This window comes from Bos taurus, chromosome 6, assembly GCF_002263795.3.
Source record: "Bos taurus isolate L1 Dominette 01449 registration number 42190680 breed Hereford chromosome 6, ARS-UCD2.0, whole genome shotgun sequence".
NCBI classification, from domain to species: Eukaryota; Metazoa; Chordata; class Mammalia; order Artiodactyla; family Bovidae; genus Bos; species Bos taurus.
The window spans coordinates 24,993,941-25,138,119 of record NC_037333.1 but is presented as its reverse complement, the minus strand read 5'-3'; the positions used below and the strand labels follow the sequence as shown (position 1 = coordinate 25,138,119).

Here is a 144,179-nt window from a genome sequence, read left to right as displayed (position 1 = left end):
CCTGACAGTTTACAGCAACATATATGTTTGTACACTTGTGTGTGTGCATAGTAATTTCATCTTTAATTTTCATAGAGAACTTTATGACTTTAATTGTATTACTTAATATATGTTTATGATTTTTAATTAACATTTCAATTCTTTTTCAAGGCTGTTGAACAGTCATCAGCATGGTCATCCTGATTATTCGAGCAGGATGACTGGGCTTCTTTAAAGTCATTCACACTTTCTCCCTACGTGGTTTTTGATGAGCCAAGTTTGATTACATCTGCATGGTATGTGTTCTTTAAGCAAAATTCTGCAGAGAATTATCGAAATTCTTCCCCCACTCTCTGTTGTTCTTTCTCTTGCATTTGATCCAGCTCTATTTTACATTCAGAGATGAGAAAAGTCATTGCTGCCAAGTGGCTCTGTCAAGCTGTGGGTAGGTAGAACTCTAAGAAGAATGACAAGTGGAGAGGTTCTGGAACTCAGATTTCCCCAAGGAATGTTACCAGGTTGCTAAGCTATATAGAGTATCTTAACAACCAGGGAGCCACATAGGGCTCAGCCCTTGGAGCAAGAGTGGGAGAAACTGGAGGGAGACAGTTACATTCATTTGGAAGCCTTGGACATTAGTCTGTCTCTGCCAATTAAGGATTCCCAGCTCAAGTACAAAGATTTCAGGAAATCAATGACAACTGAAGATAGACCCATTACAAGGCTTGAAGGGTATCACAAGCCTTGAGTTCCTGTCAGCCAGACCACCTTCCTTTAAAATTGACCTCAGGTATAATTTTAAATTCATCATTAAAATAATTTTTTTAAGTTTTAGGTTTGATTTAGTTGATGGACCACAGTTGAGCTGACTTTTTCAAGACTACATAAAAGCCAATTAAATCTGTTTTGAGGAAATGGGGCATTGCCTTTTAAAGTAAAACACCTATTTTTGAGAGATCAACAAATAAAAAATGCTGAATTTGTGGGATAAGAACATTCATTCTTTGAAAAGCTTTACTTAATATTTATTGAGCATAAACAATGTGACAGGTGGAAAACTGGACTAGATCACTGCCTGCTTGATACATCCTACTGAGAGAAGCAAAAAATAAACACAGAAATGTAAAAAAAAAAGTCAGAGTGACATACATTATGAGTTATGAAGACAATTTAAAGAGGGTTGAGGGAAAGAGAATGGGATAATGGTAGAAATGACTTTGGAGAGGGGTAGGAAGCCCTCGGAGAAGGAAATGGCAACCCACTCCAATATTCTTGCCTGGAAAATTCCATGGACAAAGGAGCCTGATGGGCTACAGTCCATGGGGTTGCAAAGAGTTGGACATGACTGAGCACACACACATACACAGGAAGCCTTTTGGAGAAAGTCTTACCAGACAAAGCCATGAACAAGGTGAGGGAGGAAGTGATGGGAAGATCTGGGTGGCTAGGGGCTCTGCAAATGTAAAATGGTTCTGCATTCCTCACCTAAATAACAGTCTTCACATCTGAAGGAATTCAGAGTAACTTGGCTGCTCATTGATCAGCTATCGTTGTCTTCTTTTGTAAGCATACATTTTGCATATGTGCTATTTTGGACTAAATTAAATCTGTATTTAATTCACATCTGCATGGTATTTTCCAAGTTAATGGCCAGGACTAGATTGATTAATAACGTTTTTAAAACTACCTATTCTGAGGATTTTGTGTCATGTGGTCTAGATAAAATTTAATAATTTACTAATATATAGGTAGATTTTAGAGGCTTTAGAAGAGGAAATATTTTTCCCAGTCCTTACATGATTCCGAGTGGTGAATGGTAATTTTAATTAGATTTTCCCACAGAGTTACCTTTATACAGGTTTTTCTTCTGTTCTTCAGGATGAAAGCACAGTTTTAGACTCACAATTAAAATAGAATTATAAACAGAACTTGGCTACTTTGACTCAGCAAATCTTTTGGATGTATCCTCTTAAGATATTTCAGCCTAGGTTTTATAATAAGGCAGTCAGGCAAGTGGTGATGGAATTCCCATTGAGGTTAAGGAAGTCCAGTTGAGCTGTTTCAAATCCTAAATGATGATGCTGTGAAAGTTCTGCACTCAATATGCCAGCAAATTTGGAAAACTCAGCAGTTGCCACAAGACTGGAAAAGGTCAGTTTTCATTCCAATCCCAAAGAAAGGCAATGCCAAAGAATGCTCAAACTACCGCACAATTGCACTAATCTCACACACTAGTAAGTTCAGTTCAGTCACTCAGTCATGTCCGACTTACAATGACCCCATGAACTACAGCATGCCAGGCCTCCCTGTCCAACACCAACTTCCGGAGTTCACCCAAACTCATATCCATCGAGTCGGTGATGCCAACCAGCCATCTCATCCTCTGTCGTCCCCTTCTCCTCCTGCCCCCGATCCTTCCCAGCATCAGGGTCTTTTCCAATGAGTCAACTCTTCACATGAAGTGGCCAAAGTATCAGAGTTTCAGCTTCAACATCAGTCCTTCCAATAAACACCCAGGACTGATCTCCTTTAGGATGGACTGGTTGGATCTCCTTGCAATCCAAGGGACTCTCAAGAGTCTTCTCCAACACCACAGTTCAAAAGCATCTATTCTTCAGCACTCAGCTTTCTTCACAGTCCAACTCTCACATCCACACATGACTACTGGAAAAACCGTAGCCTTGACTAGATGGACCTTTGTTGGCAAAGTAATGTCTCTGCTTTTAAATATGCTGTCAAGGTTGGTCATAACTTTCCTTCCAAGGAGTAAGCGTCTTTTAATTTCATGGCTGCAATCACCATCTGCAGTGATTTTGGAGCCCAGAAAAATAAAGTCTGCCACTGTTTCCACTGTTTCCCCATCTATTTGCCATGAAGTGATGGGACCACATGCCATGATCTTCATTTTCTGAATGTTGAGCTTTAAGCCAACTTTTTCACTCTCCTCTTTCACTTTCATCAAGAGGCTTTTTAGTTCCTCTTCACTTTCTGCCATCAGAGTGGTGTCATCTGCATATCTGAGGTCATTGATATTTCTCCCAGCAATCTTGATTCCAGCTTGTGCTTCTTCCAGCCCAGCGTTTCTCATGATGTACTCTGCATATAAGTTAAATAAGCAGGGTGACAATATACAGCCTTGATGTATTCCTCTTCCTGTTTGGAACCAGTCTGTTGTTCCATGTCCAGTTCTAACTGTTGCTTCCTGACCAGCACACACCAATAAAGTAATGCTCAAAATTCTCCAAGCCAGACTTCAACAGTATGTTAACCGTGAACTTCCAGATGTTCAAGCTGGTTTTAGAAAAGGCAGAGGAATCAGAGATCAAATTGCCAACATCTGCTGGATCATCAAAAAAGCAAGAGTTCCAGAAAAACATCTACTTCTGCTTTATTGACTATGCCAAACCCTTTTACTGTGTGGACCACAACAAACTGTGGAAAATTCTTAAAGATATGGGGATAGCATACCATCTTACCTGCATCTTGAGAAATCTGTATGCAGGTCAAGAAGCAATAGTTAGAACTGGACATGGAACAACAGACTGGTTCCAAGTCGGGAAAGGAGTATGTCAAGGCTATATATTGTCACCCTGCTTATTTAACTTACATGCAGAGTACATCATGAGAAATGCTAGGCTATATGAAACACAAGCTGGAATCAAGATTGCTGGGAGAAATACCAATAACCTCTGATATGCAGATGACACCACTCTGATGGCAGAAAGTGAAGAACTAAAGAATCTCTTGATGAAAGTGAAAGAGAAGAGTGAAAAAGTTGGCCTAAAGCTCAGCATTCAGAAAACTAAGATCATGGCATCTGGTCCCGTCACTTTATGGCAAATAGATGGGGAAACTGTGGAAACTGTGACAGACTTTGTTTTTTTGGGGCTCCAAAATCACTGCAGATGGTGACTGCAGCCATGAAATTAAAAGACGCTTACTCCTTGGAAGGAAAGTTATGACCAACCTAGACAGCATATTAAAGCAGAGACATACTTTGACAACAAAGTTCTGTCTAGTCAAGGCTATGGCTTTTTCAGTAGTCATGTATGGATGTGAGAGTTGGACTATAAAGAAAGCTGAGTGCTGAAGAATTCATGCTTTTGAACTGTGGTGTTGGAGAAGACTCTTGAAGAGTCCCTTGGACTGCAAGGAGATCCAATCAGCCCATCCTAAAGGAAATCAGTCCTGAATATTCATTGGAAGGAGTGATGTTGAAGCTGAAACTCCAGTACTTTGGCCACCTGATGCAAAGAATTGACCCATTTGAAAAGACCCTGCCTGATGCTGGGAAAGATTGAAGGTAGGAGGAGAAGGGGACGACAGAGGATAAGATGGTTGGATGGCATCACCTACTCAATGGACATGAGTTTGAGTAACTTCCAGGAGTTGGTGATGGACAGGGAGGCCTGGCATGCTGCAGTCCATGGGGTCACAAAGAGTCAGACATGACTGAGCGAAGCAACTGAACTGAACTGAGTCAGGCAAGACCCAAGATATTTAGTAAGAATAGTTTAAATGTTCACATTTGCAAATTGTTTAGTTTTAAAAAGGGATTAATATAAAGAAGGGTAAGTTTTCTAACACTATCACTGGCATTTAGTTGCAATGTCCTGTTCTTACCTGAGTGGAAAGCTTGGAGTTTGAGCCTATTTATATAGCTCTGCTGAGCAGCAGTTACTGACACCCACAGTTAGGTGACTAAAACATGTTTTTAGTACTCTGCTTCTCACCATTTGGGGATATGCTCTTTAAAATCTGAACATGTGATGGGAATGCGTCTTCCATGTGAACATTACCGTCATGTGTAGCACGGTGGGGAAAGAGGCTGACAACTCCTACTGTCTATTATATAGTAAATACCTATGAAGCTAGACTACTAGAAAGTGTGTTTTTCCCCCCTTGTGTTGTTTTTTAAACTTTTTTGGCTTTTAAAATATGTCTACTATTTATCATATGACTGTATTTCAAAGTGAAAGTCACTCAGTTGTGTCTGACTCTCTGCGACCCCATGGACTATACAGTCCATGGAATTCTCCAGGCCAGAATACTGGAGTGGGTAGCTTTTCCCTTCTCCATGGGATCTTCCCAACCCAGGGATCAAACCCAGGTTTCCTGCATTGCAGGCAGATTCTTTACCAGCTGAGCCACAAGGGAAGCCCAAGAATACTGGAGTGGGTAGCCTATCCCTTCTCCAGCAGATCTTCCCAACCTAGGAGTTTGGTCCCTAGTAAATAATCCATGGAAAATTTGTAGAAGTAACTAAAGTTGATTTAGTCTACTGAATCCATCCATCATATATATGTGTTTTCCATTGATGGATTTCTCTAATACTGGTTTAGGGAAACTTTTAGTTACTTCCTTACAAAATCAGTGAGATTTCTGTTTCTCTAATAAAGATAATACTTATGAGTAAGTAAGTTATATATTTCCTTGTCTCTACTTCTATTAATTCCTTACTTTAGTAATATGTTCTATTTTTTCTCTTGTTTTGAGAGGAAAAAAATCCACCCTTTATGAGAATGAATGATCGTTTCATTTCTTCTAGATTTGTGTCTTAAAAAGTTACAGTCCAAAATCAATTCTTGTTATAAAGAGAAATCTTTAATAGATAAATATTATTTCAAGCCAATTAATGGACTTGAAAGCTATCTGTTAAAATCACTGAGCAATGAATTATCAATTAAAAGTGCTGAAATCAATATAGGCAATAGGAAGGAGAGTAAGATGTGGGCCATTATTAATAACAACAAAATGTTGCTAGTTTGAGGTGGTGGTGGTTTAGTCACTAAGTCGTGTCTGACTGTGAGCGACCCTATGGCCTGTAGCCTACCAGGCTCCTCTGTCCATGGGAATCTCCAGGCAAGCGTACTGGAGTGGGTTGCCTTTTCCTTCTTCAGGGAACCTTCCTGACTCAGGGATTGAACCTGCACCTCTTGGGTCTCCTGCACTGCAGGCAGATTCTTTACCGACTGATCCACCAGGGAAGCTCTAGTGAGGTAGTTGTTTTTCAATTGCTAATATTTTTAGAGCGGTTTTTAAGCTTATGGAAAAACTGAGCAGAAAGTACAGGGAGTTCCATATCCCTCTGCCCAGCTTCTCCTATTATTAATCTTGCAGTAGTGTGGTACATTTGTTACAACTGATGAACCAATACTATACATTATTAACTAAAGTCTATAGTTTACATTACAGTTCACTCTCTGTTGTATAGTTCTGTGGGTTTTGACAAAATGCATAATGTCATGTATCCATTTTCATGGTATTGAACAGTACAGAGGTTTCACTGCCTCCCAGATCCCCTATGCTCTACCTATTCATTACTCCTCCACTTCCCCTCTGGAACCCTTGGGAACTGCTGATCTTTTTTATAATCTCTAGTTATCCTTTTTCTGGAATGTAACATATTTAAAATTACACAGTATGTAGCATTTTCAAATTGATCTCACTTAGTAATATGTGCTTGCTGTGCTGTGCTTAGTAGCTCAAATCAGATCAGTCGCTCAGTTGTCAGTCGTGTCCAACTCTCTGAGACTCCATGAACCATAGTCCACCAGGCTTCTCTGTCCATGGGGATTCTCCAGGAAAGAATACTGGAGTTGGTAGGTTATCTCTTCTCCTGGGGAACTTCCCAACCCAGAAATTGAACCAGGGTCTCCTGCATTATAGGTGGATTCTTTACCAACTGAGCTACCTGGGAAGCCTGTTTAAGTTTCCTTAAACATGTCTTTTCAGGGCTTGAAAACTCATTTCTTTTTAGCACTGAACAGTATTCCAATGTATGGAGATACACATTTTGTTTACCCATTCCTACTGAAGGACACCTTGATTACTTCCAATTTTTGGCAATTATGAATAAACATTATTTGTAGGTTTCTGTGTGGATGTGTTTTCAACTCTCTTTGAGTAAACTTGGAAAGCGATTGCTAGATCCTGTGATAAGACTATATTTAGCTTTGTAAGAAACTTCTAAACTGTTGTCTAAAGTGCCTGTATCATTTTGCATTCCCATCAATGGTGAATGGGCATTCCTGTTGCTCTACATCCTCATCAGCATTTGGTGTTGTCAATGTTTTGGATTCTAGCCATTTTTAACAGGTGTAGCAGTATCATATTGTTTTAATTTGCAATTCTCTAATGACAAATGATGTTGAGTATCTTTTCATATGAATGCTTATTTGCCATCTGATAATCTTCTTTGATGGGCTTTCCTGGTGGGTCAGATGGTAAAGAATCTGCATGCAATGAGGGAGACCTAGGTTTGATCCCCAGGTCGGGAAGACCCCTGAAGAAAGGAATGGCAACCCACTCCAGTATCCTTGCCTGGAGAATCCCATGGACAGAATCTTCTTTGATGAGGTGTTCAGATCTTTTGCCCAGTTTTTAAGTGGGCTATTTATCTTTTACATCTTAGGCCTATGACACTGGGTCTAATAAACAACTGTTGAGTGGTTGAAGAAAAATCATTAATTACCGAATACAGCAAATAACATGTCCAAAACTCTCCAGTTTATTATCTGTAGATGTAATATCATTCTTTTGCTATGGGATTTTTTTTCTCCTTCAAGTTTTACCATCCTCTCAGAAGATACAAATTTAAGATGCTGGTTTTCTTAAGAGTACAATATGAAAAGTCCTCATTTACAGTAAACAGAATGTAAAGCACATTTGTGGCTGTTTTATTTTAAAGTTAACATTTTATTACATCAAAATTGATTGATAATCATGTCATATATTTTATGTTGGTGATGTTTTATGTTTCTCACAAGTGCTTCAATTTTTGCAGGGAAAAATTTTTATCTGTTCCGCTTATGTCTATCTTGATTTTAATGTTTACAAAAATTTGGTCTTAAAGTAAAATTAGCCTCACATTAACAAGTAACATTCTTAATGTCTTTCTTCTGACATAAGACACAACTCAGGGCAAACAAAGATGATGGAGAAACGTTTGATGTGCAAGAAAATGTCTAGAACCCCTTGTCTAAACAATTGTCATGCTGTGATTTCAGGGTCTGAGCACCTCTGGAAGTGAGGTTAACAAGGTACACTCCAAGACCTTTTGTGGCAAGAGTGGAGAGGAGGAAACCAACACTCTGTGAACATGAGCCTCAAATCCCCGATGTCTGCTCCTCAGTTTGAGAGCAAAGGCAGCCATATTTCAGCTAGAAATGGAAGCTGTTTTCTAGTCAGGCACACTCCTCATCCCAGAAGGGTCTGCCACATCAAAGGTGAGGTAATTCAGAGTCCTAGAATGTCTCTCTCTCCTCTATATTCGGACTACTTGATGATTCCAGTCGGTAAACACAGGGGTGTTATTCAAAACACCGAACCACTGGTGAGGCACAGGCACTGACTGTTGGGACCAGATGCCAGCACTGGAGCCAGGACAGAAGAGGCCTGCAGACAACCCCTGTGCAGGCACTTACCCCTGGATTACTTGGTTGATAGGAAAGGGACCTGGAGAGGTGCCAAAGGGGCCACTCAGGAAGCTCAGGGCAGCAACTGACGCAGTGGTATGAAAGTATCTCAATTTTTGACAACCTGTACAGTCGTGTTAACATCTACATGTTAAATACCAGCCTGGAGAACCATGCATGTCATTCAGTCTTTCATTCTCTCTCAATCCTTTCTTTTTTCTCCTCTTTCTCCCTTTCCCCCTTTCCTCCCTCTCTCCACCTTTCCCTCTCTTTCTTTATCATTTTGAAATTTTAGTTTTGGTCATACTGTACACTCCTGAATTTTTTCCTCTATTCCTGTAGTTTCTGTTTTTTTGTTTTTTTTTTTTTTTAATTCTGCAGTAAATGTTGGAATCCCTTCACAGGTAAGTCCTTGGCCATTTTCTCTTTTTAGTATATACCATAATCCTAGTCAAATTTACTAATTCTCACTGCAAAACATTATCCAGAAGCTTCTTGTGCAATTTCTTGGGAAACAAAGCAGCCATCTGTCTCTAATAATTCACTTATTAACAGAGCTGTGTCCTGCACACATATGCTTCCTAAGCTGCCCAGTTTTATATAACATGGCATTGATACTAAAAAGAGGGCCTGGATATAATTCAATATGAGCCAAAAGCAAATAGCTATTTTAGGAGAATGAATGAACCCAGAAGGCTCTGAGGAAGGAGGTTCCTTTTTTTCTAGGTTTTCCTTCCTTCCTTCCCACACAACTTACCTTGTCCTGCCTCCTGTTCCTCACTCTAATGACTCTCTCTTTTGCCAGCACAGAAGAGCCAATGTGTCTTTTATGGGGCCTTGTTACGTTGAGACATTCTAGATGCTTTCAAAAATCTAAATCTGATATTCCTAAAGAGGGCTAACATAGTCCCTCTTAGTCATTATTAAGACATGGGAAATGAGAGGTCTGTCTGGGATAGCAGTAAATCTACTCCACTTAACTCCCAGACCAAAGACCAAAGATGTGGGCCTTGGTTCTCAAAGCTAACAAGATGGTAGGACATTTTAAGAAGGGATGTGTTGTGAACATAATTTGCTACACAGACTTTTAAAGATTGTCCACCCAGCACTGGTTCATAAAATCTGAAGTCTGACATCTTTACATACATTTTATAATATCTAGTTTGAAAATTGTTGGGAATTCAAAGAAAACCTGCCAAAAACCTAACCTGGTGGTTTGTTCTTCTTATCTGTACTCACTTAGGTTTGAATAACATTCCAATCTGTAATGTGAATGATGATGAGAACTCATTTAGAACATTGTGGGGTGTTGGCCAGTCCCACCACTCACAGAAAGATGAGATACCATATGCCAGATGCAGCTACCCACCCAGTGCTGTGGCCACGGAGAGCCCTGTCTCGCCAGCCCTTAATGGGGTCAAAGTGCCCCCACGGCCTCATTCTGGTGAGTCCCTCCCAATTCATGAAATCTTTTCTGAGGCTTCCTGCCAACTCTCAGGAGGGAAAATATCTATATAATTGCTCACATAGCTGTAGTCATTTTCAAATAGTCATGACATTTTCCCACTGTGAAATAGTTATTCATTATAAAAATTTCCACTCATCTAATCTCAATTCAGTTCAATACTGTTAATAAATATGATTTAAAAAGATCATTATTATTAATTGTGCCCAAGCCAAATTTGGCATGGTTCTAGTCTCTAAGCCCTACAAAAGTACCTGAGAGAGACCAAAAATGAATGTTAGCCAACATTGGTAGAGAAACTACTCCAGACCAAAACTGCATCAGGGAAATGCAGTGAGGATAGAATGTCATGTTTACCTTTTCCTCACTGGATGGTCACCTCCTTAAAGTCAGGGCCCAGTTTTACTATTCTCCCAGGTCCTGAAACAGAACCTGATCTTTAGCAAACATTTAATTCAATTAATTCATGCTTATTAAGTTAAATTTAAAGTGATTACTCAAAAGTACAGCATGATGACTGTAGTTAGTAATACTATATCATATATTTGAAAGTTAACACAGTAGATTTTTAAATTTCTCATTACAAGAAAAAATATGCAATAATCATTTTACAATATACATATATCAAATCATTATGTCGTACAGGGAGTTCTAGATGGTAGAAATTATATCCAGTACTTTTCCCTCTGTCCTTTATAATTACAAACTATTACTAACACTTTCAGGGCACATGAAAATTATTTTGGCATAATGTGGTAAAACACATATATCTTCTAAAAGGTAACAGTAAGACGAATAGATTCCATTCTAGAGTCTTCACATGAGTTAATTCATTTCATCCTTTTCACCAGCAATGAAGAATTAAAACCCACTTATTCGACCATCTTTCTAGTGTCCCTTCTTGTATTGTAGAACCTAGAAACCTACAAATTACTTTTGCAAGAGTCCCTTGATGAGAATGAGGAGTTGCCATCTGGTAAGACTTATACTGCAGACGTAGGGCTAAAGTCATCTTTTTAGCTGCTGTCTGCTATCAAGTGTGGCTGGAGACATGGAGCTTTCCTAAGACAGCATCTCAGTGTTCAGATGCTGGATTTATGAGTGTTAAAAGGCAAAGTCAGCCAATGTGGTGATCTTCTGATTGCAACAGTGATCCAATGCCTAAGATTTAGCCTCATGGATATTGTGACAGCAGTTGACATGGCCATGGCCTCCCGAGTTTCCTTCCTCCAATTGTGATAAAGGCTGTGCCTGCCCTGGTGGGTCAGGCACATGGTATTGTTCTTGAAGTGATTTGTGAAGATCAAGACAGAGTTCACTCTCACCTTCTCCCACTGTGTCCATAAGTCTATTCTCTACTAGCACTGACATATATACACTATCATGTGTAAGATAGTGAGAAGTTGCTATATAACACAGGGAGCCCAGCCTGGTGCTTTGTGATGACCTAGAGGGGTGGGGAGAGTGGAGGGGAGGGAGGCTCAACAGGAAGGGGATATACATATATGATAATTTATATATTAATATATAATAATGTATTTATATTAATGACAATTCATGCTGTTGTGACTATACAGGGGATATATATATTTATATAAAAGGGGATATATATAATTTTTATATATGTGATAATTTATGTATATATGTGACAATTCACATTGTTGTACAGCAGAAACCAACACAATGTTGTAAAGCAATTTTCCACCAATTAAGAAAAATCTATATAAAGAGTTCACTGCTCCAACTGTAATATTATAAACAGCTAAATTCTATGTATTATTTACATTTTTGCTTAAAATAGATGAGAGGTTTCTGTTTCCCACAAGTGGACACTAAGCAGAATCACTATCCATAACTTCCTTCTCACTACTTGGAGAGAGGTAACTTTATATTAAAAAAAAAAAAATCTTTCCTCAGCTAGAACTAATGAATTCAGTTACTACTGTGTATATGCACAAAATCTTTTCAGCTTTTAAAAAATTGTTTTGTTAACTATGGCTTCAGTGGGGGGGGGGGGGAAACAGCATCACACAGAATGTATATTTAAATGAATGCAAAAGGAAATTAAGCAAATATTTAAGTGTAATTAAGGGTAATTTAATTAGATGGCTATGTGAAATTGGCAGGGTTGCAAGACAGATGAAGTACATAGAATAAAGAATGTAATTATAACTCAACACACATCTCTTTTTGTCTACAGGGCAAAGAGTACACATGTAATCTCTTTAGTTAGAGAAAGTGACAGTCATATGGACAGAAAACAAAGAAAACATGTCTTATACTGAAATACATACTTTTTAAGAACCAGTTTACCCAGATCAAGAAAGTTCTTGTAGTATTTCTTTATCGCTTCTTCATGGGCATAGAATTCATTTTATAAATACACTTTTATTATGTTGTTAAAGTACAATTCTACCTGCAGGTTTTCTAGTATTTATAAACAGATACCTGGGTTGACTTTAATTGAAATTCAGATGTACTCTCATCCATTTCAGCAAGTGATGGATGTATCATGTGGTAGAAATTATTTTTCAGTTTGATCTAAATAAATATATTTTTCCTGTCATTTCAGAGCCCTGTCGAAAAGTCAAGGAGTGCTTCAAAACTTCCAGTGATAATCCCTTAGTAATTAAAAAGGTAAAGAATCAACTATTTATAGCTACCTATTTGGTTTTGACTTCTATCATTTCCTCTCCTTCTCTTCACATATATATCTTTCTGGAAAAGAGTTTTTCACAATATTTTTTTTTCCTACAGCTTTAAGTATAATTAACATGATATAAAATGTACATTTTTAAAGAGTTCAGATTGATGAATTTTGACATACTTATTCACAGACTGAAATCAAGAGAATAAAGACTTCCCGAAATTTTCTCATGACCCTGGCCCTCCCACAGGCAAACATTTATCTGCTGTCACTAAAGATTACCATGCATTTTTTAGGATTTTAGGTAAATGAAATTTACAGTGATCTTTTAAAAAATCTGGTTTCTTTAACTCAGCATGTTTAAGACTCATTCATCTTGTTATGCGTATCATTCCTTTTTTTATTGCTAGTAGTATTCAATTATATTGGTATCTCACAATTTGTTTATATGTTCACCTGTTGATGGACTTACGTTGTTTCCAGTTTTTAACAAAGCTGATATGAACATTTGTGTACAAATCTTTGTATGGATATATATTTTCTTTTCTCTTGGGTACATAAGTAAGAGTGGAATGACTGGGTCTTACAGTAGTGTGTGTGTTAGCCATTCAGTCGTGTCTAACTCTTTGCAACCCCATGGACTGTAGCCTGCCAGGCTCCTCTGTCCACAGGATTCTCCAGGCAAGAATACTGGAGTGGACTGCCATTTCCTCCTCCAGGGGATCTTCCCAACCCAGGGATCAAACCTGGGTCTCCTGCATTGCAGGCAGATTCCTTACTGTCTGAACCACCAGGGAGGCCAGGTCTTACAGCACATGTATGTTTAAATTTTTAAGAAACTGCCAAAGTTTCCAAAGTGATTATAGGATTTTACATTCTCACCAGTTATATATAATGGTTTTCTTTCCTGCATATCCTGTTAAAACTTAATATGACCAATATTTTATTTGGCCAATCTAGTGGGTGTGCAATGGTATCTCACTGTGGTCTTAATTTACATTTGTCCAATGACATGTTCTCATGTTTTTACTTGCCATCCATGTATTTTTTTTACATAAAGTATATGTTCAAATATTTTGTCAGTTTTTTCAATTGGGGTGTTGGTCTTTTTATCATGAAGTTTTAAACATTTGTTATATATTCTAGATAAAATTCTTTTGTCACACATACATTTAGCAAATGTTTTCTTCCAATTGAGGCTTACTGTTTTTTTAGGTATTAGTGTCTTTTGAAGAATCAAAATGTACAATTTTTATAAATCCCAAATTAAAAATCTTTTTCCTATGGTTTCAAACTCACATGCTGTTTATTTGCTTCTTGTGCCTTACTGCAATGGCTAACCTCTAGTACAATGCTGAATTTAAGTGAGGACAGCAGACATTCTTGCCTTGTACCTAATCACAGGGGGAAAACATTCAGACTTTTGCCATTGTGGTATTGGTTTACTTTATCCAGAGGTGCCCTTTACATGGCTGAAGCAGTTTCTAGTGTTCTGAGAGTTTTTATCAGAAATGGGGGTAGGATTTTGCCAAATGCTTTTTCAGCATGTATTTGAAATGATCATGTGATTTTTATTTTTTAGTCTGTTAATAATGGTGAATTGCATTGGTTAACCAAATGTTAAACTAGACTGCACTGCTGAGGGAAAACTCCACTTGATTATGATGTATTATTCTTTTTATATATTTAATTTCATAAAACAGTGGTTAGCATTTTTGTGTCTATGTGCATAAGGGATATTTGTAGTTTATTGGTAATGAATGTCTTTCCCGGTTTTGGTAAATGGGTTTATAAAATCAGTTGGAAACTCCTTTTTAATAGTCTAGGAAATTTTATGTATAATTAGTATTATTTTTTGTTTAAAAGTTTAGTAGAATTCTGCAGTGAAACCATCTGAACCTGGAGTTTTCTTGAAATCAAGATTTTGGTTATGTTTTTCAAAAAATGTGTCCATTTCATCAAAGTTGTTGAATTTACTGATAAGAAGTCATTCATAAAATATCCTTTAAAATATTATATAATCTGCAGATGTTCTGTCTCTCACTCTTGGTATCGGTATGTAACTTGTCTTTTTTTTTTCCTGATGCTCCTAGAGGTTTATTAGTTTTATTATTAAAGAATCAGCATTTCATTTCATTGATGATCTCTATTTTTTGTTTCTATTTCACTGACTTTGGTTCATGTCTTTATATAAGATGAAAACTTATGTGTTGAATTGAGACATTTTCCCTTTCTAATATAGGCATCAGTTCAGTTCAGTCGCTCAGTCGTGTCCGACTCTTTGTGACCCCATGAATCGCAGCACGCCAGGCCCCCCTGTCCATCACCAACTCCCGGAGTTCACTGAGACACGTCCATCGAGTCAGCGATGCCATCCAGCCATATCATCCTCTGTTGTCCCCTTCTCCTCCTGCCCCCAATCCCTCCCAGCATCAGAGTCTTTTCCAATGAGTCAACTCTTCACATGAAGTGGCCAAAGTACCGGAGTTTCAGCTTTAGCATCATTCCTTCCAAAGAAATCCCAGGGCTGATCTCCTTCAGAATGGACTGGTTGGATCTCCTTGCAGTCCAAGGGACTCTCAAGGATCTTCTCCAACACCACAGTTCAAAAAGCATCAATTCTTCGGCGCTCAGTTTTCTTCACAGTCCAACTCTCACATCCATACATGACCACTAGAAAAACCATAGCCTTGACTAGACAGACCTTTGTTGGCAAAGTAATGTCTCTGCTTTTCAATATGCTATCTAGGTTGGTCATAACTTTTCTTCCAAGGAGTAAGCGTCTTTTAATTTCATGGCTGCAGTCACCATCTGCAATGATTTTGGAGCCCCAAAAAATAAAGTCTGACACTGTTTCCCCATCTATTTCCCATGAAGTGATGGGACCAGATGCCATGATCTTAAGTTTTCTGAATGTTGAGCTTTAAGCCAACTTTTTCCCTCTCCACTTTCACTTTCCTATATTACTATAATTTTTCTACAAACACTGCTTTGGCTGCATCCTCCAAATTTTACTTGCTGAGTTTTCCTTTTCATTCTGCTCAACATACTACCTACTTTCTTTTAAACCTCTTGTCTCATGAGTTACTTAAAATTACATTAATTTCCAAATATTTGGGGATTTTAAAGTTATCTTTATATGATTGATTTCCAATTTAACTCCATTATGGTCAGAGAACACCCTTTACTTTGAAACTTTTTATTTATTGAGATGTTATATGGTCCAGAGTATGTCCAACCTTGATAAATTTTCCATATGTCTATAAAAAGAATGTTCACTCTTGAACATTGTCTATAAAAAGAATGTCTATAAAAAGAATGTTGGTTCTTGGGAGAGTGCTATGTAAATATCAATTAGGTCAAGTTGGTTAATAATGTCGCTCAAGTCTTTGATAACCTTACTGATTTTCTTTTTTCCATCACATTATGGTTTTTATTTTTTAAATTTACTGTTTAACTGGAGTATAACTCCTTTACAATGTTGTTATTTTCTGCTGTAAAACAACATGAATCAGCTATAAGTATAATGTCCTCACCCTCCTAACCCTTCCTCCCATCGAGCCCCTCTCCCCTCCACACACAATCCCACCCTTCTAAGTTGTCTCCTTTTTCTATCAGTTATTGCTTTTTTCCCTGGGTCCCGGCGCACACTAGACCTTGTATGTACCCTCCAAGAGTAGATTGTCTTTTTCCCCCAGTCCTGTGGAATTTTTGCAATCAAATACCACTGGCCTTCCAAGCCAGATTCTCTGGAGCCTTCTCGTACTGTTGTCAGACCCCCAGGCTGGGAAGCGTGATGTGGGGCTCATGACTTTCACTCCTGTGGAGAACTTCTGTGGTATAACTATTTTTCAGTTTGTGGATCATCCACCTTGTGCATATGAGATTTGATTTTACGCATGTGTCCCTCCTACAGTCTTGTTGTGGTTTCTTCTTTATCTTTGTGTATAGGGTGTTTTTTTTGGTACACCCTACATTTTTTTTTTCTTTTTTGATGGTTGTTTGGCAGTTAGTTGTGATTCTGGTGTTTTTGTAAGAAGGAGCCATTTTGATGACAAGTCCTTTTTCTAATTCACATTATAATTTCTTCTTTGACTCATGATTTAATTATTAGACATTATTTATGAAAAATCATTTATAGGAATCTGAAGATCATGATAAATGCATTTTCTTCCAGAGAACTGGTGTTTGCTTCTGTAGGAACCCTGAGGCCCTACCAGCCTCGACCAATTTACCCAAGTTCAAGCTTGATCTAAGGCTATATTTCTTCAAGGACTTTGCATTTCTAGGTCACTTTGACCTTGAAGGTGTATATCTTTGTTGGCCTTTATTTGGGTCCCGTCTTTCAGGAACTTTAAGACTGTCAAAAGGAAAGTTTTCATTTTCTGGAATAAGACAATGATCTCAGCAAAAAAATGACTACTGTACACCCTACACCTCAAGTGTCTCATTTCTATTTTATTTTTTGACCCATTAATTCCTAAGTTATTCATGCAACAGTTTAAACTTAAAAAGTATTTTAATCTACCATTTTAGCTGTGTTCAGTGCAGGGTTGAACATAAATATATACATGCACATACACATATATATACATTATGTAAATGTGTGTGTATATATATACATACATACATATATAATATTGCTATTCCCCTAAACAATGTCTGTATAATAAACCTTAACAGAAGAGTGCATTTACAATATGTATATACAATACAGCTTTATTTTCTCTTGTGTTGTTGTTTACTTGCTCAATCATGTCCAACTCTTTTGTGACCCCTTGGACTGTAGCCCACCAGGTTCCTCTGTCCATGGGATTTCCCAGGCAAGAATACTGGAATGCATTGCCATTTCCTTCTCCAGGGGATCTTCCCAACTTAGGGATCAAATCCATGTCTCCTGCTTGGCAGACGGATTCTTTACCACTGAGCCACCTGGGAAGCCCTTATTTTCATTAAACATCAACTGAATACTGCTTTAGAGATTGTAATCACTGCAGTCCCTAGCTGACACATTCAGCTACCAGCTTCTGTATACCTTTATGTATTACTTTCTTCTGAAGATGAAAAAGCCTCTCTTGGAATAGACAATACAGTTTTTTTAAAAAGACTGCAAACAGTATATTCACCTCCCAGAACAAAAAAATAGCCTTTCTATCTCCTTTTCCAACTAACCAAGGGAAGTACCTGTGTTTACTCCTCCAATTCTCCAGCTCTCAGCTGTCATTTAGCAGAGCCAGGAAGCAGTGGCTCATACCATGTAGTTTCTTCACAGAGAGCATAAAAACTCTTGGCTGACTTTCTCCAGTCATAAAAGAACAATCTCAATAGAAAATCTCATGTGTTGTGAGTTGGCTGTTACCAGAAGCAGCAGGATAAATGATGGTTACACATTAAACATTGTAGAATTATCTTTTAAACCAAGGGTTTAAAATGGTTTTATAAAAGGTAAATAACATATCATTAATTTGTTCCATCTTCAAATGTAAATATTTGATAATGAGCTTTTTAAGGGAGGATTAAAACTAACCTCTTCTTACTTTCATGTATGTGTCTCAGTTACATTTCTCATTCATTTTACATTCAATTTTCATAGAAAATATAAGTGGATGCATATGCATATTGATTATATTATACCTATGATTTAGGATGAAATGAAGGTAAAAAATCCACCACTGACTCCAAAGTCATGCTCTACTGCTAGTTCTTCTTCTTCAGAGGTGACGAGTACCAAGACTGCCATCAAAGAGAACACCATCTGCATACCAAACTATCTGGATCAGGAAATCAAAGTAAGAGGCAGGTTTATTCAATCCATAACTTGGGAACACCATGAATGTACAAAAAAATCACATCACTAGCATCCTTAAAACTCTTTAATGGTTCCTATTGACAACTGAATTGAGTTAAAACTACTCAGCCTGAAATCCAAGGCCTGCTCTCGTTTTTTACTTGCAGATTTCTTCCTGGGACACATTCCTAAATCACGGCACAGAGAAGTGGAGGCCAAAAAGGGAGTAAAAGCTTCATTAGTTAGAGAAAAAAGAGTTTAGAATTTGGAGATGCTGAAGTGGCTGGAATTTGCAAATTAAGATACTGAAGAAGTACCTGTACAGAGAATGAGCTTCAGAAATCTGTACAAGATTGCCTGAGTCTTTAGCCCAATATAGACTGCACCTGCACAGGATGGGAGTCTGAGACTTGGCAGAAGACAGCTAATGGGAGGGAATGTGCTGCTTAAAGATACTGGAGTTGTGATCTGCTAGAGTGAAGAGACCTTGGTGAACACACTAAGGATACAGCTGAGACACCAGAAAGGTCACACCTTAGTAAAAGAATAGGGGGCTCTGACCCACATTTGTGGCTAATCTAGATCTACACTCTCAAATCCTAAAATCAAATTTCAGTAGATCAAAATCACCCACTTTATTTATCACCACTTATAACTGCTTTCCAGAATAAATATGAAGAGAAAGCAGAGTTCTGAGGAAGACATCTTCTATTTTCTTTCACTGAAATGATTAATTACATTCTTTGAGAGCTGATCAGTAAATGACCTATGAGTTAGAAGAAGCCAGGGGTGATGTGCAATCACTATATTGATGACAAAACCGTGAGAAGCAGAGTGGCCTGGAAAATACCACAGGGCTATTCTTCTACTTTTGCCATTTCCATTGATTTGCCATGAAATTAGAAACAAATTTAATTTGTTTTCTTCCAGGATAAGGCATCAAGGACAGGAATCTTAATAAAACAAAGCTGAATACAGGACAGCAGATTTTTCTGCCCTTTAAATTCTGTATTTCCAGCACCTAAATCAATGATAGACACAAATATTGATATCTGTTGAATTAATAGTATTTTAATAAAAGTTTTCAGGCAAAAAGTCTAGGAAAAAATATGTTTCAGTAGCTCAAGCAAGAATTGATGGTTTACACTGTGTCAAGCAAGGCTGTGGGGATAAAGAGAAATGGAGATTTGAGACATATTTACAAGAATTTACTGAACTTGTTTGGCAGTGTGACAGAAAAGGACAAGGGAGTCATCTAGGGTGAATCCCAGGGTCTTGCTTGGACATACATTAAACATATGCAGGTGCTGTCCACTGAGATGGGGAACCAGAAGGGACAGCAAGTTTGGAGCAAGTTTTATAAATAAAAAAGATGGGTGGAGTTTTAGGTATTTGGGGTTCAAATTACCTATAGTATGTCTATGGCCACAGATGGACTGATGTTCAGGAGACAGGTTTAAATTTCAGGTATGTCTAAATTCCAAAAGCAGATACAATTTAGGGTAAATCTGGAAATATTACATGTGCTTAATATTTTGAACTTTTAATAAACTCCAGTACTTCGGCCACCTCATGCCAAGAGTTGACTCATTGGAAAAGACTCTGATGCTGGGAGGGATTGGGGGCAGGAGAAGGGGATGACAGAGGATGAGATGGCTGGATGGCATCACTGACTCGATGGACGTGAGTCTGGGTGAACTCTGGGAGTTGGTGATGGACAGGGAGGCCTGGCGTGCTGCGATTCATGGGGTTGCAAAGAGTCGGACACGACTGAGCGACTGATCTGATCTGATCTGGTAGTCCATTTTTATTATTTCCTCTATCACCAACACAGCAGTTAGCTGCCAAATGAAAAAGAAGTCAATGAAGGATTCTGATTGACTAAAGAGAATTATATTCCTATCTGATTGGGCCAATCACTGTGTTCTGGGGCCTGAGGAACAATGATGAATCCAGCTAGGTTCACTCACTACAGAGAGGAGCAAAACTGATGGGGCAGTTCTGTGACCAGAGAATCCCATGATGCAGTAGGAAAGATCAGTTCCCAAAGAGAAGAAAAGTGAATCACTCCTCCATAAGATGTTGGTACTGAAGAGACAAAACAAGAGAAAACCGCATGGCTTAACCTAAACTATTGCAGTTGACCCTTTGCAGTTTGAACTGCGTAGGTCCACTTATACGTGGATTTTTTTCAGTAGTAAATATGACAGTGCTACATGATCCATGGTTGGTTGCATCCATGGATGTCGAATTTAGAATATGGGGGAGCCACCTATACAGAGGGCTGACTCTAAGTTATAGTTGGATTTTTGACTGCCTGGAGGGTTGGCAATAGACTAACCTTGCCTCGCTCAAGAGTCAACTGTATTTGTACTGAAGATGTTTTTTTTCCTATTTGAAATCTGGCTTCCAAGTTAAAATCCCAGTTGACTTGAATACTGTGTACAGAGTTACATTTGGGACGACAAGATTGTGGAGACAGTAAAGGAAACCTTATAAACTGCTCACTATGTAACCCTAATATTCTTTGTCAGATTCTGGAAAAGCTGTGTAACATTTTACGCACTGATTCTCTGGCAGAAGTTCTACAGTGGCTGCTCCATGCAAGTTCAAAAGGTGAGATTATGTATTTGTGAATACTGAGCTCAATTTATGGCCAGAAACTAGGAAATGTGCCAATGTCTGAAGTTTTCTACCTTGGATTTGCAAAGATAATGCTGCAATTTTATTTCCCTAGTGTTCAGTATCAGAGTCCTGTATATGCAACTGCACACAAGCTGGTCATGCCCCAAACTGAACTTCTGTGGGTGATGTGAAACACTTGTGTCCAGAGCTGGTTTGTGCTTCTCCTCGTGAGCCCATGCACCCATGCTCTCCCTGAGCATATCTCTGGCCTACTGGGAGCCCTCCACACAGCCTGTTTCCCCTCTTCAATGTGGATGGCAGGAGCACACCCTTCCAAGTTCCAGATTCTAACACCTCTGCCAGTTCCTCACCAAAACAATCAAGTCAGTCATCTCCCAGCCTCCTTTAGGCTCTTTTTGTTTCGTTCCATGAAAAATATATGCCAGTCCCAAGTGGGAAAACCATAAATAACACAGAGCAGCTATCCTCAAACCTAGCTGGTTATCTGACTGATTGAGGCAAAACTTCTGAGGTGGGTGGGGCCTGAGAATACGCGTTTCTAACAAGTTCCCAAGTGATCCTGATAAGCCTGGTCCGGGGAGCACCCTTTGAAAATCACTGTAGTAATCAGAGTTGGGAGATACCCATGTGTTACAGACAGATTAATAATTTTAAATGGAATTAAAGGCATTTGGAATACCTTACCTCAGGAATTCAAGATTACTTGGCAGGCAACTGAGAAGTATTTGGGGGTAAGGAGTTTTTATTTTTTATTTTTCCTTTTTAAGAATATAACTTTAAAAAATTTATACAAATAATGAGTGCTTAATGTTGGGCAAAAAAAAAAAAAGGTAATGTATAGAACAGTCCTTTGGACTCTGTGGGAGAGGGAGAGGGTGGGATGATTTGGGAGAATGGCATTGAAACATGTATAATATCATATATGAAACAAGTTGCCAGTCCAGATTCGATGCACAATACTGGATGCTTGGGGCTGGGGCACTGGGACGACCCAGAGGGACGGTACGGGGAGGGAGGAGGGTTCAGGATGGGGAACACGTGTATACCTGTGGCGGATTCATGTTGATATATGGCAAAACGAATAGAATATTGTAAAGTTAAAAAAAAAAAAAAGGTGAGCCAGTCCAAAAAAAAAGAAGAAAAATAAAATTATCACAGACACCATTTTAGTAATGCTTTGATATGTATCTTTTCAGAGATGCTTATAACTTATTTAAAATATTAGTTTTAATTTTCATGAGCTCCTCCTGTACTTAGTATTTTTTATAGGTATCTTTGTTTTTATCTGGCAGTGGCCTGTAAGGCTGGATTCTGTACTCAATATTTAAAATCTATTCTACTGCCACTCAGGGACAAGTACCCCCGTGAGTTAACTATTCTGAGTAGTCTGTCATATCACAGGTGGAGAGAAACTAGGTTGATGTGAACCACCTTTTCTACACAAACGTTAACTCACACAAAGGTGCTTACCCAGAAAACAGGCTACCTTTCACACTGGAGTGCTGGGTGAAAGAACTAATCCTGTGTTTCTAGCCAACATGATAAGTACAACCTTCATGACCCCTCTCTTTTTTAAATCAGAAAAGGAGTGGGTCTCAGCTTTGATTCATGCTGAACTGGCTGAGATAAACTTGTTAACTCGTCTCAGAAGAAACACCTCAGCTGAACCAGCAGCAGAGACTGGGAGGCCACCCAAAGTCAAGTCACCCTCAAATTCATCAGCAAAATCAAAGGTGCTAACCAGTTCTAAGGAAGGACATCAACAGAGGAGGTAATCAGGCTTGATGGCCAGTTATGGAGCATGTGGCTCATAAAGACTTTAAATTCCCTTTTGGTTATCTTTCAAAACACTAAAATTGCTGAAGTTTTAAGTATCCTCCTTATTCAGTAAATGACAACAATGTGCTTGTTTTTTCATATTACATTTATGAAAATGAAAGAAATCATTCTAAATTCTACTATTTAGAGCATGTTGGCAGAGGCCATGTCTTCCTTACTCAACAACCTACCTTTTTGAGAAAAGTTCCCTTTCCACTCAGAGGAGCCACCCAGAAATCTAAGAAAATGTAGTGTGGTTCTCAGTTTACTGAAAAACAGAAGCAATAAAGAAAACCAAAACTTCATTGTTACTGTATACTTTTCAAGAATGCATATCATATAGGTATCACTTTTTCTTTCTGTCTAGAACAATGCAGGATTAAAATATATTGCTTAACCTAACTTCCCCTGACATATGCCTGGGGGCTACCAGAGGGAAAAATAACTATTAAGGGAATTAGGAATTATTTCAGCAGAAACTTTTCTCAAGCCTTGTAATTTTAATGACAGAAGAAAATACATACTTATGTGTAACATCATAGTGAAAGAATATGGTAAGATGTTGTTTAAGCTGGGAGAGAAAATCATTTTGCTTTAAAAGCAAAAGTTGGGTAAATCTTAAATTTGGAGAAAATAAATATTCAAAACAAGTAATATGTCACTTTAAAAAGCATTAAGATGGAGGAGAATTTTACATTGCAAACAGTTGCCACCTTGAAGTTTACATACAATTGGAGACTGGGAGATAGGGTCAATTCCTCTACCCTAGTGAGAAATATCTGATGTACTGTTCATATGTTTACTCCAAGTCAGAAGAATTTTTCATCAGAAAGTACATTTAATGCTATCTGCATCAAAAAAGAGATGTTTATTTAAGAAACATACATTTCTTAGTGTGATGATGATGGTTCGGTCTATAGAAAATATTTGTATCTGTGAATTTCATTTTGTTTCTCCAATTGATTTAGAGTGTCAAGTCAAGGATCTGAAGAAAATAAGGAAGTACTGAAAGGTTAAGTACAGTTTGTGATAATTACTGAATTGATATAAGGAAACCAGTAAGTATCTAACTAGTTGGAGACACAGGTATTACGGATCTATGGTTTTAAAGGGAGTATAATGCAATAGTGATTTACAGCTACTCTTAAGGGACAGCATCTGCTGAATTTCTCGTAGAGGTAAATCTGACCTATTTTTGACTTTGTTTTGAAAGGCAAAGTGGCTCCTCACACTATTTGAGAAGCAAGACAGCAGGAACTCTAGGTCTGGTCATTTCAATCCAGTAACCGGAAAAGACCTGCACTGACCTAACAAAAAAAACAGTGGTATCAGTTTGGGTTTTTCACAGCTTAACTGTCATTGAACTAAATGATTTTCACTTGAAACAAAGTCAGCCTGAGAAAACAGTAACATTTTGGCAATCAGCCACAACATATGCCTGAGACACAGCTTGAATACAGTAGCAGTAGAGCAGGAGCTTTGTGTCCCTGTCAGAAGTCAAGCCCCAGCCTGCAATTGGGAACAAGACTTATCAAGAATTGTGGAAAGCCCTGGTTTGGTCCAAAACAGCCCAAATGAAATATCCCTGTGGGTTCCGCCAACTCCTAGCTTTAAAACAAACAGCAACAGTGACTACAGAGCAGCCACTATGAAGCATGTTTACAAGCCTCAAATTGTCTTACAAGTCCTTCTTACATCAGGAATGATACAGCAATCGATTAAGAGATCCATGAGGTCACTCTAAACCCCAGCGGTTTCTGTTGGGGTTAATCAAACCCAAAAGAAGTGCTATTTGCTAATATGAGGCAATAATAAGACTAGTTTAGAAATTAGAAAACATTCCCTTACTCTGACACTCCAAGGATGGTCTATTGTATCTGACTCCTCCTAACAAATTCTTTACCCTAGGACCATAAAATCCTGACAGTGATGACATCTATTATTCATGTCTTATCTGTAGGTCACAAATATATTTTACCGTGTCTAGATACTTATATACAACCCCCCAAATCATACCCCTTGGCCTTTGGTATAGGTATTCAGTTCAGTCGCTCAGTCGTGTCTGACTCTTTGCAACCCCATGAACCGCAGCACGCCAGGCCTCCCTGTCCATCACCAAATCCTGGCATTTACCCAAACTCATGTCCATTGATGGTGATGCCATCCAACCATCTCATCCTATGTCGTCCCCTTCTCCTCTCACCTTCAATCTTTCCCAGCACCATGGTCTTTTCAAATGAGTCAGCTCTTCACATCAGGTGGCCAAAGTATTGGAGTTTCAGCTTCAGTACTTCCAATGAATATTCAGGAGTGATTTCCTCTAGGATGGACTAGTTGGATCTCCTTGCGGTCCAATGGACTCTCAAGAGTCTTCTCCAACACCACAGTTCAAAACCATCAATTCTTCGGTCCTCAGCTTTCTTTATTCTCCAACTCTCATATCCATCCATACGTGACTACGGAAAAACCATAGCTTTGATGAGACGGACCTTTGTTGGCAAAATAATGTCTCTGCTTTTTAATAAGCTGTTTAGGTTGGTCCTAACTTTCCTTCCAAGGAATAAGTGTCTTTTAATTTCATGGCTGCAATCACCATCTGCAGTGATTTTGGAGCCCCCCAAAATAAAGTCTGACACTGTTTCCCCATCTATTTGCCATGAAGTGATGGGTCCAGATGCCATGATCTTAGTTTTCTGAATGTTGAGTTTTAAGCCAACGTTTTCACTCTCCTCTTTCACTTTCATCAAGAGGCTCTTTAATTCTTCTTCGCTGTCTGCCATAAGGGTGGTGTCATCTGCATATCTGAGGTTATTGATATTTCTCCCAGCAATCTTGATTCCAGCTTGTGCTTCATCCAATCCAGCATTTCTCATGATGTACTCTGCATATAAGTTAAATAAGCAAGGTGACAATATACAGCCTTGATGTACTCCTTTCCCGATCTGGTATTCATTGTCTCCCCAAATCCTTCTTTCTGCTTGGATGTAGCCAATGCAGGCCTTGGGAAGGTCTTATCAGTGCAGTTGTTTTAACCTGCTTGTCTGCTTTGCTTTTTTGTCTGTCAGGACTGTAGATACTTCACCTTTCTCTCACTGGCCCCATTCTTTGCCCATCACCAGCTCTAAATGGTTCCTACCAAAATGATGTTTGATTCTAACTGAAAGAACATATCCTGCATGTTGTAGTACAAATAGCTCATTAAAGATGCTGCTGCTGCTGCTAAGTCGCTTCAGTCATGTCCGACTCTGTGCAACCCCAGAGACAGCAGCCCACCAGGCTCTCCCGTCCCTGGGATTCTCCAGGCAAGAACACTGGAGTGGGTTGCCATTTCCTTTTCCAATGCATGAAAGTGAAAAGTGAAAGTGAAGTTGCTCAGTCGTCTGTGACTCCTAGCAACCCCATGGACTGCAGCCTACTAGGCTCCTCCGTCCATGGGGTTTTCCAGGCAAGAGTACTGGAGTGGGGTGCCATTGCCTTCTCCCATTAAAGATGAGCAGGTGGTAATAAAGATGAGAATAAATAATTTTTATGAAATTTGGGTATATCTGAACCACCTAAACTTCATACAGTTTTTTTTTTTTTTGTATGTCATTTGCTACTAAGACATGACAGAAGTTACTATATTTGGATGTCTCAATTATGGTCTTATTGAGACTTTTTCTATTTCAGAGGGCAAGCCTCCATTGTTTATAAGAAGAAATCAGACGAAAATACCTGTTGCAGAATATTTCAGCAAGCCAAAATCTCTTCCCAGGCCTAAAACTCAGGAGAGCACATCAACAAAGCCAGTGTCAGCAAGGAGTATACAACAAGGATACAATCTCTCTGCCCAAAGAGCATTTTATCCTGTAACATACCGAAGGTAGAAATGGTAGACTGGGCTAAACCTTTCAGAAACACGAGTTTCACTTTGTTATGACATCAATTATGAAAAACACATTTTTGGTATGGAGGAATCAACAGCTCCTCTATATGGTGGTACATGTAAATCTCAAAGCAACTGTATATAAAGCTACTAAATAAATATTAATGGAAAAATTTCTATTTGTAGTTAATTAGTACCTTGCATAAAAGAAATGTTTATTTATATACTACATTTCTAGTCTTGGGCTACTATTAATACATAAGTATTGGACTCTGATACTAGAAAAATCATCCATAATCAGAATTCAGGCAATTTAAATTCAACACTACCCCAAACTCTGATAGAAAATCAACAATAATAAACAAACTGAATTTTAACATCTGAGCTACTTCTCGCAATGTACTGTGTTCAATAATATAGACTATTGAAAAAACCATTTGTTAAACATTTGTAACAAATGTCATAAGTTAGGAATAATTTTTCTTTTTGTGAGGAGGTGAGCCTTTTTCTAATAGTCTAACTTATGAGTCAGAAAGGAACTACTGCTGCTAGTTCCTTTCTATTCACTGCAAATTGTGAATGATATTAACAACGTTTCCTAATATTGAACTTTTGGTATTTCTAAAATAAACCACTCTAGGGCCATGCTGACCTGCCTCTTGAGAAATCTGTATGTAGGTCAGGAAGCAATAGTCAGAACTGGACATGGAACAACTGACTTGTTCCAAATAGGAAAAGGAGTATGTCAAGGCTGTATATTGTCACCCTGCTTGTATATGCATGAATACATATATATGCAGAGTACGTCATGAGAAACGCTGGGCTGGATGAAGCACAAGCTGGAATCAAGATTGCTGGGAGAAATATGAATAACCTCAGATATGCAGATGACACCATCCTTATGGCAGAAAGAGAAGAACTAAAGAGCCTCTTGATGAAAGTGAAAGAGGAGAGTGAAAACATTGGCTTAAAACTCAACATTCAGAAAACTAAGATCATGGCATCTGGACCCATCACTTCATGGCAAATAGATGGGGAAACAGTGGTGGAAACAGTGCCAAAATCACTGCAGATGGTGATTGCAGCCATGAAATTAAAAGACACTTACTCCTTGGAAGGAAAGTTATGACCAACCTAGATGGCATAATCGGAGAAGGCAATGGCACCCCACTCCAGTACTCTTGCCTGGAAAATCCCATGGACGGAGGGGCCTGGTAGGCTGCAGTAGGTGGGGTCGCTAAGAGTTGGACACGACTGAGCGACTTCACTTTCAGTTTTCACTTTCCACTTTCATGCATTGGAGAAGGAAATGGCAACCCACTTCGGTGTTCTTGCCTGGAGAATCCCAGGGATGGGGGAGCCTGGTGGGCTGCCGTCTACGGGGTTGCACAGAGTCGGCCATGACTGAAGCGACTTAGCAGCAGCAGTAGCAGACAGCGTATTAAAAACCAGAGACATTACTTTGCCAACAAAGGTCCGTCTAAGTCAAGGCTATGGTTTTTTCAGTGTTCATGTATGGATGTGATAGTTGGACTATAAAGAAAGCTGAGCACTGAAGAATTGATGCTTTTGAACTGTGGTATTGGAGAAGACTCTTGAGAGTCCCTTGGACTGCAAGAAGATCCAACCAGTCCATCCTATAGGAGATCAGTCCTGGGTGTTCACTGGAAGGACTGATGTTGAAGCTGAAACTCCAATACTTTGGCCACCTGATGCAAATTGCTGACTCATTTGAAAAGACCCTGATGCTGGGAAAGATTGAGGGCAGGAGGAGAAGGGGATGAGAGAGGATGAGATGGTTGGATGGAATCACTGACTCAATGGACATGAGTTTGAGTAAATTCTGGGAGTTGGTGATGGACAGGGAGGCCTGGTGTGCTGCGGTTCATGGGGTCACAAAGAGTCAGACACGACTGAGCGACTGAACTGAACCGAGGGCCATGCTATGTTCTTCTTTCACTGTATTGCTGAATTCTATCTACCAATTAGCCAATCTTTTGTTTAGAATGTTGGCTGTGATATTGAAAACAAAAAATATTCTTATAAATTTCGTGTGTGTATGCATGCTTGCACACAATCTTAATACTAACACATACCGCATTTACTGTGTGTCAGGAATCATTCTAAACACTTTAGTTATAGTAACTTATTTAATTTTCGCAGTAACTATTTGAGATCACTATTATTGATATCCTCCCCCTTTTTTTTTTTTTAAATAAGAAAACTAAGGCTCTGAGAGTTGTACTCACTGGAATGAGACAGAACAGTTGTAACAAATGTCATCATTCAAATACAACAGAGGTTTTTTCTGCATGTGTCTGAAGTGTGTGTTTTCAACCAGCAGATGACTTCACTTCACTTGGTGATTCACAGGCCCTTTATCCTTCCACCTTGTGCCTCTACCATCATCAAGGTTTCACTGTTAACTTCACCTTCCTGGAAAGAGAGGAAAAAGTAAAAGTGGAAGAAAGTATTAACTTCCAATAGCTGCTATAGTAAATTACCACAACTTAACTGGTAAGCCAACACATATTTAAATTCTTAAAATTCCAGGGCTGAGGTCCTAAATAGATCTCCTTGGGCTAAAACCAAGGTGTTGGGAGGGCTTCACTTCTTTTGGAGGCTTTAGGGGGGAATCTGTTTCCTTGTTTTTTCCAACCTCTAGTAGGTACCCACACTCCCTGGCTCATGACTCCCTCTGTCTTTAAAGCCAGCAGGGGCTGGTTGAAGTCTTTCTTGTAACACATCACTGATACTGACTCTTCAGCTTCCCCCTCTTCCACTGTTAAGGATCCTATGGTTACACAGAGCCTGTCTGCTATCCAGGTTATCCAAGATAATCTTAAAGTCAAATAATTAGCAATTTAATTCCCCTTTACCATGTAACACCATAGGTTCCAGGAATTAGGATCTCTGGGAGAACATTATTCTGCTTCCACAGGGAGGGGACATCTGCTTCAAGTCTTGGTCTTGAAATGGGAATTGTTACTTCTGGTCACCTTCCATGGTTGAGAATTAGTCTAGCTGAAAGGAGGCTGAGAAAATTATTAAGCAGGAATCGTATTTCCAGCTACAACTATATTCTGTGGTGGACAGTTAACTCTGACACAAAAGTGACTGGTTTAAAGTGTAGCTGGAATCTATTTGCTTAACCAGTAGGCACTACTAATACGTATCAAGACTATGCTCCTTCATTAAATTCATTTCAAAGCTTGCTCTCTCTCTCTCTCTTTCCTGTCAGGGAGAGGTTGCAATAGCATTGTAGATTCCTTTTCCTTGCAAACTTAAGTAAAATTTGGGCTTCCCTGGTGGCTCAGAGCGTAAAGAATCTGCCTGCAGTGTAGGAGATGTGGGTTTGATCCCTCAGTCAGGAAGATCCTCTGGAGGAGGAAATGGCAACCCACTACAGTATTCTTGCCTGGAGAATTCCATGGACAGAAGAGCCTGGTGGGCTATAGCCCATGGGGTCACAAAGAGTCAGACACAACTTAGTGAGTAATACTTTCACACTTTAGTAAAATTCACCTATCAGACCATGTAGGTTTGGTGTCTTGGGAGTGGTAGTCCTTTGACAATTTTATTTCTTCTGTGATAACTGGTCAGTTTATATTTTCTGTATTTTGGAGAATCAATGTAATACAGCACATTAACAAAATCAAGGACAAAAATCACACCATTATTTCAATCAATGCAGAAAAAAATCTAACAAAATTCAACACCTTTTCATGAACAAAACGTTTCAACAAGCAAGGAATTCACGGAAAGCTACCTCAACATGCTGCTGCTGTTGCTAAGTCGCGTCAGTCGTGTCCGACTCTGTGCAACACCATAGACGGCAGCCCACCAGGCTTCCCCGTCCCTGGGATTCTCCCAGCAAGAACACTGGAGTGGGTTGCCATTTCCTTCTCCAATGCATGAAAGCAAAAAATGAAAGTGAAGTCGCTCAGTCGTGTCCGACTCTGGCCACCCCATGGACTACAGCCTACCAGGCTCCTCCGTCCATGGGATTTTCCAGGCAAAAGTACTGGAGTGGGGTGCCATTGCCTTCTCTGTACCTCAACATAACAGAAGCCATATGTGAAAAGCCCATAGCTAACATGGAATTCAACAAGGGAAAGTCTGACAACTTTTCCTTGAAGATCAGGACCAAGGCAAAGATGTCCATTCTAACTACTTCTATTCAACATAGTCCTGGAAATTCTAACCAGAGCAATCCAGACAAGATATAAAAGGTATACAAACTGGAAAAGAATAAGGGGAAGAATATAATTAAAATGATTTATTTGCAGATGATATGATCTTATATGTAAAAAACCTTAAAGATTCCACATACAAAAAAAATCCCCTTTAGAACTAACAAATTCAGCAAAGTTGAAGATGTAAAATCAACACTTAAAAATCAGTTGCATTCTGATACACTACAATGACCAAATCAAAAAGAAAATTAAGGGGAAAAAAATCCCACGTCCTATAGCATTAGCAAGGATAAAATACTTAGAAAAAAAATTAACCAAGGAGGTGAAAGACTTATACACTGAAAGATAAAAGACAATGCTAGGAGAGATTAAAGAAGAAAGGAAAAAAATGGAAAGACACTCCACATGTATTGACTGAAAGACAATAATGCTAAACTGTCCGTACTACTCAAAAAGATCAACAGATTCAGTGCAATCTCTGTCAAACTCTCAATGACACTTCTTATAGAAATAGAAGAAAAACTGTAAAATTCATATGGAATTTTAAAGGACCCTGAATAACCAGAACAATCTTAAAAAAAAAAAAGGCAGCTAGCAAGCCTCAGACTCTTTGATTTCAAAACATATTACAAAGCAACAATAGTTAAGACAGGGTAATACTGGCATAAAGATAAGCATACAGACCAATAGAAAAGAATAGAGGGCCCAGAAATAAACTTGCATACATGGCCAGATGATTTTCAACAAAGGGCTGAGACTACAATGGGAGACAAATGATGTTGGGAAAACCGGATATCCATATGCAAAGGTATAAAGTTACCTTATACTTTATAAAAAATTAACTCATTTGATTAAAGACCTAAATGTATGAAGCTATGAGTCAAAAATAAATAAATAAATAAATAAATAAATGTAAGACCTAAAACTATTAAGCTCCTAGAAGAAAACAGGGGAAAAACTTTAGGACATTCAATTCAGCAGTGATTTCTTGGATATGATACCTAAAACACAGGCAATAAAATTAAAAGATAAATGGGACTCCATCAAATTTTAGAACTCCATGGCACAAGAAACAACATAGTGAAAAGGCAACCTATGGGATGGGAGAAAATATTTCCAAATTATATATTTGATAAGGGATTAATATCTAGAAAATGTAAGGAAATTTTATAACTCAATGATAGAAAAGAAACCAATTTTAAAATAAGCAAAGGACTTGATTAGACATTTCTCCAAATAAAATTTTACAAATGGCCAATAAATATGTGAAAAAATGTTCAACATCACTAATCATTAGAGATGATCACAATGAGATATCCCTTCTTTTTTTTTTTTTTTTTATACCCATCAGAATGGCCACTATCAGAAGAACAGAAAATAAGTTTTGGTGAGATACAGAGAAGTTGGAATGCTCACACATTGTTGATGGGAATGTAAAATGGTACGTCTATCATGGAAAACAGTATAGATTCCTCAAAAAATGGAATTAACATACAATTCACTAATCCCATTTGTGGGCATATATGGAAAAGAAATGAAAGCAGGATTCAAAGAGACAGATGTACACTCATGTTCATCACAGCATTATTCAAAATAGCCAAGAGGTGGAAGCAATCCAAATATTCATGAACAGATGAATGATAAAGAAAATGTAGTACAATGGAATACTGTGCAGCCTAAGAAATTCTGTCACATACTATAACTTGCATGAACCTTGAGGACATTATGCTAAGTGAAGAACCAGTCATAAAAGGACAATATTGTATGACTCCACCATATGAAGTATCTAAAGTAGTCAAAATGATAGAAAGATAGTTACCAAGGACTGGTGGGAAGGAGGAAGGGAAATTAGTGAGTATAGAGTTTCAGTGTTGCATGATGAATATGTTCTAGAAAGCGATTCCCCAACAATGTGACTATACTGGGTTGGCCAAAAAGCTCACTAGGGTTTTTCTATATAATCTCACTAAACCATACACTTAAATTCGATGTTATATGTTTATCATAACAAAAACCTAAAGTGGAAAATATATGACTTGAACAGCATAGTTAACAAACTTCATAAAATGAGTGTTCCCTCATTTTTAGTTCTCTACAAAGAATCTGTGTAAAATAGGTATTTGCTTTTGGTATGTCTCACAGATATTCCCATAAAACATTTGGTCCTGGATTTTATGATACTAAATCAAATTACTTAGAATTATAAAATTATTTATGGTACTAAATATTTTTTGGTGATTTTAATTTTTATAAGTCATTTCACATAAACTTTCATGTGTATTGACACAAAGTAGTTTATAATTCCCATTTGTTTACGATTTAATATCTCCATCATTTCTATACTGTCTTGTCTCCTTAAAGTTTTCTTCTTTAAAAGAGTATTATTTTTTTTAAAAAATTGTTGCCTTCAGCCTCTTAACTGTATGTTTGTTTTACTTTTAATGCTGATTTTATCGTTTCCCTCTTTCAACTTTGAATTTTATTCTGTTCTTTTATAACTTGTTAAATTAAATGCATGGCTCAATAATGCTAGTCCTTCTTTTTCTAACTTAATGGGCTATAAATTTTCCTCTAAACTGTTTTACTACATTCCACAAGTTTTAATACAGATTGTTTCATTAAATTTACTTTTAAATATTTTCTAATTTTTTCTTCTGTAACCTATAAGCTGTTTTGATAAGCCTTTTCAAAAAAAATTTCTCAAACATATGCTTTTTAAACTTGTTGTATTTTTTTTAATGATTTATAATTTAATCGCATTGTGATCAAATAATATGATAGGCAAAAATGATCCACAATAATTTTCTTGTGGGTAGCTTTGAGGGTTAGCATATGGTCAATGTTATAAATGTTCCATACAACTTGAAAATAATGTGAATTTTAAAGTCGTTAGATACACAGGTATATCCATTAAACCAAGCTTGTTAATTGTGTTATTCAAATCTTACATATCCCATCTAATTTTTCTCTTCATGCTTATTTTCTAACTATTATGGTAGATGATGTAGTTCTGTGGTCTTTGTAATTTTGTTCACTTTGATTCATGCATTTTGAAATGACGTGTAAATGTAGTTTAGAATTTTATAATTAAGTTATAAGAAATTATCTGCAATATTGTTTTTTATGGTTCTAGGTTGCAAGCCTTTCCTCTTGTCACACAAGTTTATTTTCTACTTTTACTGTTATTAGAGAAGTTGCCTATATTATTTTTACTTTTGAAATTACTTTCCTTTGTGATTTAACAGATACTTTTATGAATGTCCCTTATGCACTGGAAAACTTTTCACCTATAGAACTGGATATATATCAATTATATCTCTTATTAATTCTAGCATTTACATCTTCCATAAATTTATATTTTGTCTGCCTGAGCTATCATGTATTGCAAAGAATGAATTAAATTCTCCTTATACAACTGCATTTCTTAATATTTCATATAATTCTCAGTTTACTTTCAATGAATTTGAATATTATGCTACCTGGTGCACAGATATTCATAACTATGATATGTTCACTAAGGATTACTTTCTTGAACACTACAACATGCCTTTCTTTTGCTTGTTTCACTGTAAAGTGTTGAACCTTGCACCCAATGTTAAAACTGTGACTTCTGTCTTCCTTTTTATTATTACCCTGATACGCTTCTATTTTAACATTGCTGAGTAAACTTACTAATACAGCAAATACAGCATAAGTAATAAAGTAAATACAGTAAATACAGCATAAGTTTAGGTTTTGAGTTTTTAAAATCTCATCTGAGTGACTTTAGACCATATCTGGTGATGGGACAGACAGATATTGTCTTGTGTGGTCACTGTTTTATGTTAGTACTGTTTTTTCAATGTTTCCTAAAGCAACTCTGACTTCCATACTTTGATAAATGTTCGTTCTAATAATTTAGAAAGTTTGAATATTCAGAATCTTATCAATTCAAAATCCTTAAAGCAAAGCCTAAAACAAAGGGTTTTATTATTCCTTTTGGGGGGCAGGCAATGTCAAAAAGGAAGAGTGAGAAATGAAGAAAATGAGACAAGAAGTGAAGGGATGTCAATATGAGAAGGTATTATCAAGTTAGCTGCTGTTTGGTTTCAAACCAGTTGACTGCTTAACCCTAAGGGATAGGCTAAATGGGATAACATTCCCATTTTACAAATCAGGACTCTTGAGACCTAAAAAGGTTGAATAACTTGCCCAAAGTCACACAACTATCATGTTGCAGTGGGGAGATTTAAACCAACTCTTTCCACTAATTGTATTATCTCTTGATTCTGTCACTGGTTCTCCCCTTCCTATTTAAGTGCCTACTATATGTGTCTAGCAAGAAGCCAAGAAAACAGAGATAAACATCTCTTGCTAACTGCAAGAAATTTCAGTGAGCGTTCTAGAACACTGCTGTCATTAATTCTAATCTCTGCCATTCTTTTTTCTTATTTATTCACTTTTTACAACAGTTGTCTGTACTATTCTTGGCGCTGTATGGACAATTCTTGCCTTCTATCTATATCATCTCAGTGACCATTCCCAGCTATAAGGTGAAATAATATATAATTTTACCTTCTAATTATAATTGGTGGGTTTCATAATTGTTCATTCACCTCTTAAAGCATTCCTAAAAGGAATCTTCAGAATGGCTTTCTTTTGGCTTTTCCAAAGCCAAATTAAAATTCTCCATAGTGCAAACACTCTGATCTCTGGAGAAACAGTCTCAACAATGTCCTTTCCCTTAAACAGGAGCTTGCTTTATAAAGACCATGCATTTTTAAAGAAATGAAATGAGAAAGCAGCCAAGATGGCGGAGTAGAAAGACCTTGAGTTCACCTCTTTTTAGGAGCACACCAAAATCACATCTGCATAACAATCACTGATGAAAAAGACTGGAAGCTACCAGAACTAAACACATCAAGAAGGAACCACAAGAGGGCCAGGAGGGGCAGATTCACAATATAATCAAATCCCATACCCTCCAGGTGAGTGACCCACAAACTGGGGAATAATTAGGCTGTAGAGGTTCTTGCACAGGAGAGTTCTGAGCCCCACATCAGACTCCTCAGCCTGGAGTCCGGCACTGGGAAGATGAGTTCCCTGAACGTCTGGCTTTGAAGAAGGAGCAGGGCATGCAGTCAAGAGCCCTATAGGACTGGAGGAAATAGAGACTTTACTCCTAAAAGGCACACACAAAGTCTTAAGCACACTGGGACCCAGAGCAAAAGCAGCAATTTGATAGGAGCCTGGGCCAGACCAACCTGCTGGTTTCGACCAGTCTCCTGGAGAGGCAGGGGTGGCTGTGGCTCACACTGGGGGCACAGACACTGGTGATGGACACACTGGGGAACATCCAGCCTGGTGAACACTGTTGCTGTTGACAGTTAACATCTTGGCTCATTAGCACCAAGACCATCAGATCCATCCAATAGCCTGTGGACTTCAGTGCTAAGATGCTTCAGGTCAAACAACAAATTGGGCAGGGACATAGCCCCACCCAACACAAATAGGCTTCCTAGAGAACACTCAGCCCAAGCCTCTGGACTCACCTCTAGACACTGCCCAGCCCACCAGAGGGCCAAGACAAATCAAAATCAAACAAACAAAAAAAACCCAATCAAAAACGTACAGATAATCTAAATAAACATGTCTCCAAAGAAGATATACAATAGCCAATAGGCATGTGAAGAGATGTTCACATTGCTAATTATTAGAGAAAAGCAAATCAAAACTACAATAAGTTATCACCTCACATCAGGCAAAATGGCCATCATCAAAAAGTCGACAAATAAACGCTGGAGAGCATGTGGAGAAAAGAGAACCCTCCTACACTGTAAGCTGGGCATGTAAATTGGCACAGCCCACTATGGAGAACCGTATGGAGGTTTCTTAAAAAACTAAAAATAGTTACCTTAGAACTCACCAATCACACTCCTGGGCACATTTCCAGAAAAGACAAAAACTCTTAATTCAAAAGATACATGCACTCCAGTGTTTGCTGCAGCACTATTTACAATAGCCGAGACACACAAGCAACCTAAATGACCGCTGACAAATGAACAGATAAAGAAAATGTGGTGTGTGTGTGTGTATATATTTAACACAATGGAATGTTAAAACAGAATGAAATAATGCCATTTGTAACAACACTGATGGACCCAGAGATTACCATACTAAGTCAAGTAAATCAGATAAAGACAAATATCACATCACTTACATGTGAAATCTAAAAAGTTATACAAATGAATTTATTTACAAAACAGAAACAGACACAGAAAGCAAAATTAAGTTACCAAAGGGCAAAGTGGGGGATGAGATACGTTAGGAATTTGAGATTAACAGATACACACTACTCCATACAATATAGATAAACAAGGACTTACTATGTAGCATAGGGAACAATATTCAATATCTTCTAATCACCTATAGTGGAAAAGAACCTGAGAAGGAATAAAAAATATATTTTATAAATATAGTGTGTATGCATAACCGGATCACCTTGTGATACACCCAAAATCTTGTAAATCAACTAAACTTCAATAAAAATAAACTTTTAAAAATTAAAAAAAAAAAATGAGAGAAAATCCAATTATTTCAGCAGACATATCTCATTTTGATGCATTTAAATACTAACTAAATTCCCCACCTTTACTATGTTCCAATACAAGTGACTTTAATATTACTTAAGTTTTTAAATAAAGTACCTCAGATAAACCAAAACAATTTTGAGAACATAGTAAAATAAGAAAAACTTACAATTATTTAAATAAAAACAAAATTTTAAATATCTCAGAAATTAGTCATTTCTAATTGTCATCTTCACCTTCTTGTCATCAGCAATCCAAATTAGATATGGACTTGGAGTGAACAGAATTGTATCCACCCAAAAGATATAGTTCAAATCCTAATATATGATACCTGTGGATGTGAACTTATTTGAAAACAGTTTTTGTAGATAAAATCAAGTTAAAATGAAGTCACAGTGGATAATGGAGAACCCTAATCCAATCACTGGTATCCTTAAAAGGACACAATAGAAGCACAAAAGACAGAGGGCAGAAGTCCATGTGATGACAAAGATTTAGGTGATGCAGTTTCAAGCCAAGGAACGCCAAGGATCGCTGGCAACCACCGACAGCTAGAAGCAGCCAGGAAGGAATCTTCACTAGCCTTCTGAGGGAGTATGAGCCAACCAACACCCTGATTCTGGACTATCAGTCTCCAGAACTATAAGAGTACATGTCTTTTGAGAATAAACTACTGTTGTTTTAAAATAAACTACTGTTGTTTTAAAATAAACTACTGTTGTTGGCAGTATTTTGTTACGGCAGCCCTGGAAACAAATGTAGGGCTTATATAATTAGTGAAAATTAAACTACATGGTGCTTGTAATGACCTTTCCCCACTTTTCAATATCAAACTGAGCCTTATTCCATATGGAATGATTTAAATTATAAGCCTAACATTTCATGCTACTAACTATACTTAGAAAAACCTGTAACTTTGAAAAACACAACTTAAGACACAAGCTCTATTCTTCTACAACTGTGGGGGCTTTTCTTTATTTACATACATTTCTCACAGACCTTTAAATGGGTTACTGTAATAGATTACTAAGAATAAAGCAACAAAAGAGACAGTGAATGTCAATATTAAATTCAGTGAATTTTCGATCAAATATGTATATAATCTGAGATGCCAATAAGTAAAAAAAAAACAGAAACTTAATTTATCCAAACCTAGTAACTAAGGCTTCTGAAGTGTTACTTTAGCTGTGACAAAGAATAATCACGTTAAATATAACTGCTCTACATTTACTGGCAGGAACTAAAACATCTACTAGCTCCACCATCTCTTGCCAATGCCCTCATATAAATGTTTGGTTATAGATATTTACATTTCATGAAATTTAAATTCCTTAGTGTTTTTCAGCACATTCACACAAATAATATAGATATGGCAACTCAATCCTATCATCAATAACAGAATTATACATGATGTGGACAGACACATGTATATACAATTATACACATATTTTCATACATGCTTATAGTATTTACAGAAACATATTTACATTAGCTTAAATATTATTATACGATAGACAGATGCACATATAAAGTTAACTTTATTTGCTTAAGAACCAACATTATTTTAAAGAAGTACATATGGAAAGAAAAGGATAGCTGCCAAGGGCTACTTTTTTAAGAGCTGTTTCTTTTTAAATTTGGGTAATGACAAAAATGGATCACTACGCCTTTTTTAAAAATAAGTTTATGTATTTATATTTGATTGGGCTGGGTCTTCACTGCTACATGTGGGCTTTCTCTAGTTGCTGTGCATGGGTTTCTCATTGAAGTGGCTTCGCTTCTGGAGCACAGGCACTAGAGCACGTGGGCTTCAGCAGCTGCAGCTTGAGGGCTCTGGAGCGCAGGCACAGTAGAGTGCACGTGCTTAGTTACCCAAGGCATGTGGAATTTTCTCAGACCAGGGGTCGAACCCGTGTCCCCTGCATTGGAAGGTGGATTCTTAAGCACTGGACCACCAGGGAAATCCATCAACAGCTTTTTAAAATAATCTAGCCTGAAAAATGGGCTTCTCTGGTGGCTGAAAAATTAATTTTGTAATTGAAATCATTTACCTTGATTATTTAAATTAAGAAAATATATTAAAGTCTTAAGTCCTCAGTGCTTGCCTTAGAACCACAAAATGCATCACACACACACAAAAGGATAGAGATGGGTCCATATTCCAAAAGACATCAATGTTTGAATATAATTCAAACAAATTCAATCGAATCCAGGAATACTGGAATGGGTTACCTTTTCCTTCTCCAGGGGATCTTCCTGACCCAGGGATTAAACTCATGTCTTCTGCACTGGCAGGTGGATTCTTTACCACTGAGCCACCACAGAAGCCCCTTATCAATCCAATACTTCTTTCTTCCTAAAATCACTATATTCCTTTGAAATAATTAAAGTGAATATAAAAGCTGCAAATAGAAGGTAATTTCCCATTCAGAAAATTTTGTTAGACTTAAAGGAGATTTAGGATACTTGCCTCCACAAATAAGTAGGCAATAAATCAGAAAGACACTGATATAAACATATAGTAATAAAACTGAAAGGTCTGAAGGCACATTCTGAAGAACACAATCTTGTAAATAAAAGAACATAGATTTACTAATAGGGTAATATTCTCAAGTAATGCTTGTTTGAGGCTTAGAAAATTTTTTATTTTACATATTTAACTCTTATGCAAAAACAAAAAAATGCTTTCTTATGAGTACTTTTTATCACTTAATTCAAAAAGTTAAAAAAAAATTCACAACAGAAATAAAAGAAAATGAAATTTCTTTCCAATTCAAATATTCTGTGAAACACCTCACTTTCTCCTGATTATTCCTTAAACTTAAGGAAAAAAAAAAAAAAAAAGTGGTATTAGTGTGGTACAGAGTTCACTGTAGATTCAGTGCTATTTTCTTTATCCTGCTTTTCTTCCTCGTGCGTTGAATCTAGTTCATGCCTATTTTCCTCCTCACTGGAATCACTGTTTAATCCACCTTCAACTCTGGCGAATTTCTTGTCATGTGAACAACTTTCACAGGCTTGGTCTGTGGGAACAGCTCCTTTCCTTTGGGGTAAAATAGTGAAAAATGCTTCTTGCCAGTCTCTTGTCTCCAGGTATTCCAAAATAATCTCAAACACTGCAACGAAGACAAACTCCGTTTGTTTCTTAGCCTAGCTCATCACAATGCTGTATACTTTAAAATACATTGCTTTTGTGTTAAGAGTGCTAGCATGTCCTAATAACTACTTTGTTCTTATTACTTTCTTCTCCTGTATTAGCTGTCAGAGCTAATATGTCCCAAGGCTCTCAAGGCTGCTACTTTGTAGCTTTTCCTCATATCCTTTCTTAACCACTCAGAGGTTTATCATTATCCATTGTCAATTATAATTAATAGACAGAGGACCCCTCTTTGGTTTCCTTCTTATTCTTCATTCCTTCCATATCTCTATCCTTTATATGCAAACAAACAAACAAACAAAAAAGGTGGGGGAGAGCTACCATTAATCTAAATTTCTTCTAGCTTTCCACTCACTCTGGGGAGTGTCTTGTCTCCCTTTTTTTTTTTTTAAAATACTGTCCCGCCAAGTTCTTCTCACTTTTAACACATTGATGAAAGGGTAAATTTGGATTACTTTATGATAGAAAAGGAATCCATTATATATCAAAAGTCTTGGAAGAGGTTCATTCCTTGAATCAATAAATTCATTTCTATAACTCCCTAGAGCCTGCTACAGAGAAATTTAAAAAACCCAATTAATAGTTGTGTACTAACAAAAATCTCTACTAAAAAACATTTCAAAAAGCAAAACTCCAGGCAAAGACTTAAGTCTGAGGATATCTATTATAATATTCACAGCATATTATAAATATTATAATATTTACTATAATGTAGTAAAAAGAAAAACATGTCAACAGAATGGCTGTATTATTGTATTGATATATTCAGATGAAGAAAAAGTTACACAGCCATTAACAATGATTCAATAAATATAAACGGAGGGAAAACACCCCACATTTGTAACATTTTATGTAATAGAGTAAGAATCCAATTATATAATAAAGGATATATATGCATAGGAACGGAGAAGGCAATGGCACCCCACTCCAGTACTTTTGCCTGGAAAATCCCATGGACGGAGGAGCCTGGAAGGCTGCAGTCCATGGGGTCGCTGAGAGTCGGACACAACTGAGAGACTTCACTTTCACTTTTCACTTTCATGCATTGGAGGAGGAAATGGCAACCCACTCCAGTGTTCTTGCTGGGAGAATCCCAGGGACGGGGAAGCCTGGTGGGCTGCCGTCTATGGGGTCGCACAGAGTCGGACACGACTGAAGTGACTTAGCAGCATGCATAGGAAAAGAACTTGGAGAAACACCAAAAAGTTACTATGAAGTATTTCTGGGTAGTGAAATAACACCTACTTATTTTTCTTTACACTTTTTTATACCTTCAAAACTTTCTAAAATATGCATGTATCAGTCAAACAAATCATAAATGACTACATTTTAATTTTCCAAAGGTATATATTTTCTATTTTTACAAAATGTGAATAGAAGGTTATTTTTCAGTGTTCACTCAGGTAAATTTTTAGCTTATAAGCTTATGGCTTACCATGATTAACTGCCAAAACTTTTCTACTATTCATCTTCACAAAATTCCCAAGGGGAAGCTGTGCATGATCAATTCCATGATCTGATGCTTGTTTATACGTGAGTCCCTAAAACAAAGACATCATCACCTGGACTAGAACATTATATTATTTAAACTTAAGTCTATGACAGAATAAATAATTTTTAGGAAAGACTTTAGTTCAGAGAATGTAATCTGAATTTGTGTGTGTATATTTAACAGCTAATTTGAAAACATTCTCTTGATAATAAGTATAGTCAGAATGTTGCTGGTATTTATTTTAACCAAACGAGGAAACCAAAGACATTAAGCTGTCTATCCTGTCACAAAGTTCGTCAGTGGCAGAACCAAAGGAAAAACCTGGCTCATGCCTCCTGACTCAAGCAGCTTCTCATCACTCCACACTGCCTTATTCTCAGCTTATTCAAACTGAATTCTTATAGAAGCATCATCACTCTTCTCATGAATCTGAAAGATAGAACTGTTTCAATTATATAGCACTAAGAGGCACAAGTGGCAAAAACTGATGAGATAAAAACCTGAATGAAAAAAATTTCCTATTGTCCATAAATTTTATTTTTTCATTTCTGTCAATTAAAAGAATGCTGAATTATGGGGGAAAAAAAAAAAAAACCCAAAACCCAAAACCCAACCTTAGCATGGTAGCATGGTAGAATAAAAAGCTTTAGAAAGGAAATCAACTTAAATCCTGTCTTAGGACTTTGCTTTAATGAAATGTAAACATTTTAGAAATTCTATTAATGTTACACTTAATTTATGTGTGAGAAACAGAAAAGTAAACAAATAATACAACTTTCAGTGGAACAATACTTACTGGATGCATGAATTTCAACTTAAAAAAAAACGCTGAGTATGAATTTTCTTCCCAAAATTAAAATCCTTAAAGCCTGGGTCTAATCAGGACTAAAAGAGCCCAAAGACATAACACAGGAGGAAAAAGAGCTAAATTTCTTAACTAATAATTTGCATTTTCAAAAAATAATCATTCATTTATTGGCCACTCCATGCTACACAGCTTGTGGGATCTTATAGTTCCCCAAACAGATTAAACCCAGGCCCTTGGCAGCAAGAGCACAGAGTCCTAACCACAGGACTGCCAGAGGAATTACCAATAGTCTGGATATTTTAAAGGCCAATATTTGATAATAGATCAAGTCAGGTCTTTTTGAAAACAAAATTGTTTTACTTCAGAGAAACATACAACATCAAAGAAAAAAACTAGTTCTACAGAAATAAGAAAACAGAATTTTTCTAAGGAAAAAATAGGCTAAAGATCATTCTGATAAAATTCCCTACGATGCTATAGAGCTGTACTGCCCAACTATAGCCACATGTAACTATTTAAACTTATTATAATTTTTAAAAACTCAATTTCTCAATCATACTATGTACAACTCATGCTCAACAGCCAATGGGTTACCATACTGCAACACGATGATATAAATACTTCCAACAATGCATAAAATTTTCCTGCACAGTGGTGCTATATGAGAATAATGAATTACTGTGTATTATTCTGCTGACAACATTTCAGCAGATACTTAGCTAAATAAGTTGAGCTTAACTTAGCACAATGCAACATAACTGGAAAAATACAAAATAATGTTTTCTTTTAGAAAGTGTATTTCTATAATTTTTCTTTTTTTTATTATTATTTTTTTTACTTTACAATATTGTATTGGTTTTGCCATACATCAACATGCATCTGCCACAGTGTACACATGTTCCCCATCCTGAACCCCCCTCCCACCTCCCTCCCCATACCATCCCTCTGGGTCATCCCAGTGCACTAGCCCCAAGCTTCCTGTATCCTGCATCGAACCTGGACTGGCGATTCATTTCTTATATGATATTATACATGTTTTAATGCCATTCTCCCAAATCATCACCCCCTTCCTCTCCGACAGAGTCCAAAAGACTGTTCTACACATCTGTGTCTCTTTTGTAACTTTTCATTTGAATGAGGGTAAGGAGGTGGGAAGAGACAAAGTACAAATTAAAGAGGACAGAAAACACATCCCATATAATTACATATTTGAAAATGGGCGTAAGTTTACCAATTTGGATATAAATTTTGGTATAAATTAATATAAATTTTACCAGCAGCCTAGAAATTGATTAGCAAAAGCAGCATTTATCAATACAGAAAATCATTTAAGCACGTGGGCTCCAGAGCAATCTGGAGTTTCAAGTGTCTACTACCTATTATTATTGATTTTAGATTTAATTTTAATATGCCTCTGGTTCCTCATCTGTAAACTGTGTGTACTAACAGCACTGACTTCACTGGGTTGCAGTAAGGATAAAGCAAGCTAACATATGTGAAATGCTTTGCTTAGCTAGAAAGGTGACCAAAATATCACTGTACTCAATAAACATAAGCACTCAGTACTTACTATCAAGAAAATTAACATTACTATCAAGAACACTGGTACAGCAATTTTTTCAACTATGAGCAAAAGCAAAAATAAAAACTTAATAGTATGTACCTTGTGATGGTTGTGATCTACTAATCCTCCAATCACATAGGCCTTTGATTCATCTAATTCCTTTAATATATTAGGTGAATCTGATGTAAGATAAATCAGGTCTTCTTTCTGTATGAATTCACTATAGTGCTCTGGTTTGATATGGATATCCTTTAAAACACAAAGAGAAAGATGCTATTAATTAATAGGATTTTGTGAAAATTGGCTAAAAATGATTATTTTCTTTTCCCTAGACAAACCCACCCAAAAAACATATGACAGGAAGTCTGAAAGAATATTTTAACAATGTCTTATTTAGAACCTATCACTCGAACATCTTTTCACCTCACATCTCAATTATTTAAGTAGCCTCCTGATGCTATTTCCACCTCTAGCCTCAGATCCCTCCAATTTACTTCCTCACATGGCTGGGGGGCTCGTTTTCTGAAAACACTATTCTCAATGTTTCATATTTATCTGTAGGTTATAATTCAAGCTCCTTAACTTAGTAACTCTCACCTCAATACAGCACCAATCTATCTTGCTAACTTTCTGTTCCAACAAAACAAATGCATTTGTTATATATTTGCTCACATTGTTCTCCAGCCAAAGAATGCCTTCTCCAATTACTTCCTTCTCCATTTATATGAATCATCAAAAAGAAAGGGCTTACAGATTTAATAATTTTCATGTATCGACTTCCACAAAAATAGACATTTGAAATCTTCTTTACCAAAACTATCAGGTCAGAGGTACAGGCTGAACAACAGTAGGCAGAATTTTGCAAATTGCACCAAAAGAAAAAAGGAAGATACATCACAAGGTTTAGATGGCACGTCTCAATAATTTTTGTGGAAATAAAAAAATGAAGCAGGAGACCTCTCACATAAGTGTATATAGCCTATTGATTAATAAGCAGCCATTTTTCTGGAAAATGATATACGATAAATATGATGCCTATGCTTAATAAAGGCCCCAAGAGGAATGTGCATAATTAGAAACTTGTGAACTCATATGTCTCTGGAAAACTGGTGGTATAAAGTAATAAATTTTACAAGCTATAACTGAAATAACTGAAAGTACGCCTACTCTAACTCATTACAGTATTTCTTAGGAAAACAGGCATGAACATAAAACTTGGTAAATTTACTATACTTTAGAACTTAAAAAGACTTTTGAAAATGTTTTATACTACAGACTATTAATAAAATAAAAAATGCAGTCATTATAGGATTAATGAGTGAGACAGGGAAAGTCTGTCACAATGAAAACTGGCTTGGAGAAAGGGAAAAAGTATAAGAATAACCCACCACTTCTCTGAGTAGAATAGGATTAAGGTTCCTTAGGGATTGGTACTAAAGCCAATCTATACATCTGTGTCTCTTTTGCTGTCTCGCATACAGGGTTATCGTTACCATCTTTCTAAATTCCATATATATGCATTAGTATACTGTATTGGTGTTTTTCTTTCTGGCTTACTTCACTCTGTATAATAGGCTCCAGTTTCATCCACCTCATTAGAACTGATTCAAATGTATTCTTTTTAATGGCTGAGTAATACTCCATTGTGTATATGTACCACTGCTTTCTTATCCATTCATCTGCTGATGGACATCTAGGTTGCTTCCATGTCCTGGCTATTATAAACAGTGCTGCGATGAACATTGGGGTACACGTGTCTCTTTCAATTCTGGTTTCCTCGGTATGTATGCCCAGAAGTGGGATTGCTGGGTCAAATGACAGAGTAGTTTAGTTCAATAGAAAAAAAAACATGTGAGCCACATACGTAATTTGAATCCTTCTAGTAGCCACATTAAAAAACAAATGACAAGGGGCTTCCCTAGTGGTCCCATGGTTAAGAATCCACCTTGCAATGCAGGGTACATAAGTTTGATCCCTGGTCTGGGAAGATCCCACATGCTGTGGAACAACTAAGCCCATGCACCATGACTACTGAGCCCCAAAGCTGCAACTACTGAAGCCCTAGTGCCTAGAGCCTGTGCCCTGCAACGAGAGACGCCACAGTGATGAGAAGCCTGCACACTGCAACTGGACAGTAGCCCCCGCTCACCACAACCAGAGAAAGCCTGGGCCCAGCAACGAAGGCCCAGCACGGCCAAAAATAAATAAATAAGAAAATTTAAAAAGTGACAAGAAATACTTGAAATTAATTTTAACAATACATTGTATTCAACACAATATACCTTAAATGTTATCATTTAACTTATAATAAATGTGTTTTTTTCATTTTAAGCAGATATCTTACATTCTTTCTCTGTTTTGTACTATCTTTGAAATCCAGTGTTTATTTGACATTTATAGCACATCTCAAATCACCAGTCACACTTCAAGAGTTCAATAGCCATGTGTGGATAGTGGACATCAGAGGGTATAGAACAGATTTAGGAGAAAACAAATACATTTCCAAATTTTAGAGTGACTTCACTCTTATAAATAATGTATAGCTAGTTTGCTGGGTTGAGATTGCATATAGACCTTTAATTCTTTCTTTTTTCAAAAAATATGTTTTAAAGTTGGCAGTAAAATAGCAAGTGAGATTTCATGAAAGAAGGTACAAACTATATCTCAAGTCTCTTAGCGTCTCTCCTTGGTAAACTTAGACTTAGGTACAGTGGTACACAGGGTTTGGAGCTGCTGACTCATATTTGTTAGCACTATGTAGAACTCAGGTAAAAAATGTAGACCTTTAAGCCTAAAAATACTTTGTATTATATGAGAGTTAATCGATTTTAGTTACCTTCCAGTTGACCCATCCTTTGTCATTTTCATCCATATTCTTTTTCAGCTGGCCTCCATGGCTTGTCAAATAAAACTGATAAAGAGATTGGCAGGCATAGAAAGAGAGACTGAAAGACTATTAAAGCCAATATTTTATTTCCTCTCTCACTAATTTGACTATCAATGAAACACAAAATATTTTCATTCTGGACAAAAATTAATTTATGACATTAATTTAAAAATTAATTTATGGCTTTAAACATGACAAGATTTATCTTTGATAGAAATGTGTATTTTTGTGCATCTCCTAACCCACTAACTTCTGTATTCCACTTACATTTTCATTCCATTTTCTAAGCAGTTATAATCTGCCTCTTGTTTAATGATCACTTTTCTATAAAATTCCTGCTTCCATGTCATTTCCCTTCCCCTTCTTTTGCCACTACTGTTATTTTTTACTAGTCCAAAGTCTTCATAATTTTGCTTTGACTTTAAACCCTGAAACCTATTTGAAATCTAATCAAGGGTGAAAATAATCTAAAATGTGAAAATATAATATTACTATCACTTGATAAAAAGAAAATATCTAACCACAATTTTAACAAGATTTTCTAGTTTTTAACATCAGTGAGTCAGAGTTAATTTTTAGCGCACTTAGAATTAAAACAATAAGAAAAATGACCCTACTCTTACGAGCAGTCAATTAGTCTCACAAATCACTCCCTCAATCCTTCAAAATTATCAGTGACTCAAAATCCTTTTAAGTAGAGAAAATCTGGCCAACAGGCACAATGGCACGTATCAGCCTGGGGCAGTTCCCCTACTCCCCAGAAAGGAAGGATTGAGAGCTGAGAAACTGGTATGAAAATATGCGTGTGTCCTTTAATGACGATGGTCAACTATACAACAATGAACAGGTCAAGATGTATAGGACTGATGACTGGGTACAGTGTGTTTGAAAATAATATATGAAAAACATTTAAAATATTCTCTTTTTGTAGAAAAATAGAACATTTTCCCAAAGAGACATTTAGCTTATTAAAAAATATTACCTGTAACACTCATTCTTGTAAAGGCAATCAGGATTATGTATGCATTTTCTGAAGGAAGATATAAAAGGAAACTGGAAGTTTGTTTTAAATTTCTCAAACATACCTGCACAGGGTGCAGTGCTCGTCGATTTTCTGCATAACATCGTTGAATCTGCTTATGAAGTTTCTTAATGTCCTATAAAAGAGTGCAATTTTTAAAGTAATATTTTCAAAATTACCTGTGGCCATTTCATAATCTGAGTGGAACAGAATAAGCAGGAAGGATAACTAGATAGGTACATTTCTTCTTTAGAAATATAAGTCCTTTCTGACTAATTTCCATTCAATTTCCTAACATATTATTTAAATAATTAATATAAGTCAATACTCTGTAAGTGACCCATAATTTCATATTTTGTATCCACTTAAAATATAAGTTCACGAAAACTTTCACTCTTCTTAGGAGACAACAAAAGAAAAAAATAAAACTCTTAGAGCCATAGTATTAAAATTTTCACAAGTTAAAAAAGTTTAGAAAGTAATTAAAACATAGTAGCATTGTTTAAACAACCAAGTTTCTCAGACTATTAAATAATCCTCTTAAGCCAATCATATTTTTCCCCTTTCTTTCAGTTAGGATTAATAACAAAACCCCCTACAGCTCTTTACAATTAGTATGCAGTTACTGAGTTTCATAATCTATTACAGTACCTGTCTTTCCCTCTGTCTATACATATACATATAAATAAAAGCAAGTTATTAGCTATTTAATACTTTAATTTAGGGCCACAGATTTTGAAAAGCTTAACTTAGGAAGCATTTTTTAAGGAAAAAATTTAAAAAACAATTTTTTTAAAATCTAAAAGTTGGTTTTTTTTCTGGCCACTCTGTGCAGCATGTGGGATCTTAGCTCCCTAAGCAGGGATCAAACCTGTGCCCCTCCACATTGGAAGTGAGGAGTTTTAACCACTGGACCACCAGGCAAGTCCCAACTTAGTATGTAAAGCTGGTTTGGTGGTGCTGACTTCTCTTAGCTTTTGCTTGTCTGTAAAGCTTTTGATTTCTCCGCTGAATCTGAATGAGAGCCCTACTGGGTAGAATATACATTCCTATACTCTAACAACAGAAGATGAGAAAGAGAAATCAAGGAAAGAGTCCCATTTACCATCTCATCAAAAAGAATAAAATACCAGGAATTAACCTACCCAAGGAGGGAAAAGACCTGGACGCAGAAAACGAGAAGATACTGATGACAGACATCAAAGATGTGTGACACAAACAGATGGAGAGATAGTATACCATGTTCTTTGATTGGAAGAATCCATACTGTGAAAATGACTACACTCCCCAAAGTAATCTACAAATTCAATGCAATCCCTATTGAATTACCAATGGCATTTGCCACAGAACTAGAACCAAAAAATTTTACCATTTGCATGGAAAAACGAAAGATCCTGGAGAGCCAAAACAATCTTGAGAAGGAAATATAGGGCTGGTGGAATCAGGCTCCCTGACTTCAGGTTATACTACAAAGAAAGCTACAGTCATCAAAACTGTATGGCACTGGCACAAAGACAGACATAGTGATTGATGGAACAGGACAGAAAGCCCAGAAATAAACCCATGCATCCATCATCAACTCATCTATGACAAAGGAAGCAAGAGTACATGATGGAGGGAAGACAGTCCCTTCCATATGTGGTGCTGGGAAAACTGAATAGCTACAAGAAAAAGAATAAAATAGAACACTTCCTAAAAACATACACAAAAATAAACTCAAAATGGATTAAAGAGCTAAATGTAAGGCCAGGTAGTATAAAACTCCTAGAGGAAAATATTGACAGAACACTCTTTGACATAAATCACAGCAAGATCTTTTCCAATCCACCTCCTAAAGTAATGAAAATAGAAACAAAAATAAACAAATAGGACCTAATTAAGCTTAAACACTTTTGCACAGCAAAGGAAACCATAAACAAAAAAGGTAACCCTCAGAATGGGAGAAAATATTTGCAAAAGAAGCAATTGACGAGGGATTAATCTCCAAAAAAAATAGAACGGCTCTTGCAGCTCAATATCAAAACAAACAACTCAAAAGATGGGCAGAAGATCTAAACTGACATTTCTCCAAAGAAGACATACAGATGGCTAAAAAGCACATGAAAAGATGCTCAACATCACTAATTATTAGAGAAATGCAAATCAAAACTACAATGAGGTATCATCTCACACCTGTCAGAATGGCCATCATCAAAAAATCTACAAACAATAAACACTGAAGAGGATGTAGAGAAAAAGAAATCCTCCTACACTGTTGGTGGGAACATGAACTGGAATAGCTACTATGGAGAATAGTATGGAGGTTCCTTAAAAAACTAAAAATAGAATTACCATATGATCCAGCAATCCCATTCCTGAGCATACATTCAGAGAAAACCATAATTCAAAAATATACATATATCCCAATGTTCACTGCGGCACTATTTACAATTACAATAGGACATGCAAGCAACGTAAATATACTTCATCAGATGAATGAATAAAGACGATGTGGTACATACATACAATGGAATGTTACTCAGCCATAAAAGGAAAGAAATTGGGTCTTTTGTAGTGATGTGAATGAACCTAGAGTCTGTCATACAGAGTGAAGTAAGAAAAAGAGAAAAACAAATATATTAATGCATATATGTGGAATCTAGAAAAATGGCACTGACAAACCTATTTGCAGGGCAGGAATAGAAGACACAGATATAAAAAATGGACTTGTGGACACAGGGGGAAGGAGAGGGTGAAACTGAAAGAGTATGCACGACCACATGTAAAACGAGTACCTAGTGGGAAGCTGTCGTGTAAACACAAGGAGCTCAGCCCAGTGTTCTGTGATGACGTAGACAGGCGGGATGGACGGTTCAAGAGGGAGGGGATATACACATACATATAGCTGATTCACACTGTTGTACACTAGAAACCAATACAACATTTTACAGTGATTATACTCCAGTTAAGAAAAAAAAGAAGACATGGTACATTTATATAATGGAATACTACTCAGCCATAAGAAAAGAAATAATGCTATTTACAGCAGCACGGATGGACTTAAAGAGACTATCATACTAAGTGAAGTGAGTCAGGCAGAAAGACAAATGTGTGTCACTTCTATGTGAATCTAAAAATATGACATAAATGGACTTATCCACAAAACAGAAACAGACAGACAGAGAACAGACTTGTGCTTGCCAAGGGGTGAGAGAGAGATAACTGGGGATCTGGGATTTAGCAGATGCAAACTACTACACACAGAATGGATAACAACAAGGTACAACCGTATAGCACAGCAAACTATATTCAATATCTTGTAATCATAATGGAAAAGAATATGAGAAAGGATAAATGTGTGTATATATATACATATATATAAATGCATAACTGAGTCACTTTACAATAGAAACTAACACAACATTGTAAATCAACTATACTTCAATAAAATAGTTTAAAAAACACATACACACAGGAAACCAACAAAATAGCCTAGAGATGGAAGCAACATAAATGTCCACTGACAACAGATGAATGAATAAATAAAAAGTGGTTTATATATACACTAAAATAGTGTTCAAGCTTAAAACGTAAGGGAATCCTGACACACACTACAATGCAGGGGCTTCCTAAGGGGTGCGGTGGTAAAGAACCCGCCAGTCAATGTGGGAGACATGGGCTCCATCCTTGGGTCAGAAGATCCCCTGGAGTAAGAAATGGCCACCCACTCCGTTATTCTCGCCTGGGAAATCCCATGGACAGAGGAGCCTGGTGGGCTACAGTCCATGGGGTTACAGAGAGTTAGACATGACTGAACAACTGAGCACAGAACAGTGAAGACATAATGCTCAGTGAAAAAAATCTGTCACGAAAGTAGGATTCCACTTATATAAGATACACAGAGTAGACAAATTCATAGAGACAGAAAGTAGAATGGCGATGCCAAGGGCTCAGGGAAGGGGAATGGAAATGGTTGTTCAATGGGTATAGAGTTTTAGTTTTGTAAGATGAAAAAGAGTTCTGGAGATTGGCTGCACAACATAAGTGTACTTAGCGCTATTGAACTGTACACTTAAAAGTGGTTAAGATGGTAAACTTTGTTATGTACATTAAAAACCACAATTAAGAAAAAAAGATGCATTTTAGTACATAAATTATATCAAAGTAATATTACATATTAAAGCAAGAGTTATTAAACCTAGTTCAGCTACAGGATTTTTCTGACAATGATTCATGATACCTTTAATACCATCAAGCTGTCAAAACTGCAGTCAATGATAAGGCGGAGTGGGCTGTGAACAACATCTCTTCGAATACGTTTTCTGTCACTTCCATCTGAATTTGACTCAGGTTGACATTGTCGCTCTAATTGCTTTCTCTTGCGTTTTTCCTTCCGTTTTTGTCTAAAATTAGTAGAAAACAACTTTTTGTTATTTGGATATTTACAAAACTTTTCTAAACAAAAAAAAAATTATTTTAAAATCAGTAGGCTAAATCATAAAAAACTGCTACTTCTGTGGATCAAAAATTGTCAAATACCAGAAATTTTAGATAGTCTAAAAGTTTTACATAATAAATGAGTCTGCAAAAGCAAAATATTTTTTACACAGATCTGAACTATAAGTTCATTTATTATTGGTAGCACGTTATATGGGGCTTCCCTGGTAACTCAGCTGGTAAAGAATCCACCTGCAATGCAGGAAACCTGGGTTCAAGGTTCGATCCCTGGGCTGGGAAGATCCCCTGAAGGAGGGCATGGCAACCCACTCTAGTATTCTTGTCTGGAAAATTCCAATTTCAGAGGAGCCTGGTGGGCTACAGTTCATGGGTTCACTAAGAGTCAGACACAACTGAGTGATTAAGTACAGCACAGCACAGAGCCCATTATATGTACTTAGAAAACTTAAAATACTGAGTTTGAGAGTTATAAAAAATTTTACTTTTATCATTTCCCTACATGATTTTCAAGCAACAATTATAACCATATGTAAAAAAAAGTAAAATTGTTATTCAACATAGATTCAGATATCCTAGCCACAGCAGGCAAAAGAAAAAGAAATAAAATGAATCCAAATTGGAAAAGTAAACTGTCATTGTTTCCAGATAACACAATGTTGTATACAAAAAATCCTAAGGATGCTAAAAGAAAATAACTGGAGCTCAACAATGAATTTGGTAAAGTTGTAGGATACAAAATTAATACACAGAAATCCATTGCATTTCTACACACAACAAACATCAAAAAGAGAAATTAAGGAAACAGTCCCATTTTACCATCTCATCAAAAAGAATAAAATGCCAGGAATAAACCAACCTAAGGAGACAAAAGACCTAAACTCTGAAAACTATAAAACACTGATGAAAGAAACTGAAGATTACACAAAGATATACCGTGTTCTTGGATTAGAAGAATTAATATTGGGAAAATGACCATATTATGCAAGCAATCTATAGATTTGGTGCAATTCGTATCAAAATATCAATGGCATTTTTCACAGAACTAGAACAAAATTTTCTGAAGCTTGTATGGAAACACAGAAGACCCTGAGTAGCCAAAATAATCCTGAGAAAAAAGGATGAAGCTGGAGGAATCATCTTCCCTGACTTCAGACAATACTACAAAGCTATAATCATCAAAACAGCATCACACTGGCACAAAAATAGAGGCACATACATCAATGAAACAGAAAGCCCAGAAACATGTCAATTAATTAATATCAATTAATCTATGATGAAGAAAAGAGTACAGGAAGGAGGAAAGACAGTCTCTTCAGTAAACGGTCTTGGGAAAACTGAATAGCTACAAGGAAAAGAATGAAACTAGAACACTCCCTAACACCATACACGAAAATAAACTCAAAATGGATTAAAGACCTAAATATAAGGCCAGATACTATAAAGCTCTTAAGAGAAAAATATAGGCAGAAAACTCTGACATACATCACAGCAAGATCTTTTCTGATCCACCTCCTAGAGTAACAAAAATAAACATAAAAATAAACTTAAAAGCTTTTGCACAGGAAAAGAAACCATCAACAAAATTAAAATACAACATATGGGCAGGGAGTAAATATTTTCAAATGATGTAACTAACAAGAATTTGCTTCCAAAATAAACAAAAAGCTCATACAGCTTAATATTAAAATAGAACAAAACAAAACTGAACAACCCAAACGAAAATGGAGCAGAAGACCTAAACAGACATTTCTCTAAAGAAAACATACAGATGGCCAATAGGCACATAAAAAGGAGCTCAATGTTGCTTTGGAGAAATGCAAATCAAACTACAATGAACTATCATATCACCTCACACCAGTCAGTATGGCCATCATCAAAATGTCTATGAATAACAACTGCTAGAGGATGAAGAGAAAAGGGAGCCCTCCTACATTGTTGTTGAGAATGTGAATTTGTGCAGCCACTACAGAAAACAGTATAAAGATTCCTTAAAAAACTGAAAATAGAGTTACCATATGGTCCAGCAATCCCACTCCTGGGCATATAGCCAAAGAAAACTCTAATTAAAAAAGATACATACACCCCCAACATTCATAGAAGCACTGTTTACAAAAACCAAGACACAGAAGCATCTAAATGTTCACTGACAAATGAATGGAGAAAGAAGACGTGGTATATATACACAATGCAATGTTACCCAGCTATAAGCAAGAATGAAATAATGCCATTTGCAGCAGCATGGATGGATCTAGAGATTATCATAAGTGAAGTAACTCAGACAAATATGTTAGCACTTACATGTGGAATCTAAAAAAAGTGATATAAATAAAGTTATTTACAAAACAGCAGTAGACACACAGACACAGAAAAGAAACTTATGGTTATAAGAGTGGATAGTAAGGGCGTAGGAAGAAAAGTTAGGAGTTTGGGATTAACATACACATTCTGTGCTCAGTCACTTCAGTTGTGTCCAACTCACTGCAACCCTAAGGACTGTAGTCTGCCAGGCTCCTCTGTCCATGGGATTCTCCAGGCAAGAATACTGGAGTGGGTTGCCATGCCCTTCTCCAGGGGATCTTCCCAACCCAGGGATCAAACCCATGTCTTACACATGTTCTGCATTGGCAGTCGGGTTCTTTACCATTAGCACCACCAACAAGGACCTACTGTATCACACAAGGAACTATATTCAATGTTTTGTAATTATCTATAATGGAAAAGAATCTGAAAAAGTATGTATGTATATGTATATATGGGGCTTCCCTGGTGGCTCAGATGGTAAAGAATCTGCACAGAATATGGTAGACCCAAGTTTGACCCCTGGGTCGGGAAGATCCCCTGGAGAAGGAAATGGCAACTCACTCCAGTACTCTTGCCTGGAGAATTCCATGGACAGAGGAGCATGGCGGACCACACTCCATGGGGTCGCACAGTTGGATACAACTGAGCAACTAACATATTCACTTTTTCATATATATATATTTCACATATATATATATATATGAATTAACTATGAAAAATAAAGTGTTAGTTGCTCAGTCGTGTCTGACTTTTTGTGACCCCATGGACTGCAGTGCGCCAGGCTCCTCTGTCTGTGGAATTCTTCCAGTCAAGAATACTAGAGTGGGTAGCCATTCCCTTCTCCAAGGGATCTTCCTAACCCAGGGATCAAACCCAGGTTTCCTGCATTGCAGGCGGATTCTTTACCCTCTGAGCTACCAGGGAAGCCCATAAAAATAAAATGAAGAAAAAAGTGTTAGTTACTCAGTAGTGCCTGACTCTTTGCAACCCCATGGACTGCAGCCCACCAGGCTCCTCTGTCCATGGAATTCTCCAGGCAAGAACACTGGAGTGGGTAGCCATTCCCTTCTCCAGGGAATCTTCCCAACCCAGGGATCAAACCCAGGTCTCTCACATTGCAGGCAGATTCTTTATCATCTGAGCCACCAGGGAAGCTCTTCAATAAAAATAAAAGTTCTTTTTTAAGAAAAAGCTGCTCCCATTTTTTTAAAAGTAAAATTATGAAAAAAAAAAAACCTCAGGTTTTTCTCTCATCTACATCAACAATTAATTTTCTAATAAATTTTATCTTTCTACAATAACAGCTTAAGCCTAACTGCTCTTACCAAAACCTGTAATAGTTCTAGCAAAATCAATGTTAGGCCCAAACTTGACCTTTCTGAGATGATTATTTTTGTTCCATATCTAGGACATGGATGCTAACTATATCCTTTTTATAAACTGGTTACTTTAGAAATTGGGGTGCTACTCACAATATGTGTGGGTGAGAAAAGTGTATTGTGTAAATTCAGCAACACTGCTAAAAAAAAGAAAACAATTTAAAACAGTTTTAGTAGCCAACTGACAAAGTGAGCTAACAATATGTACAGTCCCAATTTAATTAACATAATTACTATTGCATAATTATGTAACTGCATAATTACTATATTGAAGGTTCAACATTCCATATCTCTAAATAGGGGTAGAATATATGCATTTTTATACATACTTGCGGAGTTCTCGTTGTTCTTCCCATTGTTTCTGTTTCATTAGCTTCTTCATTTGCCGTTTAGATATTGGTTGAAACCTTTCACTTGATCCGGGCTTCTGATTTTGCTCTCCATCTTCACTTAAGTTTTTCTGTCTTTCAACATTACAAGTCTCACTAAATGCTGGCAACATTTCAGATGACATTATTTGATGCCTCTGAAAAATTGAAAAGCAACTCTGACATGAACAGATGATTTACAACCAAAAAAAAAAAGTAAAAAAAAAAGACCAAAGGATGCAATTAAAATGAAACCATATTAGTAATGAAAAAAGTGCAAATTTAGGCAATCAATCGTCATTTACTGGCAAAGATCATTTGATGAAATGGGCTATTTTCATACACTATTGGCAGCACAGAACAATTTTCCCAGAAGACTACTCAGACCTGTACGTTTGAAGAGATTTAAAATGTTGATACTCTTTCTTACAATAATTTATTTCCTTAGAATTCCTGTAAATTAATTAGAAATATAAACAAAATTAATAGAAAAGAATACATGTATTACTGCTATTTTTAACAATAAAAAATTAGAATATCACCAAATGGGGACTAAATATAAATTACAGTTCACCTATAACACTGGATTGGAATACTAAGCAGCCAAGAAAAATGTTTCTCAATATTATTTAGTGATAAAGGGAAATAATTATGTTAAATAAGAAAATCAAAACAAAAAATGTTCAATTTTCTTTATATATATATATGTGTATATATATATATATACACACACACATACACACACACATATACACACATGTTTTAATTCTGACCCACCCATGGCTTTCTGCATTTTCCAAATTTTATATAATGAAAATATAGTTTTATAAAAGAAAAACATATTATTTTTTTTAAAGATATGGAAGGCACATTTTTGTACTTGTTTTTAATACTGTCATACAGGAAAAGTGCTAATTTCACTATCTGGGTGGACACTCAACAATTGATTTTTGACACAAGTTGTGCTATACATTTCTAAATTTTGGACAGTACAGAAAACAAATTGAGTTGCCCCCCAACATATTTCATTATAAATATGTAATTATAAATTTTTCACTTAAGTCACAGCTGAAAAACAAAATATGTAAACTGACTCTGTAATCAGTTTACATAATATGTAAACTGACTCTGTAACTCAGGGCCATCTAAAACATCTTATTTAGATTTAACCACCCACTCTGGTAGCTCAGTTGGCAAAGAATCTACCTGCAGTGTAGGAGACCCAGGTTCGATCTGTGTGTCAGGAAGATCCCCTGGAGAAGGAAATGGCAACCCACTCCAGTATTCTTGCCTGGAAAGTAAAGTCCCACAGACAGAGGACTCTGGCGAGCCACACTCCATGGGGTCGCAAGAGTCAGACACGACTTAGCAACTAAACTACAACCACATCTTTACATCCACTGTTTAGAGCTAAACTTGCCTTTAGAGCAGGGAAAATGATAGAAATACTGAAATATCTTTTCTCTTTAATTATTAACACCATAGCTTAAGAATATGTGTTCTTTATCCCTATCAAAGACTAAGCATGAAGTCTGCAATATTCTATCAGTCTTACACAAAAATGGGTAGTTCTTCCCTTTCACAGGGATAGCTAACAAGTCTGTGCAGAGAAGCCAACATCTAAAAGGAAAAAGAACAATCGCCACAATTCAGAGACTGGAAAGAAAAGAACTTCACAGAACATAATTTGAGCAGCAGTTTCATTACATGGTTCTTGCCTTCTTTAAACATGCAATGATGTAATAGGACATATGGGGTACCTAAGAAAAGTTAGAAAGTTTATCAAATTTTGACTGCAAGACAAGAAATTTTAAGATGTATGATTTAGGGGCTAGAGCAAAGCCCTGACATGTTACTTCACTGCAAAATTACTAAGAGGGGGAAGAATCATCTAGGAATACAAGAGTTCACAAGTTTTCTTTATGCCACCAACCACTTTTTTCCACTGGATCATAGAAAAAACAAGAGAGTTCCAGAAAAACATCTATTTCTGCTTTATTGACTATGCCAAAGCCTTTGACTGTGTGGATCACAGCAAACCATGAGAAATTCTGAAAGACATGGGAATACCAGGCCACCTGACCTGCCTCTTGAGAAACCTGTATGCAGGTCAGGAAGCAACAGGTACAACTGGACATAGAACAGACTGGTTCCAAATAGGAAAAGGAGTACATCAAGGCTGTATATTGTCACCCTGCTTATTTAACTTATATGCAGAGTACATCATGAGAAACGCTGGGCTGGAGGAAGCACAAGCTGGAATCAAGATTGCTGGGAGAAATATTAATAACCTCAGATATGCAGATGACACCACCCTTATGGCAGAGAGTGAAGAACTAAAGAGCCTCTTGATGAAAGTGAAAGAGAAGAGTGAAAAAGTTGGCTTAAAGCTCAACATCAGAAAACTAAGATCATGGCATCTGGTCCCATCACTTCATGGCAAATAGATGGGAAACAGTAGCTGACTTTATTTTTCTGGGCTCCAAAATCACTGCAGATGGTGACTGCAGCCATGAAATTAAAAGACGCTTACTCCTCGGAAGGAAAGTTATGACCAATCTAGATAGCATATTAAAAAGCAGAGACATTACTTTGCCAATAAAGGTCCATCTAGTCAAGGCTATGGTTTTTCCAGTGGTCATGTATGGATGTGAGAGTTGGACTGTGAAGAAAGCTGAGCGCCCAAGAATTGATGCTTTTGAACTGTGATGTTGGAGAAGACTCTTGAGGGTCCCTTGGACTGCAAGGAGATCCAACTGGTCCATCCTATAGGAGATCAGTCCTGGGTGTTCACTGGAAGGACTGATGTTGAAGCTGAAACTCCAATACTTTGGCCACCTCATGCAAAGAGCTGACTCATTGGAAAAGACCCTGATGCTGGGAAAGACTGAGGGCAGGAGGAGAGGGGGATGACAGAGGATGAGATGGTTGGATGGCATCACTGACTCAATGGACATGGGTTTGGGTGAACTCTGGGAGTTGGTGATGGACAGGGAGGCCTGGTGTGTTGCGATTCATGGGGTGGCAAGGAGTCAGACACGACTGAGAGACTGAACTGAAACACTTCTTTTAAGGGAGATCATCTCCTAGAAATGACAACTCAACTTTGACTCTCCACTGGAAAGTTCACTCGGCAGGGCTAACATCTGCTTTTGCCCAACGTTACACTGGCAACGCTAACACAGTGCCAAGCACTTCGTAGACGCTTATTACGTACAGGTAGAACGAATAAATGAGTGAGTGTGATATTATAAAGGGCTTCTAAAGGCAATGAAAATTGTAACATCAAACATTTATTAATTCTTACTATACTTAATAAAAAAGTTATTATCTAATTTACTCTCTTAAAAACCCTACACACAGAAGTCGCTCAGTCGTGTCTGACTCTTTGCGACCCCATGGTTTGTAGCCCACCAGTCTCCTTGGTCCATGGGATTTTCCAGGCATGAATACTGGAATGGGTTGCCGTTTCCTTCTCCATAAAAAAAAAACCCTAAGGGGTAGTCATATATGCCTACTTTGCAAAGGAAGAGGTACAAAGATTACTTGCCCAAAGTTACAAAGCTCTTATATAATTCCTAAGAAACAAGGCACCTACAGCAAATGTTGCACAAAATAGGTCCGCAAATACTTGTTGAATGAAGTAATGGAGCGAAGATTCAAGCCCACATCCAACTCTACTGTATTCTAGAAATCCAAAGTCTTATTTAGAAAATGGGAATTTCCAAACAATGTTAAAGAGCTGTGTTGCTTTCACCCACCTGCTGTTGAAAGGCTCGGGGAAGACCTGTGTCACCAAAAGGTAATGGACGGGAAAAACCCTTTGGTTCTACTTGTATGCCAGTGCACCAAAAAAAAAACAATCGGGAAACTTCCTAGAGATCACTGCCAAAAGTTTATGTCTGTGACATCCTGCCTTCCAAGCTTGCAACACATGACAATGGCAGATAAAATATTAAAAGGGGAAACAAAAAAAGTATAGCTTTTCTCAAAATTAAGAACAAGGTCTGCTGTGTTAAAACAGCTGAGAGTTTTCCTATCTTTAAAGAGAAAAATAATAACACAAGACAGAGGATGGGATACAGATGGGAGGCAATTTAAGATGAACCCTTACACTGGTGTTAGGGGTGAGGCTCCTCTTTCCAAGAAAAAATGCCTAACAACAGGTAAAATTAAAGATAGCTTATACAAAGCTGACTACTTGGGGGAAACAGACACCAGCCTTTTGGCTACAACCTGGGCCCAGATATGAGGTGACATATGAACGTACAATATGACCGAAATTCTCAATCACAGATATAGGCTCTGCTATTGGTCTGAAGCACTGAAAAGGGTCATGGGGTGGAAGGAACCACAAAATCAGTAGCAGACAGAGGTAGTTTGGAAAGGAAAGCTATAATTCCATTCCAGATGAGTCTGCAAAGCAAAATTATAAAAGGACAGGAAATGAGGGAAAAAAAGAGTTAATGAAGAGTAATAACCATAAAAACAAAAATTGAGAAATTGATACACAAAAACGGGCATAAAAATAGCAAAACAAGAATTCATTAAAAAAAAAAAAAAAAGGACCAATTTGGAAACCAGGAAGTGAAGTCATAAAAATTTCAACATACGAGGCAAACTCCAGATTACTTGGAGTCCAAGAGGTAATTGATGAATTAGAAGACAACCTCACAATCTGATTCGGAGTTCAGACAGAAAAATAAAATGAAAAAAATCGTATGTCTGAGCATTTAAAAAATGTGAGTAACAGCTTGAGAGAAACATAGGCCAAAAAGGTAACTGGAGGTAAATGTAGAACCTTGAGCACATTCATTAACTTTTTTTAATCTAGAAAATAAGGTTACTACTCAAGAAACAGGAGACAGAGGGAACACAGTAAGCCTGAAAAGATAAGAAAAATTTTAAACATGAATTGTGATTCCGAGGATCACTTTTATTTCCTTTCCAAAAATAAACACATGAATAAAAATTAGCAATGAATATATCCAAAACAATATAGAAAACATAAGCTAAACCTGCCCCTTAAGCTAAATGTGCGGGTTTCCCAGGTGGCACTAGTGGTAAAAAAAAAAAAACTAAAAAAACCTGCCGGCCAACACACCATGGGTTCCATCCCTGGTCAGGAAGATTCCCTGGACGAGTGCATGGCAACCTACTTCAGTATCCTTGCCTGGAGAATCCTCGCACAGAGGAAACTGGGCTACAGTCCACAGGGTCGCAAACTGTCGGACACAACTGAAGCGACTTGGCATGGAGGAACACAAGCCAAACGTGCAGACTTTAAGGCACAATTAAAAATCAGAGGAAACAAATTGCTTTCTTCATGAAATTGATTAATATTGTAGGAGAGAATATTTCTATCATCAGTGGCATCGGTTTTCACTAGTTTCCTACTATGATCAAAAGAGCAAGTGTTGATTGGCTCTAGACTGTGAAAATTTTAATATAACAAAGTACAGTAAAATTTTACAACTCATGCACACCAGGGGGAGCTTTCGCCTTTCCCAAGAAGTCCAAGTTAAATTTAATTTGCTTATCATTGCATACTAATATTTTTAAAAAGCCTATCAAATACAAAGGTCATGAGCTTGTCAATATCATTATCACTGCTATTTTAAAAGTTATTTTCAATTAAGAAAAAGGAATGTAGTAAAAGAAAAGTTTTTAAAGCTTTGAATAAGCTAGATACATTGCAGGGAATGATGCAATGATCAAGCATCAAATGATGCTAGATTGAGATCCTTTCATTATTGCTTTCAACACACTTTACAAAGACATATACCAACTCCTACTGCCTGTAACATACGGTAAGCATTTAACTATGCACTAGTTTGTTCAGATTAACCTGTTAAGTAAAATATAAACACCATGGCAGAGTTTGCATTCGTCCCTCACATGCAGTGCTATTCACTGCACATTTTAATTCATTCACCAGGTTCAACCAACTTTGTAGCAATTACAGAAATAATTGTGCCAAATTTAGTTTACTTGAGCACTGAATTTTTTTAAATGGTTCGTTTAGTTAGATATAGATTATCTGGTGGTTTTATGAAACTATGGATAAAGATGACTAAGGCAATTTTGTGTGGGATAGATTAAAAAAATTGTATCTCTATTATCCTTGTATTTCCACTTTTCAGCACAACTCCTGGCAGGGAGATTACACATTATGAGTGTGACTGGCCGAAAGTTTAAAAAAAAAAAAAAAAATCATGGCTTTATTGATTGGGCTAAAGTCTTAATAATTTATAACACAGCCTCCTTTCCAGAAACATCCAAAGGAATGTCGAAATAACCGCAGAACGGAATTAAATGACCTAACGGTGGTAAAGAAGGAATATCCTTTTTTAAAACGCGAGGGCCAGATTTGCAATAACGACTCGGTTCAGCTGTGAGGTCCCTTAGGCAGAGGCCTGGGCCATGATGGGGAAAGGCGGAGGATTTATAACAAACAAAAAAGCGAGAAATGTGCTGTTGCTATCCTCTGTGTACCTCTAGAAAAATTCCTGAATTTAAACACAAAATGTTTCAGGGAAATTCAGTAACACCTTGGACTTCTTAAAATAGTCCTCAGCTCACCACGGTGGGGCCTAACAGCACCTGCAGCAACTTTCCCCTGGCCTCTCGCCACATTTCACAGCGCTCAGAGACATCAGCCCTCGTAGGAAAAATGAGGAAAATGAGGAAAAACGAGGTTTAAAGACGAAAAGCGACTTGCCCACGGTCACTTGCCAGTAAGTGGCACAACCACAACTCGTTTTCCGGCCTTTCAGAGTCCAGATTTCCCTCTCCCTTCATTCTTGGGAAGCGAACACACTTCACATACTAGGACCGTATCTTGACCCCAAACAGAAGTCGACAGCAAGAGGTCCTATACTAGTGACCAGAGCCGAGCCCGACTCTCGCCTCCATGTCTCAAATGCGTGGACGCATTCCAGAGGCGGGGTTAATTTGCAGCCGACGAATCAGAAAGCTGTTTGGCGAGCCGAAGGGGCGCGCTCTCTCTGACGACACTTCCTTCCGGAGCTGGGTCTTTGCTACCATTTTCCATTATCCCACTTACCTCTTGCCCGGAAGCCCTATTGCTAGTGGAAGGCGGGATCGGCACGCGCTCCTTTTGCTCCCGGATTATATCAAAAGGTAGATGAGCGCAAGCCTCCGCGCCAAGACACTTACCGAACAGAGGAGTTGTCGGGAAATCTGATAACCTCTCAGAAGGCTTTTTGTAGTGGTCTTTACCACTCGAGAAGGTCCTCTTTCGGAAACTTCAACTCCCAGAGGCAGAGCCGGTAGCTACACGTAGAAGGCTACGGAGGTTACGTCTTACGTCAGCCCACTGCGCCAACTCCGGACCCGCAGTGGGAGAAAGGGGCGGGGTTTGTGTGGGGCGGGGTCTGGGGTTAGCGTTTCTGGAGTGGGAGGTGTTTGAGTAATAATACCTGTTTTTCCAATTCAAGGCAGGCATACACCTGCCGGCATTTATTCATTTATCCTCGTGGGCATGGCGAGGGATGTTAAGACATTCCTACTCTTAAAAATGACCAACACTAATAAAGGGCTTATAATTCTTCCACGTTTGAGATGAGAAGAAAGCATCTCTTGCCTAAATTATTTGTATTTATAATACAGGAGGTTTTCAGTATCACATAATTTTACACAACTCAAGTGGAAAATTAGATTTTAAAAGTGAATCAAGCTCCCAGTAAGAGGTAATTAAATCTAGAATGTTTACGCCTTTTCTACCTTACAACCATAAATCTTACTCTCCATTCATTCTTTGAGCTGTTTTTCATATACTGTTTTGTAAGACATCGGGTGACGTTTCATTGTTTATAATGCCTGACTTTCCTATGTAATCTTTTTGATATATATATATAGATCAAGTCACCTGAGGGAGAGCTGTAACCTAATCTGGTTGATGGTCATTTTCTGTTTAGTTTTTAATTTGGTCCTACTTCTAATAAGTGATTATTGCAGAATTCGAAGATAAGAATGATGTTTGAATCAGTGAATAGAAGACTGCCCTCTCAGTATGGAAAGAACTCTGGAGTGATTTATACTTGATATTTGGAAACATTCTAACATGTTTAAAGGTTTCTGTGAATAGGAAATTAAATTCCAGATTTGACTTTTCTGAAAGAATTAAAATTTCTGTAAATTTAGTTACAAAACTGAAATCACTCTTGCTTTAAACCGTCGAATTTTACTTGAAAAACTGTAACTGCAACATGGTTGTAGGGCACTCTTTGTTTCCTCATTATGTCAAGTCGAAAAGATCTTTTAACTAAGAATTGGCAAGGAAGTCTGGATCCATTTCTGATCTGTTAGTAGGGCATCTTTTTTCAGCTACCTCCATATCAGGCCAAAGAGTATCTGAGGGAGGATTAGTAATTGGATATTTAGCCCTTCACATGTAGGTCATTAAGCTCAGGCTGGCATAGTGATGTGCCAGAACTTTCAACAGCTGTTCAGTTGCCCCTCAGGGATCTGTTTTATGAATAATTATATATTTTTCAGGGCTAATACCTGATAGCCTTATTAAAACAAAAATTTTAAGTTACTTACATGTTTTCTTTTGACATAGCCCTTTTTATAGTCATAGGATGTGAATTTTAAAATGATTCTAGTATCATCCAAAGCAAGCACTAGCAAAAAATGGACAATTTAACCAAACATACAGAAAGCATATAGAAAATACAGGAAGGCAAAAACCATAATATGAAACAGTATTATTTTCATTAATTTGTAAAACTCATTTATTTATTTGACATACTTATTGAGTCCCATGTTTTTCTGTCTTAGTATTGTTGATACAAAGATAACTAAATCGTGATCTTTGTTCTTGAGGAATCCTTAGTCTAGTGGGAGAGCTGGTGTTAAATATCATACAGTATAATGTACTTGAGATGCCTGTACATGGAAAGGAGCAACTAAATGTTCCTGGAGGTGAGTGACATAGTTTCAGAAACTGAATAATTTGTTCTATCTTAGAAAGTAAATAGAAGTTCTCCAGTTATCAAGATGGAAAAGTATTTTAAATATTGGGAACAGTGAAAACAAAGGCATGTCATAGTTTGGTACATGACTGATAAGCAGTGGGTAGGATGAGAAAGGAGGAGGAAAGACTGACCCTAAGGGTTTTTCTAATTTAGACAACTGTGTTAGCCCCTCAGTCATGTCTGACTCTTTGTGACCCCAGGGACTGCAGCCTGCCAGGATCCTCTGCCCTTGGGATTTTCCAGGAAAGAATACTGGTGGGTTGCCATTTCCTTTTCCAGGGGATCTTCCCAATTCAGGGATTGAACCTGGGTCTCCTGCATTGCGGGCAGATTCTTTACCATCTGAGTTCTAATTTGGACAACTGTAGGAATGTAATTCTGTTAACTGGATCATTTGGCAAATAGTAGAAGAAAATTAGGTTTTTAAAAAATTAGTTTGGTTTTGAATATATGGGTTCTGGGGAGTCTGCAGAACATCTAAGTAGAAACAGATCTAGAAATTATCAGCACATATTTGGTATTTCAAGCCAACATCAGAGGTTGAAATCAGAGATGCTAGATCATAGGTTACAAACCTTTAATGTCTATTATGACTAGAAGGTAAATGGCACAAGCTGCCTAGAAGAAAAGTGCCACAAGCCTGAGAGCATAGTCTCTGTTTAATCAGGGAACAAGTTCCAAGTAGTGGGCCTAATGCCATCAGAGCTCAATTTTTTAAGAGCAGCCAGAGGTCTGGTCTTCTATATGAAATCTGATTTTTAAGTGTTGGTAACTTATTTTGTTTGTTTTTAAGTACTAAGCAAAGCATGTCTTGGACCACATTTAGACAGCAGCCAGTTTGTTAAATTGGACTGTAGATCACAGGTCCCCAACCCTCAGGGCCATGGACCAGTTAGGAACCAGGCTGCACGGCAGGAGGTGAAGGGTGGTAGCAAGCAAAACTTCATGTACGGGCGCCCAGTGGCTCACATTATCACCTGAACCAATTCCCCCTCGGTCCCCCTCCCACCACCACCATCCATGGAAAAATGGTCTTCCACAAAACTGGTCTTTGGTGCCAAAGAGGTTAGAGACTGCTGCTATAGATTGTAGAGAAGAGGGCTACAGATAAAATCAGAATGTTAGGACACAAATATGGTAATAAATAAAGTGATGAGCTCCTCCAAGATGCTTGGCCTGAAAACATAGAGCAGTCATCACAAATTATTTTAAGCCTAGTTCTGATGTTTTATATGTATGATAGTACTCTTCAGCAGGTTGGGGTGGTATGGGAATAGAGTTATACTTGTAGGTATATTAATTTGAGGCTAAGCAAAAAAAAAAAGGCCTATTTTAAATGACATGAAAGGTATCTAAAAGGCAGAATCAACCTATCATCTGTAATCATTTCAACTTGCATTTGGATTGCCTTCAAAAATATAGAAAAAGCTTGTAAAAATGTTTTTAAAAATACCGTATCCCCCACCATCCTGAGTAATATGTGAATATTGAAGACTATAGGAAGACGACTGGAGACAGTGTGGTCTGAATCTCCTCATAAAACAGATAGAGCATCTAGGATAGCAAAACGACAGTAATTACAAGAACAAATCATGGCTACAACAAGAAAGAATCCTTTTAAAGTTCAAAATGTGAACAGGTGGGAGCAAACCTCCAACTTAATATCAGAATCTGCGTAAGAGGAAATAGTGGGAAGACAACAGAGTAGCCAAAGGCCATGAGAACCTCTGACTGCCAGCAGGTATTCACTGACAAGCAAGGGAGATCAATATGAAATTAGCAGCAGAACTGACAGACTCTAATTTCAGAGTGAATACAGACGGATGAGCAGGAAGGTCTGAAGGTGCTCATGGGGTGTGGGGGGGTCTATGAATTCTCAAAACTTAATAAACCTGAGCTTCCTTCTTGGAAAAGAGCCCAACACTAAGGGGAAACTTCTGGGAGTAGAATTCCAAATTAGATAAGAGACCATAGAAGCAGAGAGAAAAGGTCCAGATGACAGTGGGAGAAGAGAAGACAGAGCTAAGAAATGACCAGAATATAAAAGTGTCGTTTTATGAAAACATCAGAAAAGGAAGCTCTGGAAGCTAGAAAATCTATCCTACACACACCTGTCTCTTAAAACTATAGAATAGCTTATTTAAAGTAAAAATGTGCCATGAAAAGAATTATAATTGAATTCTATGTAAAGCTGTTATAATAAAAATATGAAACAGCAAAAAAGATGAAAACTGTAACCCAATATTTCAAAACAAGGGAAATTTTTTTAAATGCTAGAAGATAGAACAACATAAACCAGAAAAACTCAGAAATAATGTGATTGGAGAAAAGATTTGAAGAGGAGTAACAGAACTCAGAAAATATGAAATATAAAAAGTACATAACATACTGAAAGTGTGAGCAAATATAAGAGGAAAAGGAAATAGAAGTAAAACTGTTCTCAAGTGACGTGATTGTCTATGAAAAACATCCCCAAAAAACAAAAACTACTCATGGAATTAATAATTGATTATAGCAAGGTCACAAATGACGAGGTTAATTTAGGAAAGTTCCTGTCTACCATCGATGAACAGTTGGAACTTAAAATTCAAGAAAACATTAACACCAAAAACAAAGGTATGCATCTAACAAAATATACAGGATCTATATGAGTGAAACTACAAAACTGATGAAAGAAAGATCTAAATAAATACAAGATTCTGAGTACATGGATTAAAAGACAATATTGTAGGGACAAGCTCAGGTCTTGCTTTCCCATACCATTTTCCAATAAAAGGGACCAGAGCTCCTTGGAGAAAGGGCTGACTCTAGGATTGGGGTAAAAACATACAAGATGAGCCTGGAGCATGTTGTAGGACCAGAAATGAAGGAAATGCTTGAACACACACACACATACAAAGATGGGATATGTCAAAGGAACATAGGAGCCAACTGAATGAGCTCCTGATGGCTAAAGCTGGAACAATTGTAGAAATAAATTTAAAAGTCATATTGGATTATAACCCCAAATATAAAATAAATAGTTGTTCTTTTGCTGTTATAAATCATAAATAAATATGGAGGAAGAGATCAATCCCTCATGCAAAGAAACTCCAAATAATTTATATAGATGCTCCATCCTCAAGGAGGAGGAATATAACTCCTTAATCTTTAGGTATGAGCTTCCCATAGCACTTCCTTCCAGAGAGTTCAGTATGGAAGAGAAGGTTTTAAAAAAGTAACTTTATAGTGGAGAAGTCTGACAACATTTGTCAGGTGATCAAGGTCAACATCAACAGTGATAAATCATACCTTTGATATAGTGTGATGAAATGGCACCTCTATGGTCTTCCTCCAAACCTACAAGCCAACTCGTCATAAGAAAAAATATTCCATAAAACTAATAAAGGAGCATTTTATAAAACACCTGTCCTGATCCTACAAAACATGTTAAAGCTGTCAATGCCATCAAAAATGGGGAAAATCATGATATGTGGAATCTAAAAAAGGAAGGGGGCAAAGGAACTTACCTATAAAATAGAAAGAAAGTTACAGATATAGAAACCAAACGTATGGTTACTGGGGGGGGGGGGGGGGAGGAGGGGGACAGGGATAAACTGGAGGATTGGGATTTACATACACACTATTATATATAAAATAGGTAACTAACAAGGACCAGCTGTGTAGCACAGGGAACTCAACTCAGTACTCTGTAATGGTCTATTTGGGAAGAGAATCTGAAAAAGAGTGGATATATGTGTAAAAGACTCACTTTGCTATGCACTGGAAACTAACACAACATTGTAAATAGTCCCAGAAATTTTTTAACTGAAGAAAATTAGAGAAACTCATAGCTAAGAAACGCCTAAAGGTACATGACAACTAATTTTAATGTAACCTGGATAGAATCTTGGAACAGAAAAAAGCGTTCAGATCAGATCAGATCAGTCGCTCAGTCGTGTCCGACTCTTTGCGACCCCATGAATCGCAGCACACCAGGCCTCCCTGTCCATCACCAACTCCCGGAGTTCACTGAGACACACGTCCATTGAGTCAGTGATGCTATCCAGCCATCTCATCCTCTGTCGTCCCCTTCTCCTCCTGCCCCCAATCCCTCCCAGCATCAGAGTCTTTTCCAATGAGTCAACTCTTCTCATGAGGTGGCCAAAGTACTGGAGTTTCAGCTTTAGCATCATTCCTTCCAAAGAAATCCCAGGGCTGATCTCCTTCAGAATGGACTGGTTGAATCTCCTTGCAGTCCAAGGGACTCTCAAGAGTCTTCTCCAACACCACACTTCAAAAGCATCAATTCTTTGGCGCTCAGCCTTCTTCACAGTCCAACTCTCACATCCATACATGACCACAGCAAAAACCATGGCCTTGACTAGACGAACCTTTAACATTAGATTAAAACTAAGGAAATCTGAATAGAGTATGGGTTTTAGTTACTATGTCAATTATTAATAAATATACCACATTAGTGTAAGATATTAATAATGACAACTGGGTACAGTGTATATGGGAAATCTCTGGAATGTCTTAGTAAAAAAAATGATTCTGATCAAAATTTAAGCTTTGTTTTCTTTACAATAGTTCATTGAAAGAAAGCCATCAGTTTTCTTCCTAAATGCTAGAAATTCAGTTTGTGACCAAAAATAAAGTTAGGCTCCTCTTAGGGTGAATATTATTGACCCACAACGAGTTTTTGGTTGTTGTCAAATACATGTGTGTGGAGGTGTGGGAGGTAAAGGTAGAGTTTGTTTAATAACTCCATTATGCAAAAATGATTATCCTTTTTGCAAGTCTTGGATTCCATATATTTCAAAACTGTATCGTTTATTCTTTTTAAGGAAAAGCATTTTCCTCAGTGCATTTTTTCTTTTATTAAAGAGAATTCTTAAACAATACCTTTAAAAATAGTATATGTATTCTCATATAATTTTTGCTTAGTATAAAAGAGAGCATCACTTTATGAGACTACAGTCCCTAAATTAGGACTGGAATTGACATATACATATTACTATATATAAAATAGTTAGCTAATAAGAACCTACTGTATAGAACAGAGAATTCTACTCAATAATCTGTAAAGGTCTATGGGAGAAAGATCTAAAAAAGGGTCAGTCAGTTCAGTTCAGTCACCCAGTCATGTCCGACTCTTTGCGACCCCATGAATCGCAGCACGCCAGGCCTCCCTGTCCATCACCAACTCCCGGAGTTCACTCAGACTCACCTCCATCGAGTCAGCAATGCCATCCAGCCATCTCATCCTCTATCATCCCCTTCTCCTCCTGCCCCCAATCCCTCCCAGCATCAGAGTCGTTTCCAATGAGTCAACTCTTCGCATCAGGTGGCCAAAGTACTGGAGTTTCAGCTTTAGCATCATTCCTTCCAAAGAAATCCCAGGGCTGATCTCCTTCAGAATGGACGGGTTGGATCTCCTTGCAGTCCAAGGGACTCTCAAGAGTCTTCTCCGACACCACAGTTCAAAAGCATCAATTCTTCGGCACTCAGCTTTCTTCACAGTCCAACTCTCACATCCATACATGACCACTGGAAAAACCATAGCCTTGACTAGATGGATCTTTGTTGGCAAAATAATGTCTCTGCTTTTGAATACGCTATCTAGGTTGGTCATAACTTTCCTTCCAAGGAGTAAGCGTCTTTTAATTTCATGGCTGCAGTCACCATCTGCAGTGATTTTGGAGCCCAGAAAAATAAAGTCTGACACCGTTTCCACTGTTTTCCCATCTATTTCCCATGAAGTGATGGGACCGGATGCCATGATCTTCGTTTTCTGAATGTTGAGCTTTAAGCCAACTTTTTCACTCTCCACTTTCACTTTCATCAAGAGGCTTTTAAGTTCCTCTTCACTTTCTGCCATAAGGGTGGTGTCATCTGCATATCTGAGGTTATTGCTATTTCTCCCAGCAATGTGGATTCCAGCTTGTGCTTCTTCCAGCCCAGCGTTTCTCATGATGTACTCTGCATATAAGTTAAATAAGCAGGGTGACAGTAGATATGTGTATATGTGTAACTGATTAACACAACATTGTAAATCAACTCTGCTCCAATAAAAATTAAAAAACAGACAAATTGAGAAAGTATTAACTGACAAAAGGCAAAGACAAAAACTACAGTCCTCTCAGTATCTGTGTGGGATTGGTTCCAGGATCCCCACAGTCAGCAAACTCTGTAGATGTTCAAGTCCCTTACAGTTGTCCCTCCTGGGTATCCCCTGGTTCCTCATCTGCTGATGCAAAGGGTGGACTGTATTCCTTACCTACCAAAAATATTTTTTGCAGGATTCCTTGAGAATGCTAATTCCCTCATTGAATTGAAAATACTAGTAGAATTTATTATGACCACTTAGGGATAACTTGAAGAGTCCCTTTAAAAAGTTTTTTTCATTAGTGTTGCTTCTTTCTAGGACAAAGTAAAGTCTGTCTTTACTTCCCTCCATAGATAGCTATCATACATTTTGACTTAACTATATCTAGAAGGGTCGGAGAAGGCAATGGCACCCCACTCCAGTACTCTTGCCTGGAAAATCCCATGGACGGAGGAGCCTGGTGGGCTGCAGTCAATGGGATCACTAAGAGTCGGACACGACTGAGCGACTTCATTTTTACTTTTCACTTTCATGCATTGGAGAAGGAAATGGCAACCCACTCCAGTGTTCTTGCCTGGAGAATCCCAGGGATGGGGAAACCTGGTGGGCTGCCGTCTATGGGGTCGCACAGAGTCAGACGCGACTGAAGCGACTTAGCAGCAGCATATCTAGAAGGGTAATACATTTCCTTTCAGCCTTTAGTGGGGTAAAGTTCATTCATCTTCTAATCTAGGAAATGAGTTAACTCCTAGCAACCTCTGATACTTATTAGAAACACAACTGTACTTTGGAATTAGTTAGCCGTTTTTATTTCATAGTCTCTTATTATCACTGCCAAATAGAATAGCAGATATTCCATACTGCCATGTACTTACCAATGGATTTCATTGAAGAGCATTGTTTTAAAATCTATTACTTGATTGTGACCTGACTAGCACAGATCAGTTTTTTCCCGGAGACAATCTGTTCAGCCTGGAACGTCTAACCACAGCAATTTAGCTACCTGTTAGCCTCCACACAAAAGTGTGATGGACTTATTAAAAGACAGTCTGAATTGATAATTCTATGTCATACCTAATAAATCAATTTTCTACCTCCTATCTCTAATATTGTTTAAGTAAAGGAGAAATTGGATTTAGGTTTCAATGTTTGTTTTTCTATGATCCTTAAATCATTTTACTAAATTAATCTGAATGTCATTTTGCTAACATGTGAAATAATGGTTGTTCAGCTATACTACAAAACGTTCAGTGCTTGGCATAATGTATTAACCTAGTAATTGTACCATAGATGGCAAGCTCTTATTTTTGTATCTTGCTGTGCTTCTGCATTGCTTCACATGCTGTGTAAATAGCTGATTTGCACATGATAAGATTTGGAGGTATCTCCCACAGTATTATAAAATGTCACTTTGCTTGGTCAACAGACTAACCAAGGAGAATGCCTCTCCTTTGGTATACAGAATTCACTGGATATGAAAAGGCTTTGGCAATCTTATTTCATCTCTGAAACTATCTTAAGAAGTCTTTCAAATATCTTTGTAAAAAGTTAAGGATGATGGTTTTTATTACCAATAGAAGTAGCCTTATTTGAACATCCTATATTTAAATGACTACTTAATACAGTGACTCATAGGTGCTTTCTAGTGGAAAGCAAGTGCTCAAATGAAACAAATTTTGTTAGGCAATAGTGATATGCTTTTAACTGGTTAGACTCTGGTAAACACCTGACAACGAATAGTACTTTAACCGAATAGACACGTGTCATGCACCACATAGTCGAACCACAAGCATGTAGCTGTAAACCTCAAATGAAAACAAAAGGCTGTTCTCATAAAATTTAAAATAGTCCTTAATCTAAACAAAAAAGTGTGTAACGTTTAAATGGCTATAGTGGCTTCATATCACTATACATGCAATGCAGAAATTGTGGGACTACATTGAAATCTATTCAAATGTAAAGCAATAAAGCACTTTCACGTTATCTCGTATTTATAATACCTACCATTCATAAAAACTTATATTTCTTCAACAGTTATTTTTCTAAGAGGACAACTTATTATTTTCTATTTACCCCAGGACAACTTATTATTTATAACTTTAAAGTGAAAGTAATAACCAAATATTTTATTTTTGTATAGGTACTTTAGCCATGATTTATATATAAAACATGATAGCAAATGAAGTTTTAATCTCAATAGAGGATAAAGACAAACAATTTTCACATTTCAGTTCTTTATAAAAAATATACATATTTCAAAAGGAAGTATGCTTAACTTTGAGATTTTATATTTTAGATTTCATCTTGTGGCCCTATCAAGTTGACTATCTTTACCTGTGTTGTCTAGAAGATTTAAGCTTAAGGTTAGGGTTCTAGAAAAGGGTTTGGAGAGAGATGAGGTTAGATTTAAGAACCCGTTATGCTTAAACCTGGCCATACTGCTGCTGTTTATGCTAGGTCATGTCTGATTCTATGACCCCAGAGACTGTAGCCCATCAGGCTCCTCTGTCCATGAAATTTCCCAGGCAAGAATACTGGAATGGGTTGCCATTTCTTTCTCCAGGGGATCTTTCTGACCCAGGTCTCTGGCTTGGCCAAGAGGTGAATTCTTTACCATTGAGCCAGCAGGGAAGCCCCAAACATGGCCATAAGAATTTTCAATTTTATTTGAAAAATCCCTTTACCAACATATTATTCCTTCCTTTGCCAAAGCATCCCCACATGGTTTCCAAATCACCTCATCTTAGTAGGTTTTATTCATAGCAAGTTTCTCTTGCTGAAGTTTACAAGAGCAGAGCTGGTTTAGTTAGTGTGGTCTTAGCCATTCTAGGGTATTCACTTTAATTCTAGAGAAGTGTCCTAATTAATTTTCTGTTGCAGAAGTAGTAAGGACTGGAATCCCCTTTCTGAATTTCTGCCTAGAACTGGAATCCAGAAAGCACAGGGAACTCCAGCCAGCCAGTCTGAGGATCCAGACAATTGTTTATTGTCATAGCTATAGCTAGAGGTCTACTATCATAAACTCAGTTGCCCGCTAGTGTGTTAATGGTCGACAATGCTGATTCACACGTAAGAAGAATCATCTAGTTTTAAGAAATGAATGTTGAATCTATTCTAACATTATTTTGAAGTGATTGGTGGTGGTACAAGTTAAAATTTTAAAATTCAAATTCTAAAATTTAGAGTGATTTTTTAATAATAGCATACCCATGGTATAAAAAATTTCAGATGACCATACAAGAGAATAAAATTCCATCAAGTTTTCCTGAGTTCGCAAATCCTCACCACCCTCCCACATCAAATGGTAAATGTGAAGACAGGCATTTAATGATATAGGCATGTTGATGATTATGTGCTGAGCAGAAAAGTATCATCCCCAGTTTTCCTAGATTGCCCCTCTGTGCTTCTGAATTTACAGGATGGCAACTGGTTTAGTTTAGCTCTCAAAAGTGAAAATTTTCTTGATTTTTCTTATTGAGTAAAAAAGTAAAAGAATGAGAGACTGAAAACTATAGCCCACCTAAGTTTAATCATTAATAGTGAGCCCTTCTGTGAACTTAGGTCCTGATTTTGGAGTTTGGAATCTGACCTTTCTTCCAAAGATAAACATTGTTGCAGGTTCTGAGAAGGGTCACTCCCTTGCTGCCATTGAAAGAGTCCACTTCTCAGAGACTTCTAGCTGGGAACTGAATGCATTAAAGGGTAGCTGAATCAATATGATTCTTCTCGCTGTGCTTTTTCTCTGCTTCATTTCCTCATATTCAGCTTCTGTTAAAGGTAAGTTTGTGTTGCCTTCTGCTAAACTTTAATTTTAATCGTTCAGGGGGAAAAGTGTGTGTATGTGTAATGAAAGAATTCTTAACTAAGTGATCCTCAAACCCATGTAGCTTTAGAATGCTGGTGAAGGCATGACTGGGTTGGAATGAAAACTAAATTCGAATTCCTACATACATTAAGAAAACAGAGGTTCCTTTTAGTTTCAGTCCTTCAGACTAGCATGCTTCTTGCTTCATTCTCTCATTCATGGTTTATTTTTAAAGGGGAGAAGAAAGATGCCAACTATTGTTATCTGCTGCTGCTGGTCACTCAATGAATGCAGCTCCTTCATTTGAATTGTAAAAGTAGATTTTAAAAAACCAGTTCTTAAATTTCCTTCTAGTTGCCTAGCAATGTGACATCAAAAAGAATTAGACTCAATGAAAAAGGCATTTAATTTACCAAAGGATTATGAATGAAATGGTAAAGCCTGTATTTTATTCTATAATCATTCAAAAAAGATAAGATTATCATAGTTGGTGGATTATAGAAAATAAAACTCCATGACATAGATTTGAGAGATAACATTTATCTTTGGAAAAATAGTGTTGCTCATTATAGTTTCTATTTTAAGATAATATCTATTTAAAAACATACAAATTGCTAACTTTCAGAGCAAACAAACTTTTGAGTAACGATTTCAAAAAGCTGTATGAAATATATTAATATGTAATCTTGTTTTAAATCAGCTAATTTATGCATGCCTTGAATTTCTAAATATTGGGCCTGTAAAATGATCGCTTTTTAGAATCTCTTAAGAGGACTCTCCATCAAAGTCAGTTGCCCTATTATAAAACAGCATGGTAGTGTCCAATTTTAATAACTGTGTACGCTAAGCAACTGATATAAAGCAATTCACTTGTAAGCTTCTAAAATCCTCTTGAGATAACTGTGGCTTTTTTTAATAAGGTAAAGTTTGTCTCAAAATTTTTTGCATGGAAAATTTCCACATGAGGAAAAGAGACAATTTTTGCTATTGGAACAATAAATTTGGGGGGGGACTAAATTATTTCACCTAAGCAAATTACACTTCAGATTCTTTAAAGATTATACATATATTTATATGCATATATATATATATATATATATATATAACTATTTTCTAAAATGTTTGGTAAAGATATGGCCCTTACTTGGATGAAAGAAAATTTTAATGAGAAAAAATAAAGGTTTGTAAATTATATCTGACAGAGAATTGTGAAACAGCTTGTATTTTATCTGTCAAATACTGCTAAATATTCATAATATGACCAATTTATGCACCATGAGATCAAACCTAATACCATGATTATTTTGAGAAAAATGATTGAGCTATTGTGGGCTTCTCTCTTTTCCCTTACCTACATAGAATATTGGATAACTTGATGTTTTCAAATACATGCATTTGTAAAGATTTAAATACACACATATACACATACAGAAATGACATACAGGAAAATATGACTGAGAACATAATAGATAGCTACAGTTTGTTGTAAGTTCAGTGACAAATCCAGAATTTTAGAAACTGAAGCTTATACAATTTAGGCTCCATTTTTGAGAAAAAAGTAATCTACATTTTCACAAAAAATATTTTACTTTTGCAAATATTACTGAAAAAAAGATTGACATGTATGCATAACACTAGGGTCCCCTTCTAAGATCTTGGAAAAGGCCTGGGCAAGTGGGGGCTGCAAAGCTTAAGTGTTATTAGTGTTGTGATACAAGCTGTTTGTGCCAAATATCGTGAATAAAAAATATAGGACTTGGCAACTTTCTCTTACCCAGATGGGTAACTTCTTATATTATGGTGCTTTCTTCACTCAGTTGGGTCCGATTCTTTGCAACCCCATAGACTGTAGCCCACCAAGCACCTCTGTCCATGGGATTTCCCAGGCAAGGATACTGGAGTGGGGTGCCATTACCTTTCCCAGGGGATCTTCCCAACCTAGGAATTGAACTCTAGTCTCTTGTGTCTCCTGCACTGGCAGGTGGATTTTTTACCACTAGTGCCACTTGGGAAGCTGTGTATTACAGTATCATGGTTTAATAATCATAGATTCATTGTCCTTTAAAATGATTGATATTTAATAAGCGAACTAGTTGTGAAGAGTTTACTTTAAAATCAGGCCATTATAAATTTGGGATGTTATGCATCACTTCAAAACTCATCTCAAAGTTAATTATCGATGCAATTATTTAGCAAATCTCCAGATCTGGGTGGATGTTGAGAGCAGATTGGACTGTAAAAAGAATGAAGAAGGAGTTAGTAGAGAGAAGAGATACGCTGACTCAATGTTTGGAAGACTCTTGTTTCCTCTTTTTCTAAATAATATTTTGTAATTGTGGGTCTATTCTCACTACCTTCTTTGGGTTTTCTTCATAATGCTCTTCCTTTCGATAATCCACCCATATGTACACTTTCTACTTAATCTTGTTACCTCTAAACCTGAACTGTTCCTTCACACGAGTCTTTATTTCCTGGCCTGACTATACTTTTCAGTCCATTCACAACAACCATCTTCCATTTTTTCCCTCCCTTATCCTTCATCCTACTCTTTTCTTTCCAGCCTTCTGGGTTTCTGTTGGATTCCTGCTGCTGCTGCTGCTAGGTCGCTTCAGTCATGTCCGACTCTGTGCGACCCCATAGATGGCAGCCCACCAGGCTCCCCCGTCCCTGGGATTCTCCAGGCAAGAACACTGGAGTGGGTTGCCATTTCCTTCTCCAATGCATGAAAGTGAAGAGTGAAAGGGAAGTCGCTCAGTCGTGTCCGACTCTTAGTGACCCCATGGACTGCAGCCCACCATGCTCCTCTGTCCATGGGATTTTCCAGGCAAGAGTACTGGAGTGGGGTGCCATGGCCTTCTCCAAAGTCCCCTTATCTTTCATCCTTATCATTAATGCAGGTCTCTTCAAGCCTCACCTTTACTAGCTTATTTCTATTTTGTCTTTTTGCTTAAGTCAATTAGCTGTTATATTGATCTGAGTTTAATAAAAGAATACTTGAAGATATTTTTTAAAAAGTTTAAAATTAAAAGCTTTTTTCTTTTTGTGGTAGTAAAAATATATCTCTCAAAGGAACACATTGAAAAGGTACAGACTCCTTTGGGGGCTAAAAATTGATTTGCTCATTTAATCTACCATCAAGTCCTGTTGCCCTTCTGCATACTCTACAGAGCAACACCCGAAGACAGAAATTTAGTCAAGATATATAAATGGAACATGCCCCCACTTGCCAGTATTGCTGGATCTCTTAGTAACATAAACAGAGAAATACTTATCAAAGAGGAAAGGACAGCCGGGACAACACTTCAGCACCATCCACTTATTTAAAGGATGTATCTTTAAATCCTTTTTAGGATGTATCTCCTATTGAAAGAGGTAGGAAAAGTTGTAGAACAAAGCCATTCTTTCCTCTACTTTATCACTTCCAAGTCATCGTCAGGAACTGAAATATATTGTCCCTTTTCACATTCTTTGGACCAGTCAAGTAAAAACAAACAAACAAACAAAAAACTCAACATGACAGTTTGGAAGGCTTTGGCATTAAAGAGAAACTTTTCATAGTTATTTTAATCAGAAGCCACTTCAGGTTGTCCGCAAAACTTGAATTTTAGTATATTCCTACATCAAATTCCGCATTGTATCTGCTACATTGAGTTAAACGTGGAGTCAGCTTTTCTTAACTGCCCTATAGTGCTTACCTATCAGAATTGCTGTAAGGGTAGATAAGGCAACAAGTATTTCCTTTTTGCCCTTTGTGGAGTTTGATAGGTGTCATAAAAAAGAAGGCCTCTTTGACCAAAATATCTTCCTGGTCAGAAAGCCGGTGTTTGAATCTGCTGCAGTATCCCCAGTTTGGGGAGGCTGGAGAGACTCACAGACTTTGTTTCCTTCAAGGTTTTTCCTGCCTTTGTCTGCCTTCCTTATCTCATACCTGAGGTTCTGCCTGACTTGGTGTTTGGACACAGCCTGTTTTCATGTACGCATTTAGGTACCCACTCTGTTACTTCCTTCTGGCTTTTCTGTTAAAATCCTCATCCCCTTTCATTGAAGTTTTGTCAGATCATGTAACTTCACCACCCAAAACTTTGCAATAGTTTTTCATCTCAGTCGAATTCTAAGTCTATGCAAATACCTTCCCCCCTCACCCACCATCTCCCAGCCACTCATGGGTGCCTATTTGACCTCATCTTTTTCAGCTTTGTCTTTTACCCAATCCCAGAGTCTTTGGCCTCTCTGTTGTTCCTCCATTACTCCTCTGGGAACTCTCCTCAGGGTCTTTGAACTTGTTCTCCCTTCTGTGGGGGGATGGAGTGGAGTGTGGGGGTGAGAAATGGGAGGAAGAAGGGGTGGGCAGTGCCCTCTCCACAGATATCCAAGTGACTAGCCTAATGTCCTCGCCCAGAATATTACCTTCTCAATAAAGATTTTCCCCTCAGCATCCCCATTTCCTTTCTTATTTCATTTTTCTTCATTAGCATTTCTAATATTCTTTATAATTTACTTATGTACTTTTCCAATGAGTCAACCCTTCGCATGAGGTGGCCAAAATACTGGAGTTTCAGCTTTAGCATCAGTCCTTCCAATGAATATTCAGGACTGATCTCCTTTAGAATGGACTGGTTGGATCTCCTTGCAGTCCAAGGAACTCTCAAGAGTCTTCTCCAACACCACAGTTCAAAAGCATCAATTCTTCGGCATTCAGCTTTCTTCACAGTCCAACTCTCACATCCGCATGTGACCACTGGAAAACTATAGCCTTGACTAGACGGACCTTTGTTGGCAAAGTAATGTCTCTGCTTTTTAATATGCTATCTAGGTTGGTGGGGGTTTGGGGGCAGGAGGAAAAGGGGACGACAGAGGATGAGATGGCTGGATGGCATCACCAACTCGATGGACATGGGTTTGGGTGAACTCCGGGAATTGGTGATGGACAGGGAGGCCTGGCGTGCTGCAATTCATGGGATCGCAAAGAGTCGGACACGACTGAGCAACTGAACTGAACTGAACTATGTACTTGCTTTTTTATTGCCCTTCCCCCCTCATTTAAATGTAAATGCCGCAAAGATAGACCTGTTGTCTGCTTGTTAACTGGTATAGCCCCAGAACCTAGAAAAGTGCTGACTACCCAGTAGGTGCTCAGTACATCCTTGTTGAATGAATGAATGAATTCCTAGCTCACTCCCCAGGAATGGAATAGGTCAACCTAAAGGTTTATATGTATAGTGTAGGTAAGAACATGGTCTCTGGATCCAGACAGGGTGTTAGAGGCTTCACCACTAATTTCCTGAGTGATCTTGGGTAAATTGTATAATCTCTGTATCTCTTTGATTTCCTCATCTATAAAATCAGGCTAATAACAGTACCTACCCCATTAGATTTTTATGAGGATTAAATAAGTTAATATGTAGGAAAGACTTAGAACAGATAGTAAGGAGATTTTCTTAGTTTTTGACTTTTCAAGTAATTTTACCTCCTTTCTCAGCTGCCTCACTTCTCTCCTACTCATCTCAGCCTCGTTTTCTGTCCCTCTCCCATATGCATATTTTCTGTGGGGGAAAAAGAGACATGGTTGCTTGTTACAGTTAACTAGTCAATTCTGCCCGGTTAGCCCTGACGAAAAATGCCTACTGAAATCTTTTTTTACTCTTTCCTGAGAGCTATGAATAGAAGATTTATCAAAAGACTTTGTATGACCTCAGTTCATCTTTGGGAAAGACTGGATGCTACTCTTTTATGTTTTCTTTGGGTTAAGATATACTGTTTGGAAAGTGTATGAACTCCTCCATATATCTTTTTTTTTTGGTTATGATGCTGACTTGTATTCTATTTGACATTAAACGTTAAGTTGTCCCTTCCAAATTAAAGCCTGTGCTGGATTTTATGTAGGAAAACATCATTTTATTCAGCAACAACTAATTTAAATTTACACATGTGTTGCCTTGAAATGTACTTTAATACTGAAAGTTTGCTAATTTAATTAATAGGATAAATTACCTTGAAGGGATATTTTTTAAATGTTCAAAATATCCAATGTAAGGGACTACCATCTAACTGCTAAAATTTCTTTGGCTTTGACCTGTTGTATTTTAAATATGTTAATTGCAAATTATCAAGCAATCTCTGGCTGAACTTCTACTTGAAATCAAATTTTATTATTTGATTTAAAGAAAGCTGGGCAGGGAGAGGGGAAGAAACAATATACATATAAGTTAAAGCAATACGATGATATTTATTTAAAAATATTCTATAGTTCAACCAAGGCAATATTTAGATAATCAGATTATTATTTAAAGATACAAACTAAGTTTTCTGAAATGGAAGCTTATTTCTTTGTTAGTTGTTGTTTTTGTTGTTGTTCAACCAATAATTTCAGCAGATGAAGAAGTAGAACCATGTTTCACTTAGCAAAGATTTACTCCCCTTAACAAATATAAGCTCCCACTGGGTACCACTGTGCTGGAGAAGGAATGTGTTGATGATAAGATAGCATAGTCCCTGGCCTGCTGGGTGCCTTACAACTAAGACTTGACTTGTATCACTGTCTTTTTTACAGGTCACACAACTGGTCTCTCATTAAATAATGACCGACTATACAAACTCACATACTCCACTGAAGTTTTTCTCGATCGGGGCAAAGGAAACCTCCAAGACAGTGTGGGCTACCGAATTTCATCCAATGTGGATGTCGCTTTACTGTGGAGGAGTCCTGATGGTGATGATAACCAACTGATCCAAATTACGGTGGGTATTTTCTACCAGAGAGATGCAAAGATTAGATGTTAGCAAAGTTTTTGAGACGTGTACCATTCAGTAGCACTTGTTTGTGCTGTTGGTCATATGTTCATTGAATATTATCCATCACTAAAATAAGTAGATATACAGTTTTGAAGTTTTGCTAATCAAAAATTATCTGATCTTTCCAAATTATTGAAGCAGGCAAATGAAGGTGTCTACTGGTAACTGAAGTATTATGTTCAGTTCTATATGTCATATTTTGTTGTTGTCCAGTAGCTCAGTTGTGTCTGACTGTGATCCCATGGACTGCAGCATGCCAGGCTGTTAATATGTCATGTTAATAGGTACAATAAACTAGAATCCATTTGAAATGTTCTGCATGTAAGGAGTGTAGAATCAATGTCATATGAAAAGCAATTGAGACCACTCTAAGTGAAGGAGGAGACAAATTGTGACCTTCTAGCTTTCCTGTGTTCCTTGATCTGACAGGTGGAATCACCAATGAGGGAGTAACTTATTCTGCTTTCTTCCTGATGACAGAACCAGGTGCTTCCCTGAATGGCAGTGTTTAGTCAGTTATGATGCTTTAGATTTATGTGTTGACAAAGAAGGTCAAATTAGATGGCCTTTGGGGCCTCTTCCAAATTTAATATATGATTCCACATTTGCTTTTCAAGGACCTAAAAGCAATAGATTTCTTTAGTAAAGTCAGTTCTCCTTCTACATGTCAGTGTGAAACAGGTACCAGGACCAAGATTTTCCTCATTGTAACTGGTAAGTAGTTGGTAATATACTTTATAATGAGGTATCATTGCAATACATTTATCAAGTGATCTTTGCTTCTTTGGTTGTCTCTAATAGCTGTGTGTGTTTTCCAAGTTGGATCAAAACTTTATCATCCACCTCCCCATTTCTCAGTAGAACAGTATTCTGCAGAAAACATTCTGTAGCTCTGTGTTCAGTAATCAGATTGTCAATGCTTAATTTTGTATGTATAGATGAGGTACAATGGGGCAGGATACCTTTCAAACAAAAGTTACAGAAAGTGAAGAGAGTAGGCAGATAGCAACAGTTCAAAACAAATGAAGAGAGTGAAAACAACATTAAAGAGCCATATTCCAGCCACAGTTACTATAAACCTGAAGTCGCAGGTTCCTTTAATGTCAGTATTTTTACCTAATTCAAAAATCTAAGTTTTGAATACCTTCTCCTTTCTTTTAAAGATGATGGCTAGGTACTGTGAATCATGTGTTGAATAACAGAAGAAATTATGGCCAACCCTGTTTATTGCTTTACCATTTTATTTTCTAGGAAACTCTGATGGAAACAGGTATAGGAAGTTTTTCTAATAGGTTTCTTTCCGTGATTCCAGATGAAAGATGTAAACCTTGAAAATGTGAATCAACAGAGAGGAGAGAAGAGCATTTTCAAAGGAAAAAAGTCATCTCAAATCATAAGAAAGGAAAACTTGGAAGCAATGCAAAGACCTGTGCTCCTTCATCTAATTCATGGAAAGGTAAACGAGATTTTTGGAGTTCCACATGTTTTTTTCCCCCCAACTTCATATTTTTCTTCCTTAGGTAGATATTAATATTATTTTAGGTGATCATGGTGTCACTACTTTTGTGAAAATGGAGTTTTTAAAAAATAACTAATAAATGGAAGTCACAAATTAAATGTTTCAGAAGTAAGTCAAGGCATTGGATTCACTTATATTACCTAGCCATTTATATTCCCTATTTTTATGAGAAATCTTTATAGTAGAATCAAGTATTTGTTTATTGATGAGAGACAGTATTAAAAGGTACATTCCTTATTAAATTAGAAAGGATTAAAAAGCTACTGTAACACAATAGGTCATCATAGATGAATGGATAAATTCAGGAAAGTAGGCAAATTATAAGAATGAAATGATCTAAATTAGATAAGTGATATGCATTTGTCATAAGAGTATCAATAACTGGCTCAAGTACAAAATTGAAGCTTTTGAAGGGACATGGCATTTCTAAGATAGAGTTGATTAAAAAAACACATTTAGAGATTATTTTAAAGTTATGACTTTGAAGAGCATTTTATATACTAAAGTAATGAATGAGCACTATATGTTGGAAATTTGCTCTGAAAATTCTGTAAATGTGATTACTTACAATTTGAGTCTCATCTCTTAAAATTATCTTAGTATTTTTGGAATTGAAACACAATTGTGATCTGTGAATTTTCAGGCATTAAATATGGGTTTATGAAGAGTATAGATATTATATTGACATGTTAAAACATACTATATTAGTAAAGATGAAAGCTTACTTTCAGGAATTAATGTAGAAAAACAGAAAGGGACCATTAAAACTTAAAATCTCTAAAATTTCTCTAGATCAAAAATTTCCAGATTCAAACTAAAAATGAAAACAAGTACTTTAAAATACAAATTTAAGACATGTAATATGTTGCTATTCCTGATGCTCATTTTTAGTAAAGTACTAAAAAGGGATTCTCAAGAAGGATTATTGTATCATCACTCTCTTACAACCAAATATGAATCACCATTTCAGGAATGCTTCTCTCCCTTCTCTACTTGTGAAATATTAATACTTATTATGCTTCAAGCTTTGCTTACAGGCCTTTTCTTTTGTAACATTCACACCCTTTTAACCAGCTGGAAATAACTATCCCTCTTTAGAAACTTCTTAGCACATTATAGCTCACTCATAGCCCTTATCACTCTCCTTTTGACCATTTGTGTTCATTGCTAGATGATAGGTTTTGGTGAAGAAACTTGTTTTTCCTCCTTCTATTCCAGCCCTTCTACTCTCTTCCTGCGCAAAGCAGTCAGAACCAAGTCTTACACTGACTGATTTGGTGTTCTGGAAGCCTTTCCCAACCCCTATGCTCCCCTGAGCCTACCCAGGTATTGCTAGTGGTAAAGAACCTGCCTGTCAATGCAGGAGACATAAGAGATGTGGGTTCGATCCCTGTCGGGAAGATCCCCTGGAGGAGGGCATGGCAACCCACTCCAGTATTCTTGCCTGGGTAATTTCATGGACAGAGGAGCCTGACAGGCTACAGTCCATGGGGTCACAAAAGAGTTAGATACAATTTAGCTAAAACATACTTAACCCTTAATACCTGTACTGACCGAAGGTATTACATGAATTTTCTCTTTTATCTCCATAACAGCCCTGGGAAGCAGGTGCTGCTTTTTCATCCTCTTGTAATAGATGAGGAAATCAAAGTTAAGAGAAGGAAAGAAACTTGCCTGCTGCTGCTGCTGCTAAGTCGCTTCAGTCGTATCCGACTCTGTGTGACCCCATAAGACGGCAGCCCACCAGGCTCCCCCGTCCCCGGGATTCTCCAGATAAGAATACTGGAGTGGGTTGCCATTTCCTTCTCCAATGCATGAAAGTGAAAAGTGGAAGTGAAGTCGCTCAGTCATATCCAACTCTTAGAGACCCCATGGACTGCAGCCTATCAGGCTCCTCCATCCATGGGATTTTCCAAGCAAGAGTATTGGAGTGGGGTGCCATTGCCTAGGGTCAAACAATTAGCAAGTGGTGGAGCTGGGATTTAAAAGAGAGGGTCTGTGTGGAAACGTCTGTGTTTTTACTGTCTTTTCTAGCTGGAAAGTATTTGGGGGAAAAAACCACGTCTCTGGTTGCTTTGTAGTCTTCTTGTCACTCTTCACTGTATGTATTAACTCAGTTGATTTTCATATGGCCCAACTTTGTAAACAACAGGAAATACTGGTATTTTTTTCTTTGGCATTCCATTGTGGCAACATGCTTGAGCCATAACTTATTAATTGCATTTATAATCTAAGTGTGAAATGTTAGTCACTCAGTTGTGTCCAATTCTTTGTGACCCCATGGATTGTAGCCCACCGGGCTCCTCTGTCAATAGAATTCTCCAGGCAAGAATCCTGGAGTTGGTAGCCATTCCCTTCTCAAGGGGTTCTTCTCAATCCAGGGATCAAACCCAAGTCTCCCACTTTGCAGGTGATTCTTTACCATCTGAGCCACCAGGGACGCCCACACCAGTCAGGGCTAAAGGAAATCAGCCTTTCCTTTCGTTGAAAGGAAATCCTTCTTTGATTGAAAGGATGCTGAAGCTGAAGCTCCAACACTTTGGCTAAACCACAACCGATCATTTTATAGCCCTGCGGGTGGCAGTTGAGTACAAAGTCTTTGGTTGGACTCAGTGCCTCCCTGTACAAAGGCTGGGATGGAGCTGCCACATCATTATTTCAGTGACCCCAACGTGTCATTTCTGCAGGAGCTGTTTCCTGTGATACAAGTTAAAGTACATTGTGGTATCTTTCATTTATATGATAAAGTACTTGTTGGAAAAAACATGACCCTGGAGATAAAGAAGCCACGTGGAATTTTTAGCCACTTCACTGTCAGAAATATCATTATTTTAACTATCACATCATCTTACTATGGGAGAAATTATGAAAGGAAAGTCTCTACTGCTGATTGGCAGTTTTCTCAGAGAGTATTTTCTATCCCAGACTCAATTTAAGTTTTACTCCCTGAAATTTCTTTGATCTCAAGGTTTCTCACCAGCATGTATTTTTGTCTTCTCAGAGTCCAAATTCACATTATAAAAGATATCCCATGAAAACACACAGATGCATGTTTATTGCACATATGTTTTTTTCCATCTTCCCTTACTTAAATGTTTGGGTATGACTCTAATTTATTTACAAATTAAGTTGGAAACATGACAGTTTTCTACTTAAGACTGACGTGCAAAAGATGGCTCGTTACCACATGGATTCTTTTTTGGCCTGAAATGCTAATCCAATTAACTGGAATATTACCAGATTTCTATTTCTGGTTTTTACTCAGTATTGATTGAATTATGTGGCTGCTGAGTCTGCCCTTCATTTTTGTTGTCCTTAGGCATTGATTTGCTCTCTGAATCTGGCAGCGTGGCTCCTGTATCCACACCCAACCTCCAAAAGAAAAGTGACACCTTGAAAGCCTCCTAATTCTTTGTGTACTTCTTCACTTGTCTGTTTTACAAGGTACCATTTCCTAGCTATGCTCTTTCTTAGGTACATATGAAAGAGACATACATGGCTTCAGCTAAGAAAGTAGACCAAAGAAAGTGACTAATCTCTGTTTGCTGTGATCCTTTTTGTTCAGTTTTGCTCTTTGGCCGGTTAATTAAGTTTTGCTTTCTCTTTTTCGTAATGAATGTGTAAACTGAAGGAATGTATAGAAGCATTTTTTTCTTTAAAAAATATGAATAATCCCTACTGATTTCTAGGGGAAATTGGCCCTCAAAGTTTGGCCAAAAGAAGCACTGCATCTCCTTCGTCACAACCCACCCTTATCCCTCTATGTTTAGTTTCCTTGGGTTGACGGCTTACTTTGTGATGACTATGCTGCTCTTTGGAAGCTTCAGGGACTGTGAATTTAGATAAGAGTCCTGTGCTCTTGGATATTCAGAGCTCATTTCAGAACTGAATGAAGTAATCAGATTTATGGCCTGAATATAGTAAAACTTACTCAGTTCCTGTTGTGAAATAATGAATTTAAGATTGTGTCAGCCACATGGATTAAACTTCAAAGTTCTGACTTTATTATTTTCTTAATTACCAAAAGTCCACTTTATTCTAACAGTTTTGACATTTATGGACACAAGTGCTCTCTTCCCTCTGGGTCTCAGTGGTCTGCAACTAAAGGGAGGGAATGTAGGCCCCAAAGGTTAGCAGGCACATGAAAGGAAAAAGAGACTTGTTGTCTTTTCTAGTGCTATGGAGACAATAAAAACTAATAGGAGGAATGAAAAAGAATTTTCTGTCTCACACTTTGTGTTGTTCAGCCTGCCAGGAAAAAAAGTCTGTCACACCGTTTTCTTAGGGATATAGCAGTCAAGATCAGAAGAAGGAGTAGGAGGGGAGCATTTAATCTTATATGTGAAGATTAAATCTGTCAACTGGGTTCCTGAAATTTTAGGGAAAACTTTATAAGCAATTCAGGCATATTTTATAGCTTGGAAGCAAACTGAGGGTACCGATCAAGTACAAGTATGGTAGTACTTTTCCTACTTAACGGATCCTCTCACTTTCTGAGGTATTTAAGGCTCAGGCCTAAAATGTCCCAGACCGTAGGCATGTGCATATTGCTACCGAGCCCTTCTGACTGTGTATGGGCTCAAGAAATCCAGTTAGGATCCTTTAATAGTCCTGATATTTGGAGATTAAGTACTCCCAAATATTTGCAAGGAAAGTTACACTCTAATTCCTCAAAGGTAAGAAGACCTAGTTTACAAAATAGAGCATCAGAAACTCAACCTTGGTTCTGAGAAATTGTCAGTGATTTGTTTGAGAATATGATACCGTGGATTTCCAGACGTTGAGGTCACTATTCCAGTTCCCTTTTAACCTGGACAAACACAATCCCAACATTTATAGGTTCATCCAGTGTAATGACTAAAATTGATTGCCGGATAAAGTACCCAGTAAATCTGTCCCTAGGCAAAATATATGTAGAAAATAAAAATAGAAAATTTGAGTTTGAATTATTAGGCAAAATATTTTCATCTAAGGTATGAGGGAGTTTTCATGTACACTAAATTGTTCAGATTGGTATTAATTAAATTTATTGCATAATGACTGAGCTTTCAGTTTTACTTGAGAAGTCATGGTTGGTTTTTTTTTTTTTTTTTCATGGTTGGTTTTAAAGAGAGATAGGAAGGCATTCAGGATATTTCTGGTAGACATGCATCTATAATTACCATAAACTTTGGGAATTTTTATAGGGAAGCTATATCCATCCTCTCCATTTCTAAATCATGTGATGTGTTTGAAGTCAATACAGGGTAAAAAATGACAGCCTGCTTTCCAGAAAATTCTTTGTATTTTTATCCTTGTTTCTTAAACATGAGCTAAATGGTCAAAATGGTATGAGACATAGTTATTGTCTCTGTGCCTGTAAATGTCAAGGATGAAACAAAGCTAAGATAAGCCGTTTATTATTGTAGCCAAATCACAGTCCCCTTCCTCATTCTAGCCTTTTTCCTGCTTTCTGAAGAGAAACTCAAAGCAGTACCTGTGGCAGGCTATGCAGTGTTAGCACCCTAAACCTCAAATCTTCCAACCTTCTATGTCTCCTCATAGCCAAGGCCAACAGGAATGCTCTGCAGGGCCAATGAACATCAGTCTTGTGGAATTTTGTCCATGGGCATTTTGGCCACGTGTGGGCCCTTATCATAGCCCTTAGAGGCCATGCTGTCTCAGGATTCTCAAGCATGGTGATTGCCATTCTCTACAAGAATCTATTTTTGTGCTGCTGCTGCTGCTAAGTCGCTTCAGTCGTGTCCGACTCTGTGCGACCCCATAGACGTCAGCCCACCAGGCTCTCCCATCCCTGGGATTCTCCAGGCAAGAACACTGGAGTGGGTTGCCATTTCCCTCTCCAATGCATGAAAGCGAAAATTGAAAGGGAAGTCTCTCAGTCATGTCCGACTCTTAGCGACCCTATGGACTGCAGCCTACCAGGCTCCTCCGTCCATGGGATTTTCCAGGCAAGAGTACTGGAGTGGGGTGCCATTGCCTTCTCCCCTATTTCTGAGATGTTACTTTGAAACTTGATTAGTTTTTTTAATTCTGTTTATATATTTTTGACTGTGATGAAGACTTGATTTTTGTCTTCGCTGCTCTAAGCGGGAATTCTCTAGTTGCAGGGGCTGCTGTTCTGTGAGGTGCAGGTTCCTCATTGTGGTGGCTTCTCTTGTTGCGGAGCATGGGCTTTAAGTGCATGGGTTTCAATAGTTGTCGCATGTGAGCTCAGCAGTTGTGGCACTCCAGCTTAGTTATTCTGAGGTATGTGGGATCTTCTTGGACCAGGAATCAAACCCATGTCCCCTGCGTTGGCAGGCAGGTTCTTAACCACTGGACCACCAGGGAAGTCCAAACATTGGTTAATTTTTGTTCCAAGCAGAATTATAGCTAGGGAATATGTTGACATGCTTGAAGAGAATGTTCCTGATTTCTCTTTCTTGGGCAATCCTTGTTTTCACAGAAACCCCATCCTGTATCAGTGCTTTTTTTCCTTTTCTATGTTATTCCCATCATAGCCAAAGCCTTCATTATCAACCTCCTGAAATATCATATTTTGGTGGTCTAGCCTTTTGAAATGTAAATGGCTTCTTTTCACAAAAAAAGAAGTCCCAGCTTTAAACTAACAGATCTCTTTCTCCCAGAATTGATAGGAGTGAGAATCTAACCTTTCCTGCTATTTATTTAACCAAGTCTCGTAAATGATCCATTTCTGCTCTATTTATGTTTGTTCTTTTTTCACCTAGATCAAAGAGTTCTACTCATATCAAAATGAACCAGCAGCCATAGAAAATCTCAAGAGAGGCCTGGCTAGCCTATTTCAGATGCAGTTAAGCTCTGGAACTACCAATGAGGTACTTAGTAATATTATTAAGCATCTAGAATCTTATTTGTTAATGTAGTTACTAAAATTGTTTATATGGCTTTCTATTTGGAGAAATTTAGTTAAAAAAAAAAAATTACTCCTATGGTAATGATTAGAAAAGGTGAGTTGGGTAGTTGTCTCATTTACATATGAAACAAATCATCCTTTACCCCAATTTGTATTTGAAGACAGGGGAAAGGAAGTTAGAAACAGTTATACTAAGGAGACCAATAGAGTGACTGAATGATCAGTTCAGTTCAGTTCAGTTGCTCAGTCATTTCTGACTCTTTCTGACCCCATGGACTGCAGCACACCAGGCTTCCCTGTCCAAACCAACTCCTGGAGCTTACTCAAACTCATGTCCATTAAGTTGGTGATGCCATCCAACCATCTCATCCTCTGCCATCCCCTTCTCCCCCTGCCTTCAATCTTTCCCAGCATCAGGGTCTTTTCAGATGGTCAGTTCTTCGCATCAGGTGGCCAAAGTATTGCAGTTTCAGCATCAGCATCAGTCCTTCCAATGAATATTCAGGACTGATTTCCTTTAGGATTGACTGGTTGGATCTCCTTGCTGTCCAAGGGACTCTCAAGAGTCTTCTCCAACACCACAGTTCAAAAGCATCAATTCTTCGACACTCAGCTTTCTTTATAGTCCAACTCTCGCTTCCATACATGACTACTGGAAAAGCCTTAGCTTTGAGTAGACAGACCTTTGTTGGCAAAGTAATGTCTCTGCTTTTTAATATGCTGTCTAGATTGGTCATAACTTTTCTTCCAAGGAGCAAGCGTCTTTTAATTTCATGGCTGAATGATAGAGACCCAAAAAACTTTGGAGAACATTCCAGTGACCTCACTGTGCATCCCTATGCCATAGGGAAGTTATAATACCTGGATTATAACTTCCTGGATTCACTGCAGAGATTCTGGTTCAGTAGATTAGCATCTGTATTTTAATAGTTTTCTCAGCTAATGTAGGTGCAGTCAGTTTGAGAAACTACTAGTCTGTATGAACCCTTCCATTTAATAGATGAAAACAAAGGTGAAACGACAGAAGTTTAGTGGCTCCCCAAGTATTATATCTAAAGCAGAGCTGAGTCCAAGTTTTCTTGTCTGAATTCAGCCAGTTCATGAGCTGGTAAGAAAATCTGATGGCAAGTCTGGGCCAAGAGAATGCTGGTTAGCTTGCTGAAAAGACTGAGGGTAGAAAGACTGGCTTGTAGAGGCCAAAGGGACGCCTCAGAGAAGCTATACAGAGTCAGTATTGAGATGTATTTGCCTACATTCAAATTATTGATGTGCCTTATGGTGAGCTGAATTAATGCCACAGGTTTTAAAGGACTTAGCTCATCAAAGCATGGGTGTGTTTGCATGTATACACACACACACACACACACACAGCCTACACATAGTATTAAAAGTCAACTCCCCTCACCCCATAATTACCCATTTGAGTGATTTTGACTATGACTAGGTCATTTTTGGGGGTTCCAAAATCACTGCAGATGGTTACTGCAGCCATGAAATTAAAAGACGCTTGCTCCTTAGAAGAAAAGTTATGACCAATCTAGACAGCATATTAAAAAGCAGAAACATCACTTTTCCCACAAGGTCTGTCTAGTCAAAGCTATGATTTTTCCAGTAGTCACGTATGGATGTGAGAGTTGGGCTACAAAGAAAGCTGAGCGTCGAAGAATTGATGCTTTTGAAGTGTGGTGTTGGAGAAGACTGTTGAGAGTCCCTTAGACAGCAAGGAGATCCAACAAGTCCGTCCTAGAGGAAATCAGTCCTGAATATTCATTGGAAGGACTGATGCTGATGCTGATACTGCAATACTTTGGCCTGATGCAAAGAAATGACTCATTTGAAAAGACTCTGATACTGGGAAAGATTGAAGGCGGGAGGAGAAGGGGATGACAGAGGATGAGATGGTTGGATGGCATCACCAACTCAATGGACATAGTTTAAGTAAGCTCCAGGAATTGGTGATGGACAGGGAAGCCTGGTGTGCTGCAGTCCATGGGGTTGCAAAGAGTCGAACGTGACTGAGCAACTGAACTGAACTGAACTGAGGCCATCTGTCCAATTCCTATTAGACATTAGAGAGAAGTAGGAAATCATTTATTATTCCTGGGGCAATAAGAATGTGCTCATAAGACTCAAAGAGGATGGAAAGGAATCCACATGCTGCAGGAAACACTGAATTCTTCTGTCTTCCTATCTTGTCAGAGAAAGGAATCCTGCATGATGTATTAGAACCCCAATTTTTAAGCTACTTCCCACTGGAATTCAAATGGTTCATATGAGAATCCCATCTGAAACATTGTATTTTGGCTTTTCTTTTTAGGTAGACATCTCTGGAGATTGTAAAGTGACCTACCAGGCTCATCAAGACAAAGTGACCAAAATTAAGGCTTTGGATTCATGCAAAATAGAGAGGGCTGGATTTACGACCCCACATCAGGTATGCTGCCTATCACTTTCTTTGAGGCAACCAAGTTCTTTTTGTAGAGACGATTCAGAAATAATAGGTGAATAAATCAGCAATATAATTTGGGAACACTTGTAATTTTTAGTTTAGGGTATAGTATTATATAATATCAAATGAATGGATTTATTTTAATATATTGTAGGTTTGTGTGTTGAAGGAATATGAAGGGGGTGTTCTTGTGAAGATGAAAAGATAATTTGCTATTTGGCTTGATTCAAAGATAAAAGGCTGATTGCTTGTTACAACCACATTTATTTATTTAGGTCTTGGGTGTCACTTCGAAAGCCACATCTGTCACTACCTATAAGATAGAAGACAGCTTTGTTGTAGCTGTGCTCTCAGAAGAGATACGTGCTTTAAGGCTCAATTTTCTACAATCAATAGCAGGCAAAATAGTATCGAGGTAAGATAATGCTTAAATTTTCTTTACTGTTATTTAATGTATTATTAAAATTTAAAAATATATATGCATATATATACATGCACATGAATTAATATATTTATTGCTTCCTCATTTTGACTGTGAGCTCCTTTAGAACAATTATTATGTCTTGTTCATCTTTATTTTTCATATTGTCTATAATAATATGTGGCATGAAGTAAATACTTAATGTTTTAAAATAGGACTTCATTAAAAATAAATTGTTTATTGAATAAAATTTAAATTTTTAAAAGGCAAACACTTTGATTCATTCTTATTTATTTTCTGATTTCTCTATCAAATGCTTTTAATGTTTAGATTAAAAAAGTGGCATTGTGTATTCTCTCCTCAAGATTATTTTTTTGTCATTGTTGTTAATAAACACAAAAATGTTCTATCGTAAAGTGATATGACAGAATTTTTGCTGTGATTTATAGTACTTACATATTCAAGACTGTTATTTCAATTTGAGAAAATTTCTCTGGTCAGCATAGTTCCCACAGGCTAAAGGACTAAAATTTCAAATCTAAGAGTATGTCTTATTTTCAGATTTTAATTTAGAATAACACATCCTAGCATTAAATGTAAGTTATATCTTCTGCTGTTATTTCTCAAATATTTCTTCTGAAGTAACCCTAATGTCAGAGGTAAATGGTTAAAATCTTGGTAGAAATGCCTCAAACCACAAATGCTTGAAATTTTATTGAAGTCTCCTCTGGATTAGAACCTTGCATTCTACTTTGTACCACATCCATCTTGTTTTCATATAAAATTAATATTTTAAATTTAGGTTTATCAGGATTCCATTGTTCTATAACACACCACTCCAAACTTAGTAGTATAAAAAGCAGCAATCACTTTATTATTTTCTCTCATACTCGTGACACTTGCCTTGATCCTGCCTTGCTTGGTGTGTGCTGTGCGGTTGCAGAGCTGGTTCAGAGGCTGCTCCCTCACCTATCTAGTGTCTGGGCTGGAGATTCACACTCCTTAGGCTCCTTATGCATCTCTCTTGATCTCCATGGGGCCTCTCAACATGGTAGCTTCAGTAGCCAGACTTCTTACATGGTAAGAAGGTATGTGCTGCTAGCATGCCAGATGAAAGCTGAATTCCCTTTTGTGATTTATTGTTGTTCAGCCACCCAGTCGTGTCTGACTCTTTGCAACCCCGTGGACTGCAGTACGCCAAGCCTCTCTGTCCCTCACCATCTCCTGAAGTTTGCCCAAGTTCATGTCCATTGCATCATTGATACCATCCAGCCATCTCATCCTCTGATGCCCTCTTCTTCTGCCCTCAATCTTTTGCAGCATCAGGGACTTTAGCGATGAGTCAGCTGTTCACGTCAGATGACCAAAATACTGGAGTTTCAGCTTCAGCATCTATCTTTCCAATGAGTATTCTGGGTTGATTTCTCTTAAGATTGACTGGTTTGATCTTGCAATCCAAGAGTCTCTGAAGAGTCTTCTCCAACATAAAAGGACTTAGCCTTACAAGCCATATATTGAAACTTCTAGTGTTCTCTACAAGTCCTGGCAGTCACAGAGTCCTGCCCAGGTTTAAGGAGAGGGATGTAGACTCCACCTTTTGAAGGGAGAGAGGCAAGCTACTGAAAGAGCATATCAGATTATTGAGGCCATATTTACAAAACAAGATTTCCTAATTGTCTTAGTAAGTGACATGTGGTTGTCCTGAAGATATCATTTTTCAGAGAACTGGGCTAAAGCCCAAAGAAGTGACATCATATATCTTGCTCAGCATCCAGGCAAATTTTCTTTCGTGTAGTCTCTTGTCATAATATTTTGAAATCCCAGGCTTCAACTTTCAAACCTTTGAATAAAATTGTTGCTCCAGAAAAGTTTCATAATTATCTTGAGGTTTCTGTTACTGCTGGAGATCTCTCAGTTTGAAAGACATGGCCTTACAGAATTTGAATACATTAGTATCGTTTGCCAAAAGAATGACAATTAATAGCTTGTTCACTCAAAAGAAGGCCGTTGATGTGGTATTTCTCTTCCCTGGTTATGCAGGCAGAAACTGGAGCTGAAAACCACGGAAGCAAGCGTGAGACTGAAGCCAGGAAAGCAGGTTGCAGCCATCATTAAAGCAGTCGATTCAAAGTACACGGCCATTCCCATTGTGGGGCAGGTCTTCCAGAGCAAGTGCAAAGGATGCCCTTCTGTAAGTGTGAGCCACAGCGCTATGTGGCCAAATCATGGAATAATCACGGCCTACAATTCTGTTTTCCTTTTGTCTCCAATGGAAGCTTCAGTTAATTTATAAGGAAAGTTTACAAAGAACTTCAGCCACCACTGAGTTATAATAGCAGTAGCCTAATAATATGCTATAATAATTAACAAATGACTACCACATCCACTTATTTCAAATAAAAAATGTTATGACTTGAAGGCAGCTTCCTCAAAGAAGACCTCAGAATGCAGTGGGGATAAGCCTGATGAAGTTAGGGGAAGCATACAGCATTGAGAGCATAGACAGTGGCCTGAATCCTGAAAGTTCTGCCTCTCGGGAGTAATATGTCCAGGCTTCTCAGGTGGATCAGTGGGTAAAGAATCCACCTGCAATACAGAAGATGCAAGAGATATGAGTTGGATCACTAGGTCGGGAAGATCCCCTGGAGGAAGACATGGCAACCTACTCCAGTATTCATGCCTGGGAAATCCCATGGACAGAGAAGCCTGGTGGACAAAAGTCCATGGGGTTGCAAAGAGTAGGACACAACTGAAACAGCTGAGCACACACACAGTAATATGTCCACAGGTGAAATGTTTTACTGAGCTCAGTGTTCTGAGAGCTGCTAGGAGGACTAGAAATGGATACCAAGCTCTTCACCTAAATCAGGAACACTTATTTACCACACCCCAACCTCTCCTACTGTTACAGCCAGAAATGAGCGCACCCCCAAGGCTAAGTGTGTGAGTGTGTGTGTCTGTGTGTGCAGGTATGAGTGTATCTGTATGTATTTGTGAGTGTGTGTGTAATATTTTTAATCTAATAAAGAATAATTTCTTTTGTTGCATAAATCAGTTGTGATGTATGGCCACAGATATGACTCTGGGTTCCAGCATGTCCTAATACTTAACCCTTGGCTTCAAGCTCTATTTGTAGCTACCAGAAGATGCTCTTCCCTTGGCCATTATTAGTGTTCAAAAAAGTGGAATCATCAAGAGCTAATACCAGAATTTGCTTAAAGTGCAAGGCACTAATTCCTTATTAGTTTCTCAAATATATCAAAATTGAGTGAAGGGGAAAACAAAATGAGACAAAAATGATTGTTCTCAAACCTTGTTTCTTCTTTTTTCCCCACAAATTATCTAATATTCCAGTGTCATTTTCTAATGTCATATGAGATGGAAATTATTTAGAAAGGTGACTAATGAAACCAATGATCTTTTCTTATTCTGTTAATTTCTCTCCCCATAGTTATCAAATATTATGAGCCATCTAAGATTTCTCAAAACTATTTCTTCATTATTATAGGAAAGATAGGAAAATAATTCTTCATTATTACAGGAAAGATAGGAAAATAATTCTTCATTATTATGTCAGTATAATGTCACCATTGCAACTCTTTAAAGAAAAAAATTCTGACTTAACACTGATGTGATCTCTGCCCTCAGAAACGACCCAGTAAATCTAGCTAAGTACAACTGGAATATTTTTTTGGACTATCCTCTTAAGATTAGATGACCAAAAGGGATTTGAAGAAGAGCAAAATGTGTATCCGTTGTTATTGGAAGGAATGAATAATTTAAAAACTGGTAGCATGCAGATTATGCAGAGTTAAGATTTAACTCTGTGGGATTTAACACATTTTTTTACAACTAGGGGAGAAGTGGTAAACTATGAAAAATAAGGTTTTGAACTTTTTTCTAAGCCAAAAGATGTTATTGATTAGAACTATTTACTGTTTTTAAAATCACAGCAGCATAACAGTAGTGTATATGAGGATTCAGTCCAGTTCAGTCGCTCAGTCGTGTCTGACTCTTTGTGACCCCGTGAATTGCAGCCTGCCAGGCCTCCCTGTCCATCGCCAACCCCCAGAGTTCACTCAGACTCACGTCCATCGAGTCGGTGATGCCATCCAGCCATCTCATCCTCTGTCGTCCCCTTCTCCTCCTGCCCCCAATCCCTCCCAGCATCAGGGTCTTTTCCAGTGAGTCAACTCTTTCACAGCAGGTGGCCAAAGTATTGGAGTTTCAGCTTTAGCATCAGTCCTTCCAATGAACACCCAGGACTGATCTCCTTTAGGATGGACTGGTTGGATCTCCTTGCAGTGCAAAGAACTAAGAGTCTTCTCCAACACCACAGTTCAAAAGCATCAATTCCTTTATCTAAATGCCACTCCACTTAACACGGATATATGAAATGAACAGTTCAGATCTCAGCAAGATGATGTTTTACTATTATTAGTATTTCATACAAACCATAAAATAAAGAGAATAAGGAGATCAAATTATTATAAAAACTGGTTTTCAATAAGGTTTCAGTTCATAAGAAACATGACACAATTCTTCAGCAGTTCTGATGATTTTTCCCAACAAAATATCCTGTTGTTAATGAAAATTCAACATAATTTCACTATGGTAGTCAAAGCCTGGCTTCAGATGTAACACCGTTTTGTAACCATGGAATGACCTATATGCCCAGAATCTTGAGGTCATTTGAGCTAAGTACTAATCGACAAGTCCTCTTGAGGAGGACTTGCGCACTGATCAACAGGCCTCTGTATTTGCCTCTGAGAGTCATAGGAACGTGATAGGGGCAGGGGCAATCAGATATATTGAGGTAAGATAAAAAGAGCTTCTTTTGCTTGTCAGATACAAGGAAACATTTATTTCTGGAGAGAACATTCTTTAGAAACACAGATGTTCAGAATTATGAGTGTGGTCTGGGCCTGTGGCCGTGTTTTGCAGCTCTCAGAGCACTGGCAGTCCATCAGAAAACACCTGCAGCCTGACAACCTCTCCAAGGCTGAGGCTGTCAGAAGCTTCCTGGCCTTCATCAAGCACCTCAGGACGGCAAAGAAAGAAGAGATCCTCCAAATTCTAAAGGCAGAAAACAAGGAAGTACTGTAAGTTCCCTGAACATTTCCTGGGGTTGTCTGTAATAAAGTGTTTCTGGGTTGCTGTTTATTAAGCAGGTAAGATCCCTTTTTTGAATCAGCTGCCTCACCTTCAAACCAGTTGTTTTGCTATTTCACATTTGCATTGAACAGTTATACCTCAGTGCAGTAACTCAATGGTTAATTGGCCAGAAAAGCAAGTTTTCAGCAGTGACTCAGAGTGAATATTTTATTTTGAACATTTTGTTCTTCATGAGTGTAAATCAGGTCTAGATTGGTACACAGATAGGGGGATGGTAGGACTGTGATGTGATACCACAGTGCAGGCGCTGCCACACTCTGGTGAAATTGTGTTCCCAGAGCTATTAATTGACACTCAGAAAGAGTTCAGAATTGATTATAAAAACAAACAGACAAACAAAAACAGTTATGTTTTTTCTATTAAAAATGAGCTTTCATTAAAGATACAGTGATGATTGTCATAGAAGCCTTGTTTTGAAGAGAAAATTGAGAACTGAGATTAACAGCAAAAAGAATCCAGAGAAAAGAAATATGTACATCATTTGAGTATTCATTGGAAGAGTGCCTTATTTTACATCCACAATAAAGAGAGTTGACAATTCTCAAACTTACTTTGTAAATACCAATACAAATACACTTTCTAAATAGAAGTGTTTTGGTCTGTAAAACAAAATTTATCTGCAACTACAAATTCAACTGTTTTACACTAATTATCCTAATTGATGGTATAGAACATGGCTCAATTAGTTTGACAAACAGTGGAAACTAGCCATTAAAATAGTCAAAAGTATAAAATGGCCAAGTTACACCCCTTCCCCCACACATACAACACACACAGCAACAGTGGTCACTGAGTTCAAAGGACTTGATTACTCAAGAATAAGAGAATATAGCTTTTTTCTGGAGAAGATTGTTTATTCTTGATTGTACTGTTATTGACTTGACTTAGGTCATTAAAAAATTGATATGAATTCCATATGACTAACTACAAGTTAGTTGGATACTCTCTTCAAAAATAAACATTTAAACTGAGTTAAATATATGCAAAATTATAAATTCTCAGACTCTGTTTTAATCATAGAACTTAAAGATATATTTTAGAGTGACTTATCTTTTTGTCAAAAAAAAAATTACTGACAAAAACAGTGCAAAATTTGGCTGTTAACTTTAAACAGAGATTACACTAAACCTTAGACTTATTTGTATACTAAAAATCTTATGGTGGCAATAATTTGTATGATTTCATGATACATTTTCTAAATCAGGTTATTTACCTGATAATATTTTCAATATTGTATCATATCATAGGAAATAAACATGTAACATTGTATAGTAGAAAAGATATTCAGTTCAGTTCAGTTCAGTTGCTCAGTTGTGTCCGACTCTTTGTGACCCCATGAATCGCAGCACGCCAGGCCTCCCTGTCCATCACCGACTCCTGGAGTTCACTCAAACTCATGTCCATCGAGTCCATGATCCATCCAGCCATGTCATCCTCTGTCATCCCCTTCTCTCCCTGCCCCCAATCCCTCCCAGCATCAGGGTCTTTTCCAATGAGTCAACTCTTTGCATGAGGTGGCCAAAGTACTGGAGTTTCAGCTTTAGCATCATTCCTTCCAAAGAAATCCCAGGGCTGATCTCCTTTAGGATGAACTGGTTGGACCTCCTTGCAGTCCAAGAGACTCTCAAGAGTCTTCTCCAACACCACAGTTCAAAAGCGTCAATTCTTCGGTGCTCAGCTTTCTTCACAGTCCAACTCTCACATCCATACATGACCACAGGAAAAACCATAGCCTTGACTAGACGAACCTTTGTTGGCAAAGTAATGTCTCTGCTTTTCAATATGCTATCTAGGTTGGTCATAACTTTCCTTCCAAGGAGTAAGTGTCTTTTAATTTCATGACTGCAATCACCATCTGCAGTGATTCTAGAGCCCCCCAAAATAAAGTCTGACACTGTTTCCACTGTTTCCCCATCTATTTCCCATGAAGTGATGGGACCAGATGCCATGATCTTCATTTTCTGAATGTTGAGCTTTAAGCCAACTTTTTCACTCTCTTCTTTCACTTTCATCAAGAGGCTTTTTAGTTCCTCTTCACTTTCTGCCATAAGGGTGGTGTCATCTGCATATCTGAGGTTATTGATATTTCTCCCGGCAGTCTTGAAAAGCTCTTCAGTTCAGTTCAGTTCAGTTGCTCAGTCATGTCCGACTCTTTGCAACCCCATGAATTGCAGCATGCCAGGCCTCCCTTTCCATCACCAACTCCCGGAGTTCACTGAGACTCACATCCATCGAGTCAGTGATGCCATCCAGCCATCTCATCCTCTGTCGTTCCCTTCTCCTGACCCCAATCCCTCCCAGCATCAGAGTCGTTTCCAATGAGTCAACTCTTCACATGAGGTGGCCAAAGTACTGGAGTTTCAGCTTTAGCATCATTCCTTCCAAAGAAATCCCAGGGCTGATCTCCTTCAGAATGGACTGGTTGGATCTCCTTGTAGTCCAAGGCACTCTCAAGAGTCTTCTCCAACACCACAGTTCAAAAGCATCAATTCTTTGGCCCTCAGCTTTCTTCACAGTCCAACTTTTACATCCATACATGACCACTGGAAAAACCATAGCCTTGACTAGATGGACCTTTGTTGGCAAAGTAATGTCTCTGCTTTGAATGTGCTATCTAGGTTGGTCATAGCTTTCCTTCCAAGGAGTAAGCGTCTTTTAATTTCATGGCTGCAATCACCATATTAGGATGAACTAAAATCATAAGACCTAGTTTTAAATTCTGACTTCCAAAATCATATAACCTTTAAGTAAGTCATATACATTCAGTCTCCCTGAGCCTCATTTTCAACATTCATAAAATACAGAGAATTCCTTCTGTTTATTGTAGTATAGTGAAAGTCAGGATGGTGGAATGTAACATTTCCCAGTTTCATTATGTGTATCCTATGGCTTTCAGGTTATTAACAAGTACACCAAGAGGAAAGGCTCCTGTGAGCAATTGAGTTTGAAAAACACTGGGGAAAAACACATCAAATAGTTCTCTTTATTGCAGCAATATCTGGCATCTTTAATCTGATAATATTACATATAAGTTTCCTTAAATATGTTCCAAACTTACATGACCTTGAAAATCCCTCTTCTTAAAGCATTTTGTAGGATTAGTATTACATGAAAACACTTTAGAAAACACTGTAATTAAGACCCCAGTATTCCAGAGTCAGAAAAAACTGAGTTCCAATCCTAGCTCTATTTTTACCAGCTATGGGACCTTGAACAAATGATTTGATACCTCTGAGTCTGTTTCCTTATGTATAGGGAGAATATTAGTGTTAAACTGACAGAGATGTTCAGTGAGCTGATGGTATTAATAACAGCATGTATTTATTGAGCGTATACAATGTGCCAAGCACTATTCTAAGTGTTTTACACAGATCATGTGATTTAATCCTCCTGACAACCCTAAAATAACTGCTCTTCATAGCCCCATGTTACAGATAAAGAAGTTAAAGCAAAAAGAGGTTCAGTTCAATTCAGTCAGTCAGTCATGTCCGACTCTTTGCGAGCCCATGGACTGCTGCATGCTAGCCTTCCCTGTCCTTTGCCAACTACCAGAGCTTGCCCAAACTCATGTCCATTGAGTTGGTGATGCCATCTGCCATCCAAGCATCTCATTCTTTGTCATCCCCTTCTCTTCCTGCCTTCAATCTTTCCCAGCATCAGGGTCTTTTCCATTGAGTCAGTTCTTTGCATCAGGTGACCAAAGTGTTAGAGTTTCAGCTTCAGAATCAGTCCTTCCAATAAATATTCAGGAGTGATTTCTTTAGGATGGACTGGTTGGATCTCCTTGCAGTCCAAGGGACTCTCAAGAGTCTTCTCCAACACCACACTTCAAAAGCATCAATTCTTTGGTGCTCAGCTTTCTTTATGGTCCAACTCTCACATCCATACATGACTACTGGAAAAGCCATAGCTTTGACTAGATGAACCTTTGTTGGCAAAGTAATGTCTCTACTTTTTAATATGCTATCTAGGTTGATCATAGCTTTTCTTCCAAGGAGCAAGCGTCTTTTAATTTCATGACTGCAGTCACCATCTGCAATGATTTTGGAGCCCAAGAAAATAAAGTCTGTCACTGTTTCCACTGCTTCCCCATCTGTTTGCCATGAAGTGATGGAACCAGATGCCATGATCTCAGTTTTTTGAATGTTGAGTTTTAAGCCAACTTTTTCACTCTCCTCTTTCACTTTCATCAAGAGGCTTTTTAGTTCTTCTCTGTCTGCCATAAGGGTGGTGTCATCTGCATATCTGAGGTTATTGATATTTCTCCTGGCAATCTTGATTCCAGCTTGTGCTTCCTCCAGCCCAGCATTTCTCATGATGTACTCTGCATATAAGTTAAATAAGCAGGGTGTTAATATACAGCCTTGATATACTCTTTTCCCAATTTGGAAAAGAGGTTGCATACCTAAAACTGCTAGTCAGTGTTTGCAATAATAACACTTAATAAGTATTATCTCTCTCTCAGTCTGTTCCATTCCATGACGTTTTGTTAGGGCCAAAATGGTATAGTACAAGAATATCTTTTTTAAAATATGTGTATATGTAATGCATTAGATACGTGTATGTATTTGTTATGCAGATGTGAAATGAAATATATACAGACATCTTATGTTCATTAGTATATCAACTAGTTTCAGAAATATTATCATCCCAAGACTCAACCAATCAGAGATTCTTGATGAGTAGATGATGTAACTAGCACTTTCCTTCAGGAGTTTCACTCTACTAACAACTAATTGTTGTGATTGAACTTGAACCATGCTTGTGTGCATGCTAAATCGCTTGTTGTGTCTGACGCTTTGTGATTCTGTGGACTGTAGCCCACCAGGCTCCTCTGTCCATGGGATTCTCCAAGCAGGATTCCCCAGGAGGGTGGGTTGCCATGCCCTCCTCCAGGGGATCTTTCTGACCCCAGGGTCGAACCCGCCTCTCTTACCTCTCCTGCACTGGCAGGCAGCGTCTCTACCACTAGCACCACCTGGGAAGTCTGAACTTGAACTGCACCATGGTGCTTTTTATTTTTTATTATTTTTTTATTTTGGCTTTTTTTTTTTTTTTTGCTTTTTATTTTTTAAAAAAATGAGCAGAAATTTCTTTCTTGGGTATAAATGAAAGTTAAAAGAATGTCCCATCTTTCCACTGAATGATACTACCTTAGTTATACATTTAAGAAATGTATATAGTTGCAAAGCTAATTAGAAAAAGAATCGATTTGGGAGACCATAGCTTTTACATATTACTTATGGAGAAAAGAATTTGAACCTAATTTGTAATATTATTTATATAATTTTATTTGCAAACCTCCAAATTATATTTGGCTTAGGGTAGAGTGGAAGTGAGAAATAGATTTAAGGGCCTAGATTTGATAGATAGAGTGCCTGATGAGCTATGGAATGAGGTTCGTGACATTGTACAGAAGACAGGGATCAAGACCATCCCCAAGGAAAAGAAATGCAAAAAGCAAAATGGCTGTCTGGGGAGGCCTTACAAATAGCTATGAAAAGAGGAGAAGCGAAAAGCAAAGGAGAAAAGGAAAGATATAAACATCTGAATGCAGAGTTCCAAAGAACAGCAAGAAGAGATAAGAAAGCCTTCTTCAGTGATCAGTGCAAAAAAAACAGAGGAAAACAACAGAATGGGAAAGACTAGGGATCTCTTCAAGAAAATCAGAGATACCAAAGGAACATTTCATGCAAAGATGGGCTCGATAAAGGACAGAAATGGTATGGACCTAACAGAAGCAGAAGATATTAAGAAGAGGTGGCAAGAATACAGAAGAACTGTACAAAAAAGATCTTCACGACCCAGATAATCATGATGGTGTGATCACTGACCTAGAGCCAGACATCCTGGAATGTGAAGTTAAGTGGGCCTTAGAAAGCATCACTACGAACAAAGCTAGTGGAGGTGATAGAATTCCAGTTGAGCTATTCCAAATCCTGAAAGATGATGCTGTGAAAGTGCTGCACTCAATATGCCAGCAAATATGGAAAACTCAGCAGTGGCCACAAGACTGGAAAAGGTCAGTTTTCATTCCAGTCCCAAAGAAAGGCAATGCCAAAGAATGCTCAAACTACTGCACAATTGCACTCATCTCACACGCTAGTAAAGTAATGCTTAATTCTCCAAGCCAGGCTTCAGCAATATGTGAACCGTGATCTTCCTGATGTTCAAGCTGGTTTTAGAAAAGGCAGAGGAACCAGAGATCAAATTACCAACATCCGCTGGATCGTGGAAAAAGCAAGAGAGTTCCAGAAAAACATCCATTTCTGCTTTATTGACTATGCCAAAGCCTTTGACTGTGTGGATCACAATAAACTGTGGAAAATTCTTCAAGAGATGGGATACCAGACCACCTGACCTGCCTCTTGAGAAATTTGTATGCAGGTCAGGAAGCAACAGTTAGAACTGGACATGGAACAACAGACTGATTCCAAATAGGAAAAGGAGTACTTAAAGGCTGTATATTGTCACCCTGCTTATTTAACTTCTATGCAGAGTACATCATGAGAAACGCTGGACTGTAAGAAACACAAGCTGGAATCAAGATTTCCGGGAGAAATATCAATAACCTCAGATATGCAGATGACACCACCCTTATGGCAGAAAGTGAAGAGGAACTCAAAAGCCTCTTGGTGAAGGTGAAAGTGGAGAGTGAAAAAGTTGGCTTAAAGCTCAACATTCAGAAAATGAAGATCATGGCATCCAGTCCCATCACTTCATGGGAAATAGATGGGGAAACAGTGGAAACAGTGTCAGACTTTATTTTTCCGGGCTCCAAAATCACTACAGATGGTGACTGCAGCCATGAAATTAAAAGACGCTTACTCCTTGGAAGGAAAGTTATGACCAACCTAGATAGCATATTCAAAAGCAGAGACATTACTTTGCCAACAAAGGTTCATCTAGTCAAGGCTATGGTTTTTCCTGTGGTCATGTATGGATGTGAGAGTTGGACTGTGAAGAAGGCTGAGCGCCAAAGAATTGATGCTTTTGAAGTGTGGTGGTGGAGAAGACTCTTGAGAGTCCCTTGGACTGCAAGGAGATCCAACCCGTCCATTCTGAAGGAGATCAGCCCTGGGATTTCTTTGGAAGGAATGATGCTAAAGCTGAAACTCCAGTACTTTGGCCACCTGATGCAAAGAGTTGACTCATTGGAAAAGACTCTGATGCTGGGAGGGATTGGGGGCAGGAGGAGAAGGGGACGACAGAGGATGAGATGGCTGGATGGCATCACTGACTCGATGGACATGAATCTGAGTGAACTCCGGGAGTTGGTGATGGACAGGGAGGCCTGGCGTGCTGCGATTCATGGGGTCGCAAAGAGTTGGACACGACTGAGCGACTGATCTGATCTGATCTCAATACAGTAAGATTAATCTGTATATTCTGAGGGTACATTAAGTGAGAAAGAAGGGAGTTAAGAGAGAGGCTTAAAATAAAATGGGGTAGTGTCTTTCAGAGAAATCCATCACTTTTCTTTTGTTTAAATAAAAAATTTTCACTTCTTTAGGAAACTCAAACCAGTGGGGTCTATGGTGCTACTGCTAAGTTGCTTCAGTCGTGTCCAACTCTGTGCGACCCCATAGACGGCAGCCCACCAGGCTCCCCCGTCCCTGGGATTCTCCAGGCAAGAACAATGGAGTGGGTTGCCATTTCCTTCTCCAATGGGTCTATGAATGGTAGCAATTCAAATAATTTATTAAGCACCCTAAAATTGATATCTATGACTGTTTTCTGTTTTAGACCCCAGCTAGTGGATGCTGTCACCTCTGCTCAGACACCAGACTCATTAGACGCCATTTTGGACTTTCTGGATTTCAAAAGCACCGAGAGCGTTATCCTCCAGGAAAGGTTTCTCTATGCCTGTGCATTTGCCTCACATCCTGATGAAGAACTCCTGAGAGCCCTCATTGTAAGTCAGATGGACACTGCCAAAATTAAAGCTCTCAGCTGATCTTCGGAATCTAAGCAGTAATTAAAAGTTGCCAGCATCAGAATAAAAGCTGAAACTAGAACCTTCTGATTATTCATATTTAAATTCTATTAGACTGTTTTCTTTCATTAATCACTAATTGTAGAGTAGATTATTTCACAAAGTAGAATATTTCACATAGTGTATCTTTGCAATTTCTCTAGATAACTTAAGCTATGTTTAATGGAAATTTAAAGATTATATTCACCTATTATGTAATGTGACATAGGACAAAATTTCAATTTCAGTCTTGGTTATACTTCACAATTTGACTTTAAAAGATTTATTTTGACTTCAAAAATCTTGGTGCTATTTTATGTACAGTACATTGTATAACATATAATCATTATATGTTATGTATTGGGTTGGCCAAAAAGTTCCTTTGGGATTTTCAATACATTATTACTGAAAAACCCCAATGAACCGTTTCACCAACCCAATACATATTAATTCTTCTGTTACTGAAAAATTATATTGGAAGCAAAATCTAGAGTTCTCTTGGACCCAGGGTTTAAAAACAGAAAGTGCACTTATTCACTTATGATTTAGGGGAATAATTCATAATTTTTTTGGAAAATAGGCTTGTTTGAAAATCCGATAGCATTAGTGAAGTCCCTCGTTACCCACACGTACAATTTTACAGACCATTTTTTCGATTCACTGATGCAGTGAATATAATCCATAAACCTCTCAGGAATTCACAGATCTATGTTAAAAATACCTAGAAAGACTTTACCAACTCTTCCATTCAAAGCTAGATAGTGAATTTATGTGTCCCCAAAGCAAAATTCAGAGTTTGAAATCTAGAAATATGGAAACAGTTTCTTTAGGCTTTGGCTACTTTGTTTCTTACTGAAAAATATTCCATGAAAATGTTTAAATGTTTTGGTTATCTGTTTTATCCCTGTTTGGCTAATAGAGTAAGTTCAAAGGTTCTTTTGGAAGCAATGACATCAGAGAATCTGTTATGATCATCATCGGGGCCCTTGTCAGGAAGTTGTGTCAGAACCAAGGCTGCAAACTGAAAGTAAGTGCAAATCCAGTCTAAGTCACTGTATATATAGCTCCAAACCATCCTGTTTAACACTCACATGCTGTCCACAACTGGTGTTCCTATTTCCCCTCACCCTACTCTATTTTCACCACCTGCAACCCACTCCAGTTTTCTTGCCTGGAGAATCCCAGAGACAGGGGAGCCTGGTGGGCTGCCGTCTCTGGGGTCGCACAGAGTTGGACACGACTGAAGCGACTTAGCAGCAGCAGCAGCAGCATGGCAATTATTGCTGTTGAACATACTTTATAATTCAGTTAATTATTACATGGATTATTTATTCTGTCTCCCACTGAAATATAAGTTCACTGCAGAAATGGATCTATGTTCATTCCACACCAATTTCTTAAAATGGTGCCTGGTATATAGGTGATGTTCAGTAAGTGCTTGCTGAAAGTGAATAGTCCAAGAATCCCGCATCAAGAAATATTTATTGAGTACCCACTGTGTACTGTACTCAACTTTGAATGATGTATATATGTATATATGGTAAAGTTCTTATTCTTCAATATTAGATTCTAAGGCTACCTCCTAGGGCAGACTATTATCTATAGTAAGTATGGTTTGCAGTTTTTGAGTTTTTATGGGAGAAATTTAATTACTTCTAACTACTTTAGAACTTTATATTTTATTTTTAATTTCATTTCCTCAAAGCTTCTCCACTTGCCTGAGTGGACTATCAATTTTAACATCTTCCTCATTAAATTATGACAAAACACTCACTTTTAAGCACAACTAAATATGGAAAATCTAAATGAGTTAATATCCAACTCAACTCATCTTTCTGTAAGGCAAATAGGTTAAAGATGTTAAATACATACAAATATAACCTTTTTTCCATCCATGTTTATTATATAGCCAGCTTTCAGTCAGCATTTTACTTCTATTTCTGTTTCCCATTAATATTTGTTTTTGCTTACATTTTGATCTCACTGCATCCTAATTTCTTTTCTCCCCCAAATTTATATTTGGAAAAAATTCAGACCTATGAAAAAGTTGTGAGGATAGCGCAATTCCATGAATATTTGTATACCTACAAATATACCTACATTATAATTCATATAAATATATGAAATAGGAACATGATTTGAAAGTCAAATATTCATCTAAATTTGGCAGTTGTTAATGTATTGTCCTATTTGAATTATCTTATTTCATTTTATATTATTTTGGTTGAACCCTTTGAGAGTAAGTTGCATGCATCTGACATTTTACCCCTGAAGACTTTTACTTCTCATTACTTGAAGGTCATTGCATCTAGGCTCTTACAATGGACAGAATACATGTATTTATACTTATTAAATTGTGAGTTCATACTGCTACCTCTAATTCTAATCCAGTTCTACAGGGTTCTTTCTCTCCTTCCATCATTCCATAATTATATCTTCCTTCTCCCACAGTGAGAACCTTGGTTCTCAAGAACATCAATACTGTGATTCATTTGCTCAGTCCTAAAGCATGCACAAAATAGCTTTGAAATTGTTACACGAATATCACTACAAAAAACAAACTACCTTAAGTAAAGTTCAAGACTTCACAATCTTTTTGTCTTTAGAATATATTACACTAAAGGTGTATAATCAGAGTACTATGCTCAAACATTACTTGGGTTAATTCTTTTTTATTCTCTTTTGTTTAGTTATGTTATTAATCTGATATTTATTCATGTTCATTAGATTTTGTTTGAATTCAGTTTTAGCATCCTTTCATCCTTGTTAACTCCATTTCTTGAATATATGAAATAGGAACATGATTTGAAAGTCAAAACTTGATTTTAAAAATATCCTCAAAGAGGTCTCATTCCCTTTCCTACCCTTCCACCCATTCTTACCTACTTTTTCTACATAAGTGGTATCATTAGTTTGGGGTTCTCTTTCCTGTCTCTTTTTGCAACAGTAAGCAGGTGTACACACACATTCTTATTCCTTTTTTCTTAGACAAACTATAAACTCCTGTATACATTCTCTTGTATCTTGTTTTTTCCACTTAACAACATATTCTGGACATCAGCCCATACTGGTTCACAGAGATCTTTCTCCTCCCTTTCACAGCTGCCTAGCACTCCATGTGTGTTAGCCTGAGACACTGCGGTTTATTCTCCCATGTATGGTCATTAGGTGATGTCCACTGCTTCTGCTCTTTACAAATAATATTTAAATGGATAATCTTGGGCACATTTTCTTTTATTTTTGGAGCTATAGCTTCAGGGCTAGGGTACTGGATCAAAATGCAGATCTGTTAGCTTTTGCCAAATTATCTTCCACGGGATTTGTAACATTTTAGGTTCCCACTAGGATGCCTATTTCCCAATAGGCTCAATAACAATGTATGTTATCAAACTTTTGGGTTTTTAGAGTTCAGTCTGATAGTTGAGAAATAGCACTTCTTTATTACATTTAAGCTTTAGCATCTTCATTCTATTTGAGAGTCTTTTATGTCTTCGCTACCCCCCATCTCTCCCATTGTGTGTGTGTGTGTGTGTGTGTACCTGAAGCCTATAGATGACACTGAGCCCCTAAAACATACCTAGTAACAAAGGTAAAATAGAGCCTATTTCTAATTTACTTTTCCATTAAACTATTAACTAGTAAGTTAATAGTTTCTAGGCCAGAAAACATAAGGCCTTTCCTGATTAAAGAATATGTTTGCAAAGTACCTGCTACACAGAAGGCATTCAAGAAAGGTTTTTTGAAGTGTGTCAGCGTTAATGAAATTTGGAATTGAGTGGAAATGAGCACTCTTTAAACAGTTAGAACAAGACCTTACAGTTGAGTCCTAAGTGCTATCACCATAGTTAATACAAAAGTAAAGGTGAGTGCCACCAGTTAGGCACCTCCTAACCATTATTTAGAATTTCAATGAATGGGTAATTCTAGGAATAATTGATCACAAGGGAATTTTTAAAATGACTTTATACATTCAGAATGTGTTTAAAAGTAAATATGCCCATTGTTAATTATACTCATTGTTTGTTGCAGATATGTTAATGTGTGTATTTAAAAAATAACAATACCTTTATCAAGCTTTACTTTTTCATTTTCATTGCGTGCCTCGGTCAAGCAACCAGTGCAAAATGTTGTAAAACTTTAGGCTGTTGTCTTGGACACAAGAGTGAAGCCAATCTTACCCAAGCTTTGTTTCATGTGTGGTTACACACATGTCTGATGTAGAATGTGTTCTTTTAGGGAGTAATAGAAGCCAAAAAGTTAATCTTGGGAGGACTTGAAAAAGCAGAGAAAAAAGAGGACATCGTGATGTACCTGCTGGCTCTGAAGAACGCCCGGCTTCCAGAAGGCATCCCGCTCCTTCTGAAGTACACAGAGACAGGAGAAGGGCCCATTAGCCACCTTGCCGCCACCACACTCCAGAGATATGATGTCCCTTTCATAACTGATGAGGTAAGTTCTCCAAGAATATTTTCAACCTTCACAAAAGGGAAAAAAAAAAGCATGCCTAATCATGAGTCAAATGCAAACTTCTCTGAAGTCACCCTATTCCCCCCCCAAACTAAGAATTTCTTTTTCCTGTTTAGAAATAACTTCAATTGGATTTAAGTCGGTTCTGAAGTAGCCTCACATTTTGAGTAGATAATGCCCTATATCATGAAGCATAAATATTGAAGCACCTTCTCTTACTTTAAGAAACAAATTCTTCTCTGAAATATCTTTATTTCCCTGGTGGCTCAGACAGTAAAGAATCTGCCTGCAATGCAGGAGACCCAGGTTCGATCCCTGGGTAGGGAAGATCTCCCTGGAGAAGGAAATGGCTAACCACTCCAGTATTGTTGCCTGGGAAATCTCGCAGACAGAGGAACCTGATGGGTTACAGTCCATGGGGTTGCAGAATCAGACATGACTGAGTGATTAACACACACACACACACACACACCCCACAAGTTTTAAGACGCTCTTAAATTGTTTGACATGGGAATAACCTGGCTTAAGTCTGACCATTCAGGAAGCCATCCAAATTAAAAATTTTTTTAGGACAGAGAATGTTTACAAAGTGTAAGATAAACTGCCTGCTCAGAATGATGCTCTAAGTTTGCAGCTACATTTGTTGATAGGCTATGAAGTGTGATAATTAGGGTCATGAGTGTTTGAGACAGATAGATTCTGGCTCAGTCTCTTCTTAGTTGTCTTTGTTTTGATGAGTTTCTTAATTCCTATGTACCCGAAAACAAGGTTAACATTTGAGAGAGAGAACAAGGCAGAGGGGAGTAGAATTGAAAGAAATACCTAGTGTAGAACCCCTATTGTTAGGTGATGCTAGTGACTAATGAAATTAGTTGTTGCCACAGGATGTAATTATTTTGATGAATTTTCTTCAGTATTAACATTTTGTAAAAAAAAAAAAGAAGAAGAAAATCCTCTATTATAACCTATGGCCTTTGGATGATAATGATGATCAGTATAGATTCATCAAATGTAATACACGTACCACTGAGATGCAGGATGTTGATAGAGGGGAGGTTGTGTGGAAGGGGGAGTGGGAAGGGATGGAGATCAGGAGGTATATAGGAATGCTATACCTGCAGCTCAGTGTTTCTGTGAACCTAAGATTTCTCTAAAAAATAGTCTATTAATTTTAAAAAGATGGAAAATTCTGAGGCATTTCATTGTAAGGAATATAGGTTCATATAGTCATCTCTCTCCAGAGGTCCCTTGTCGTGTAGCAGTAGTACCTTTGAAAAATCTATGTCTGTTAGGTAATACTATGATATGCTGCATAGCAATCAAGACTCAAAAATCTCAGTTTCTCACATCTCGGCTTCTCATCCATGCTATGGCTAATCCATGCTAAGGGAAAATGTGGCCATGAACTCACTATAGTAGTAGATGAAAGAGAGGGATAAGATATATCAGCACTTAACTGCCTCAGCCCAGAAGTCACCCACAGAAATTCTGCTTATGGTCTGTTAGCCAGAACTATGGCCCCACCCTAAGTCAAAGAAATGTGGGAAATATAGAGGCACATGTCTATTTTTATGAGCATGAACTCTTCCTGCCACGGTATAAATTCATGAGATGAGATGTGTGCTAACCAAGCTTGAACATCTTGTCTACAGGTAAAGAAGACTATGAACAGGATATACCACCAGAATCGTAAAATACATGAAAAAACTGTGCGTACTACTGCAGCTGCCATCATTTTAAAAAACAATCCATCCTACATGGAAGTAAAAAACATCCTGCTCTCTATTGGGGAACTTCCCAAAGAAATGAATAAGTACATGCTCTCCATTGTCCAAGACATCCTACGTTTTGAAACACCTGCAAGGTAGGGAACAGCGCCCCTCTCTCTGCTTATCCAAGCTCGTTTGTATAATGATGTGATACACATGTGGCTAATAATAACGGTGTGGTCTTTATGCTGGGTTATGTTGCATAAAACCAAAGAGTTTGCCAAATTTCCCATAAGAGAAGTATTTAGCAGGCCAGATTAAACTTCGCCTTGGCACTATGATTTGGAACTCTGGATATGGTTTTTTTCACTCTAGGTCTCCTGTTCGGTCTGGTAATATCATATTGCCAAATGTTAGTAATGTTTTAAAATCCAACTACATTTTCAGTAGCACTGAAATCTTCTCTCAGCCTTACTTCATCCCTGGAGCAAAGCAGAAGAGAGCTAATCACTCACTCACATGCAGTCCCTGTGAATATTTGAGGACTGCTCTTTACATTTTCTTCTCCATGCTAAAATCATATCACCTAGTGATTCTGGGGTGAACCCTGTAAGGCAACATTCTTCTTCTTCCTCTCAATAATGTTCTACATCAGACCTAGGTACAGATTTCTTTGGTGGATTATTTTCTTTTTTTGCTGTGCTGTTTAAATTTTATTATTACTGATGCAATTAATGTTAAGTAGTCAGGAATGGCAATAAGAGTGAAAGTCTCTTGGTCGTGTCCAACTCTTTGGGACCCCATGTACTATACAGTCCATGGAATTCTCCAGGCCAGAATACTAGAGTGGGTAGCCTTTCCCTTCTCCAGGGTATCTTCCCAACCCAGGGATCAAACTCAGGTATCCCAGGTCTCCCATATTGCGGGCAGATTCTTTACCAGCTGAGCTACAGGGAAGCCCAAGGATACTGAAGTCCATAGCCTATCCCTTAGAAGGTTAAGCCTTACTTAGAAAGAGATGCTCAGGCTTCCCAGGGGGCGCTAGTAGTAAAGAACCTGCCTGCCAATGCAGGAGATGAAAGAGACATGGTTTCAATCCCTGGATTGGGAAAATCCCCTGGAGAAGGGCATGGCAACCCACTCCAGTGTCCTTACCTGAAGAATTCCATGGACAGAGGAGCGTGGTGTGTTATAGTCCATAGGGTTGCAAAGAGTCAGACACGACTGAAGTAACTTAGCACACACATTGTGTTTTACTGGGATGTTTCTTTTTCTTTTCTTTTTTCTTTTTTATGGCCATGCTGAGTGGTTTGTGAGATCTCAGTTTCCTGACCAGGGATCGAACCCGTGTCCCTTATGGTGGAAGCTCATGAAGTCCTAACTGTTGCACCACCAGAGAAGTCCCTTGTGAAGTATCGTTTTAATTGAACATTAGACAACACTAGAGGGTATAGGAAAACATTTAAAGAAAGATTGGGCAGCCTCTCCAGTTTGGTACAATTTTCCTTAAAGGTATATACTATTTGACAATAGAACCACAATGATTCAAAGAACGTGTTGTTTTCCACTTCTGAGTTGTGTCCATCACTCAGCTTCAACCATCTCATAGCTGGGTGTCCTCACCTTGCTGTCATGTTGATACCAAACTAAACTTCAGATATCTGAGGAATGAAGGGGAAAACCCTCATCCTGATGCTGACACTCCAGCTGGCACCTCCCTAGTCTTGGAGTGGCACGAGGAAAATTTGGCCCCTTCTTTTTTCCACTGAGGATTTGGGTTCCTTCCAAATCTGACTTGGGAAACAGCCATCACAATGCAGCTTTTTCCTTTTTTGTGTTATAGCAAAATGGTCCGTCAAGTTCTGAAGGAAATGGTCGCTCATAATTACGATCGTTTCTCCAAGAGTGGGTCCTCCTCTGCATATACTGGCTACGTAGAACGTACGTAACCCAGAAAGGGGTTCTCCCTCCCTGCCCCATGCCCTGCTCAGTGTTGCTGTGACTGTTGTTAAATTTGCGGATTTTTTTGTTGGTGTCATTAGGGACTTCCCATTCGGCATCTACTTACAGCCTTGACATTCTTTACTCTGGTTCTGGCATTCTAAGGAGAAGTAATCTGAACATCTTTCAGTATATTGAGAAAACTCCTCTTCATGGTATCCAGGTATCTCATTTTTTCATTAATTTTGCTTATTTGACTATGTAAGCAGTTAGTGTGAAGTAGGATAAAATATATACTAATGATAACACTGTAGAATGTGTAAATTAATCATGGATCTATCATGTCATCCTGATTCCATCATCTGCAAGAGGCTGTGTGGTTTATGGTCCCAGAGAGTTTCAAATATGCAAACATCCATATTTTTTCAAAGGTACAAATGTTCACAAAATTGAAATCATGCCAGTATTTCTCACATATGTTTTGCAAAAATATTTTATTTTTACTCGTAGATATGTATACTCCTTGGAGCTCCAGATATTTAATTCTAGAATCTATTTCCTTCTCTTGGTGTTTCTATGGAGAGAGTGATTCTTCATAATGCAAGCTCTCATAATAGAATATGGTTCTCCGAAGAGTTGATCTAATTTTTCTAATACTTCTAAGACAGAAAAGAGTAAAGTGGAGACATTTGACAACTGGCTGACTTCCATCCCTTTAGTTTTACCCCAAATTTGGTGACAATCTTTAAAGGCTTCCTAATTTCAAAATATACTCTCTTTTTAGTTTTTATGCGTATCAAAACTATAATCTTCTAAATAAGCTCACTTTATCTTTAGAAATGATTTAGTGTTCTATAAACTTGAGTTCTTATCAATATTGCATTACTACACTGTTTAACAGGACTCTAGTCAGAAACCATGCCTCTGTCCTGAGGAATCACCATCTGTTTTCTGATATGCACTCTGAAATGCCAAACGCCCATGGCTAGGGCCCTGGGTGTGGAGGACAGAGAATATGTAGGATTCCTATGTCTGGTAGATCTCAGGGTGTGAACCTGCTCTCGATGTTCAACGTCTCTTCTTTTACTGGAAAAGGTTTTATGTGGAAGGTTGTGAGTCATGGCTTAGAGAGTTGCACACCCTCTCATAGCACAGACTTGGGCCAACTGTGCCAACATCTCTCCACCTCGTTTTCAGGGGCTCCCTGAGACAGGCAATCCACTGTGTATGACAATTCTGCAGAAACTGTCTCTAGGATGACGCCATTAAATGGAAAGTTCCTGTTCTTTGCAGTCAGACAGAAGAGGTTTGAGACCTATCTCTACCATCTGAGTGTTTTTTCAGGCTTCATCTACAAAATGGATACAATCACATGTACCTCCAAATGTGGCTGTGAGAATTAAATGAAGAAAACAAAGAAGAAAGAAGAAAACAAACTCATATTCAGGCACAGAGCTGTTTTTGTTTTATTTTTTGCCTATTTTTTTGCAGCTGCAGGCAACTTTTGGAACCCCAGGAAAGTTGTAGGTGTAGCTCATCCTCTTGTACAGAACGGGCGGGGAACTAATGCCATGAATGCTATATCCGTTTTCCCTAGGTGGTCATTGAAGCCCAAGGACTGGAGGCATTAATTGCAGCCACTCCTGATGAGGGGGAAGAGAACCTTGACTCCTATGCTGGCTTGTCAGCTCTCCTCTTTGATGTTCAGCTCAGACCTGTCACTTTTTTCAACGGGTACAGTGATTTGATGTCCAAAATGCTGTCAGCATCTAGTGACCCTATGAGTGTGGTGAAAGGACTTCTTCTGCTAATAGATCATTCCCAGGTAATTCAGTCTGCACATGAATATTGAATATACTAGTCACATTTTATATACATGGAGGATACAAGATAAAGTTCCACTCACCTTGGAGCTCACATTCTAAGCATTCGACCCTCTTGGCATTATTGTCCTTTCTCCTTACCTACAGGAAAATGGGTTTTCTTTTGCCTGTGTTATCTGATTAAGACGTCGTCTCACTGTTGAGGCAAAAGAGGAACTACTCAACATGAATGTAATACAATGTCATTATATCTCAGTAAAACTAAAAGTGGGGGAAGGAAACTGGTAGGAACAGAAAAAAGAAACTATGGAGAAAATAACTTAGGATTCAACAGAGGAGAGATGGCCTTATTTCTTTCACTTGGCCTTCTTGGGTACAAATATGATATTTTTTTCTGAACACAAGCACTGAACTACAAGGCTTCATAAGTTACTGATGACATTTAACATGATGACATTGGTAAAGATTCAAGTAGTGCATCATCCCTACCATATCAGCAGAGGCACAAGCAATCACTGACACCAACCACATGTTTAATGGACACTCTTTGCCCCACATTCTCATGTTCACAGAACCTTACAAAGGTCCATTCATTGTTAAAGAATAAGAGTACTTTCATTCACTTGACCTGCATTATTCAGAATAGTTTTCAGTTTTCTTCACTCCTAATCTTATATTACTGTACTAAGATATGACAATAGTATATTCTGTATGGTAAGATTTAGGTGACCAGGTTACTGTAGGGTGGGAATGGTCTGTTTCATGGAATTTTCTCAGAAACAGAAGAGGGTTAATCTGAATAACCTTTGAGTTTGAGTGTGTTTAATGCTTAATTTTTTTTTTCTTTAATAACTTGACATTTCCGGTCTTACTAAGCATCAGTTCAGTTCAGTTCAGTTCAGTCGCTCAGTCGTGTCCGACTCTTTGCAACCCCATGAATCACAGCACACCAGGCCTCCCTGTCTATCACCGTCTCCCGGAGTTCACTCAAACTCACTTCCATGGAGTCAGTGATGCCATACAGCCATCTCATCCTCTGTCGTCCCCTTTTCCTCCTGCCCCCAATCCCTCCCAGCATCAGAGTCTTTTCCAATAAGTCAACTCTTCGCATGAGGTGGCCAAAGTACTGGAATTTCAGCTTTAGCATCATTCCTTCCAAAGAACAGCCAGGGCTGATCTCCTTTAGAATGGACTGGTTGGATCTCCTTGCAGTCCAAGGGACTCTCAAGAGTCTTCTCCAACACCACAGTTCAAAAGCATCAATTCTTTGGCGCATAGCAATATAAAAATGGAATATTTGCTAAAAAGAGGATCTTATGAAAAATCCTTAAAGTGATCACTTGCACTCTAACTTGTATTTTTGAGTTGAAGAAGTATGCGGAGATTGGATTAAAATGTACAGACTATAGGACTTTCTGGGGAAGTTTGCTTTTGTGGTTTATTCAGAAGTAATAGCCTAGGTTTGACTTTTGCCTCCACTAGTTACCTTCTGGAATGGGCAAATTTAACTCAGATAACCATTATATCTACTACTGTGGGCAAGAATCCCTTAAATGGAGTAGCCATCATAATCAACAAGAGTCCAAAATTCAGTACTTGGATGCAATCTCAAAAACAACAGAATGATCTCTGTTTGTTTCCAAGGCAAACCATTCAATATCACAGTACTCCAAGTCTATGCCCTGACCAGTAGCGCTGAAGAAGTTGAGGTTGAATGGTTCTATGAAGACCTACAAGAGCTTCTAGAACTAACACCCAAAAAAGATGTCCTTTTCATTACAGGGGACTGGAATGCAAAACTAGGAAGTCAAGATATACCTGGAGTAACAGGCAAATTTGGTCTTGGAATACAGAATGAAGCAGGGCAAAGGCTAAGAGAGTTTTGCCAAGAGAATGCACTGGTCATAGCAAACACCCTCTTCTAACAACACAAGAGAAAACTACACATGGACATCACCAGATGGTCAATACCAAAATCATATTTATTATATTCTTTGCAGCCAAAGATGGAGAAGCTCTATACAGTCAGCAAAAACAAGACTGGGAGCTGACTGTGGCTCAGATCATGAACTTCTTATTGCCAAATTCAGGCTTAAATTGAAAAAAGTAGGGAAAACCACTAGACCACTCAGGTATGACCTAAATCAAATCCATTACAATTATACAGTGGAAATGAGAAATAGATTTAAGGGAATAGATCTGATAGAGTGTCTGATGAACTATGGATGGAGGTTCATGACATTGTACAGGAGACAGGGATCAAGACCATCCATAAGAAAAAGATATCTAAAAAAGCAAAATGGCTGTCTGAGGAGGCCTTACAAATATCTGTGAAAAGAAGAGAAGCGAAAAGCAAAGAGGAAAGGAAAAATATACCCATTTGAATGCAGAGTTCCAAAGAACAGCAAGGAGAGATAAGCAAGACTTCCTCAGTGATAAATGCAAAGAAATAGAGGAAAACAATAGAATGGGAAAGACTGGAGATCTCTTCAAGAAAATTAGAAATACCGAGGGAACATTTCATGCAAAGATGGGCACAATAAAGAACAAAAATGGTATGGACCTAACAGAAGCAGAAGATATTAAGAAGAGGTGGCAAGAATACACAGAAGAACTGTACAAAAAAGATCTTCATGACCCAGATAATCACGATGGTGTGATTACTCATCTACAACCAGGCATCCTGGAATGTGAAGTCAAGTGGGCCTTAGGAAGCATCACTACAAACAAAGCTAGTGGAGGTGATGGAATTCCAGTTGAGCTATTTCAAATTATAAAAGATGATGCTGTGAAAGTGCTGCACTCAATATGCCAGCAAATTTGGAAAACTCATCAGTGGCCACAGGACTGGAAAAGGTCCGTTTTCATTCCAGTCCCAAAGAAAGGCAATGCCAAAGAATGCTCAAACTACCACACAATTGCACTCAATTGCTAGCCAAGTAATGCTCAAAATTCTTCAAGCCAGGCTTCAACAGTATGTGAACCATGAATTTCCACATATTCAAGCTGGTTTTAAGAAAGACAGAGGAATCAGAGATCAAATTGCCAACATCCATTGGATTATTGAAAAATCTAGAGAGTTCCAGAAAAACATCTATTTCTGCTTTATTGACTATGCCAAAGCCTTTGACTGTGTGGATCACAATAAACTGGAAAATTCTTCAAGAGATGGGAATACCAGACCACCTGACCTGCCTCCTGAGAAATCTGTATGCAGGTCAAGAAGCAAAAGTTAGAACTGGACATGGAACAACAGACTCGTTCTAAATAGGGAAAGGAGTACATCAAGGCTGTATATTGTCACCCTGCTTATTTAACTTATATGCAGAGTACATCATGAGAAACGCTGGGCTAGATGAAGCACAAACTGGAATCAAGATTGCTGGGTGAAATATCAATAATCTCAGATATGCAGATGACACCACCCTTATGGCAGACAGCGAAGAAGAACTAAAGAGCCTCTTGATGAAAGTGAAAGAGAAGAGTGAAAAAGTTGGCTTAAAACTCAACATTCAGAAAACTAAGATCATGACATCTGATCCCATCACTTCACGGGAAATAGTTGGGGAAACAGTGGAAACAGTGACAGACTTTATTTTGGGGGGCAAAATAAAGTCAAAATCACTGCAGATGGTGACTACAGCTATGAAATTAAAAGACGCTTACTCCTTGGAAGGAAAGTTATGACCAACCTAGACAGCATATTAAAAAGCAGAGACATTACTTTGCCAACAAAGGTCCTTGTAGTCAAAGCTGTGGTTTTTCCAGTAGACATGTATGGGTGTAAGAGTTGGACTTTAAAGAAAGCTGAGCACCTGAGAATTGATGCTTTTGAAGTGTGGTGTTGGAGAAGACTCTTGAGAGTCCCTTGGACTGCAAGGAGATCCAACCAGTCCATCCTAAAGGAAATCAGTCCTGAATATTCATTGGAAGGACTAACGCTAAAGCTGAAACTCCAATTCTTTGGCCACCTGATGTGAAGAACTGACTCATTTGAAAAGACCCTGATGCTCTGAAAGATTGGAGGTGGGAGGAGAGGGGATGACAGAGGATGAGATGGTTGGATGGCATCACTGACTCGATGGACATGAGTTTGAGTAAACTCTGGGAGCTGGAGATGGAGAGGGAAGCCTGGTGTGCTGCATTCCATGGGGTTGCAAAGAATCAGACACTACTGAGCGACTGAACTTAACTGAATTGAACTGAGTTACCTCCTGTGTACTCTTGGGAAGTTATTTCATAGCTTTATACCAGGAATTCCTACACATAAAGTAAGGTTTTTGGAACAGATGGTTCAATTTTTTTATTAGCTTTGTTCTTTGCTGGATAACTCAAGGATTTTGATGTGTTGGGTTTTGTTTTTGAAATCAAAAATTTTAAGATCTGTAAGTGACCTGAAGTATCAGATTTCCTAAAAATCCACCCAAACATCATTGGTTGCGACTAGAAATTAATTCCCTTTCTTTATTATTCTTCATAACAGTTCAGGATAGCTATAGATAACAACAACAACAACAAAAACTTAATTTAGGGTAGTTTGACCAAATAGTTTGATTTTTATCATGTAAAAAATATTTAGAAGTAGATAGTCCAGGGTTGATATGGCAACCTTAGGTATTATTAGGATGCAGGTTCTTTTTCCATCTTTACTTGTGGCTTTTAACCTCATCTTGCCACCTCAAGATTCTCAGATGGCTGTTGTACTTCCAGCACTAATTTCTCATTCCAGGAAGGGAGAGGGAAGGGTAAGGGGCAGCAGAGTCTGACTCTTTTCAAGAACTATCCTACAAGCCCTATCTATTTCTAAAAAATAAAACCATATGCAAATAGAAGTCCTTTGTTGTGATCAAAACTGTGTCATATGGCTCTCTAGCTGCAAGAGAAGCTGGTAAATATAGTTTTTTTGGTGGTTGTACCAACACTCTGAACAAAACTGTGTTTCTCTTACTATGAATGAAAAGAAGAAAACAAGCAATGCCTCTAATACCCCTTAATTCTCAAAATCACACATGAAAAATTGTTCTCAAATTAATCAGAGAACTGCACATCATTACACTGCACATTTCCATTAAAGTATTACCTGTGGGAGATAATCTTTTTTTTTTAGTTGGGGGGCTGTGGTGGGGCTTTGTTGCTGCACATGGGCTTTCTCTAGGTATGCAGGCTTCTGACTATGGTGGCTTCTCTTGTTGCAGAGTGCAGCAAGACTAGGCACACAGACTTCAACAGTTGCAGCACGTGGGCTCAGTAGTTGTGGCTCATGGGCTTAGTTGGTCCACAGTGTGTGGGATTTTCCCAGACCAGAGATCAAACTGGTGTCCCCAGCATTGCAAGGTTGATTCTTAACCCCTGGACCACCAGGAAAGTGCTGGGGAAATCTATTCATAATGAAAGAATCTCTGAAGAAGTCCTAAGAGTGCTGAGAAAGTAGTTCACAATTTAAGATGCAGGAATAATCACAGTTCAATATCATCTATATGTACTCACCTTCCCATCAGCAATGCTTAATGTCTGAATCAGATATTAAAGTTGATGCAAACATAAATAGTAATCTAGACCAGGGTTGGGAAACAATTTATGTAAAGGGAAAAAAGTAAATAGTTCAGGCTCTGTGAGACATATGGTCTTAACCATTGTAGAGTGACAATAGCTATAAATGATATATTAACATATGAGTGCATCAGGGTTCCAATAAAGTTTTATTTACAAAAGTAGTCAGTGGGCCAGGTCTGCCTGCAGTCCATAGTTTGCCAACCCCTGATCTAGATTATCTTTATGGTTTTTCTTTTTAAAAAACAATATTTTACTGAAGTATAGTTGGTTTAAAATGTTGTGTAAGTTTCTACCATACAGCAAAGTGATTAAGTTATTGTATTTTTTTTATTAATTAAGCTAGGGCATCACAGGCATATTCTAAGAGAAAGATCTTCACTTAGCTATTAAACATAGCCCCGTGGCAGTGTATTTTAAATTGAAGTATTTTGCAGATCTCAATTTATTATAGAAATGAGCTGTTTGAGTCTCCCTGGCTCTGCAGAGTGCTCCAGTAATGCAATTCCAGCTTGAGAGGCACATACCACTCTAGGTCAAGTGCTGACATTGCAGGAAATTTTGGCAGTTGAGGGACTGTCACAGCCACCAGGGCAGATGGAATTACTCTGTACTCTCTCTCTCTCTTTTGGCTAATTGGATTACTCTTCAGAGAAGGATGTTTGATAAAGTCAGATTAATAGGGGGATCCTCTTTAGCCAGCAAGGAACATACTTTCCTGAATGGAAGCAATGGGATGAGTTATCAAAACATAGGTGTCTGAGCTATAAGAAACACCTTTAGGACCAAAAGTAAAAGATCAAAGGGGTCCTATTAGCTACAAATACAAAGCTCCAGTATCTTGTTCTTCTAGTTCATGGACAAGAATTAAATATGCACTCTGAGTCAAATAGGACATAAACCTATTGCTGTTTTAGTCACTAAATCATGTCCGACTCTTTTGTGATGCCATGGTCTGTAGAACACCAGGCTCCTCAGTCCATGGGGTTTCCCAGGCAAGACTACTGGAGTGGTTTGTCATTGCCTACTCCAAGGGGTCTTCCTGACCCAAAGATTGAACCCAAGTCTCCTGCCTTAGAAGGCGGGTGCTTTACTGCTGAGCCACCAGGGAAGCCCATAAGCCTGTACTTTATCTTTTTTTGCCATATTTCTTAGAACAGGCCTCCTTGCACAGTAGGAGACAAGTGAGAGTTATGATTCTGTGATAGTCATGTATGGTAGTAGAAAAGTCTCCCCACTAGAGACCATCTGGATTATCAGTCTAGCTCCACAGGTAGCCTTCAAGCCTCATTTTTCTTTTCAATCTTCAGATATAATGCCAACCATGGAAGATTTGTATGGAAATGAAATGAGATACGAAATATAGAGCTTCAAGGGGCACAACAGATACTCAAAAACCATTAGTTCTACTTATTTACATCCCTCAAAAAGTAAAACCACTGGGCTGTGTGATTTAGTCCCTTTCATGAAGGAAAGCGTGGTTTGTCCTTCTACTGGGGTCAGTGGTCTATCCTGAACATATTCGTCTGTGATTATATGTAAGAACTCTTCTTTGATCCCTTTGCATGAGAGATGGAATCTTCCCAGAAAGCCAAGGCTCTCCTCAAAACCCACACTGCAGTGGAAATGCTCTCTCCCCACAAAAGGAACATTGTCTAATAGCCGTGAAATGTTCTTTCCCATGGTGCATGGTGTGTTTTGACATCCACGTAATGTATGGTCAGTGGGAAAACCAAAGTCTATGTCATAGACCTCTGCTGAGTTGGGTGGACTAACAAGATTATAGCTTTCAATTGGAAATATAGAATATGACCCAAAGAAAGAAATACTTCTGAGGCAGGGCACACCGTAGGGCCCATTTGGAAGCAATTACCATCATGGTACAAATGCAGAATTTGTATCTTGGTTCTGCAGTTCATAGGATGGGTTACAATTTGAACATGATTATTTGTTTTTTTTTCAGGATAATTTGTTTTCCTTCATACTAGTTATGATGCCTGAGACAACCCCTGCATCCTTCCACAACCACATTTTGTTCTAGACTTAATGTAGCAACAGGTATCCTTAGGGCTGTCTCCTAATGTGTGTGTCCTGAGCTCTGTGTCAAGAATCTCATGTTTTCATCTGAATATCTTTCAGACCAAAAGTAGTTTCATGCCACAATCAGACTTTTTTAGTAAACCTATTTCTATGACTGAGACTCTTGCCACTCTTTTTGAAAGTTGGAGAAAATCCAGGGAGATTAATGACCAACACAATCCTCTCTAGAAATTAAAATTGCAGCATTAACAGTTGATGAAAGCATGGTTTGTTTGGTCTGAGTAGGGTAGTTACATAAAGAAGTTAGTCATGCTGCCAGTTGCCACGAATCTAAGATCTTCGGAGGAATATAAAAATTAAGAGTATTGAGCCTTTTTTGAAGAACTGTTGTCATTTCCAACATTGTCCCCGGGCAATCTGATTCCAGCCCAGCTGAAGAAGTTTTCAGCCAACATCACCCCATCTAGTGTACACAGAAATTGAGAGACTTAAAAGGTATATGCTGGCAATCGGTATAAAACAGTGGGCTTCAGACAACTACAAAGCTGCTGAGGATGGACTATGTTTCTACGTGATTGCTGTCACTCTGGAATATGCTGTGTGGTTCATGGTGATCTTTTATGTTATATTGATGTCATTCCAAACTTCAAATAGTAGGGTATTAAGTCTTAGTTAAGTTACCCTGCCTTTCTTTCCCTGCTTTCCTTTCCTAGGCAATTCATAGAATTTGTATACTGCACCAGCAGTTTTTATCTTTCCTTACATTTGCCAGCAAGATGCAGTTTACTTTGACACAGCACATAACTACAGACGTGCTAAAAGACTTCTGGAAATCATTTATCCCAGCCCTCATCCCCACCCTAAAGCCAATGCTGGATTTCCGAGGGAGATGGCTTCATTTTTCCTAGTCTGGTGGCTCTCAAATTTGGGTACATCAGAATCACATGAGGTCTTGTTAAAACACAGATCCCTGGGCACCACCCTCAGAGTTTCTAATTCAGTAGATAGGGAGCTTGCATTCCTAACACGTTCCACAGATGCTCCTGCTACTCATCAGAGAACCACTTTGAAAACCATATTCCTCCCAAAGTGAGGCAATGGTTGAGAGAAAGCACCTTTCTCAACTGACACTTTACTTGTTTATTATTTTAATTGATTCAATAATGTAGCATTATCAGTACTCTACTTCCAGTGATCAAGATTAGAATGTGTTTCCCAGCCTAGAGAAAGACTTCAACATTAACACAACTCCAGTGGTATTGCAGGAGGAATGTGCTATTAGGGGCTGGCTAAATTGTGCTGCTGCTTCTCCTCCCCTCTCCCTTCACCTTCCCCTTTCCCCTCTTCCTCCTTCCCTTTCTCCTTCTAACTATTATTACATATTTTTGTTTCTAGGAGCTTCAGCTGCAATCTGGACTTAAGGCCAATATGGATGTTCAAGGTGGTCTAGCTATTGATATTACAGGTGCCATGGAGTTTAGTCTATGGTATCGTGAATCTAAAACCCGAGTGAAAAATCGGTAAGCATTTGTATAGTACTCTATGAAAAGAACCACAGATATTTCTTTTTTAATTTTATTGAAGTATAGTTGATTTACAATGTTAATTTCTGCTATATAGCAAACTGATTCAGTTTTATTGATACATATATATGTTGTTTTTCATATTCTTTTCCATTATGGTTTATCATAGAATATTGAATATAGTTCCCTGTGCTATATAGTAGGACCTTGTTATTTATCCATTCTATATATAATAATTTGCCACTTCTAATAGCAAACTCCCAGTCCTTCCCTTTGCCATCCCACTCCCCCTTGGCAACCACAAGTCTGTTCTCTATATGCAGAGATATGTTTTTGGAATCCTTTAACCTTCCAACCCCTCAAAATCTATGCTTTCTATTTGTAATCATTAAATCATAGAGTAGGGAGTAACCATGGGAAGTCATTCTTACCATAGATCCTCATGAGCAGGTAGGTATCTAATACAACTTAGAGAAGGATCTTTTTGCTTTTAAAGACATCCATGGACACCTTGCCCAGTGGGTGAGACATCCATCTTCTCTTGGTATTCCACTTTCAGTTCAGTTCAGTTGCTCAGTCGTGTCCAGCACTTTATGACCCTATGGACTTCAGCATGCCAGGCTTCCCTGTCCATCACCAACTCCTGGGGCTTGCTCAAACTCATGACCATCAAGTCGGTGATGCCATCCAACCATCTCATTCTCTGTCATCCCCTTCTCCTGCCTTCAGTCTTTCCCAAAATCAGGGTCTTTTCCAAGGAGTCAGTTCTTCGCATAAGGGGGACAAAGTATTGGAGCTTCAGCATCAGTCCTTCCAATGAATATTCAGGACTGATTTCCTTTAGGATTGACTGGTTTGATCTCTTTGAAGTCCAAGGGACTCTCAAGAGTCTTCTCCAAAACCACAGTTCAAAAGCATCAATTCTTCAGTGCTCGGCTTTCTTTATGGTCCAACTCTCACATCCATACATGACTACTGGAAAAACCAAAGCTTTAACTAGACAGACCTTTGTTTTGCTTTTTAATACGCTGTCTAGGTTGGTCATAGCTTTTCTTCCAAGGAGCAAGTGTCTTTTAATTTCATGGCTGCAGTCATAAAATTAGCAGGGTAACAAAATATTCCACTTTAGTAGTTGACAATGCTGTCAGAAAACTTTACTTTTAAGCAAATTATTTTAGCTTATCCCTCTTGTTGAGATTTAAAATCTTTCTTCTTTTGCTGTCTTCAGTGGAGAAAAATAAAAAGATGATAACTTTTGTGCAGAATTTAAGTCTTAAATATTCTGAGTCCTTTAAGTGTATTTATCAGTGTTCATTTTTCTAAACAGAATTTCCTCAGGTCATTTAGCTTTTTTAATTGACCCATCAGATCAAATGAAAGCATTTTATTTTGACCTTAAAGCATCTTTGAACTAGCATTATAATCAAAAGAATTTTTCTTCTGTTTGTTATAGTATTGAAGAAAAGAAAATGAAAAATGAAATTGATTTTTACATTTTTGGATATTTAAAAATACAGTGGGGCAGAAGTGAGATAGGAGTGCTAAAATTAGATTTTTAAAATTTATTTTGAACAATGGGTGAAAGAATTGAGAAAAATCAAAAGGTAGCACACTTAACATGAAAGATGACCTTCAGGGTTACTGAAAGGAACCAAAGAATGAGAAATGGGAGAAGCTTTCAGAGGGATAAGCAATATAATTTAGGGCTTCCCACCAAATCAGTCATCATTCTCCTCTTTTTCATGTATTTTCTGGATAGAAGTTTTCCCAAATTAAACTGAGTTGAATTATTTGCGTAAGGAAGTCAACAACAGCAATGCCAAAAAAATAGCTGGCTTTTTAAAAGGGACACAATATCCCTAAGTGTCTGCCAGTGTCCACATTATAGCCAATTCATCTTTAGTTTTCCATTTGCTCATTTAAAGATGATCTAAGCCTTTGTTGCGGAGAAGGCAATGGCACCCCACTCCAGTACTCTTACCTGGAAAATCCCATGGACGGAGGGGCCTGGTGGGCTGCAGTCCATGGGGTCGCTAGAAGTCAGACACGACTGAGCAACTTCACTTAATTTTTTCACTTTCATGCATTGGAGGAGGAAATGGCAACCCACTCCAGCGTTCTTGCCTGGAGAATCCCAGGGACAGGGGAACCTGGTGGACTGCCGTCTATGGGGTCGCACAGAGTCGGACACGACTGACGCGACTTAGCAGCAGCAGCAGCAGCAAGCCTTTGTTGAGTGTAAGATGTGAGAAGGTATGGTAAAGCATTCAGGGATTTAAATGCTCCCACCTCCGACCTACTTTTCACTGGCAACAACAGCAAGTGTGCTGTGAGTAGGACGGCAAACATTAGTAGGTCTATCAAAAGAGTGTAAAGTACAACTCATATTTCATCTGAAGTCTGCAATTAAATTAGAGTGGTCCCAGAAGTAAGCCTTCTAGAATTGCATATCCTCTTCATTTTCCCCCAAGACTTTATCCTACTCAGTCCAGTCTGTCTAGGTGATCACTGGAGAACCTATGATATCTGTCCTTTCTGAGCCATGCAATGTACATGCTGTAGGAATTGTTCTTCATGATACTATATATTTTTAAAAAATACCTTGGCAACCATAGACTTCTGTCACCAAAGACCTTTTAGAGAAAGTAATGAAATGAATTAAAATAACTACATAGAAGCCAAAAGAGAGATAAGTACCAAGAAAATTGTTGTAAACATCCACTGTCCTCTGGGTGAGCTTAGATTTTAAGATAATCAGGTATTTCTGACTTTCTGAAAGGACCAGATCCCAGGCATCTTTTCCTCTTGGCTCTTGGTATGCCCTTATCAAACATTAATGCCAGATAGACATTTCATTCCCACATTTAGAACTGAAGGCTGGGAGAGGACTCAGAGGTAAGGCAAATTTTCACTGCCCAATTCCTAGAACTATCCAGGCTCTGGTACCAACAGAATTCTAAGAAAATTTAGGTCACCTTTCCAGTTATAAATGTCAGAAATTCAGACCCCATGGTCTGTTAGTTCAGCTCAGTTAAATGTGATTCATGGATTATTTTGCTCAATTTTTAGGGTAAGTGTGTTAATAACTGGTGGCATCACGGTGGACTCCTCTTTTGTGAAAGCTGGCTTGGAAATTGGTGCAGAAACAGAAGCAGGCTTGGAGTTTATCTCCACGGTGCAGTTTTCTCAGTACCCATTTTTAGTTTGTCTGCAGATGGACAAGGAAGATGTTCCATACAGGTAAGAAACAGGACTTACAGAATGTCTCAGGGACATCAAGAGTTCACCAGGAACTTGCACCCAATTTTGAGCATTCCACAGAAATTAAAGGAAAATGGTAAAACCCAGTGAGACATGAATTTTCTTTAAATGAGTAAAGAATAATTGATGACTAAAAAAAAGTCAGTTTCTAGCATGCCAAGAAACTATAATGACAAGTTCATTTGATTCTGGAGATAATATTCTAGCCCAGAAATAATTTATCAAGGCAACAAAGAGATTTGATTTAGTGTAAGTTTCCACATAGTTTCAGCAAAAACACTAGATACGTGTTTACTATCAGCTGTTTTCACAGTTTTCTCTTGGATAGAAAGCTCAAAACAGAACATCTGACAATCATTTACCATGGCTTAAAAGCCCAAATGAATTCACAAGTTTTATGTAATCCATATAACAGCAACTTGACCTGGTTTAAGTTTTGGCTCAAGCTTAAGTGTTGGGGATTTTGAATTTTAAAAAACATGCTTTTATTAGAGTACTTGTGTGTGCATGCTCAGTCTCTCAGTTGTGTTCAACTCTTTGCAACCCCATGAACTATAGCTTGCCAGGCTCCTCTGTCTGTGGAATTCTCCAGGCAAGAACACTGGAATGGGTAGACATTGCCTTCTCCTGGCAATTTGATCTCCTGAGGATCAAACTCAGGTCTTTTACATTACAGGCAGATTCTTTACCATCTGAGCCACCAGGGAAGCTTCCCTGAGGCTATTAAGCCGTTGTTAATTTATATTAACTTATGTCTAGAATGGACTTCCCTGGTGGCTCAGAAGATTAAGAATCTGCCTGCCAATGCAGTAGACCTGGGTTCAATCCTTGGGTCAGGAAGATCCCCTGGAGAAGGGAAAGGCTACCCTCTCTAGTATTCTTGCCTAGAAAATCCAATGGTCAGAGGAGCCTGGCGGGCTACAGTCCATGGGATCACGAAGAGTTGGACATGAATGAGTGACTAACACACACACACACACACACACACACGCACGTGTCTAGAATAAACCTCCACTAACACATTAAAAAGAAAATCAACCTTCCAGTGGTCAAAATGCAGTGACCAGCAGCCCAGGCACAAGGCTAACTGATCTGGTTCCACATTTCACTTGGCCCAGAGCTCTGGGGGTGTTTCCCTGTCAGCATTGTTGGCTTAAACCCAGATGGATTTGCTCCTTACTAAAAGGGGTGTACCCCAAAGGCAGGGCCCCTGGAATGAGGGATGGGAGACATAGCAAGGCCTACAAAGCTTAGCAGCATCTCCAAAAATCTGAGAGGCATTTGGTCCTTCATGCCAGAAAAATGAGTGGCAGGACTCTCATATCCCAGGCCTGTGAAGTGTATCTGTTAGTGGGAAAAGAAATGGGAAGAAAAAAAATCACCCCATTAGTGGGAACGAAAGCTTTGGTACTGACGTCCTTTCTCAATTGGCTTTGACTCAGAAGCTTGAAGTATTCATTCAATAGCTGGGCTCTGATGGGTGTGGTGTGACTTTAATATGTGTGTGATTTTGTTATTGTTGCTGTTATGCAGGCAGTTTGAGACAAAATATGAAAGGCTGTCCACAGGCAGAGGTTACATCTCTCGGAAGAGAAAAGAAAGCCTAATAGGAGGATGTGAATTCCCGCTGCACCAAGAGAACTCTGACATGTGCAAGGTGGTGTTTGCTCCTCAACCAGAGAGCAGTTCCAGTGGTTGGTTTTGAAACTGATGGGGGCTGTTTCATTAGACTTCATCTCGCCAGAAGGGATAAGACGTGACATGCCTAAGTATTGCTCTCTGAGAGCACAGTGTTTACATATTTACCTGTATTTAAGAGTTTTGTAGAACGTGATGAAAAACCTCACATAATTAAGTTTGGGCCTGAATCATTTGATACTACCTACAGGGTCATTCTGAGCCACTCTATGTGATACTTTAGTAGCGTTCTGTTTTCCTGCATCTCTCTCAAATCACATTTACTACTGTGAAACTAGTTCTGCCCTAAGAAGAAACCATTGTTTAAAAAAAAAAAGACCTACACACACTAGGGGGGAGCACAGTTTTGTTTCAAAAATGTTCAATCACTGTATGAAGTCCTTGGTAAAATCTTGCATGGCTTGTCTCTACCAAACATGCCCAATCAGGAAAATGGACCTTTTTGTTGCTGTTTTTAGGGGGCATGAGGGAAAAGGGACACGACTTTTAAAGGCTTCTGTCAACTATGTTCAAGAATTAATATTTATCTCTTCTACTGTTAGTTTTATTGAGCCTTGAGGTAGGAGGCACACAGAATTGACACGTACCATCTCATCTCTGTGCTGGCCACATCGATGGCTAGAAGAAAGCCTGTCAGGCCTCTGCCTCCTGCCTTACAAAAACGTCAGACTGAACTTATCAGAATTAGAAATACTAACTTCAGGAACTCCATTTGACTTTTTTTGTGCTGTGTCTCTTTGAGACTTCAGTATGGTCCACTGTCCTTTATAAGGAAGATCGTCAAATAGTCATCATTTTTTATCTTTCGATCAATTGTTTTGTGGTGGAAGTTCCTGTCTGTTGGACTATAATCTACAAAAGCTAGGAGAACTTAATAATACTTTAAGAAACTGATGGATTTGGATTCTAAAATATGAAATCAAGAAAAGAATGTCTCTATCTGTACGAATTAAAAGAAACATTAAAAGAGACATCTCTTACATCTCCTGTATTGGCAGGTGAGTTCTTTACTACTAGCGATCAGTACTTTACTGTTTTTACTGTTGAATAATATCCCATTATATAAATATGCCATTTATCAGTTGATAGACATTTGGATAGTTTTCACCTTTTCATATGTTAACCATTTTCAAGTATTTACTAATAAAAAGACACATGTGTTAGTGACAGGATCCAAACAGATAACAGGTGCTCACTTGTCCATAAAACACACACACACACACACACACACACACTATGGGATTTATGGAAGTTTAAGTAGCCCACCATTAGTTGTAAATTTAAGATGATATGTGATGAAATAAATATGTGGAATTCCTACTGAATTGCTTTTGTCTTCTGTTACTTAGTTGTTGTCGTTCAGTCGCTAAATCATGTCCAACTCTTTGCAACCCCAAGCAGCACGCCAGGCTTCCCTGTCTTTACTATCTCCAGGAGTTTGTTCAGACTAGTGTCCATTGAGTCAATGATGCCATCCAGCCATCCATTAATTTGAGCACCATATTTATCTGTTACCGTCACTTTCTGAGCACAGACACACCTACAACAGAGCCTCTACAGCTCTACAGAATAGGCCAGGTGCTCTAATGAGTGGTCAGAACCCTTTGGAAAATACACTGCTGGAAACAGCAGCAGTCAGAAGCTCTTAAAAACAAGCTCTAAGCCCAGTTTTTTAAAACTTTGGACCAGCACACTTATTGTGTTATTGAGAAAAGAAAAAAGACTAAAAAGCAAGAGGGTTTTGGGGGGTACTGGTAGTGGTGGTGGCATTGGCCTTGGAGGAAACATTCTATAGAGATTCTGTTGTTGCGGCAAAAGCAAGTTGATGCAGAGCACTGAGCTCAAGATGTTGGGAGCTAAGAAACCTCGGCTATGTGATGCTTGGCAAATCCCAGCTACTTCTGTGATAACAGCCTGTGTGGGGTGTGTGTGTGTGTGTGTGTGTGTGTGCAGGCTCAGTCGTGTCCAACTCTTTGTGATCCCATGTATGGTAGCCTGCCAGTTTCCTCTGTCCATTGGATTTTTCAAGCAAAAATACTGGAGTGGGTTGCCATGCCCTCCTCCAGGGGATCTTCCTGATCCTGGGATTGAACCCACGACTCTTACATCTCCTACATTGGCAGGTGAGTTCTTTACCACTAGTGACCAATATTTGACTCTTTTTATGGTTGAATAATATTCCATTACATAAATATACCATTTAACAGTTGATGTTCATTTGGGTAGTTTTCACCTTTAGTTATCATGAGTAATTCTGTCATGAACTTTTGTCTACAAATTTTTGTGTGAGCATATGCTTTTATTTCTCTTGGGTATATGCCTCATAGTAGAATTGCTGGGTCAAACAGCAATTGTATGTTTAGACTTTTAATAATTGCCAAATGCTTTTCACATGACTACACCATTTTACATTTCCACCAGCAGTGTATAAGGTTTCTGATATCTCCTTATCTTCAACAACAGTCTTACTGCCCTTTTTAAATTATAGCCATCCTAGTGGATGTGAAGTGGTACCTCACCATTGTTTCGATTTGTGTTTCCCTAATGACTAATGATGTTGAGCATTCTTCAGTGCACTTACTAGCCACTGCATATTATTACATCTTCTTTGGAGATATGTTTATTCAGATCCTTTGCCTTTTAAAAAATTGGATTATTTGTCTTTATTATTGAGTGGTAAGAATTCCTTATATATTTGGGGTGTAAGTCCCTTGTCAGATAAATAACTTCTGAATATTTTTTCCATTCTGTATGTCTTTTCACTCTCTTGATAATGTTCTTTGAAACACAAGAGTTTTTAATTGTAGTGAAACCCAAGTAATCTATTTTTCCTTTTGTTGCTTGTACTTTTGGTCACATCCAAGAGGCCACTGGAAGTCCAAGGTCACAAAGATTTACCCCTATGTTTTCTTCTAAGAGTTTCATGCTGCTGCTGCTGCTAAGTCGCTTCAGTCGTGTCCGACTCTGTGTGACCCCAGAGACGACAGCCCACCAGGCTCCCCCATCCCTGGGATTCTCAAGGCAAGAACACTGGAGTGGGTTGCCATTTCCTTCTCTGAGAGTTTCATAGTTAGCTCTAAATTAAATATTTGATCTAGTTTGAATTAATCTTTATATATGATGTGCAGTAGGGAGTCCAAATTCATTCTTTTGTATGTGGACACCTGGTTGTCCCAACAGCATTTGTTGAAAGTATTTTTCCCCCCCCACTAAATTGTCCTGACATCTTTGTTGAAAAGCAATTGAGTGTAAGTGTAAAGGCTCACTTCTGGATTGTTTGTTTTATTCCATTAATCTGCATGTTATCTTTAGTCCAGTAGGATACTCTTTTGATTGTTGTTGCTTTATAGTAAGTTTTGAACTTGCAACCTGTGAGTCCACCTACTTTTTTTTTTTTATTTAACTTTACAATATTGTATTGGTTTTGCCATATATCAAAATGAATCTGCCACAGGTATACATGTGTTCTGCATCCTGAACCCTCCTCCCTCCTCCCTCCCCATACCATCCCTCTGGGTAGTCCCAGTGCACCAGCCCCAAGCATCCAGTATCGTGCATCAAACCTGGGCTGGCGACTTGTTTCATATATGATATTATACATATTTCAATGCCATTCTCCCAAATCATCCCACCCTCTCCCTCTCCCACAGAGTCCAAAAGACTGTTCTATACATCAGTGTCTCTTTTGCTGTCTCATATACAGGGTTATTGTTACCATCTTTCTAAATTCCATATATATGCATTAGTATACTGTATTGCTGTTTTTCTTTCTGGCTTACTTCACTCTGTATAATAGGCTCCAGTTTCATCCACCTTGTTAGAACTGATTCAAATGTATTCTTTTAACGGCTGAGTAATACTCCATTGTGTAGATGTACCACTGCTTTCTTATCCATTCATCTGCTGATGGACATCTAGGTTGATTCCATATCCTGGCTATTATAAACAGTGCTGCGATGAACATTGGGGTACACATGTCTCTTTCCCTTCTGGTTTCCTCAGTGTGTATGCCCAGCAGTGGGATTGCTGGATCATAAGGCAGTTCTATTTCCAGTTTTTTAAGGAATCTCCACACTGTTCTCCATAGTGGCTGTACTAGTTTGCATTCCCACCAACAGTGTAAGAGGGTTCCCTTTTCTCCACACCCACTCCAGCATTTATTGCTTGTAGACTTTTGGATCACAGCCATTCTGACTGGCGTGAAATGGTACCTCATAGTGGTTTTGATTTGCATTTCTCTGATAATGAGTGATGTTGAACATCTTTTCATGTGTTTGTTAGCCATCTGTATGTCTTCTTCAGAGAAATGTCTATTTAGTTCTTTGGCCCATTTTTTGATTGGGTCATTTATTTTTCTGGAATTGAGCTGTAGGAGTTGCTTGTATATTTTTGAGATTAGTTGTTTGTTAGTTGCTTCATTTGCTATTATTTTCTCTCATTCTGAAGGCTGTCTTTTCACCTTGATTATAGTTCCCTTTGTTGTGCAGAAGCTTTTAATTTTAATTAGGTCCCATTTGTTTATTTTTGCTTTTATTTCCAATATTCTGGGAGGTGGGTCATAGAGGATCCTGCTGTGATGTATGTTGGAGAGTGTTTTGCCTATGTTCTCTAGGAGTTTTATAGTTTCTGGTCTTACATTTAGATCTTTAATCCATTTTGAGTTTATTTTTGTGTATGGTGTTAGAAAGTGTTCTATTTTCATTCTTTTACAAGTGGTTGACCAGTTTTCCCAGCACCACTTGTTAAAGAGATTGTCTTTAGTCCATTGTATATTCTTGCCTCCTTTGTCAAAGATAAGGTCTCCATATGTGCGTGGAGTTATCTCTGGGCTTTCTATTTTGTTCCATTGATCTATATTTCTGTCTTTGTGCCAGTACCATACTATCTTGATGACTGTGGCTTTGTAGTAGAGCCTGAAGTCAGGCAGGTTGATTCTTCTAGTTCCATTCTTCTTTCTCAAGATAGCTTTGGCTATTCAAGGTTTTTTGTATTTCCATACAAATTATGAAATTATTTGTTCTAGCTCTGTGAAGAATACCGTTGGTAGCTTGATAGGGATTGCATTGAATCTATAAATTGCTTTGGGTAGTATACTCATTTTCACTATATTGATTCTTCCAATCCATGAACATGGTATATTTCTCCATCTATTAGTGTCCTCTTTGATTTCTTTCACCAGTGTTTTATAGTTTTCTATATATAGGTCTTTAGTTTCTTTAGGTAGATATATTCCTAAGTATTTTATTCTTTTCATTGCAATGGTGAATGGAATTGTTTCCTTAATTTCTCTTTCTATTTTCTCATTATTAGTGTATAGGAAAGCAAGGGATTTCTGTGTGTTGATTTTATATCCTGCAACTTTACTATATTCATTGATTAGTTCTAGTAATTTTCTGGTGGAGTCTTTAGGGTTTTCTATGTAGAGGATCATGTCATCTGTAAAGAGTGAGTGTTTTACTTCTTCTTTTCCAATTTGGATTCCTTTTATTTCTTTTTCTGCTCTGATTGCTGTGGCCAAAACTTCCAAAACTATGTTGAATAGTAATGGTGAAAGTGGGCACCCTTGTCTTGTTCCTGACTTTAGAGGAAATGTTTTCAATTTTTCACCATTGAGGATAATGTTTGCTGTGGGTTTGTCATATATAGCTTTTATTATGTTGAGGTATGTTCCTTCTATTCCTGCTTTCTGGAGAGTTTTTATCATAAAAGGATGTTGAATAAAGGCTTTCTCTGCATCTATTGAGATAATCATATGGCTTTTATTTTTCAATTTGTTAATGTGGTGTTTTACATTGATTGATTTGCAGATATTGAAGAATCCTTGCATCCCTGGGATAAAGCCCACTTGGTCATGGTATATGATCTTTTTAATGTGTTGTTGGATTCTGATTGCTAGAATTTTGTTAAGGATTTTTGCATCTACGTTCATCAGTGATATTGGCCTGTAGTTTTCTTTTTTGGTGGCATTTTTGTCAGGTTTTGGGATTAGGGTGATGGTGGCCTCATAGAATGAGTTTGGAAGTTTACCTTCCTCTGCACTTTTCTGGAAGAGTTTGAGTAGGATAGGTGTTAGCTCTTCTCTAAATTTTTGGTAGAATTCAGCTGTGAAGCCGTCTGGACCTGGGCTTTTGTTTGTTGGAAGATTTCTGATTACAGTTTCAATTTCCGAGCTTGTGATGAGTCTGTTAAGATTTTCTATTTCTTCCTGGTCCATTTTTGGAAAGTTGTACTTTTCTAAGAATTTGTCCATTTCTTCCACGTTGTCCATTTTATTGCCATATAATTGCTGATAGTAGTCTCTTATGATCCTTTGTATTTCTGTGTTGTCTGTTGTGATCTCTCCATTTTCATTTCTAATTTTATTGATTTGATTTTTCTCCCTTTGTTTCTTGTATGAAAGGAGAAATTAACAATAACACAATAATAGTGGGAGACTTTAATACCCCACTCACACCTATGGATAGATCACCTAAACAGAAAATTAACAAAGAAACACAAACTTTAAATGATACAATAGACCAGTTAGACCTAATTGATATCTATAGGACATTTCATCCCAAAACAATGAATTTCACCTTTTTCTCAAGCACACATGGAACCTTCTCCAGGATAGATCATATCCTGGGCCTTGGTAAATTCAGAAAAATTGAAATCATTCCAAGCATCTTTTCTGACCACAATGCAGTAAGATTAGATCTCAATTACAGGAGAAAAACTATTAAAAATAGCAACATATGGAGGCTGAACAACACGCTGCTGAATAACAAATCACAGAAGAAATCAAAAAAGAAATCAAAATTTATATAGAAATGAATGAAAATGAAAACACAACAACCCAAAACCTGTGGGACACTGTAAAAGCAGTCCTAAGGGGAGAGTTCATAGCAATACAGGCATACCTCAAGAAACAAGAAAAAAGTCAAATAAATAATCTAATTCTACACCTAAAGAAACTAGAAAAGGAAGAAATGAAGAACCCCAGGGTTAGTAGAAGGAAAGAAATCTTAAAAATTAGGGCAGAAATAAATGCAAAAGAAACAAAAGAGACCATAGTAAAAATCAACAAAGCCAAAAGCTGGTTCTTTGAAAGGATAAATAAAATTGACACACCTACTTTGTTCTTTCTCAAGATTGTTGTGGCTATCCTGAGTCCCTTGAGTTTCCATATGAATTTTAGGATTTAGCTTGTCAATTTCCACAAACACAGCTGGGATTCTGATAAGGATTATATTGAATCTGTGCATCAGTTCGAGAAGTATTACCATCTTAACAATATTAGATCTCCTGATCCATGAATGTGAGACACCTTTCCACTTACTGAAATCTTTTAAAATTTCTTTCAATGATGTTTTGTAATTTTCAAAATATAAGTTTTGCACTTCTTTTGTCAAATTTATTCCAAGTGTTCTATTATTTTTGATGCTATTGTGAATGGAATTGTTTTCTTTCATTTTTGAATTTTTCATTGCAAGTGTATAGAAATGCAATTTTTTGTATTTGATCATGTATCCTGCAACCCTGCTGAACTCACTTATTAGTTCTAATATCTTATGATAGATTCCTAAAGATTTTCTATATACAAGATCATATCATCTGTAAATAAAAACTGTTTTACTTCTTCCTTTCCAATGTAAATTGCTTTAATTTTCTTATTGCTTAAATGCCCTGGCTAGAACTTGGAGGCTGAACATTGAATGGAAGTAGTGAGTGTGGACATAGCGAAGATGGTGGTGCTAGTGACGATGGTGGTGGGGGTGAGAGCAATGAGGGATGATAACCCCAGAACGTGCAAGGAGGGCTCAAATCACTTGGTAATGCTCCAGCTCCATTTTCACTAATTAATTTACTTTAAAATTCATAAAAACCTATTTGAAAGCTTAAAACATATTTAAAATAGTCTAAATGTGCTCCTGTACAGGGAGGAGAGACAGAGTTCAAGATGTCCATCCTGTCCCTGGGCTTCCCACATGTTTCAGCTGGCTTCTGACATTAAGAGTCTGTTCTGGACTCAGGTTGATCAAATATTCACTGCACTTCCTGCACTAATTTAGTTGTCAACTGAGACAGTGGGGACAGCAGATGGGTGGAACCAGGAGGCTGTGGCTTGAAATTCCAGGTCTACAATCTGTTGGTTGAATGAATTGGGGCATATGACTCTATTTGTCCTCTTTAGAATAGGTATGATAATCCTACTTCACTGGGTGGTTTGACGAATTCCTTGAGATAATGAATATATATAGTGCTGAGCACACAGTGCTGTGCTTAGTCACTCAGTCGTGTCCAACTCTTTGCAACCCCATGGACTGTAGCCCACCAGGCTCCTCTGTCCATGGGATTTCCCAAGCAGGAATACTGGAGTGGATTGCCATTTCCTTCTCCAGGGGATCTTCCCAACCCAGGGATGAAACCCAGGTCTCTCACATTGCAGGCAGATCCTTTACCGACTGCGCCACCAAAGCACACAGTAGCATCTGATAGATGTTATTTTCCACTTTAATTAATGTTGTTTTTAGTATTAGAGATGTCATGAGCAATGTTCTTAGTCATCAATGATCAGTTTCAACAAAATGGTATTTGTTTCTACTTTCTACTTCTACCTTCCAACTAGTGAGATAGCACAGTGGTCAGGCTCCTCTAACTCTATGGCCAGGATATCTGAGCCTCTCACATGCAGCATCCGGAGAGTGGGAAGCAGGGAGGGCAGTTTGGAATAAGACCACATGATTTCTTTACCTTTCTTCAGCTACTACTTAACTAGGATTGGCTTCTCTTGTGTATCAGACTCCTTTACTATCCAGGACTTCTAAAACCCCCAGACGGAGTCAGGTCTGTTTGCAGCTTGAGTGTGCAGACAAGCAGTTCACACTCACAGAGCCTACTGCATGACTGCATATTCTATTTGATGAGGTTAGCTGCTGCTGCTGCTAAGTCGCCTGACCCCATAGACGGCAGCCCACCAGGCTCCCCCGTCCCTGGGATTCTCCAGGCAAGAACACTGGAGTGGGTTGCCATTTCCTTCTCCAATGCATGAAAGGGAAAAGTGAAAGTGAAGTCACTCAGTCGTGTCTGACTCTTCGCAACCCCATGGTCTGCAGCCTACCAGGCTCCTCCGTCCATGGGATTTTCCAGGCAAGAGTACTGGAGTGGGGTGCCATTGCCTTCAATAACTAATCATTTACCTTCCATAGTGGGATTAACATTAATCTAGAATGAGTTAGTAATCCTTTGCTACCCTCCTATTAATAAGAGTTTAATTTGTTCACAGTTGACTTGGAACATCACATAAACCTGTATGCTATTTTCATCCTTCTATTTTTACTAAAAAGATTCCTGCCATAATCTTCTAGGATTACATGTAAAAGTTTGGACCTTCTCTTTCCAGAATAGGATTTAGATTATATTACCTGATTCCTTTGTTGGTGAAAGTGAGTCACCTCCATTCTGTTTTGGGTTACCTATCCCCACCTTTTTAAACTTCTCCCACTCAATTTGCTTGAAGACCAACCATGTAAACACAGTCAAAAGTAAGATTTCCATGTGAGATGAATTAAATTATTGAGATACAAAGAGATGTTTGTGAGTGAAGATGTTCTAATATATTCCCCAATAATGGAAGAAGACATAAGCTTTTCAATAAAATCTGAGAGGACCTTGGTGAAGCCAAAGCACTTATGGGATGATCAGACAGTTCCCAAGACTTAATTATTTGTACTTCACCAAAGTCTTCCAAAGTCTCCCAGTTACCCATTCATCATTTTATACAGAACCTCTTAGGCACCATGCACTGCTCTAGGCACTTCATAGGTGGCCTATAATTTCATTCTCAAAATAATCCTATAAGGTAAAAACTGTAATTATACACCTTTCCTGTATGGAGAACTGAAGCACAGAGAGAGAGACTCAGGGCCTTGTGTAAGATCTCATAACCAGTAGAGAACACAGGATTAATCCGAGAGTCTCCCTCTAGCGTTCAAGCACATAATCATTGTCCTCTGCTACCTACCCAGGATTCAGTTTGAGCTCCTAAATCTGGAAGTGAGTTTCCTCTCCACACTTAAATTCAACGTTTCATTCCAGCTTCAACCACATGACTCTTCACAAACAGCACCCCTCATGTTCCTGCCACATATACTCTCCAAACACACCAACATCCAGCTATTCCAGTTCCTCATCTCTCACCCTTCGTTCTGCCCAAACGAATCTCCCTAAGCAGTTTCCATCGTATTTCCTGTGCATAGAAGCTGCCAATGACTGAACCACCTGCTTGCAGGTACTTAGTACGTCTACCACCCACCTGGGAATTAAAAAGGGTGAGCTTCTCAAGCTTAGATCCACACTTGGAGAGCCTTGCCCTAGAGAAAAAGAAGATACTTAAAGTCATAAGAAGACTCCCAGTCTCTTCTAAAGTGTGCAAACTGTATGTGTGTGTGTGTGTGTGTGTGTGTGTTTAGAAAGTGGGGTTATTGGGTGGGGGAGGGGTTGAAAGCAAGCATTTGTATCTTAGCAGTGAATACGTATTTCAGCAAATAACAAGGCGCTTCTCATCCCTCAGTCTTCAGGATAATTTTATACAAGTGAAGTGCTAAAATATGAAGTTTCTAAATAAGGTGTTTACATGTTTTGGGGTGGATGATAGGGAGATATCTGTGTCAAAAGTTTTAAGATTGTTCATGACCTTTTATTAGAGGACTTTGTCTCAAGGAAATCATCAGAGATGCTTGGAAAGATTTGTGTTCAAAGATGTCCATGGCAGCATTATTTTCACAGCCCAAAACCATAAGAACTAAGTGCTTAAAATATGAGATTAAGTAAACATGAAATAAGAAATAAGATATAGATGTTAAAAAACATTCCTTTAAAAATATTGGAAGTTAAAGAGGTAGGTTTATAAATTTATAGAAAAAATAGACTACAAAATAGCATGTAAAGTATCAAGTACACTTGCAAGTAATAATATTTGTTTCTGGAGGTATTTTGCTTAGTGATTAAGAATTTTCCCTACTTTTTAGTTTTTAGATTATTTTTACATTTCTAAATTTCCTTCAAAGAACATGTACTATTTTTATAAACAGAAGATATCCCAGTAAGTGGTTTGAGCATTTTTAAGCAAACTGTATAGGAGTGAACTTGAATTTTTCAGTAGCAAATGTGCTATAATGGAGAGGTATATTGTAGCAGTTTATATTTCTTTTTTTTGTCAGTAGTTAATATTTATTGAATGCAACTACAGGCTAGGAGTAATTTGCATTATCTCACAATTCTCTCTTTATAATAATATATAATATGCCACATATTATATGTATATTATAATGTTATCCTATAATGCTCTATCTAGTGTGTGTTTGTGTGGAATATACATACATGTATAGTAAAACCTGTTTCACTCTCTATCCAGTAGTACTGAAGGTATATAAGCCTTCAGGGATGATTATATTCAAGGGACAATCTGTTGATTGAGGCAGAAAAAATACATGTAAGTTTTTGCTGTGTCTTTGATGACTATCTTTTCACATCACTTCTGTTGGATAAACTTCCTGTCAAAGGGCTTGGGCCATGCTACTGCCCGACACGCTCCTCTCCTTAATGCCCTTCAACAGCTCCCTGCCCTCTGCACAACTAAACAGCTGCTTCACTTTCAGTCTCTTGCTATTGTGCTGGTTTTCTGCTTCTCTTCACACCTAGCCCTCTTTGAGCCACGCCTGCCCCATGCTGGGGCGCTGGCATGGATCTCCTCTTTGCAGCCGTTGGCCAGTTTCCTCTTTCAATCTCCATGCCTTCGACAAGGCTTAGACTAAAGAGCTTCATCAGCGTATCAGGCATTCTCATCATGTTTAAAGGCTTCCTGAAATCCTAACCTCTTTGTGAATCAGAATGTCTGGCATATAGCAGACATTCATTCATTCCTAAAGAACATTAATTCCCTCCACGCTAGAAATACACTAGTGAGATTCTGCCCTCTGAGATTCCAGTATACGCTCAACACACACATAAAGCACACCCAACAAACCTTTTTTTTTTTATTGGAGTATAATTGCTTTCCAATGTTGTGTTAGTTTCTGCTGTACAACAGTGTGGATCAGCTATACATATACATTTATCCCTCTTGAACCTCCCTCCCCTCCACATCCTACCCTTCTAGGTCATCGCAGAGCACTGACCTGAGCTCCTGGTGCTATACAGCAGCTTCCCACTAGCTATCTATTTTACACATGATGGTGTATAGTGTATACATGTCAATGAACAAATCTTGTATAGACCATTCTCATTCTAGGTTTTTTCTAGAATCTTTGACCTAACCTACACTAGTCTGCTGCTGCTGCTGCTGCTGCGTCGCTTCAGTCGTGTCCAACTCTGTGCGACCCCATAGATGGCAGCCCACCAGGCTCCCCCGTCCCTGGGATTCTCCAGGCAAGAACACTGCAGTGGGTTGCCATTTCCTTCTCCAATGCATGAAAGTGAAAAAATAAAGTGAAGTCGCTCAGTCGTGTCCGACTCCTAGCGACCCCATGGACTGCAGCCCACCAGGCCCTTCCATCCATGGCTAAGAACTGGCTTTAAAATTCCTTCTTTAAAAAGTATCTGTTTAAAAGCACTCCTCAATTAGGATGGTGGTTAAAACAAGTCCCCAAATTATTGGACACTCTTTCCATTGAGAGATGGGACTATGTTTCTGCCCACTGAAATCTGGGTTCTGTGAATGCTTGTCAGATAGAGTAAAAGTGATGCTGTCTCACTCTGAACTAGGCCTTGAGAAATGGGCGGTTCCTGTCTGTTGGATACTCATTTTTGGAACCCAGCCACCATGTTTTGAGGAAGTCCAAGCAGTCCAGGGTTCGATCCCTGGGTTGGGAAGATCTCCTGGAGAAGAGAAAGGCTACCCACTCCAGTGTTCTGGCCTGGAGAATTCCATGGACTGTATAGTCCATGGTTTGCAAAGAGTCAGACACAACTGAGCGACTTTCACTTTCTGATCACTTTTCAAGCTGTCCATGGAGAGGCCCAGCTGAAGAGGAACTGAGGTTCTTGACTGGCTCCAACTGAACTCCAGCTGACAGCTATTATCAGCTTTCTAGTTATAGGAATAGGCCCTCGTGGAAGTAAATTCTCCCTAGAAGTTGAGCTGCTGTGAAAAGCAGAGCCAAACCTTCCATGCTGAGCTCTGCCCAAATTGCAGACTCACAAGTTAAACACATGAGTTTTGTATTTTTTAAGCCACTAAGTTTTAGGGTGGATTGTTACTCAGCAATACACAATGAG

General features: G+C 38.1%; 3 protein-coding genes across 7 annotated transcripts; 2 read left to right on the top strand and 1 right to left on the bottom strand.

Annotated features, from left to right (window-relative positions):
* The first annotated feature begins 501 nt into the window (after positions 1–501).
* Positions 502–26,802, top strand: C6H4orf17 (chromosome 6 C4orf17 homolog). 2 transcript variants are annotated; one of them, NM_001080323.2, is given in 9 exon segments: positions 523–769; positions 7,989–8,207; positions 9,640–9,840; positions 12,434–12,498; positions 18,154–18,297; positions 20,831–20,912; positions 22,524–22,713; positions 23,729–23,772; positions 26,430–26,792. In NM_001080323.2, coding segments are annotated over 8 exon segments (1,050 nt in total). In that variant the 5' UTR covers positions 523–769; positions 7,989–8,080; the 3' UTR covers positions 26,627–26,792.
* A 10,221-nt stretch (positions 26,803–37,023) lies between these two features.
* On the bottom strand, positions 37,024–64,132 carry TRMT10A (tRNA methyltransferase 10A). Of its 4 annotated transcripts, none has more exons than XM_005207711.5 (8): positions 60,566–63,749; positions 56,766–56,962; positions 52,539–52,701; positions 48,384–48,455; positions 47,248–47,322; positions 44,511–44,660; positions 41,983–42,088; positions 37,024–40,506 (listed from the first exon to the last, which is right to left on the bottom strand). In XM_005207711.5, exons 2-8 carry the CDS (start codon positions 56,948–56,950, stop codon positions 40,241–40,243), a joined length of 1,017 nt encoding a protein of 338 aa, XP_005207768.1. In that variant the 5' UTR covers positions 56,951–56,962; positions 60,566–63,749; the 3' UTR covers positions 37,024–40,240.
* Positions 64,133–75,530: 11,398 nt separating this feature from the next.
* MTTP (microsomal triglyceride transfer protein) lies at positions 75,531–132,244 on the top strand. Its single transcript, NM_001101834.1, is given in 18 exon segments — positions 75,531–75,674; positions 82,253–82,440; positions 83,807–83,950; positions 90,745–90,852; positions 93,208–93,324; positions 93,615–93,754; positions 95,801–95,951; positions 98,705–98,862; positions 106,682–106,850; positions 107,830–107,937; positions 111,147–111,359; positions 113,030–113,241; positions 114,930–115,027; positions 115,129–115,250; positions 116,625–116,852; positions 125,836–125,960; positions 129,033–129,203; positions 130,758–132,244. Coding segments are annotated over 18 exon segments (2,685 nt in total). The 5' UTR covers positions 75,531–75,613; the 3' UTR covers positions 130,930–132,244.
* Positions 132,245–144,179: the final 11,935 nt, after the last annotated feature.

Coding starts and splice junctions, on each gene's coding strand:
- C6H4orf17 (XM_024993424.2), top strand. CDS start 8,081: ATGAGCCTCAAATCCCCGATGTCTGCTCCTCAGTTTGAGAGCAAAGGC. Junction 20,913..22,523: donor GCTCCATGCAAGTTCAAAAG/GTGAGATTATGT, acceptor TTTTTAAATCAG/AAAAGGAGTGGGTCTCAGCT. Junction 22,714..23,728: donor GAAGGACATCAACAGAGGAG/GTAATCAGGCTT, acceptor CAATTGATTTAG/AGTGTCAAGTCAAGGATCTG.
- TRMT10A (XM_005207709.5), bottom strand. CDS start 63,440: ATGTGGCGAGAGGCCAGGGGAAAGTTGCTGCAGGTGCTGTTAGGCCCC. Junction 52,702..56,765: donor GAACAACGAGAACTCCGCAA/GTATGTATAAAA, acceptor TACTAATTTTAG/ACAAAAACGGAAGGAAAAAC. Junction 47,323..48,383: donor GAGCACTGCACCCTGTGCAG/GTATGTTTGAGA, acceptor TCTCTTTATCAG/TTTTATTTGACAAGCCATGG.